The sequence below is a fragment of the Chiloscyllium punctatum genome, chromosome 15, assembly GCF_047496795.1.
Source record: "Chiloscyllium punctatum isolate Juve2018m chromosome 15, sChiPun1.3, whole genome shotgun sequence".
NCBI lineage: Eukaryota > Metazoa > Chordata > Chondrichthyes > Orectolobiformes > Hemiscylliidae > Chiloscyllium > Chiloscyllium punctatum.
In genome coordinates, this window is record NC_092753.1 from 23815294 (window position 1) to 23959472 (window position 144179).

At 44.8% G+C, this 144179-nt stretch overlaps 1 protein-coding gene and 2 non-coding genes across 3 annotated transcripts; 2 read left to right on the forward strand and 1 right to left on the reverse strand.

Moving 5' to 3' along the window:
- Positions 1 to 14130: 14130 nt before the first annotated feature.
- Positions 14131 to 14202, forward strand: trnag-ucc (transfer RNA glycine (anticodon UCC)). Its single transcript has one exon. It is a non-coding gene; the product is annotated as a tRNA-Gly (tRNA).
- An 18486-nt stretch (positions 14203 to 32688) lies between these two features.
- On the reverse strand, positions 32689 to 114454 carry LOC140486124 (large ribosomal subunit protein uL18m-like). The gene is made up of 3 exons (XM_072584772.1): positions 114358 to 114454; positions 114080 to 114254; positions 32689 to 33028 (listed from the first exon to the last, which is right to left on the reverse strand). Exons 1-3 carry the CDS (start codon positions 114422 to 114424, stop codon positions 32704 to 32706), a joined length of 567 nt encoding a protein of 188 aa, XP_072440873.1. The 5' UTR covers positions 114425 to 114454; the 3' UTR covers positions 32689 to 32703.
- A 5944-nt stretch (positions 114455 to 120398) lies between these two features.
- Positions 120399 to 120470, forward strand: trnag-ucc (transfer RNA glycine (anticodon UCC)). Its single transcript has one exon. It is a non-coding gene; the product is annotated as a tRNA-Gly (tRNA).
- The last annotated feature ends 23709 nt before the right edge of the window (positions 120471 to 144179 follow it).

Consider the following 144179-nt stretch of genomic DNA (forward strand, 5'->3'; position numbering starts at 1 on the left):
ATTTCGGACCTCACTAATCTCAATTTCCATATACTTGAACTATAATTTCAGTTACCATCCTCTTGCTGAATTAGTTTAGATCCCCCCGAAGAGCATTGGCAAATGCCCCCACCCCCAGGATATTGGTATCCCTCTGGTTCAGGTGAAGACCATCCTGTTTGTACAGGTCCCACCTTCCCCAGAATGAGTCCCAATTATCCAGGAAACCAAACCCTTACTCCTGTACCATCCCTGTAGCCATTTGTTCAACTCCTCTCTCTCTCTCTTTCTTTTTAGATTAGATTACTTTTTTAGATTAGATTACTTACAGTGTGGAAACAGGCCCTTCGGCCCAACAAGTCCACACCGCCCCGCCGAAGCGTAACCCACCCATACCCCTACATCTACATCTACCCCTTACCCAACACTACGGGCAATTTAGCATGGCCAATTCACCTGACCTGCACATCTTTGGATTGTGGGAGGAAACCGGAGCACCCGGAGGAAACCCACGCAGACACGGGGAGAACGTGCAAACTCCACACAGTCAGTCGCCTGAGGCGGGAATTGAACCCGGGTCTCCGGCGCTGCGAGGCAGCAGTGCTAACCACTGTGCCACCGTGCCGCCCACTCTCTCTATTCCTCGCCTCACTAGCACATGGCACAGGCAACAAACCAAAACTAACAACTTTGTCTGTTCTAGCTCTAAGTTTCCATCTTCGCTCCTGGAATTTATGCCTTAAATCCCCATTTCTCTTCCTACCTATGTCATCGGTGCCTATGTGGACTTGGGGCTGCTCCTCCTCCCCCTCAAAGATCCCAAAAACATGATCAGAGACATCACGAATCTGGGAGGCAACACACCAACCGTGAGTCCCTCCTGTGCCCACAGAACCTCCTATCTGTATCCCCAGCTATGGAGTTCCCAATGACTACTGCTCTGCTCCTCTTCCCCTTTCCCTTCTGAGCAACAGGGACAGACTCTGTGCCAGAGCCCTGTGCCACATTGCTCACTCCTGGTAAGTCGCTCCCTCCAAACAGTTTCCAATATGGTATACTTGTTGTTGAGGGGAACGGCCACAGGGGATCTCTGCACTGCCTGTAAGTTCCCTTTCCGTCCCCTGACTGTAACCCATCTGCCTTCTTGTACCTGAAGTGTGACTACCTCCCTGTAACTCCTCTCAATAACCCTCTCCGCCTCCTGAATGATCCGAAGTTCATTCAGCTCCAGCTCCAGTTCCCTAACGCGGTTTTCGAGGAGCTGGAGTTGGATGCACTTCCCACAGATGTAGTCAGCAGGGACAAAAGTGGTGACCCTTACCTCCCACATTCTGCAGGAGGAACATTGAACTGCCCCAATCTCCATCCCCACTGTTCTAAATTCCCAACAAGATGACTGAAAACTGAAAAAAGCTCAACCAGTCACCTTATCAATTGGTGCACAGAACCTTTTATTTTGGTTAGAGGAGGAGGTTGGGTGGGAGACACTACCCAAGGAGTATTTTAGGTAAAGCAACCGCCCAATTAAAAAGCCTCACTTACTCAGCAGTCAAGTGTCTGCTCTGGCTCGTGTGTGCTCTGCCTATACATGAAGCAAGTTTCTAAACTTTACTCCCACCATCCCATCGGGCCTCTGGTCCTTGCTGTCGCTCCTTCCACTGCAACTGATCTTGGTAAAGGCCCCAGCAATCTTTTCGCTTACCTCTTTCAATAACCTGGGGTAGATACCATTGGGCCCTGGGGACTTATTCACCTTAATATCCTTCTGAAAACTCAGACTCCTCTTCACAGAGAGAATATCCTCTATTGCATTGCGTGGCCCCACCACAGCGCTAGACGGGACAGAATTCGAAAATATAGACAAAAAACAGCAGATGCTGGAATTCAACACATTCAAGCAGCAAGTTGGAACAACACAGCAAGGCAGGCAGCACCAGGAGGATGGAACAACACAACAAGACAGACAGCACCAAGAGGGTGGAAAAACACAACAAGACAGTCAGCACCAGGAGGCTGGAACAACACAGCAAGGCAGGCAGCTCCAGGAGGGTGGAACAACACAACAAGGCAGGCAGCACCAGGAGGGTGGAACAACACAGTAAGGCAGGCAGGACCAGGAGGGTGGAACAACACAGCAAGGCAGGCAGCACCAGGAGGGTGGAACAACACAACAAGGCAGGCAGCACCAGGAGGGTGGAACAACACAGTAAGGCAGGCAGCACCAGGAGGGTGGAACAACACAACAAGACAGACAGCACCAGGAGGCTGGAACAACACAGTAAGGCAGGCAGGACCAGGAGGGTGGAACAACACAGCAAGACAGACAGCACCAGGAGGGTGGAACAACACAGCGAGGCAGGCAGCACCAGGAGGGTGGAACAACACAACAAGGCAGGCAGCACCAGGAGGGTGGAACAACACAGCAAGGCAGGCAGCACCAGGATGGTGGAACAACACAGCAAGGCAGGCAGCAACAGGAGGGTGGAACAACACAGAAAGGCAGGCAGGACCAGGAGGGTGGAACAACACAGTGAGGCAGGGAGGACCAGGAGGGTGGAACAACACAGTAAGCCGACCAGCACCAGGTGGGTGGAACAACACAACAAGGCAGTCAGGACCAGGTGGGTGGAACAACACAACATGGCAGGCAGGACCAGGAGGGTGAAACAACACAGCAAGGCAGGCAGCAACAGGAGGGTGGAACAGCACAACAAGGCTGGCAGGACCAGGAGGGTGGAACAACACAAAAGACAGACAGCACCAGGAGGGAGGAACAACACAGTAAGGCAGGCAGCATCAGGAGCGTGGAACAACACAGTAAGGCAGGCAGCACCAGGAGGGTGCAACAACACAGTAAGGCAGGCAGCACCAGTGGGCTAGAACAACACAGCGAGGCAGGCAGCACCAGGACGGTGGAGAAATCAACGTTTCATGTCTAGCCCTTCTTTAATCTTTTAATTCTGAGCATCCACCAACGGATAATCCCCTACACTCCAGGTACATTCCACCTTTTGGCAGGGATCCTGACTTGTTGCTTTGATCTTTGGATCAAAAAGGAGGGTTTGTGGAAGCTGTTTTTGCAAGCCTGCCTGTTTGCAGCCATTTTACTCAGACATTATATTTTTCTCACCGGGCTTGGCCCCTTGCCCTGGGTGACCCCTAGCATACTAGTACATTCTGCATTAACCACATAAATTCCACTCTTCCCACAGAACTTCTGCTCTTTATCTGCAGCTACCTGCTAAGCAAAAGCGCAGCCCTGCCAGATTTTATCAATGGGCAAATCTAGCCTCTGGAATGTGCATTGACTCAAGATCTGAGAACAATAGCTTGTTATGTACAGTCTAAGATAAGGCTGACCTCAGACTCTGCCTGGTGTATTGTCATGTAGCCCTCTAGTGACTGTCCTGAAGTTGGTGTCTGATTGAGCAACTGGCAGCTAGTTCTCTATTGTACTATATAAATCCACAGTGATCTGGAACGCTTGAAGTAATACCGGACTGTACGAACAAAAGGTGAGCTCCCTAATGTCTGAGTCTGGAGAATTTCTTCAACAACTTGAAACGTTGATTACTCCACCTCTTAATGGTGCCTGGCATTGCTGTGCTCTTCCAGCCTCCTGCTTGTCTACCTTTGAATAGACATGGCCACTCAAGACTGGGCACCCATGAGGCACTGTGGGCCATCGACAGCAGTCGATTTCTACTCCAAAACAATCCACAACCTCATGGCTAGACATATCCCACACTCAACCCCTTCCCATCACACCAGGACTTTAAGCCTGTTTCAATGAAGATTGCAGCTGAAAAATGTGTTGCTGGAAAAGCTCAGAAGGTCAGGCAGCATCCAAGGAGCAGGAGAATCGACGTTTCGGGCATAAGCCCTACTTCAGGAATGAGGAGGGTGTGCCAAGCAGGCTAAGATAAAAGGTAGGGAGGAGGGAATTGGGAATATGAGAGGTGGAAGGAGGTTAGTGTGGAAACAGGCCCTTCGTCCCAACAAGTCCACACCGCCCCGCCGAAGCACAACCCACCCATACCCCGTTACCTAACGCTACGGGCAATTTAAGCATGGCTAATTCACCTGACCTGCACCTCTTTGGACTGTGGGAGGAAAGCGGAGCAAACCCGCGCAGATACGGGGAGAACGTGCAAACTCCACACAGTCAATCGCCTGAGGTTGGAATTGAACCGGGGTCTCTGGCGCTGTGAGACAGCAGTGCTAACCACTGTGCCACCGTGCCGCCCACAAGGTGAGGGCGATAAGCCGGAGAGGGGGTTGGGGCGGAGAGGTCTCTTACCCGCCCTCTATCTCTTCACAGCTGCCTCTTACCCACGCTCGATCTCTTCATGGCTGCCTCTTACCCGCCCTCGATCTCTTCATAGCGCCTCTTACCCGTTCTCGATCTCTCCATAGCCAACTGCCCCGCGACATCAACTGCCTCAACTTCTCCGGCCCTCTTACCCACTCCAACCTCTCAGCCACGCAACGTGCAGCCCTCCACTCCCTCCGCTCCAACCCCAACCTCACTATCAAACCGGCAGACAAGGGAGGCACGGTGGTAGTTTGGCGCACTGATCTTTACATTGCTGATGTTAAATGCCAGCTCGCGGACACCTCCTCCTATTGCCCCCTTGACCATGACGCCACCTCCCACCACCAAACCATCATCTCCCAGACCATCCATAACCTCATCACCTCAGGGGATCTCCCATCCACCGCCTACAACCTCATAATCCCACAACCCTTCACCACCAGTTTCTACCTCCTGCCCAAAATCCACAAACCTGAATGCCCCGGCCGACCCATTGTCTCAGCCTGCTCCTGCCCCACCGAACTCATCTCTGCATACCTTGACATGGTCCTGTCCCCCTTAGTCCAAGAACTCCCCACCTCTGTTCGGGACACCACCCATGCCATCCACCTCCTCCAGGATTTTCGCTTCCCTGGCCCCCAATGCCTTATCTTCACCATGGACATCCAGTTCTTAAAAACCTCCATCCCCCATCACGAAGGCCTCAAAGCCCTCTGCTTCTTCCTTTCCCACCGAACCAACCAGTACCCTTCCACTGACACCCTCCTTCGACTGACTGAACTGGTCCTCACTCTGAACAACTTCTCTTTCCAATCCTCCCACTTCCTCCAAACCAAAGGAGTAGCCATGGGCACCCGCATGGGCCCCAGCTATGCCGACCTCTTCATCGGATATGTGGAACATTTCATCTTCCGAGGCTACAATGGCTCAACTTCCCCTCCCACTCCACCAAGGACATGGAGGTCCTTGGACTCCTCCATCACCAGACCATAGCAACACGACGGCTGGAGGAAGAGCGCCTCATTTTCCGCCTAGGAACCCTCCACCCACAAGGGATGAACTCAGATTTCTCCAGTCTCCTCATTTCCCCTCTCCCACCTTGTCTCAGTCAAATCCCTCGAACTCAGCACCGCCTTCCTAACCTGCAATCTTCTTCCTGACCTCTCCGCCCCCACCCCCCACTCCGGCCTATCACCCTCACCTTAACCTCCTTCCACCAATCACATTTCCAACACGCCTTCCCCAAGTCCCTCCTCCCTACCTTTTATCTTAGCCTGCTTGGCACACTCTCCTCATTCCTGAAGAAGGGCTCATGCCCGAAACATCCTGTTCCTTGGATGCTGCCTGACCTGCTGCGCTTTTCCAGCAACACATTTTCAGCTCATCTAGTGATCCCCAGAATAACATGTACATGTGTTCTGGCAGTTCGGTTCACTCTATGTGACATCAAGAAATGGTTGAAGGCATTGGATAGTGCTCAGGCTATGAGCCCTGACAACATTACGGCAATGGGTGGGTGGTGGCATAGTGGCTTAGCAGTTAGCACTGCTGCCTCAAAGCACCAGTTCAATTCCTGCCTATCTGTGTGGAGTTTGTGTATTCTCCCCGTGCTTGCGTGGGTTTCATCCGGGTGCTCCGGTTTCCTCCCACAGTACAAAGATGTGCCGATCAGGTGAATTGGCCATGTTACATTGCCCACAGTGTTAGGTATGTTAGTCAGGGGTAAATATAGGGTAGGGGAATGGATTTTGGTGGGTTTGATCTTGGGAGGGGCAGTGTGGACTTGTTGGGATGAAGGACCTGTTTCCACACTGTAGTGAATCTAATCTAATAGTAGTGAAGAGCTGTGCTCCAGAACTTGCAGCTCCAAAGGCTAAACTCATCCAGTGCCATTGCAACACTGTATTAACCCAAAAAAGTGGAAAACTGTGCATATATGTCCCGAACGCAAAATGCAAGACAAATCTAACCCAGGCAATTACTGCACCATTAGTCTACTCTTGAATTTCAGTAAAATGATGGAAAGCACCAGTCAATATTTCCATCAAGCAGCACCTGCTTTTATTGTTCAGTGACACCCAGTTAGAGTTCAGTCAGGGCCACTCAGCTTCTGATCTCATTGTTTCAAAAATGACAGTGTTCTGTGTGAGACATGGTTTGGAGATGTCGGTGTTGGACTGGGGTGTACAAAGATAAAAATCACACAACACCAGGTTATAGTCCAACAGGTTTAATTGGAAGCACGCTCCTTCCAATTAAAGCTGTTGGACTATAACCTGGTGTTGTGTGATTTTTAACTGTGTGAGACAGGCTGTGTGTCAATTCTTGATTGCGCATTTGTGCTTCTGTACATGTGAGTGAGTTTGTAAGCATGTGTGCTTTTTTGATTGTGCAACTCCATGCACGTGTTTAGATTAGATTCCCTACAGTGTGGAAACACATGATTTGGCCCAACAAGTCCACACTGACCCTTTGAAGAGTATCCCACCCTCCTCTGACAAACTCACCTAACACGATGGTCAATTTAGCATGGCCATTTCACCTGAACGACATATCTTTGGATTGTGGGAGAAAACCGGAGCAAACCCACACAGACACAGGGAGAATGCGCAAACTCCACACAGGCAGTTGCCCAAGGCTGGGATCGAACCTGGTACGCTGGTGCTGTGAGGCAGCAGTGTCAACCACTGAGCCACATGTGAGCACATGAGGGCCTCTATATGTGTGAATGCAAGCCTGAAGTTGTGTGTATACATGTGTGTTTCTTGAGTATGAATGAGTACGTGCGAGTGTATTACTGCCTGTGAGTGTCTGAGTGTATGGGTGTGTGTGACAGAGTTTGGGTGTGTGTGACTCTGTGAGTGTGAGGGAGTTTGCATTTCTGTGTCTGTTTACTTGTTTGAGTGTGGAGAAACGGTGTTAATAGTCGGATTTGTTGAAGTATTTGTGGAAAGTTGGTTGGGAGGCATGGTGGAACAGTGGTTAGCACTGCTGCCTCATAGTGCCAGAAACTCAGGTTCAATCTCGGTGTGTGGCTTTTGCACATTCTCCCTGTGTCTGTTGGGGTTTGTAGCAGTTTCCTCGCACTTCCTAAAAAAATGTGCAGCAGGTCAGGTGAATGAGCTGTGCTAAATTGCCCATGGTGAAGGGGTAAATATAGGGGGGTGGGTCGTGGGTCTGTGTGGACTTATTGGGCCAAAGGGCCTGTATCCACGTTGCAAGTAATCTAGTTTTTATACACATCCGGACGACACAAGTTTCCATACAAAGGGAGATGCTTTATTATCATACAGACAGTGAGAGATTCTCAGTGACACAAAAGAACTCGTGTAGCTACTTGTGGTGGTACTTTGCAACGAACTCTGCTCCACACATGGAGGCAGGATATTTTACAGGAATAATACAGAGTTCGACAAGTCACATGGTTGATTGCTGTTACATTGTTTAAGACAGGTAATTACAATTTTACAATGTCCAGTGATTGCCAATTTCCTGTGATAACTAGCGAATGGTTTACAGGGACTGGTTATTGTATTCTTCATCAGCATATGTTGATGGGTAGAGATTTAGACAGAAGGATTTTGCTTTGTTATCATTGTTGGATTCACATACCTATGTTAATAGGTAGGGGACACATAATAATGGGAACAGGAGTTAGTTAATAAGGTAATGGCCAAGGCTATCAGTCTTATCCAGGGAAGACAAACACCTTTGCCTGAGGCTGGAACTGAATTTCACATGCATGGCTCCAGAGGATTCGGTTCTCCGGGAGTCAGCCAGCAGTGGAATGCTTAACCCTTGAGTTCCCAGAATGTCAGGAAAAAGAAGTAAAAATTGAACTCCTTCTTTTCTGGCTTTCTAACTTCCTCACATTTGTGACATTTATCACATTTCTCTCACTCAAAAGATGTTGCCAGAAATGATGAGTTTCTGCAGAATATTGTGTATCCTGATTGGTTCTGGTCTCCAACAGGTTTTTTTTTGTTTTCAATCTGTGACAGACCAATTTGTTTACATTTAGTTCCAGTATAGTCTTCAAAAAAAAAATCAACAATCGACATATCAATAAAATGGTCTGAAAGTTAATATGAATTAGGTCATGATTGTCATTCTGATGCAAAGTATGTGTTTAGTATCTCCCCATCTCCTGCAGCTCCACACAAAGGCCGCCTTACTGATCTTTAAGGGACCCTATTCTCTCCCTAGTTACCCTTTTGTCCTTAATGTATTTGTACAATCCCTTTGGATTCTCCTGAACCCTATTTGCCAAAACTATCCTGTGTCCCCTTTTTGCCCTCCTGATTTCCCTCTTAAGTATTCTCCTACTGCCTTTGTACCCTTCTAGAGATTCATTGGATTTCTCCTGTCATATGCTTCCTTCTTTTTCTGAACTAAACCCTCAGTCCAGTGTTCCTGACACCTGCCAACCTTGCCTTTCACTCTAACATGTACATACTGTCTCTGGACTATCATTATCTCATTTTTGAAGGCTTTCCATTTTCCAGCCGTCCCTCTACCAACGAACATCTGCCCCCTAATCAACTTTTGAAAGTTCTTGCCTCATACCATCAAAATTGGCCTTCCCCCAATTTAGAATTTTAACTTTCAGATCTGGTCTATCCTTTTCTATCATGACTTTAAGATTGATGAGGAGGTGCCTGTGTTGGACTAGGGTAGACAATGTTTAAAAATCACATAACATTAAGGTTATAGTCCAACAAGTTTATTTCGAGGCACTAGCTTTCGGACCGCCGCTCCATCATAAGGTAGATAGTGGGGCAGGATCATAAGACTTGGAATTTATAGCAAAAGATAATCGTATCATGCAACTGATACGACATATTGAGCAAACCTAGATTGCTGTTAAATTTTTCATCTTGCAGATTTCGGTTCATTAGTATGTAAATCCCAGAACTTCATTTAAGTCACATTCTCGAGATGACTTAAGGTTTTATTTAAAAAAGGGTGATATCTCAGCTCAGAGAATGCATTAAAGGTGTGAGGTTAGAGTCTGTCTGTATCCCAATCTTGAGTCAGACTGGTTCTATTTTCAAAGTAGGAATTTATAAAATGTCAGATGGATTGACTGCCTGCAGACTGTGTGCTTTTTGAGTAGAAATAGAATGTATTTCCAAATACAATTTTACAAATGCAAATTCACACCAGAGACTTATATGTGTGTGTGCGAGCAGGTGAGGGAAAGAGAGAGAAAGAGAGAGAGACAGAGAGAGAGTGAGTGAGACAGAGCGTATGTATGAGAGAGGATCTGTGTGAGTGTGTGTATGTAAGTGTGTGTGTGTGTGTGTGTGTGTGTGTGTGCTTGTGTAAGAGTTTATAGCGCACTGGGGTCACCTGCAGTGTGACGTGAACCCCAGGTCCTAGTTGAGGTCATCCCCATCGGTACCCAACTTTTCTATTAGCCTCAGCTCGTCTGCTCTATGTTGTCAAAGCAAACAGTGTGTCAGAATATTTGATAAGTAATCAAACTGGAAGGCTGTGGCTAGTGATGTCCCAAAGGGATCTGTGGTGGGGCCCTCAATTATTCGCCATTTCATTTACACTTTGGTAATGGTACCAAAAATCAAATATCCAAGTTTGCTGAAGACACAAAATTGGGCAAAATTGGAGCAAGTGTAATCAAATTGCAGCATAATGTTAATAGATGAGGTGAATGGGCAAAGCTGAGAGTGATGGATTTCAATGCAAACTAATGAGAAATTACCCATTTGGTTCGAACAAGGATAGATTAGGATTATTTTTAGAAGGCAATTTGTTGAATGCAGTGAACGTCCAACAAGATTTTGAGGTTCAGTTTCAGAAAATAATCAAGGCAGCTAATGGAATGCTGGCCTTCAAATCTAAAAAGCTGGAGTAAGGGGATGCATATGGTATGGAAAATCCTAGTTAGATCCCACTTAGATTACTGTGAGCAGAGCTGGGCATCATACATTAGGAAGACTGTTTTAGCTCTGGTGGGAGTTCAACATAGGTTTACAAGGATGATACCTGGGATTCAGGGGTCAAGATATGCAATCAATTTAATCAAATTAGGCTTTTATTCTCCAGAATTTAGATGGTTCAGGAATTAGTTTATTGAGCTCTCCAGCAAATTAACAGGAAAAGACAGAGTTGATAGAGATAACTTTTGCCACTGGTTAAAGTTTCTAGAAACGGGGGCATAGTGTAAGAATTAGGGCCAGGCTATTAACGAGGGACGGTGGTAAGCACTTAGTCACACAAGACTTCAGGAGAATTGAATTCTCTTCCTCAAATTGGTGGTTGTTCCTCATTCAATTGTTAAATTGAAATCTGAGATAAACATTTTTAGAAGCAAGGGTTTCCAGGAATATAGGTCCAAGGCATATGGAGTTAGGCCATGGATCTGGCTTTTGAATTGTGGAATACGCTCCAGGGGCAAAACAGCCCGTTCTTGTTCCTCTGTTTCGAAACCAACTTTCCAATCATGCAAATATGAGTCCATCGTTACCTTTCACTTTGGTGTCATTATCAATCTAACCTGTTACTTTACCTTGCTACCACACAGTTACATGGGGTCATGGAACGAGAGACAGTTTATAGCAAAGAAAGAAGCATTGTCATTGTGTCAGTAAAAACTAAATCAACTCTTGTCCAACACCAGGTCAGATCTTCAGGCTAACGTTCTCACAACTGTGCTATTTCAGCCAAGAACATATACCACTATTCCTGTGATCCATTTGAGCTACATCACAAATGCTATCTCAATTAATAATATTGTTCCTTCAAAGATAATCAGTTAAGTTCATCAGTCACGATCTTCTCTTAACGAGTCCATGCTGACTCTCCTGGATTAAAATTTCACACTCTATTTGATCATTTCTATTGTAGGTCAGAGATTTTCCAATAATTTTCTCACCACAGGAAATATAATAGCAGCTGGTCTCCACTCCTTATTTCTAACTTGAACTGTCCGATACAAGGGGAACAAGCCAGGGTGGGCTGTCCTAGAGGAGGCCGGAAGGTGTGTCAGGGTGGACTGAGAGCTGGAAGGGGCATGAGGTAGGTCAAGAGCTGGAAGGGGTGTAGGGGCAGGTTGCCTTAGAGTGGCCGGAAGGTGGGAGGGACTGGTGGGTTGCTTGTGGTCTATATTGTATACATTTTTTAAAACGTAATTGGACTGTCTTATATGTACAAATATTATTGGTAGTGTTTTGTAATGATTGAAAGTGGGATTTGAGGTTTGTCCTCATTTCCCTGAAAACTGGTTGAACTGGTAGGGTTGGGGCCTGGCTTTGCCACTACTTTCCCTTGTAAAATTGCTGTTTCTCTGTGTGCAGCTGTTAATGGTAATTCATTTGCAAACTGTGCATTGTTTAATAAAATAAAAGAAACATAGTCTGTCGGGAAATAGATGGTGACATCTTGCAAAATGTTGAGATTACAGAGGAGGAAGTGCTGGATGTCTTGAAATGGTTAAAGGTGGATAAATCCCTTGGACCTGATCAGGTGTATGCGCGAACTCTGTGGGAAGCTAGAGAAGTGATTGCTGGGCCTCTTGCTGAGATAGTTGTATCATCGATTGTCACAGGTAAGGTGCAGGAAGACGGGAGATTGGCAAACATAGTGCCACTGTTTAAGAAGGGTGGTAAAGACAAGCCAGGGAACTATAGACCGGTGAGCCTGACCTCGGTGGTGGGCAAGTTGTTGGAGGGAATCCTGAGGGACAGGATGTACTTGCATTTGGAAAGGCAAGGACTGATTAGGGATAGTCAACAAGGCTTTGTGTTTGAGAAATCAAGTCAGGCAAACTTGATTGAGTTTTTTTGAAGCAGTAACAAAGCGGATTGACGAGGACAGAGTAGTAGATGTAAACTATATGGACTTCAGTAAGGCGTTCGACAAGGTTCCCCATGGGAGACTGGTTAGCAACTTTAGATCACATGGAATACAGGGAGAACTAGCCATTTGGATACAGAACTGGCTCAAGGGTAGAAGACAGAGGGTGGCGTTGAGTGGTTATTTTTTAGACAGGAGGCCTCTGACCAGTGGAGTGCCTCAAGGATCGGTGCTGGGTCCACTACTTTTTGTCATTTACATAAATGATTTGGATGTGAGCATAAGAGGTACAATTAGTAAGTTTGTGGATGACACCAAAAGTGGACATGTAGTGGACAGCAAAGCGGGTTACCTCAGATTACAACGGGATCTGGACCAGATGGGCCAATTGAATGAGAAGTGGCAGATAGAGTTTAATTCAGATAAATGTGAGGTGCGGCATTTTCGGAAAGCAAGTCTTAGCAGGACTTATACGCTTAATGGTAAGGTCCTAGAGAGTATTGTTGAACAAAGAAACCTTGGAGTGCAGGTTCATAGTTCCTTAAAAGTGGAGTCGCAGGTAGACAGGATAGCAAAGGAGGCATTTCGTACGCTTTCCTTTATTGGTCAGAGTATTGAGTACAGGAGTTGGGAGGTCATGTTGCGGCTGTTGGAATATTGTGTGCAAATCTGGTCTCCTTCCTATCAGAAATATTTTGTGAAACTTGAAAGGGATCAGAAAAGATTTACAAGGATGTTGCCAGGGTTGGAAGATCGGAGCTACAGGGAAAGGCTGAACAGGCTTGAGCTGTTTTCCCTGGAGCGTCGGAGGCTGAGGGGTGACCTTATAGAGGGGCACCTATGAGGGGCATGGATAGGATAAAGAGACAAAGACAGCTCCCTGGGGTCGGGGAGACCAGAAGTAGAAGGCAGAGATTTAGGGTGACAGGGGAAAGATATAAAAGAGACTTAAGGGGCAACATTTTACGGAGAGGGTGGCACGTGTATGGAATGAGCTGCCATAGGATGTGGTGGGCACTGGTACAATTACAACATTGACGAGGCAGTTGGTGGGTATATGAATAGGAAGGGTTGGAGCGATATGGGCCAGGTGCTGGCAAGTGGGACTAGATTGGGTTGGGTTATCTGGTCGGCATGGACATGTTGGACCGAACGGTCTGTTTCCATTCAAGACATCTCTGTGACTCTATGACTCTGACTTAAATATCACACAACACCAGGGTATAGTCCAACAGATTTAAGTGGAAGCTCGAGATTTCGGACAACCACCTGGTGAAGGAGCAACGCTCAAAAAGCTAGTGCTACCAATTGAACCTGTTGGACTATCACCTGGTGTTGTGTGATTTTTAACTTTGCATATTCCAATCCAACACTGGCATCTCCAAAACATACGCTCCTGATAAAAAAAACACTTACTGCTGAATGACACCTTCCCCTCTTCTACAAAGTAAAAGAGAAAACTGCAAATCATACAATGGCATCGAACTTCAAATTAATACATATTCCTCAAGAGGGTTCTGTTTCGGGAACTGTTACCCAGAATTCACTCCTCTCCACAGTTACTGCAGGATGGCCTCACTCTGACAAATCCTTTTGTCTTCCAAAAACCCTTCCTAAGTTTTAACACCCGAAAGAACTGCGGACGCTGTAAATCAGAAACCAAACCCGAAGTCAGTGGTAAAGGTGTATGAAGAGAAATCAGAGTTCACGTTTCGGTCCGGTGAACATTTCTGAGAACTTCACAAGTTTTAAATGTGTGATCGTTCCAGGGTTGCCCTGGGATTTTCGTGCTATTTTTGTTATTGATTGATTTCAGATGATGATAAATCCGAAATGCTGCTTTATGTGTCTTAAAAAGTGAGGCGGGGCATCAGGAGACCGATCCACTCAGTAAAACACGGTCTTTTATGACTTCTCAATTCTAATATTTCACTGCAAAATTTCCAACAAAACAACAACGAAATTTAGAGTCAAGAACTATTATGGCACATCAGCTGATTTCTAGAGCGCTTCTGGCCGTAGCGATGGTGGTATAGTGGTGAGCATAGCTGCCTTCCAAACAGTTGACCCGGGTTCGATTCTCGGCCATCGCAAGCAGTGCATTTTAAAACCACTCCACAACCAAAAGAGCCGATCGATTCAGTGGTAATGAAACACCTCCATCTGCACATCACATTGAATCTGCCAGATCTCTGGAGTGCAGACACAACTTTGAAGTTGAGGATGTCCCCAGGAGGATTAAGGAGTCAAGTCGATCACGGTTCAAATAAACTAGAGTCATGGCAGAATTCCTTGGTTTTCCATCTTATTTCGAAAGAAATGTTTCCGGATTTCACTCATTTCAACATTACTCTCATTTTGTTTTTTGTGAACGACAGCCCAATATCAAGTGAAATGTGGGTGGACAGTTCACAAATATCCAAACAACGTTATTTCTCATATCGAATCGGTAATGTTATTGTTTTAGGTGCAGGTCAGAAATAGGAGGAGTGGACACCAGCTGCTTTTATATTTCCAGTATGAGAAAATGACTCGATAAAACTCTGAGAGATGATAGAAATGACCACACAGTGAGTGAAAGTTTAATCCAGGATAAAGTTAAAAATCACACAACACCAGATTACAGTCCAACAGCTTTATTTGGAAGCACTAGTTTTAGGAGTGCTCCGAAAGCTACTTGGACGATAACCTGGTATTGTGTGATTTTGAACTTTGTCCTCCCCAGTCCACCACAGGCTCCTCCACGTCATCATCCGTGATAGTCATCATGGATTTGTTAAGGGAAGGTAGTGTCTGATGAAGGTGACTGATTTTCTTTGAAGGATAAAGAATGGATGGAGTGTATCCGATGTAGATCAACCTGATGATAAGAAGGACCATAAGACGCAGTATTTATAGCAAAAGTATTACAGTTTCATGCAGCTGAAATGATATATTAAACACATTTAGGTTAAGCCTTTCATCTTTATAATGGGTTTACTAGTTTCCGTTCCTTTATATAAGAACCTCAGAACCTTTTTAAAGTTACGTTGTCGAGATAACTTCAGGTTGTCTAACAAAAGATGCCATCTCAGCTCAGACAATGCATTAAAGGTGTGAGGTTAAAGTCAGTCTGTGTCGCAATCTTGAGTCAGACTGGTTCTAGCCTCCCAGTCGGAGAGCACTTCAGCTCTCTGTGCCTTTCGGTCTCCGACCCCTGGGTGACAATCCTCCAAGGCAGACTATGGGACAGCCAACAATGCAGAGGCATTGCCAAGCAGAGGTTGATAGTCAAGTTCGGTACCCATGGGGATGACTTTAACTGGGCCCTTTGGTTCATGTCACACGACACGTGACAACACTGCACTGTATACTATTTCACGGACACGCACAAGCACACGCACACACACAAAAGCACACTCCTAACGACCCACACACTCATGCATACCCTCTCTCAAACACAAGCTCACTCTCATAAACTCACTCAAACACTTCCACATTCACAGCCACTCACGCACCTTCTCACAAACTGATACCCCAGTACACTCACACACATGCACCGACACACACTCTCACAGACCCGCATATCCCTACATGCACACACATACAGACACACACACAGACACACACACCCACACATGCACGCACACACACACACACACACGCAGCCACACACACACACGCATGCACGCACACACACACGCAGCCACACACACACGCATGCACGCACACACCCACACACACACGCAGACACACACACACGCATGCACCCACACACACAGGACACACACCACACATGCACCTATGCACACACATGCAGCAACACACTCACACACGGCCACACACACCCAAACATGCACCCTCACTCACACACAGTGATTCTGGGTTCTCATGACTCTCAGCTGGAGACTATCATTGCCTGCAGACCCGACCTTCATCCCCCCACCACACCATGAAGGTTAACACTTGGTCATGCCCTTACACAGCCGTCTGTGCCCTCCCTTGACCCCGTCCTTTCCATCTTGTCCACCGCCCCTCCATACCCCTCTACCTTATTCCTGCGCTGGGTTTCTCTGACAATGTCAATTTCACTTCCGATGTCAATTTCAATTCCTATGTCAATTTCACCGCACTGCGTTTTCTTTTTCCCCTCACGATCCGGGATCACCCTACTCTGTGCTTGCTGACCCTTTGTGTCGCAGAGAATTCTCCGCTCAGACTAGTGGGGTCATTACACAAGTGAAAATGTACAAACTGATAGTGAGAATGCTACTGTTCTACATTGGTGATTGGTTTATCAACAAGTCACAAACATTCTGCGTTTCTGGTATCAACAGGAGGATATAAACTGTTGTTATAATGGAAATTAAAGTCTATGTACTTGTTACAGATTTGAGCATTAAATAAAATCACTTCTGTGACCTCTAAATAGGAGTTAAAAATCACACAACATTAGGTTATAGTCCAACAGGTTTATTTAGAAGCACGAGGTTTCAGAACGCTGCATGTTCATCAGATGGTTGTGGAGAATAAGGTTGTAAGACACAGTTTGGAGCAAAAGTTTACAGTGTGATGTAACTGAAATTATATATTGAAAAAGACCCAGATGTTTGTTAAGTCTGTCATCTGTTAGAATGACCATGTTAGTTTCACTTATTTCATATGTAAATTGCAAAACCTGGTATGACATCCAGCTTTCTGATTCTTGTTGGAGGAGGATTCATCTGACGTAAGTGAAGTATTCCATCACTGTGTTGACTTACACCTTGTAGATGTGGGAAAGAGTTTGTGGATTTAAGAGGCAAATACTGACTCACACACAAATATCTGAAGGATTCTATCAAAAATAAGACATCTACATACTAAAAATTAAAATAAAAAGCCTTATAATAAGATTTTGAATTAAAAGTTATGTCCCAGAATCCAGCATTTCTATTCTTGAGCATGTTGTTTCATAACAGCAGTGCGGGCAGTAATGTTCAATATGGAGATGTGAGGAAATGATGGTACATTGATATTCTCACCACATCAATACTCTCGAACCCTACATTAATGCTTTGGGGACAGGGGTTCAAATCCTACCATGGTAGATGGCATAATATAAATTCAATAAAAATCTGGAATAAAAAGCAAGTCCAAAATCAATCATGTAAATATTGCTGATTGTCATATAAATCAAACACGTCTGGTTCACTAATGTTTATTTAGTAATGATTTGGAAATGCCAGTGTTGGACTGGGGTGTATAAAGTTAAAAATCACACAACACCAGGTTATAGTCCAACAGGTTTTACTGGAAGCACTAGCTTTCGGAGCACTGCTCCTTCATCAGGTTTATTTCATAGTCATCCTTATCTAGCCTGGTCTACAAGTCACTAAAGACCCACTGCAATGTAGCTGACTCATAACTACTCTGTGGGCCGAGTCAGTAACATTTACACTCCCTGTAAAGGAATATAAATCTTATACCTCCTAGCTTCTGGAGTAGAGTCAATGAGGGGCCACTTGTGGTGCAGTGTGTGTCCTACCTCAAAGGCAGGAAACCCAAGTTTCCGCCCTCACTACTCCAGAGCTATGTCATAACATTACATTACCTACAGGGTGGAAACAGGCTATTTGGCCCAACAAGTCCACACCGACCCTCTGAAGAGCAACCCACCCTGACTACTGCACCTAACCTATGGGTAATTTAGCATGACCAATTCACCTGACCTGCACATCTTTGGACTTTGGGAAGAAATCGGAGCACCCAGAGGAAACCCACGCAGACATGGGGAGAAGGCACAAGCTCCACACAGTCACCCAAAGCAAGAATCAAATCCAGGTCTCTGGCACTGTGAGGCTAACCACTGAGCCACCGTGCCGCAACATCTCTGAAGAGGATGGTTAAGAAATATCTAATATTGATAAACTCCAGTCCCAAACAGACATTTAGACTCACAGACATTTGCAGCCCATTATTTCTGTGATGTGACTCTTAATACCATTTTCCAATAGTTGGCCTGTATCTAAATATGACTTCATGATAAGCTAATGTCTCACTCAACCACCCTTTGAAGCAGAGCCAAAATGTGTGGTGCTGGAAAAGCACAGCAGGTCAGGCAGCATCCGAGAAGTAGGAGAGTCAAAATTTCAGACATAGGCATTCAATCAGGACATTCCTGATGAAGAGCTTATGCCCAAAATGTCGACTCTCCTGCTCCTCGGATGCTGCCTGACCTGCTGTGCTTTTCCAGCATCATGGTTTTTGACTTTGACCTCCAGCATCTGCAGTCCTCACTTTCTCCCACCTTTTGAAGCAGTGACTCTCTCGACTCTCTCTGCTCTGAGTGAAAATAATTCTCATTCACTCTCCTCTCGGTCTTCGATCTTAAATCAATGCTCCCTGGTTATTGATCTATCTAGTAATGGGAAACATTCCCTCCCATCCTTATCTATGTCTCACACAACCTTGCATGTTTCTATAAGATCCTCTCCCAATCTTTACTGCTCCAAGAAAATCAACCACTGTCTCTCCAAACTTTTCTCATTGCTCAGACCCTGAGTCCAGGTGATATAGAACATAGAACATAGAACAATACAGCACAGAACAGGCCCTTCGGCCCACGATGTTGTGCCGAACTTCTATCCTAGATTAAGCACCCATCCATGTACCTATCCAAATGCCGCTTAAAGGTCGCCAATGAATCTGACTCTACCACTCCCACGGGCAGCGCATTCCATGCCCCCACCACTCTCTGGGTGAAGAACCCACCCCTGACATCTCCCCTATACCTTCCACCCTTCACCTTAAATTTATGTCCCCTTGTAACACTCTGTTGTACCCGGGGAAAAAGTTTCTGACTGTCTACTCTATCTATTCCTCTGATCATCTTATAAACCTCTATCAAGTCACCCCTCATCCTTCGCCGTTCCAACGAGAAAAGGCCGAGAACTCTCAACCTATCCTCGTATGACCTACTCTCCATTCCAGGCAACATCCTGGTAAATCTTCTCTGCACCCTCTCCAAAGCTTCCACATCTTTCCTAAAGTGAGGCGACCAGAACTGCACACAGTACTCCAAATGTGGCCTAACCAAAGTCCTGTACAGCTGCAACATCACCTCACGACTCTTGAATTCAATCCCTCTGCTAATGAACGATAATACTCCATAGGCCTTCTTACAAACTCTATCCACCTGAGTGGCAACCTTCAAAGATCTATGTACATAGACCCCAAGATCCCTCTGTTCCTCCACCTGACCAAGAACCCTACCATTAACCCTGTATTCCGCATTCTTATTTGTTCTTCCAAAATGGACAACTTCACACTTGGCAGGGTTGAACTCCATCTGCCACTCCTCAGCCCAGCTCTGCATCATATCTAAGTCCCTCTGCAGCCGACAACAGCCCTCCTCACTGTCCACAACTCCACCTATCTTTGTATCATCTGCAAATTTACTGACCCACCCTTCGACTCCCTCATCTAAGTCATTAATAAAAATTACAAACAGCAGAGGACCCAGAACTGATCCCTGCGGAACTCCACTTGTAACTGGACTCCATGCTGAATATTTACCATCTACTACCACTCTCTGACTTCGACCGGTTAGCCAGTTTTCTATCCAATTGGCCAAATTTCCCTCTATCCCATGCCTCCTGACTTTCCGCATAAGCCTACCATGGGGAACCTTATCAAATGCCTTACTAAAATCCATGTACACTACATCCACTGCTCTACCCTCATCCACATGCTTGGTCACCTCCTCGAAGAATTCAATAAGACTTGTAAGGCAAGACCTACCCTTCACAAATCCGTGCTGGCTGTCCCTAATCAAGCAGTGCCGTTCCAGATACTCGTAAATCCTATCCCTCAGTACCCTTTCCATTACTTTGCCTACCACAGAAGTAAGACTAACTGGCCTGTAATTCCCGGGGTTATCCCTATTCCCTTTTTTGAACAGGGGCACAACATTCGCTACTCTCCAGTCCCCTGGTACCACCCCCGTTGCCAGTGAAGACGAGAAGATCATTGCCAACGGTACTGCAATTTCCTCTCTTGCTTCCCACATAATCCTAGGATATATCCCGTCAGGCCCGGGGGACTTGTCTATCCTCAAGTTGTTCAAAATGTCCAACACATCTTCCTTCCTAACAGATATCTCTTCTAGCTTATCAGTCCGTTTCACACTCTCCTCTTCAACAATACAGTCCCTCTCGTTCGTAAATACTGAAGAGAAGTACTTGTTCAAGACCTCTCCTATCTCTTCCGACTCAATACACAGTCTCCCACCACTGTCCTTGATCGGACCTACCCTCGTTCTCGTCATTCTCAGGTTTCTCACATACGCATAGAATGCCTTGGGGTTATCCTTGATCCTATCCGCCAGGGATTTTTCATGCCCTCTCTTAGCTCTCCTAATCCCTTTCTTCAGGTCCCTTCTGGCTATCCTGTATCCCTCCACTGCTCTGTCTGAACCTTGTTTCCTCAACCTTATGTAAGCCTCCTTCTTCCTCTTTACTAGACATTCAACCTCCCTCGTCAACCAAGGCTCCCTCACACGACCATTTCTTTCCTGCCTGATCGGTACATACATATCAAGGACACGTCGTATCTGCTCCTTGAAAAAGTCCCACATTTCCACCACATCCTTCCCTGACAGCCTATGCTCCCAACGTATGCTCCTCAAATCCTGTCTTACAGCATCGTAATTTCCCTTCCCCCAATTGTAAAAACTTCCTTGTTGTGTGCACCTATCCCTCTCCATAACCAAGGTGAAAGTGACAGAATTGTGGTCGCCATCCCCAAAATGTTCACCCACTAACAAGCCCACCACTTGTCCCGGTTCGTTACCGAGTACCAAATCCAATATGGCCTCCCCTCTGGTTGGACAATCTACATACTGCGTTAGAAAAGCTTCCTGGACACACTGCACAAACACCGCCCCATCCAATCTACTTGATCTAAAGAGCTTCCAATCAATATTTGGGAAGTTGAAGTCGCCCATGACTACGACCCTGTGGCTTCTGCACCTTTCCAAAATCTGTTTCCCAATCTGTTTCTCCACATCTCTGCTGCTATTGGGGGGCCTATAATAAACACCCAACAAGGTGACTGCACCTTTCCTATTTCTGACTTCAGCCCATACTACCTCCAGAGGCAGATCTCCCTCAAACTTCCTTTCTGCAGCCGTTATACCATTTCTAATTAGCAATGCCACCCCCCCTCCTTTTTTACCACCCTCCCTAATCTTACTGAAACATCTGTAACCAGGAACCTCCAACAGCCATTCCTGTCCCTCATCTATCCATGTTTCCGTGATGGCTACAACATCGTAGTCCCAGGTACCGATCCATGCCTTAAGTTCACCCACCTTATTTCTGATACTCCTTGCATTGAAGTATACGCACTTGAGCCCATCTCTGTGTCCGTAAGTAGTCCCTGTCAGTGCTACCTTCTCCACAGCCTCCCTACAGTCTTGGACATCCTGACACACAGCTAGCTTACTTGCTGGACTACAAGTCCGGATCCCATCCCCCTGCCAAATTAGTTTAAACCCCCCCGAAGAGTGCTAGCAAACCTACCCCCCAGGATATTGGTGCCCTTCTGGTTCAGGTGCAACCCGTCCTGTTTATACAGGTCCCACCTTCCCCAGAATGCAGTCCAATTGTCCAAATATCTGAAGCCCTCCCTCCTACACCATCCTTGCAGCCACGTGTTCAACTGCACTCTCTCCCTATTCTTTGCCTCTCTGTCACGTGGCACCGGCAACAACCCAGAGATGACGACTCTGTCTGTCCTAGCTTTTAGCTTCCAGCCTAACTCCTGGTAAATTTCCCAATGCTGTCACATCCTTCTTATAATATGGTGACCAGACTGCAAAAAACATAAAGCTAGCACATAAAACATAAATTTAGGGGAGAGTGGGCTAGGTTTATTGGGCATATGGACAAAAAGCTATGGTGACAAATAGAAAGCTGGAAACATTGAAAGCAACAATTGAAAAATATTCAACAACAAAAAAAAATCAATTTAAAAACAAAACCCCACTAGGAAAGGTCCACCATGGCCTTCTAAGGAAGACAAAGATAATATTTGAAAGAAGGTGCAAATAAATGTGGCCATAGAATCATACAGCACAGAAATTGACCCTTTGGTCCAACTCATCCAAGCTGACCAGGTTTCTTAAAGTGAACTAGTCCCATTTGCCTGAATTTGGCCCACTTCCCTCTGAACCTTTCCTAATCGTGTACTGTCCAATGTCTTTGAAATGTTGTGAACTATACCTGCATCCACCACTTCCTACGGCAGTTTGTTCCACACATGGACCACCTTCTGTGTGAATAAGTTGTCATTCAGTTCCTTGTTAAATCTTTCTCTTCTCACCTTTAAAATATGCCCCAAGTTTTGAAGTCCCCCAACTGAGGAAATAACTTTTCTATTCACCTTTTCTATGCCCCTTTATACGGTCATCCCTCAACCTCCTACATGCCAGTGAAAACCATTCCAGTCTCCCCTTATAACTCAAATCCTTCAGTCACAACAACATCATGATAAATCTTTTCTAAACCCTCTCCAATTTAATAATATCCTTCCTATATCAGGGTGACCAGAAATGTGCACTGTCCTCCCAAGAGGACTTACCAATGTCTTGTACAAAATGATGTCCCAACTCCTATATTCAATGGTCTGAGCAATGATGGCAAGCAAGCCTTCTTAAACCTCTTGTCTACCTGTGACACAACTTTCAAAGAACTATGTACCTGAACCCCTAGATCTCTGTTCTACAACAGTACTCGGGGTGCTACCATTAATTATAAATCCTGTCCTGGTTCACTTTATCAAAATGCATTTATTCAAATTAAATTCCAACTGCCACTCAGCCTGTTGACCCAACCGATCAAAATTCTACTGTACTCTTGGCGAATTTCCACTATCGACTCCACCACCAGTTTTGGTGTCATCCACAAACCTACTAATCCTTCCTCCTAAACTCTCATCCAACTCGAAGTTCTTGAGAAGATTTGTAGCTCAGGTTGTAGACTTGTTCGCTGAACTGGTAGGTTTGATTGCAGGCATTTCGTCATGGGAAGCATCATCAGGGCGCCTCTAATGAAGCATTGGTAGATTAGATTAGATTACTTACAGTGTGGTAACAGGCCCTTTGGCCCAACAAGTCCACACCGACCCACCGAAGCGCAACCCACCCAGACCCATTCCCGTACATTTACCCTTCATTTAACACTACGGGCAATTTAACATGGCCAATTCACCTAACTGCACATTTTTGGATTGCGGGAGGAAACTGGAGCATCCGGAGGAAACCCACGCTGACACGGGGAGAATGTGCAAACTCCACACATAGAGTCACCTGAGACGGGAATCGAACCCAGGTCTGCTGGCGCTGTGAGGCAGCAGTGCTAACCACTGTGCCACCCATTTCCTGTGTTCTTCCCACTTGATATTTGTGTGTTTGCTGAGGTAGGTGGTAACATTTCTGGTAATGTTTCTTAGTGGTTGGAATATGGGATCTGACTCAAAATGTTTGTTAATGGAATGCCAGGTTGAGTGCCAGACCTCCAGGAATTTCTGTGCATTTCTTTGCCATACGTCAAGGACATTTCTGAAACAAACACCAGACTACTCTGACCCCTAGGTATTATGGTAGCCCGCAAATCAGCAATTACGCTACAACAGCTACTGATGAGCATAAAGGATCCCATACCTGCAACTAACAGAATCAACATTATATACAAAATACCATGGAAAGATTGCCACAAAAGGCACACTGGAAAAAAAACTAGCCATCAGGATACATGAACACCAACTAGCCACCAAGATATATGATCAACTATCACTTGTGTCCATACACATGGACAATGAAGGAGACCAATTTGACTGGGACACACGTACCTATCCACGGACAAGCCAAAGACATGCATGGGAATCCCTGAAGGCCTGCCACTCAACCTTGAACTCCATTAACAAACATGTAGAATTATACCCCATACACCAACAACTAAGAAACAAAACCAGATATGAAACAACCCACCTCAGCAAACCGGAAGACATAAATAACAACCAGGACAGAACACCAACGCTTCACGGGAGATGGACTGATTATGTTACCTGATACGGTGTTGAAAAGTCTGCAAACAAACTTTCCAACAAGCAAGTCAACAACCTCTGATCCAAATCGTTTTGATGAACAGCAGTGGACCCAGCACCGAAACTTGCTGAACACCACTGGTTACCAGCCTCCAGTCTAAAAATAACTCTACAATCTTCCTCTGTTTTCTATTGTCAAGCTAATTTTGTATCCAATTGTATCCCATGTGATCTAACTATACTAATTAGTCTACCATGTAGAACATTATCAAAGGTTTTACTAAAGTCTATGTCAACAACATCTAATGCTCTACTTTTATTAATCCTTTTAATTACGTCCTCAAAAACCTCAATCAAATTGATGGGACACAATTTCCCAATCACAAAGCTATGCTGACTAACCTTAATCTGTCTTTACCTCTCCAAATGCAATGTATTTTATAATTTTATTTTTATAAATATGATATTTTATAATCTCTTCAACAACTGGCTCGAGGGAAGAAGACAGTGTGCTGACGCATGATTGCCTTCAGATTGGGGGCGTGTGACCAGCAGTGTGCCACAAGGATCAGTGCTGGGTTCATTGCTTTGTGTCATTTATATAAATAATATGGATGTGAAGTGTCGTTAGTCAGTTTGCAGGTGACCGCAGAATTGGAGGTGTAGTGGACAGCGAAGAAGGTTACCTCAGATTACAACAGGATCTTGACCAGATGGGCCAATGGGCTTAGGAGTGGCAGATGGAGTTTAATTTAGATAAATGTGAGGTGCAGCATTTAGGAAAGGCAAATCAGGGCAGGACTTGTATACTTAACACTAAGGTCCTGGGGAGTGCTGCTGAACAAACAGACCTTGGAGTGCAGGTTCATAGTTCTTTGAAAGTGGAGTCGCAGGTAGATAGGATAGTGAAGGTGGTGTTTGGTCAGAGCATTGAGTAAAGGAGTTGGGAGATCATGTTGCGGCTGTACAGGACCTTGGTTAGGCCACTTTTGGGATACGGTGTGCAATTTTGCTCTTCCTGCTATAAGATGGATGTTGTGAAACTTGAAAGGGTTCTGAAAAGACTTACAAGGATTTTGCTAGGGTTAGAGAGTTTGAGCAAAAGGGAAAGGCTGAATGGGTGGGGCAATTTTCATTGGAGTATCTGAGGCTGGGCGGTGACCTTTTCGAGGTTTATAAAATCATGCAGGGGCATGGATAGGACAAATAGACAAGGTCTTTTCCCTGAGATGGGGGAGCTCCAGAATTAGAGGGCATAGGTTGAGGGTGAGAGGGGAGATATTTAAAAGTGACCTAAGAGGCAACTTTTCCACATAGAGGGTGGTGCATGTATGGAATACGCTGCCAGAGGAAGTGGTGGAAGCTGGTACAATTACGACATTAAAAGGCATCTGGATGAGCACATGAATAGGAGGCATTTAGATGGATCTGGACCAAGTGCTGGCAAATAGAACTAGATTAGTTTAGGATATCTGGTCAGCATGGATGAGTTGGACTGGAAGGGTCTGTTTCTGTGCTGTACATCTCTATGACTCTATAACTCCATGTGGCACCGATGACAGATTCACTGGTCTATAGTTCCCTGGCTTCTCCTTCGAGCCTTCCTTAAATTAAAGGCACATTAGTTGACCTGCAGTCCTCTAGTGCCCCATAGATATCTATGGTAGTGGGCCCACAATTTCTTCTCTGTCTATCCACAACGTCCTGGGATACACTTGATCAGGTCCCAGAGATTTATCCACGTTTAAGTGTTTTTAAGATTTCCAGCACCTCCTCTTCTGTAATGTGGATTGTTTTCAAAACATCAATATTTATTCTCAGTTCTCTCGCCTTCATGTTTCTCCACAGTAAAAACTGGCACAAAATTTAGTATGCCTGCCATCATCTGTGGTTCCACACAAAGATAACCTCATCCATCTTTAAGGTGCCTTATTTTTTCCTTAGCTGCTCTTAACATATGCGTTGAATCTCTGGATTACTGTTAACCTTATCTGCCATGGCAATCTCATCTCCTTTTGTCCCCTGATTTCCCTCTTAATAATGGACCTATCTATCTTTCTTGAAATACTCTTCAAAGGATTCACTTGATCCCAGTTGTCTATACCTAACATATGCCTCCTTATACTTGTTCAAACAGAGCCTCAATGAAGGCGGCATTTGGTATACATGCCGTTATTGCATAGTGCATTGAGTATAGACTTTGGGAGGTCATGTTGCAGCTGTACAGGACATTTGTTAGGCCATTATTAAAATACTGTGCGCAATTCTGGCCTCCCTGCTATGAGAAGGATGTTGTGAAATTTGTAAGGGTTTAGGAAAGTTTTACAAGGATGTTGCCAGGATTGGAGGATTTGAGCAATAAGGAGAGGTGGAATACACTGGGGCTATTTTCCCTGGGGGCTGAGGGGTGACCTTACAGAGGTTTATAAAATCATGAGGGGCATGAATAGGGTAAATGCACAAGGTACTTTCCTCGGGGTGGGCCAGTCAAAAGCTTGAGGGCACAGGTTTAGCATGAGAGGGGAAAGATTTAAAAGGGGCAGTTTTTTCACGCAGAGGGTGGTGCATGTATCGAATGAGCTGCCTGAGAAATTGTTGGAGGCTAGTACAATTACAACACTTAAAAGGCCTCTGGATGGGTATATGAATAGGAAGGGTTTAGAGGGATATAGGCCAAGTGCTGGTGAATGGGACTAGATTAATTTAGGGTATCTGGTTGGCATAGACGAGTTGGACCGAAGTCTGTGCTGTATGTCTCTATGACTTTATGTCTTCATCCACTGAACCGGAATTTACCAGCTTTACTCTAACAGGAACATAATGGTGTCCAGAAAGAAAAGCACTGCCAAGATGCTGCAGGAATTAAAATCCCAAGTTTGTGATGATTTTTGCATCCCCAGGATTAAGAGGCGATTGGTGAAATCTCTCTTTTTCTGGAACAGTCTCAGTGGAATGGAATTTGTTTTTAGTCACTTGTGGGACATGAGCATCACTAGCTGGCCAGCATTTATCACCAGTGCCCAGTGGCTCTTGAGAAGTTGGTGATGAGCTGCCTTCCTGAATTGCTGCAGTCCATGAGATATAGGTAGACCCCTCAGGGAGGGAATTCCATGATTTTGACCCAGCGACAGTGTAGGAATGGCAATATATTTCCAAGTCAGGATGGCGAATGTCTTGGAGTGGAACTTGAGGGGTTGGGGTTCCATGTATCTGCTGCCCTTGTCCTTCTAAATGGAAATGGTCATGGATGCTTAGATATCTATTAATCTGTCTCTTCACCTTCAGGGATCTGTGGGCAAGACCCCTGTTCCTCTGAGTTTCCTAGTGTCCTATCATTCACTGAGTACTCCCCTTGTCTTGTAACACAGGAACAGGAGATCATTCCGTTCCTCAATCCTGTTATACAGGAACAGGCAGGAGACCAGTCAGTCCCCCAGCAGATAAGATCAGTGAGCTCAGAATAAACCTTGGCTGATGGTAGGGAGATGGAGCAATCTGGGATCATCTTGCTGTGTGTGAAGCCTGCACCCTCACCCCGCATCCCTTATGACAACCCGTGAAAAGAATGAGTTCTGAAGTCAGACAGAATCTTTTGCTTTATTTAGGAATCGAAACGAACTTGTTGCGATGCCTTTGCCCCATCTCACCTTCGTTCCTAAATTCCCATGCGTCGACTGGTACACTCTCCGTGGTTCGCTGAGGATCAGCCCACTGTCTTTTACTGCAGAGCGGAATCGCTGGACCTGCAGAGCACAGAGAGATGGAGATGAGGTGAGTTTATTCGCTGATAGCCCCTTGCTGCCCTCCCTCTCCCTACCCCACAAGGTAGCTGTCCCTTCTCTGCCCAATCCTGAGGCAGTGATTCTTCTCCTACTGTCAAATCTACCCTCTTCTTCTGTAATACCTCTCCCAGACAACTATCCCTATGGGATTGTGATTCCTACCTCAATCGATGAGCCTAAAAAAATTCTGATTGTTTCCTCCTCCCCCACAACATTTCTTTCATTATTCCAGGGTTTTGTGATTGCTATTTCGACTGACAAACTCCCATTTTTATCCCAGGTTAAAACTCAGTTTAGAAGATTGCGATACTGCAGACTTGAACTGTTTCCTGAGATGTAAGGGACAAGGAGAAATTTTTATGAAGGAATTAAAGGCAACATGCCAATTAACCATCCCTGGGAGAAAAAGGAGTCAAAGCAACATAAATAACCCGTTTCCAGGGTTAGCAAAGTTAATTGTTTGACAACCAGCTGTCTTGTGACTAATAGGTAATTAATATTCCCTGCATGAGGGATGTACTGAAGTGAAGGGGTTACTGGCACAACATGCAATGTTTTGAATAGAAAGTTGGCATCAAGTGTAACAAGGAACAGAAAAGCTACTCCCAATAAGAAGGCAATCCAAAGACTTGAATACTCCAGAATCAATATTGTGGATGAACAAATCTAAAGGAGCATCAATCATGTCACATCACAAGGCAGAAAATTCTAGTAGATTTCAGATTCAGGATTCCTCAGCAGCAGAACTCTGAAGAACGGCACTGTACAAGGATGATACCCTGGACATCCAAAGCCAGACATCCTAGGTCGGAATCGTAGCTAAATTCCACCATGAATCAGGTAATACCCAAGCTGGGTTGTGAGGCCTAACTCGCTGACCGGAGGTCCTTATTTTGGCTGCCACGTGCAATAAAGATTAAGTACAGACTAACCTCAATTATCCGTATTTCAGATTATCCGAACAAGGTCTCAAGGTCAAATAAAAATATTACATCAAAGAGGTAGGTGAATTTGGATTGCCTGTACTGAAGAACATGTGAAAACACTGGCAAAATCAAAGAAACACAATCACCTCAAGCAACAATGAGTGGAGTTTTTGGTTTCACGTAAGGATTATTTACACAGTCCTTTTCAAACGTAAGTGCTTTATTTCCGTCACTTTACTGGGCAGTTCTTGAAATAAATTGCCGAGAAAGTAAACATGCGCAAGGCAGTGCTTCTGATTTCCTACTGTGACACTGAGTTCACAGAAACTTGACAAATGCTCTTGTGATTGTAGAAGCTGTTCAGGACCTTGCTTCATGCAGGGATTTCATATATTTATGTGATGTTAAGGGTTTAAGTCCTTCTCAGTTTAACCTGCAATTTGCAGAATGCAAAGATTAGTTTGTTCAAATAGCAGACTCATCAAAATTATTGATTGAAACAAACTGTCTGGTAGAGCACTGCAATCCGAACGAGAAGGTGCTCGCCCAACTCATTCAGATAATAGAGGTTCCTCTGTTTTAATACTGGATTGTCTTGGAGATTCCTTAGTAAGTAGCCAAATTAAAGGTAGCTTGTGGTAATTCACCCACAAGATCTAATTGAAGTTTGTAAGATGCTAAAGGAGATTAACAAAGTAGACGCAGAGAAGATGTTTCCCCTTGTGGGGCAATGTAGGTTAAGAGGCTGAAAGATTTGGGAGGATGTCCTGCAACATTGAGTCAAAGTTAAAATCAGATCGGCCATGATCTTATTGAATGGCAGAGTAAGCTGGAGGAGCTGAGTGGCTTCCTTACGGTCCTCGTTCATATGAGAGGTCATCGTTTTAGGCTTAACATGTGGCACGTTTAATAATAGACATGACGAGGGTTGGTACCTGGGACTTCGATGTTGTGGCCATTACAGAGACGTGGGTAGAACAGGGACAGGAATAGCTGTTGCAGGTTCCAGGGTTTAAATGTTTTAGTAGGGTCAGAGATGGGGGTAAAAGAGGGGGAGGTGTGGCATTGCTTGTCAAGGATAGTATTACAGCAGTAGAAAGGGTGATGGAGGAAGACTTGCCATCTGAGGTAGTGTGGGCGGAGGTTAGAAATAGGAAAGGTGAGGTCACCCTGTTAGGAGTTTTCTACAGGCCTCCTAATTGTCCGAGAGAAGTAGAGGAAAGTATTGCCAGGATGATTCAGGAGAAGAGTGAAAGTAGCAGGGTGGTTGTTATGGGGGACTTTAACTTCCCAGATATTGACTGGGAAAGCTATAGCTCGAGTTCGTTAGATGGGTCGGTGTTTGTCCAATGTGTGCAGGAGGGTTTCCTGACACAATATGTAGACAGGCCAACAAGAGGTGAGGCTATACTGGATTTGGTTCTAGGTTATGAACCAGGCCAGGTGTTAGACTTGGAGGTAGGTGAGCACTTCGGGGGCAGTGACCACAACTCGGTGACTTTTACTCTAGTGATGGAGAGGGATAAGTGTGCACTGCAGGCCAACAGTTATAGCTGGGGGCAGGGAAATTATGATGCGATGAGGCATGACTTAGGATGCGTGGATTGGAAAAATAGGCTTCAAGGGAAGAACACAAATGATATGTGGAGATTGTTCAAGGAACAGCTAATGGGTGGCCTTGATAAGTATGTACCAGTCAGGCAGGGAGTAAAGGGTCTTGTGAGGGAGCCATGGTTTAATAAGGAATTGGAATGCCTTGTGAAAGGGAAGAGGGCGGCCTAAGGTTCAGTTGGGGCGATTGAGAGTTATAAGGTAGCCAGGAAGGATCTAAAGAGAGAGCTAAGAGCAGCGAGAAGGGGTAATGAAAAGTCCTTAGTTGGTAGGATTAGGGAAAACCCAAAGGCTTTCTACATGTATGTCAGGAATAAAAGGATGACTAGGGTAGGTATCGGTCCAGTCAAGGATAGGAGTGGGAAGTTGTGTGTGTGGAGGTGGAGGAGATTGGTGAGACACTGAATCAAAACTTTTCTTCAGTATTCACTCAGGAACAGGACACTGTTGCTGATGTGAATATTGAGTCACAAGTGATTAGAATGGATGGCCTTGAGGTACGTAGGGAAGAGGTCGGGGGAATACTGGAAAGGATGAAAATAGATAAGTCCCCTGGGCCTGATGGCATTTATCCTAGGATCCTCTGGGAAGCTAGTGAGGAGATAGCGGATCCATTGGCCTTGATTTTTATGTCGTCATTGTCTACGGGAATAGTGCCAGAAGACTGGAGGATAGCAAATGTGGTCCCCTTGTTCAAGAAGGGGAGCAGGGATAGCCCGAGTAACTATAGGCCAGTGAGTGTCACTTCTGTTGTGGGCAAAGTCTTAGAGAGAATTGTAAGGGATAGGATTTAATGAACATCTGGATAGGAATAATGTGATCAAGGATAGTCAGCATGGCTTTGTGAAGGGCAGGTCGTGCCTCACAAACCTTATTGAATTCTTTGAGAAGGTGACCAAGGAAGTGGACGAGGGTAAAGCAGTAGATGTGGTGTATATGGATTTTAGCAAGGCGTTCGATAAAGTATCCCATGGCAGGCTAATGCAAAAACTACGGAGATATGGCATTAAGGGTGCATTAGAGGCTTGGATTAGGAATTGGATGGCTGGAAGGAGACAGAGGGTAGTAGTTGATGGTATAGTTCATCTTGGAGCGCAGTTACTAGCGGTGTTCCAGAAGGATCTGTTTTGGGACCATTGCTGTTTGTCATTTTTATAAATGACCTGGAGGAGGGGCTTGAAGGCTGGGTGAGCAAGTTTGCGGATGACACGAAAGTCTGTGGAGTTGTGGACAGCGAAGAAGGATGTGGCAGGTTACAGCGCGATATAGATAAGTTGCAGAGCTGGGCAGTAAGGTGGCAAATGGAATTCAATGTCGCTAAGTGTGAAGTCATTCACTTTGCTAGGAGTAACAAGAAGATGGATTACTGGGCTAATGGTAGACTACTTGGTAGTGTGGATGAGCAGAGGGATCTTGGTGTCCATGCACACAGATCTTTGAAAGTTGCCACCCAGGTAAATAGTGCTGTGATGAAGGCATATGGTGTACTGGGCTTTATTGGTAGAGGAATTGAGTTCCGGAGTCCTGAGGTCATGTTGCAGTTGTATAAGACTCTGGTGTGGCCTCATCTGGAGTATTGTGTGCAGTTTTGGTTGCCATACTATAGGAAGGATGTGGAGGCATTGGAACGAGTGCAGAGAAGGTTTACCAGGATGTTGCCTGGCATGGTAGGAAGATCATTGAGGAAAGGCTGAGGCACTTGGGGACTTTTCTCATTGGAGAAAAGAAGGTTTAGGGGAGATTTGATAGAGGTGTACAAGATGATTAGGGGTTTAGATAGGGTTGACAGTGAGAACCTGTTTCCGCGTATGGAGTCAGCTGTTACGAGGGGACACAGCTTTAAATTAAGGGGTGGTAGGTATAGGACAGATGTTAGGGGTAGATTTTTTACTCAGCGGATTGTGAATTCATGGAATGCCCTGCCAGTAGCAGTGGTGGACTCTCCCTCTTTATGGTCATTTAAGCGGGCATTGGACAAGCATATGGAGGTTATTGGGCTAGTGTAGGTTAGGTAGGCTTCGGTCGGCGCAACATAGAGGGCCGAAGGGCCTGTACTGCGCTGTATTTTTCTATGTTCTATGTTCTCATAAGGGGATTTGCTTCTCCAGAGTGTGACAGTCACTGAATAAATTTGAGGTGGTAGACAATTTTTTAGTCAGTAATGGTTTCAAGACAGTGGGCAGGACTGTGGAGTTGAGGCCGGATGCAATCAGCCACAATCCTGTTTAAGTGATTCACCCATCTTTCCTCCTAAACTAATCAGGACCCTCATTCTCTTAAAGTTCTCGGGACTTTCCGACTCTGCCCGGTATTCCCAAGGGATAGCCCGGAATTGGAGGTAGCCGATCCCGGCCTCAAGGCAGCGTTGAGCTAGCACACGGCCCACAGTCTCGGCTGCAGTGACGTCCCGGGTGCTGTATAGGTGCTTCTTGATGGACCACTCTTGGGTCGAAGCTGAGATGACCACCTCGCCCTGACTGCTTGCTGCCTGCACACAGGCTGTGACGTGCCTCTGGCTCTTCCTGAAACGCAAGCTGGCATCAGGCAGTAGAGAGAGAGAAAAATCAATGACAAAGGAAATGAGAGATATCAGCAGCAAATCATCCTGTGAGACACCACTTACCAGAACTGCACTCCCCTACTCCAGCCCCAACACACTGGTATGCTTCCAAACAAAAACGTGGAAAACTTACCCGAACGTGTCGATATCAAATCAATGGTGGGATGAAGACAAGTTCAGCGAATGGGCAAATGCAAGGTGGTATAATATATTTCAACGAGAGGTCCGGTAGCAAAAACAGGAAAAAAAATGAATGTTGATCAACTGAGAAAGGAGACGCTACAAGAGCAGGGTGTCCCTCATACACGCAAGTCTTTGAAAGTCAGTGTTGCCGGAGCAGCAGGCAGTGAAGGTACGTTGGCTTTGATGGTGAGAGGATTGGATTACAGGAGCAGAGATGCCTTTCTACAATTGTACAGTGTGAGTCCATACCGTGGTGTATCGCGTGCAGTTTTGGGTTTCTTATCTGAGGAAGTACACAGGGTAGCACTAAGGAGGAATGCCTCCATCTACAGAGTGGAGAGCTTGTGGAAGTCTCTGCAGCAAAAAAACATTACATGAGGCTAAAACATCACATAGACATAGAGTCAAAGGCAGAGACAGCACGGCAACAGACCCTTCAGTCCAACTCATCCAAGCCTATCAGATTAATCTAATCCCATTTGCCAGTCTTTAGCCCATATGCCTCTAACTCCTTCCTATTCATATACCTATTCAAATGCATTTTAAATGTTGTAATTGTACCAGCCTCCACCACTTCCTCTGGCAGCGCATTCGATACACATACCACCCTCTGCATGAAAAAAGTTGCCCCTTAGGTTCCTTTTAAATCTTTTCCCTTTCCTCTAGTTTTGGACTTCCCTACCCTGAGAAAACACCCAGGCTATTCACCCTATCCATACCCCTCTTGATTTTTGAAACCTCCACATGTGTCAACCCTCCGCTCCAGGGAAAAAACATTCCTAACCATTCGGCCTCTCCCTATAGCTCAAACCCTCCAATCCTGGTAACGCTCTTGTAAATCTTTTCTGCACCCTTCAACTTGAACAGCATCTTCCCTACTGCAGGGGGACCAGAATTGAACGCAGTATTCCAAAACTGGCCGAACCAATATCCTGTCCAGTCACAGCATGACATCCCAATACTCAATGCACTGACCAATAAAGGCAAGTGTATTAAATGCCTTCTTCACTACTTTATCTACTTGTGACTCCACTTTCAAGGAACTGAGTGAATCTGCACCCCCAGAACTTTGTTCAGCAACACTGCCAAGACTTTACCATTAAGTGTCCAAGTCCTGTCCTGATTTGCCTTGCCAAAAATGTAGTACCTCACATTTATCTAAACTAAATTCCATCTACCACTATTCAGTTCATTTGCTCAACTGATCAAGGTCCTGTTGTACTCTGGAGAAAGTGAGGACGGCAGATGCTGGAGATCAGAGTCAAGAGTGTGGTGCTGGAAAAGCACAGCAGGTCAGGCAGCATATGCGGAGCAGGAGAATCAACTTTTTGAGCATAAGCTCTTCATCAGGAATGAGGCTTGTGGGTCGGGGCTGAGAGATAAATGGGAGGGGGGCTGGGGTTGGGAGGAGGTAGCTGGGATTGGGAGGAGGTAGCTGGGAAAACGATAGGTGGATGAAGTTCAGGGAGGTGATAGGTTAGAGGGGGCAGTGATGGACGGTCCGGAGGGTGGTGCTGAGTTAGAGCCTTGGGACTGGGACTGGGACTGGGACTGGGTTGGGGGCGGGGGGCACGGATGAGGAAACTGTTGAAATCCATGTTTATCCCGTGTGGTTGCAGGGTCCCAAGGCAGAATGAGGCATTCCTCCTCCAGGCTCTTGAGTAGTGTTTGGACAAATAGGCAGAAAAATAGCCACTAGGATACATGAACAAATAGCCACAAAAAGACACGACTCATTCTCACTAGTATCCTTACATACAGATGAGGAAGGACACCACTTCGACTGGGACAACACATCCATCCTAGGACAAGCCAAACAGAGACACGCATGAGAATTCCTAGAAGCATGGCATTCCAACCAGAACTCTATCAACACACACATTGACTTGGACCCCATTTACCATCCCCTGAGTAAAAAAACAGGAAATGACATCACCAACCCAAGGAAACTTGAAGACATAAATAGAAAGCGGGACGTAACACCAGCACTTCACCAGAGGCTCATTGATGATGTTACCCAGTATGGTGTCAGAATGTCTGAAAACAAACCTTCCAGCTCAGCGAGCAAACTTACATCCAGAACCTCAACCTGAGCTACAAATATTCTCAAACTCGCCTACTGACCATTCCTCCCCTACTTCCATCCAAATCATTTATATAAATGACAAAAAGCAATGGAGCCAGCTGATTCTTGCAGTACACTTCGGATCACAGGCCTCCAATCTGAATAACAACCCTCCAGCACCATCCTCTGTGTCTTCAAGCCAATTTTGTATCCAATTGGCTAGCTTTTCCTGGCTTCCATGTGATCTAACCATGCGAACCTGTCTACCATGAAGAACCTTGGCGAATGCCTTGCTTAAATCTGTATAGATAACATCTGCCTTCTTCAATCGTCTTTGTCACTTCATCAAAAACTCAATTAAGTTGGTGAGATATCATTTCTCATGCACAAAACCATGTTGACTATCCCTAATCAGTCCTTGGCTTTCCAAATGCACATAGATCCTATCCCTCACAATCCCCTCCAACAACTTACCCACCACTGACATCAGTTCCCTGGCTTTTGCTTACCACCTTTCTTAAATAATGACACCACATGAGCCACCCTCCAATCTACTGGCACTTCATTCGTGGCTATCGATGATACAAATATATCAGCAAGGGACCCAAAAATCATTTCCCATACTTCTGAGGCGTTAGATAAAGTCCTTGGGATTACAGGAATGAAATGGGATCAGGGAACCGGGTTGGCTGATCAGCCATGATCACATGGATTGTTAAAAGGGGTAAACAGCCTCCTCCTTTGCTTATACTGTATGTTTCTATGAACCCTGTGTGACCTTATTTCTAAGTCAATGAATGTGAACATGGCGCGACAGCTAGCAATTTGGAAAACAAGTAGTCCTTTGGCCTTTTTAGGAGTAGTAGTGAGTGCAGCCGTTAAACTGTCGTCCATTTTCTTCCACGCAGTTTTGGTGAGATGGAATATTCCATCTAGTTTTGACATTCCTGATAAATGGCTTTCCCCCGGAACGTCAACTCTCCTGCTCCTCGGATGCTGCGTGACCTGCCATGTTTTTCCAGCGCCACACTTTTCGACTCTAGTTTTGAGGCACAGTCTCAGAATAAAAGGGAAGCATGAGGAGGAATTTCTTCTCTCAGAGGGGAGTGAATCTGCGGAACTCTTGACCACAGAGGGCGGTCGAGGCTGAGTCATTAATTATATTGAAGGCTGCGATGAGATTTTTAATCTGGAAGGGATCAAAGATTATAAAGAAAGACAGGAGAGTGGAGTTGATAATTGCCAAATCAGCCATGACCCCATCGGACGAAAGAGTACATTCAATTGGCTGACCTCTGTTCCAACATCATATGGACTGTCAGGTAGATACTGCGGTTACTCAGGGAACACAGCAACTAACGTGCAGACAGCAAGAACTGACTAACAGCACTGTGATATCGGGCTGATTGCCTGTTTTCACCAACTGGACACAAGTTTTAAAGATTCAGATTGGCATTCACAGTGCTTCTTCCAAGGAGGTCACGAAATCTTTAATATAGACTTCAGACAGCAGTCAGCCAGTTAGATGTCACAGAGGGACACAGTCTGGCACTCCCTCAGCACTGACCCTCCAACAGTGTGCTACTCCAGTACAACAGTTCTCACATCAGCCCAGATACCAGTGGTTAGATTTCTGCTCTCCCATCTAACCCAGAATCTCGGAAGTCTGAGACAAGAGGACTATTCACTGAAGAATTTTCACATTCACTCGGCCAGAGGCAGAACTCAGGGACAAAGAGCTGACAGCCACTGGCAATGGAAACGGGAAATTGGCAGAAACTGACACAGCAGTGAACCTGCACAGTTACTGCCTTTGCTGTTTGAATTCGTGAATCACTGGACATTGGAATACATCTGGGAAAACAAACAAGTGAAATTCACAACTAATCTTGGAGGAACCTGTTTGGGAGAGGGGACAGCACAGAAACAGGTAAGTGGATATTTTAAGCATGGCCTTACAGTAAATCTGCAGTTGTGAGTAGAGTTGGTTTTTTATTATGTTTTTTTGAGATATGCCTCTTGATTAAACTTAAAATATAAGCCACAAGTATTAATTTAACCTGGAGCAGTGTTTTGTAGAGGAATAAGACAGTGCTATTTTCTGTGTCTGTAGACTAAAAGCAAAAATGGCCTTTAGTAGAGTGATATGCTCTTCTTGTCGGATGTAGGAGTTCAGGGAGAGTTGAAGGGTTACTGAGGATTATATCTGCAATATATGACGTTGATTACGAATCCTTTCAAATTGAATGGATCGTTTGGAGAGACAGTTCGAGGTAATGAGGAATTTACAAGAGCAGGGAGACATGATGGATGGCAGTTATAGGAAGAGGGAAAAGATGCAGATACAGTCACATAGATTGGTTAACTCCAGGAAAGGTAAGAGAGGTAGACAGTTGGTGCAGAAGTCTTCTGTGGCTATCCCTATTTCAAATAAGTATGCTGTTTTGGAACATGTGGGGTTGATGGATTCTCAGGGAAACGTAGCAAACAGCCAATATTCTGGTACTGAGACCAGTTCTATTGCAATGACAGGTACATCAGGTTCCAAGAGATCGATTGAATTTGAGGACTGTCGAGAATTAGAGGACAGATGGTCCTGTGGCCAGCAGCATAAAATCAGAATGGTGTGTTGCATTCCTGGTGCCAGAGTCATGGATGTCTCAGAGGGGATGCAGAATGTTCTCAAGTGGAAGAGGGGCCAGCAGGAGGTCATTGGAACCAATGACATAGGAAGGGAAAAGGTTGAGATTCTGAAAGGAGATTCCAGGGAGTTAGGCAGTAATTTAAAAAGGAGGCCCATGAGAGTACTAATATCTGGATTACTCCTGGTGCTATGAGCTAGTGAGGGCAGGAATAGGAGGATAGAGCAGATGAATGCATGGCTGAGGAGCAGGTGCACGGGAGAAGGATTCACAATTTTGGATCATTGGAAGCTATTTTGGGGTAGAGGTGACCTGCACAAGAAGGATGGATTGTACCTAAATTGGAACAGGACTAATATACTGGCAGGGAGATTTGTTAGAGCTGCTTGGGAGGATTTAAACTAGTATGATGGGGGTGTGGGACCCAGGGAGATAGTGAGGAAAGAGATCAATCTGAGACTGGTACAGTTGAGAACAAAGGCGAGTCAAACAGTAAGGGCAGGCAGGAACAAAGCAGAGAACAGAGTAGGACTGATAAATTAAACAGCATTTATTTCAATGCAAGAGGCCTAACAGGGAAGGCAGATGAACTGAGGGCATGGTTAGGAACATGGGACTGGGATATCATAACAATTAGAGAAACATAGCTCAGGGATGGACAGAACTGGCAGCTTTCTGTTCCAGGATACAAATGCTAGGAAGGATAGAAAGGGAGGCAACAGAGGAGGGGGAGTGGCGTTTATGATTAGGGATAGCATTACTGCTGTACTGAGGGAGGATATTCCTGAAAATACATCCAGGGAAGTTATTTGGGTGGAACTGAAATAAGAAAGGGCTTGTTGGGCTTGTATTATAGACTCCCTCATAGCCAGAGGGAAATTGAGAAACAAATTTGTAAGGAGATCTCAGAACTAGAGCATATAAGCTTCGGGTGAGAGGGGAAGACATAAAAGAGACCTAAGGGGCAACTTTTTCACACAGAGGGTGGTGCGTGTATGAAATGAGCTGCCAGAGGAAGTGGTGGAGGCTGGTACAATTACAACATTTAAAAGGCAATGAATGGGTATACGAATAGGAATGGTTTGGAGGGATATGGGCCAGGTGCTGGGAGGTGCCAGACTGGGTTGAGATATCTGGTCGGTATGGACAAGTTGGACTGTTCCCATGCTGTACATCTCTATGACTCTTTGACTTGCTATGTGAATGCTCATCATTTGGAGATGCCACTGCTGGACTGAGGTGTACAAAGTTAAAAATCACACAACACCAGGTTATAGTCCAACGGGTTTAATCGGCCACCGCCGATCGCTCCAGCTGCAACCGGAGAGCGGCCAGCACAGTCGCCATTGCGCTAGGAACCCCGCCCCCTAGCATCACTACGGGACACGTAGCCCCGCCCCTGACGTCACTACGGGACACGTAGCCCCGCCCCCTGACCTCACTCCCAGACACTCAGCACTGTCCCCTGAAGCATCCCCCTCCGCCAATGGACACCAAGCCCCGACCACTTATTCCCCGCCCTGGCAACTAAGCCCCGACCCCTAACGCCTCACCCGGATTGCCAAGCCACGCCCACGGGCAACCAAGCCCCGCCCCCCTGGACATCCTCCCCGGACACCTCGCCTGGCCTCCGACGCTTCTGCTGGATTCCGCGCCCCGCCCACGGACGTCTCTTCCCCAATATCAAGCCCCGCCCCAGGACGCCTGTCCCGGATGCCACGCCCCGCCCGGAGACCGATCCCCGTCGTCCCCTGACAACTTGAACTGGTCACTAGCCCCGCCCCCTGACCGCTTAGGCGGAAGCTGGCCTTCACGGCAGTGACGGAACCGTCGCAGTGGGCGGGGCTTCCTTTCGTATCCTTCATTTGATTGGCGTTTGGATGAAGTCCCATCTCCAATCCACACACCATCCCCTTCCCTCACAACTATCCTCCAATCTGTCCCCATTCCACACATCATCCTCAATCTCTCATCACTGGCCTCATCCCCTGCTGTTATTAGACTGCTGCAAGGACCCCTCTCAGTTAAAATAATGTTGATATTGCTGTTGTTGAAACTGCTTTGTGCACCTTCTGTGCAGTGTAACGTGTATGCCTGGCTCTGCCCAGACACCCTCTGATCTATATGTCCTTGTTTGTTATGATCTGCCTGTTCTGCTCACAAAACAAAACTGCACTTAGATTACGACAAAAAATACTGCAGGAGGCTGGAGGACACAGCAAGCAAGGCAGCATCAGGAGGTCTTGAAGAAGAGTTATACCCGAAACATCGACATCTCCACCTCCTGATGCTGCCTGGCTTGCTGTGTTCTTCCAGCCTCCTGCCTGTTTATTTCACTCTACTTGGGTACACGTGACTACAATAAATCAAGATGTGGAGGCACATTCTCTCCCAGTCAGGGAACACTTCAGCAGTCAGGGACATCCGGCCTCAGATCTTCAGGGGACTGTCCTCCAAGGCCGACTTCGGGATACGCAACATTGCACTGTGGCCGGGCAGAGGCTCATATAAGTTTGGTACCCATGAGGATAGCTTCAACCAGGATTTTGGGTTCATGCCACACTACAGGGGACCGCACTACACAATACCCACACACTGTTACATACTAACATGGACCCTATCATACACACACATACACCACCCACACTCACACCCATGTACACACTCTCTCACAGGCTTATTCTCCGTCATACTCATGCACACACTCTACTAAGAATGCACACACGCAAACACACCCTCTCACAAGCATTAACACTTACATGCACACACTCACAGTCTTTACCACACACCCACATAAAATCACTCAGAATCTTTGAGACTTACATGCACGCACACACTCATGTAAGTCTATGGGGTGATTTTGCGTTTACAGTATTGTAATTGCAGATAGATTCTATTTTGTTCAAAAAGCACACAATTTGCAAGCAGTCAATGCAAGCAGTCAATCCATGTAACATTTTACAAATTCCTACTTTGGAAATAGAACCAGTCTGGCTCAAGATTAAGATACAGACAGGCTCTAACTTCACACAGTTAATGCATTGTCTGAGCTGAAATGTCATCTCTTTTCTAATAAAGCCTGAAGTTATCTCAAGCATGTGACTTGAAAGAAGTTCTGGGATTTACATATTAATGAACTGAAACCTGCAGCCCATTCTAAAAGATGAAAGACTTAACAGCAATCTAGGTTTGTTCAACATATCATTTCAGTTGCATGACACTGTGATCTTTTTCTATAAAGTCTGTGTCTTATAGTCCTGCTCCACAGCTCCCTCATGAAGGAGCAGTGCTGCGAATGCTGGTACTTCCAAATAAACCTGTTGGACTACAACCTGGTGCCGTGTGATTTTTAACAATCTCCATCCCCTGTCTTCATCTTCCACACTATCACATAACTCATATCATCCCCATCCCTACACTGTTCCAAACCTCCACACCATCCTCATTCCACACACCATGTCCATCATTACTCTCACTTTCCCACACCATTTCTCTCATCCCATTGGACAATCTCCACGTCAAGCAACACATTCATCCCAACTATTAGCCCCAATCGAATTGGCCATTCCCCTCATCCAAGGTAACTGTCTATAATTTTCAGTGAGGCCCCACATCATCTATCTACTCAGCCTTGTGTTCTGGCTCAGATTCCTCAACTTCTCCTCATATGACAACCCAGAACCATTCTTGTAGACCTTCTCTGGCACTTCCTTGGGTAACACATCCCTCCTTTGACACAGGGCTCATAGCTGCTCACAGTGTAGAAAATGCCGTCTGACCAGAACTTTGTACAGCCTCAACAGTTCACTTCTGCTCTTGTCTTCTAGTCCATTCAAAACAAATGCAAACATTGCATTTGCCTTCCTAACTGTTCACTGAATCCACTTGATACCTCAAAAGATTTCTGAATTAAAACTCTGAAATACAGTATCCACATCCTTCATCCTGTGTCCGACTGCCCACCTCACCATCACTGCTATGTTATTGGCGAGTTTCCATGTTCATCACCAAACCTCCTCTGCACTATCTCCCACATCCTATTGGCCATTCCCAGAATCCAACATTACTGGCATCCCAATGGTCAGTTACCATGGCCATCATAGCACTCCATACCTAACCCACCATCACTCTAAACCCAGCATGCACATCTCCATGTCCAGTCTCCATGTACGTTATCACTCTCTTTCTCACATATACCTCACCAACATTCCCATCCTATTGGCATTCATGCCATCATTCCTCTGCCTCACCGCCCACATCATCACACCAACACCAATGGCCAATCACCATGTCCATTATTACTCTGACAGCTCACCATTGTTGCAAGCCCAGTCACTCATCTCCGGAGGCAGCATCATTCTGTCTTCTGTGATGATACTATGGCTTTATGTATTGTATTATGACACGGTGGTGAACTCCTCTGTTAATTAAACGAAACACCCAAAAAAGTTCACCTCACCTCATAATCTGTTAAAATATGAGTAATAGAGAACATCCAAATTCCACTATTTAGAGAAAATAACATTAATTTATTCCTTAACTCTAAAACTGAACATTAAACAACAATTCACAACTCTAAGCTCCTTCCTCCCTCTCTTAACTGCTTATTGTCTGCCTACAATTCTATAACAATGAACTCTTCCAATGAAAAAATATTAATATTACATCAATTTAGTTTCAAAACCATACAGTGGCTGTCGTCTCCGGTGTCTGTCTTCTTTTGGCTGAAGATCTCTCTTGGTTGCTTTCTGCCTTTTAATGTGAAGATATTTCATATGAAGAAGATACCTCTGACAGAGAGTGTTTTTGAATGGCAGTCTTTCTTGATAGCAGTTACTCTCTCAATAACAGTTGCTCTGTCAGAGTTTCTAAATGCCGGCTTTTTTTTTAAATACCCCAACATCAGATCATCTCACTGGTTGTATGTTTGCAAAAACAATAAATACAAACGCGATTGGGTTTTAGTATCCTGGGGCATAATTCAAAATGATTGGTTAAGTTTGAATTCTTGTCAAAGCAGCAACCAACTCATGTATCCATTTCACAGCCAAATTATACATATTTTCAAATTTCCAATACTCTCTGAAACTGCCATCTAGTCAACACAGCTGCGTGTCAGCTCTCAGTTCAGAACAGCATTTACTCTCTCTTAAACTTCAACTTCATAACACCTCCCCCGCCCGACTCCGTTCAGAAAAAGATGGACCATCATAATGAAACAACTGCTTCATCTTTTTTCTAATTCTTAAATCCCATTACAATAAAATACATAAGACATTAATTTAAGATCATATTAAATTTCTGCACACATATACATAACATAAGGTATCTGTCCAATCTTAGTTGTAATTTATCTGTTGAATTCACAATAACACGTGCTGTCAGATGAAATTCCTTGATGGCCGTTGTCTTTGCGATCCTTGAGGTCAGCCTTCCATGACAGATTTTATGCCCCAAAAGCATCACCTCGGTTTTCGCAAATTCTGTTTTCTTTACATTTATTAGTGTTTAATTTCTCTTAATTGTTCAAAGAGCTCTGCCAACTGTACCATGTGATCTTTCCATGACTCGCTAAACATCAATATATCATCCAGATAAACTGCACAGTTTGTTTACTCAGCCACGACTCTGTTCATAAATCTTTGGGATGTGGCTGGTGTGTTCTTCATTCCATTTTGAATTGATATAGCCCATTTGGGATGACAAACGTAGAAACCTCTTTCACTTTCTCTGATAAAGGTACCTGTCAATAACCACACAGTAAGTCCAACTTTCTGATGTAACTAGTTTATCCAACCTTCACACTACAGTCCTCCAATCTTGTATGAGTCTGGTTTTGTTACGGCATTGATCTTCCAATAGTCCACACAAAACCATTGAGTCTTGTCAGGTTTGGGAACTATCACGTTCGGCGAACTCCACTTGCTCTGACTCAGTTCGAAGATATCTCCGTTAAGCATCACATCCACTTCCTTCTGGACCTGTGTGGCTTTGAAATGAAGAAGTCTGCAGGGGTGTTATTTTATGCATCAGCATTCCCAACTTCCAGCTCATGCACAACAGTATTAGTCCTCCTCATCTTATTCCTGCATATGTTGTCATGCTGCTGCACCAATCATTTCAACTGGATTCTTTGCTCCTGAGACAGAGAGTTCATTCACCTATCCCACTCCTCAAGGACTTCCTCACTGAGACAATGAAATGTCCCCCCTACCTCCACGTGGATTGGATTCGCAGACGCGGAGTGTGAGGAGCGTTGAGAGACAGCCTGTATAACCTCGCTCCTGTCGTAGCCCAAGGGTCTCGCGTGTTGGGGAAATGGCTCAATCATAATATAGGAGGCCTGCGGAGGCTCTCTCTGTGGATGGGCACCGTTTCGCTGAGTACCTGAGGGTAGTGCATGGGTGGACTGCTACAAGAGGGGCTGTGATCCAATAATCCCTTGTCCAGTGTCCCTGCTCTCTGTGTCCCCTGCATTGATCGGTATTCCTGCCCCGACATTACTGTGCCTGGCTACGACTTCCTCCCAGTCTAATGGTTCCTCTGTTTTTGCCGTTTTTGTTTTCTAAGAAAACTCTTGAGAAGTTTTAGAAACTGAAAGAACTGCAGAATTATGTGGGGCATGGATAGGATAAATAGACAAAGTCGTTTCCCTGGGGTCGGGGAGTCCAGAACTAGAGGGCATAGGTTTAGTGTGAGAGGCGAAAGATATAAAAGTGACCAAAGGGTCAACGCTTTCATCCAGAGCTTGGTACGTGTGTGGAATGAGCTGCCAGAGGAAGTGGCGGAGGCTGGTACATTTGCAACATTTTCGAGGCATTTGGATGGGTATATGAATAGGAAGGGTTTGGAAGGATATGGGCCGGGTGCTGGCAGGTGGGACTAGATTGGGTTGGGATATCAGGTCGGCATGGGCAGGATGGACCGAAGGGTCTGTTTCCGAGCTGTACATCTCTATCTCGATGACTATGACAACGCTGTAAATCATAAACCAAACCCGAAGTCGGTGGTAGAGCTGTATGAAGAGAAATCAGAGTTGACGTTTCGGTCCGGTGAACCTTTCTGAGAACTTCACAAGTTTTAATTGTGTGATCGTTCCAGGGTTGCCCAGGGATTTTCGTGCTATTTTTGTTATTGATTGATTTCAGATGATGAGAAATCCGAAATGCTGCTTTGTGTGTATTAAAAAGGGAGGCGGGGCATCAGGAGACCGATCCACTCAGTAAAACTCGGTCTTTGATGACTTCTCAATTCTAATATTTCACTGCAAAATTTCCAACAAAACAACAACGAAATTTAGAGTCAAGAACTATTATGGCACTTCAGCAGATTTTTAGAACGCCTGTGGTTGTATAGGTGGTGCTATAGTGGTGAGCATAGCTGCCTTCCAACTTGTTAACTCGGGTTCGATTCCCGGCCGTCGCAAGCTGTGCATTTTAACACCACTCCACAACCAAAAGAGCCGATCGATTCAGTGGTCATGAAACACCTCCGTCTGCACATCACATTGAGTCTGCCAGACCTCTGGAGTGCAGACACAACTTTGAAGTTGAGGATGTCCCCAGGAGGATTAAGGAGTCAAGTCGATCACGGTTCAAAGAAATTGGAGTCATGGCTGAATTCCTTGGTTATCCATCTTATTTCGAAAGAAATGTTTGCGGATTTCTCTCATTTCAACATTACTCTCATTTTGTTTTTTGTCAACTACAGCCTAATATCAAGTGAATTGTGGGTGGACAGTTCACAAATATCCAAACAACGTTATTTCTCATATCGAATCGGTAATGTTATTGTTTTAGGTGCAGGTCAGAAATAGGAGGAGTGGACACCAGCTGCTTTTATATTTCCAGTATGAGAAAATGATTCGATAAAACTCTGAGAGATGATAGAAGTGACCACACAGTGAGCGAAAGTTTAATCCAGGAGAAAGATAAAAATCACACAACACCAGAGTATAGTCCAACAGCTTTATTTGGAAGCACTAGTTTTAGGAGTGCTCCGAAAGCTACTTGGACGATAACCTGGTATTGTGTGATTTTGAACTTTGTCCTCCCCAGTCCACCACAGGCTCCTCCACGTCAATTTCCGAGATAGTCATCATGGATTTGTTAAGGGAAGGTCGTGTCTGATGAAGGTGACCGATTTTCTTTGAAGGATAAAGAATGGATGGAGTGTTTCCGATGTAGATCAACCTGATGATAAGAAGGACCATAAGACGCAGTATTTATAGCAAAAAGATTACAGTTTCATGCAGCTGAAATGATATATTAAACACATTTAGATTAAGCCTTTCATCTTTTATAATGGGTTTACTAGTTTCCGTTCTTTAATATAAGAACCTCAGAACCTTTTTAAAGTTACGTTGTCGAGATAACTTCAGTTTGTCTAACAAGAGATGCCATCTCAGCTCAGCTGGGGTATCAGTTTGTGAGAAGGTGCGTGAGTGGTTGTGAATGTGGAAGTGTGTGAGTGAGTTTATGAGAGAGAGCTTGTGTTTGAGAGAGGTTATATACATGAGTGTGTGGGTTGGCAGGAGTGTGCTTTTGTGTGTGTGCGTGTACTTGTGAGTGTCGGTGAAACAGTATACAGTGCAGTGTTGTCACGTGTCGTGTGACATGAACCAAAGTGCCCAGTTAAAGTCATCCCCATGGGTACCGAACTTGACTATCAGCCTCTGCTTGGCTACTTTGCATTGTTGCCTGTCCCATAGTCTGCCTTGGAGGATGGTCACCCAGGGGTCCGAGACGGAAAGGCACAAAGCGCTGAAGTGCTCTCCGACTGGGAGGCTAGAACCAGTCTGACTCAAGATTGGGACACAGACAGACTTTAACCTCACACCTTTAATGCATTGTCTGAGCTGAGATGGCATCTCTTGTTGGACAACCTGAAGTGATCTCGACAACGTAACTTTAAAAAGGTTCTGAGGTTCTCATATTAAGGCATGGAAACTGGCAAACCCATAATCAAAGAAGAAAGGCTTAAACTAATTGTGTTTAATATATCATTTCAGCTGCATGAAACTGTAATCCTTTTGCGATAAATACTGCGTCTTATGCTCCTTCTTATCATCAGGTTGATCTACATCGGAAAAACTCCATGCATTCTTTATCCTTCAAAGAAAATCAGTCACCTTCATCAGACACTACCTTCCCTTAACAAATCCATGATGACTATCTCGGATGATGACGTGGAGGAGCCTGTGGTGGACTGGGGAGGACAAAGTTCAAAATCACACAATACCAGGTTATCGTCCAAGTAGCTTTCGGAGCACTCCTAAAACTAGTGCTTCCAAATAAAGCTGTTGTACTGTAATCTAGTGCTGTGTGATTTTTAACTTTATCCTGGATTAAACTTTTACTCACTATGTGGTCATTTCTATCATCTCTCAGAGTTTTATCGAGTCATTTACTCATACTGGAAATATGAAGCAGCTGGTGTCCACTCGTCCTATTTCTGACCTGCACCTAAAACAATAACATTACCGATTCGATATGATAAATAACATTGTTTGGATATTAGTGAACTGTCCACCCACATTTCACTTGATATTAGGCTGTAGTTCACAAAAATCAAAATGAGGGTAATGTTGAAATGAGTGAAATCCGGAAACATTTCTTTCGAAGTAAGATGGAAAACCAAGGAATTCTGCCATGCCTCGAGTTTATTTGAACCGTGATCGAATTGACTCCTTCATCCTCCTGGGGACATCCTCAACTTCAAAGTTGTGTCTGCACTCCAGAGGTCTGGCAGACTCAATGTGATGTGCAGACGGAGGTGTTTCATTCCCACTGAATCGATCGGCTCTTTTGATTGTGGAGTGGTGTTAAAATGCACTGCTTGCGATGGACGGGAATTGAACCCGTGTCAACAGCTTGGAAGGAAGCTATGCTCACCACCACACTACCATCCCCACATCCAAGGGTGCCCTACAAATCAGCTGATGTGCAATAATAGTTCTTGACTCTAAATTTCGTTGTTGTTTTTTTGGAAATTTTGCAGTGAAATATTAGAATTGAGAATTCATAAAAGACCGAGTTTTACTGAGTGGATCGGTCTCCTGATGCCCCGCCTCACTTTTTAATACACACAAAGGAGCATTTCGGATTTCTCATCATCTGAAATCAATCAATAACAAAAAGAGCACGAAAATCCCAGGGCAACGTTGGAACGATCACACAAATAAAACTTGTGAAGTTCTCACAAATGTTCACCGGACCGAAACGTGAACTCTGATTTCTCTTCATACAGCTTTACCACCGACTTCGGGTTTGGTTTCTGACTTCCAGCGTCCGTAGTTCTTTCGGGTGTTAAAACTTGTGAAGGGTGTTTGGAAGACAAAAGGATCTGTCAGAGTGAGGCCACGCTGCAGTATATGTGGAGAGTAGGGGATTCCGGGTAACAGTTCCGGAAACAGAACCCTCTCGAGAAATATGTATTAATTTGAAGTTCGATCCCGTTGATAGATTTGCAGTTTTCCCTTTTACTTTGTTGAAGAGGTGGAGGTGTCAGTCAGCAGTAAGGGGTTTTCACGGGAGGTGCATGATTTGGAGATGCCAGTGTTGGACTGGGGGAAAACAAAGTTAAAAATCACACAACACCAGGTTATAGTCCAATAGGTTTAATTGGAAGCACTAGCTTTCGGAGCGCTGCTCCTTCATCAGGTGGTTGTCCAAAATCTAGAGCTTCCAATTAAATCTGTTGGACTATAACCTGGTGTTGTGTGATGTTTAAGTTAGAGTCATAGAGTCGTAGAGATGTATTGAATGGAAACAGACCGTTCGGTCCAACATGTCCATGCCGACCAGATATCCCAACCCAATCTAGTCCCACTTGCCAGCACCCGGCCCATATCCCTCCAAACCCTTCCTATTCATATACCCACCAAAATGCCTGTTAAATGTTGCAATTGTACTTGTGTCCACCACATCCTCTGGCAGCTCATTCCATACACGTACCACCCTCTGTGTAAAATGTTGCCCCTTCAGTCTCTTTTATATGTTTCCCCTGTCACCCTAAACCTATGCCTTCTACTTCTGGTCTCCTCGACCCCAGGGAGCAGACTTTGTCTATTTATCCTATCCATGCCCCTCATAATTTTATACACGTCTATAAGGTCACCCCTCAGCCTCCGACGCTCCAGGGAAAACAGCCCCAGCCTGTTCAGCCTTTCCCTGTAGCTCTGATCTTCCAAACCTGGCAACATCCTTGTAAATCTTTTCTGAACCCTTTCAAGTTTCACAAAATCTTTCTGAAAGGAAGGAGACCAGAATTGCACGCAATATTCCAACAGCCGCAACATGACCTCCCAACTCCTGTACTCAATACTCTGACCAATAAAGGAAAGCATACAAAACGCCTTTCTTGATATCCTGTCTCCCTGCGACTCCACTTTTAAGGAGCTATGAACCTGCACTCCAAGGTCTCTTTGTTCAACAACACTCTCTAGGACCTTACATTTAAGTGTATAAGTCCTGCTAAGATTTGCTTTCCGAAAATGCCGCACCTCACATTTTTCTGAATTAAACTATATCTGCCACTTCTCAGTCCATTGGCCCATCTGGTCCAGATCCTGTTGTAATCTGAGGTAACCCTCTTTGCTGTCAACTACATCTCCAATTTTGGTGTCATCCACAAACTTACTAATTGTCCCTCTTATGCTCACATCCAAATCATTTATGTAAATGACAAAAAGTCGTGGACCCAGCACCGATCCTTGAGGCACTCCACTGGTCACAGGCCTCCTGTCTAAAAAATAACCACCCAACGCCACCCTCTGTCTTCTACCCCTGAGCCAGTTCTGTATCCAAATGGCTCGTTCTCCCTGTATTCCATGTGATCTAAAGTTGCTAACGTTTCTCCCATGTGGAACCTTGTCGAACGCCTTGTCGAACTTAAACATCACACAATATAGATTACATCTACCACTCTGTCCTCGTCAATCCTCTTTTTTACTGCTTCAAAAAAACTCAATCAAGTTTGCCTGACTTGATTTCTCACACACAAAGCCTTGTTGACTATCCCTAATCAGTCCTTGCCTTTCCAAATACATGTACATCCTGTCCCTCAGGATTCCCTCCAACAACTTGCCCACCACCGAGGTCAGGCTCACCAGTCTATAGTTCCCTGTCTTGTCTTCACCACCCTTCTTCAACAGTGACACCACGTTTGCCTATCTTCAGTCTTCCGGCATCTTACCTGTGACTATCGATGATACAACTATCTCAGCAAGAGACCCAGCAATCACTTCTCTAGCTTCCCACAGAGTCCTCGTGTACACCTGATCAGGTCCTAGGGATTTATCCACCTTTAACCGTTTCAAGACATCCAGCACTTCCTCCCCTGTAATCTCAACATTTCGCAAGATGTCACCATTTATTTCCCTACAGTCTATGTTTGTTTTTATCTTATTAAATAATACGCAGTTTGCAAAAGAATTAACATTAACAGCTGCACACAGAGAAACAGCAATTTTACGAGGGAAAGGAGTAGCAAAGCCAGGCCCCAACCCTACCAGTTCAAGCAGTTTTCAGGGAAATGAGGACAAACCTCAAATCCCACTTTCAATCATTACAAAACACTACCAAAAATATTTGTGCATACAAGACAGTCCAATTACGTTTTAAAAAATGTATACAATATAGACCACAAGCAACCCACCAGTCCCTCCCACCTTCTGGCCACTCGAAAGGCAGCCTGCCCCTACACCCCTTCCAGTTCTCGGCCTACCTCATGCCCCTTCCAGCTCTCAGTCCACCCTGACACCCTTTCCGGCCTCCTCTAGGACAGCCCACCCTGGTTTGTTCTCCTTGTATCGGACGGTTCAAGTTAGAAATAAGGTGTGGAGCCCACCTGCTATTATATTTCCTGTGGTGAGAAAATGATTGGAAAATCTCTGAGCTACAATAGAAATGATCAAATAGAGTGTGAAATTTTAATCCAGGAGAGTCAGCATGGACTCGTTAAGAGAACATCGTGACTGATGAACTTAACTGATTATCTTTGAAGGAACAAGATTATTAATTGAGATAGCATTTGTGATGTAGTTCAAACGGATCACAGAAATAGTGGTATATGTTCTTGGCTGAAATAGCTCAGTTGTGAGAACGTTAGCCTGAAGATCTGACCTGGTGTTGGACAAGAGTTGATTTGGTTTTTACTGACACAATGACAATGCTTCTTTCTTTGCTATAAACTGTCTCTCGTTCCATGACCCCGTGTAACAGTGTGGTAGCAAGGTAAAGTAACAGGTTAGGTTGATAATGACACCAAAGTGAACGGTAATGATGGACTCATATTTGCATGATTGGAAAGTTGGTTTCGAAACAGAGGTACAAGGATGTGCTGTTTTGCCCCTGAAGCATATTCCACCATTCAAAAGCCAGATCCATGGCCTAACTCCATATGCCTTGGGCCTATATTCCTTGAAACCCTTCCTTCTAAAAATGTTTATCTCAGATTTCAATTTAACAATTGAATGAGGAACAACCACCCATTTGAGGAAGAGAATTCAATTCTCCTGAAGTCTTGTGTGACTAAGTGCTTACCACCGTCCCTCGTGAATGGCCTGGCCCTAATTCTTACACTATGCCCCTGTTTCTAGAATCTTTAACCAGTGGCAAAAGTTATCTCTATCAACTCTGTCTTTTCCTGTTAATTTGCTGAAGAGCTCAATTAACTCATTCCTGAACCATCTAAATTCTGGAGAATAAAAGCCTAATTTGATTAAATTGATTGCATATCTTGACCCCTGAATCCCAGGTATCATCTTTGTAAATCTGTGTTGAGCTCCCACCAGAGCTAAAACAGTCTTCCCAATGTATGATGCCCAGCTCTGCTCACAGTACTCTAAGTGGGATCTAACTAGGATTTTACATACCATATGTATCCCCTTACTCCAGCTTTTTAGATTTGAAGGCCAGCATTCCATTAGCTGCCTTGATTATTTTCTGAAACGGAACCTCAAAATCTTGTTGGACGTTCACTGTATTAAACAAATTGCCTTCTAAAAATAATCCTAATCTATCCTTGTTCGAACCAAATGGGTAATTTCACATTTTTTGCATTGAAATCAATCAGTCTCAGCTTTGCCCATTCACCTCATCTATTAATATTATGCTGCAATTTGATTACACTTGCTCCAATTTTGCCCAATTTTGTGTCTTCAGCAACATTGGATATTTGATTTTTGATACAATTACCAAATTGTTCATGAAATGGCGAATAATTGAGGGCCCCACCACAGATCCCTTTGCGACATCACTAGCCACAACCTTCCAGTTTGATTACTTACCGAATATTCTGACTCCTTGTTTGCTGCGACAACATAGAGCAGACGAGCTGAGGCTGATAGCCAAGTTGGGTACCCATGGGGATGACCTCAACTAGGACCTGGGGTTCATGTCACACTGCAGGTGACCCCAGTGCGCTATAAATCCTTACACAAGCACACACACACACGTACAAACACACACTCACACAGATCCTCTCTCATACGTACGCTCTGTCTCATTCACTCTCTCTCTGTCTCTCTCTCTTTCTCTCTCTTTCCCTCACCTGCTCGCACACACACATATAAGTCTCTGGTGTGAATTTGCATTTGTAAAATTGTATTTGGAAATACATTCTATTTTTGCTCAAAAAGCACACAGTCTGCAGGCAGTCAATCCATTTGACATTTTATAAATTCCTACTTTGAAAATAGAACCAGTCTGACTCAAGATTGGAATACAGACAAACTCTAACCTCACACCTTTAATGCATTATCTGAGCTGAGATATCACCTTTTTAAAAATAAACCCTGAGTCATCTCGAGAATGTGACTTAAATGAAGTTCTGGGATTTACATATTAATGAACCGAAATCTGCAAGATGAAAAATTTAACAGCAATCTAGGTTTGCTCAATATGTCGTATCAGTTGCATGATACGATGATCTTTTGCTATAAATTCTAAGTCTTATGATCCTGCCCCACTATCTACCTGATGATGGAACGGCGCTCCGAAAGCTAGTGCCTCCAGATAAACTTGTTGGACTATAACCTGGTGTTATGTAATTTTTAAACATTGTCTACCTTAGTCCAACACAGGCACCTACTCATCAGTCTTAAAGTCATGATAGAAAAGGATAGACCAGATCTGAAAGTTAAAATTTTAAATTGGGGGAAGGCCAATTTTGATGGTATGAGGAAAGAACTTTCAAAAGTTGATTAGGTGGCGGATGTTTGTTGATAGAGGGACGGCTGGAAAATGGGAAGACTTCAAAAATGAGATAATGATAGTCCAGAGACAGTGTGTACCTGTTAGAGTGAAAGACAAGGTTGGCAGGTGTCAGGAACACTGGACTGAGGTTTTAGTTCAGAAAAAGAAGGAAGCATATGGCCGGAGAAATCCAATGAATCCCTAGAAGGGTATAAAGGCAGTAGGAGTATACTTAAGAGGGAAACCAGGAGCGCAAAAAGGGGACACGGGATAGTTTTGGCAAATAGGGTTAAGGAGAATCAAAAAGGGATTCTACAAATACATTAATGACAAAAGGGTAACTAGGGAGAGAATAGGGTCCCTTAAAGATCAGCAAGGCAGCCTTTGTGTGGAGCTGCAGGAGATGGGGAGATACTAATCACATAATTTGCATCAGAATGACAATCACGATCTAGTTCATATTAACTTCCAGCCCATTTTATTGATAAGTCGATTGTTGATTTTCTTTTGAAGCCTATACTGGAACTAAATATAAACAAATTGGTCTGTTACTGAATGAAAAACCAAAAAAAAAACTGTTGGAGACCAGAAACAATCAGAATACACAATATTCTGCAGAAACTCATCATTTCTGGCAACATCTTTTGAGTGAGAGAAATGTGATAAATGTCACAAATGTGAGGAAGTTAGAAAGCCAGAAAAGCAGGAGTTCCATTTTTACTTCTTTTTCCTGACATTCTGGGAACTCAAGGGTTAAGCATTCCACTGCTGGCTGACTCCCGGAGGAACGAATCCTCTGGAGCCATACATGTGGATTTCACTTCCAGCCTCAGGCAAAGGTGTTTGTCTTCCCTGGATAAGACTGATAGCCTTGGCCATAACCTTATTAACTGCCTCCTGTTCCCATTATCATGTTTCCCCTACCTATTAACATAGGTGTGTGAATGAGAACAAAGCAAAATCCTTCTGTCTAAATCTCTTTCCATTAACATATGCTGATGAAGAATACAATAACCAGTCCCTGGAAACCATTCGCTAGTTATCACAGGAAATTGGCAATCACTGGGTCTTGTATTATTCCTATAAAATATCCTGCCTCCGTGTGTGGAGCAGAGATTCGTTACAAAGTACCACCACAAGTAGCTACACGACTTCTTTTGTGTCACTGAGAATCTCTCACTGTCTGTCTGATAATAAAGCATCTCCCTTTGTATGGAAACTTGTGTCGTCCAGATTTGTAGAAAAACTGGATTACTTGCAGTGTGGAAACAGCCCCTTCGGCCCAATAAATCCACACCGACCCACGACCCACCCCACTACATTTACCCCTTCACCATGGGCAGTTTAGCACAGCTCGTTCACCTGACCTGCACATTTTTTTAGGAAGTGGGTGGAAACTGCTCCAAACCCACACAGACACAGGGAAAATGTGCAAACGATACACAGAGTCACCTGACACAGGAATTGAACCTGAGTCTCCAGCACTGTGAAGCAGCAGTGCTAACCACTGTGCCACCATGCCAGCCAACAAGCTTTCAACAAATACTTCAACAAATCCGACTTTTAACTCCGTTTCTCCACACTCAAACAAGTAAACAGACACAGACATGCAAACTCCCTCACACTCACAGAATCACACACACCCAAACTCTGTCACACACACACATACACTCAGACACTCACAGACAATAATACACTCACACGTACTCATTCATGCTCAAGCAAACGCACATGTATACACACAAATTCAAGCTTGCATTCACACAGGCAGATGCACTCACGTGCTCGCATGTGGCTCAGTGGTTCCGACTGCTGCCTCATAGCACCAGTGTTCCGCGTTCGATCCCAGGCTTGGGCAACTGTCTGCGTGGAGTTTGCGCATTCTCCCTGTGTCTGTGTGGGTTTGATCTGGTTTTCTCCCACAATCCAAAGATGTGTTGGTCAGGTGAATTGGCCGTGCTAAATTGACCACAGTGTTAGGTGAGTTTGTCAGAGGAGGGTGGGTTGCTCTTCAGAGGGTCGGTGTGGACTTGTTGGGCCAAATCGCCTGTTTCCACACTGTAGGGAATCTAATCTAAACACGTGCATGGAGTTGCACAATCAAAAAAGCACACATGCTAACAAACTCACTCACATGTACAGTAGCACAAACGCGTAGTCAAGAATTGGCACACAGCATGTCTCACACAGTTAAAAATCACACAACACCAGGTTATAGTCCAACAGCTTTAACTGGAAGGAGCGTGCTTCCAATTAAACTTGTTGGAGTATAACCTGGTGTTGTGTGATTTTTAACTTTGTACACCCCAGTCCAACACTGACATCTCCAAACCATGTCTCACACAGAACACTGTCATTTTTGAAACAATGAGATCGGAAGCTGAGTGGCCCTGACTGAACTCTAACTGGGTGTCACTGAACAATAAAAGCAGGTGCTGCTTGATGGAAATATTGACTGGTGCTTTCCATCATTTTACTGAAATTCAAGAGTGGACTAATGGTGCAGTAATTGCCTGGCTTAGATTTGTCTTGCATTTTGCGTTAGGGACATATATGCACAGTTTTCCACTTTGTTGTGTTAATACAGTGTTGCAATGGCACTGGATGAGTTTAGCCTTTGGAGCTGCAAGTTCTGGAGCACAGCTCTCCACTACTATTAGATTAGATTCACTCCAACGTGGAAACAGGTCCTTCAACCCAACAAGTCCACACTGCCCCTCCCAAGATCAAACCCACCCAAATTCATTCCCCTACCCTATATTTACCCCCGACTCATATACATAACACTGTGGGCAATGTAACATGGCCAATTCACCTGATCGGCACATCTTTGGACTGTGGGAGGAAACTTACGCAGGCACAGGTAGAATACACAAACTCCACACAGATAGGCAAGAATTGAACCCAGGTCCCTGGTGCTGTGAGGCAACAATGCTAACCACTAAGCCACTATGCCACCACCCACCCATTGCTGTAATGTTGTCAGGGCTCATAGCCTGGGTACTATCCAGTGCCTTCAATCATTTCTTGATGTCACATAGAGTGAACTGACCTGCCAGAACATTTGTACATGTTATTCTGGAGATCACTAGATGAGCTGAAAATGTGTTGCTGGAAAAGCGCAGCAGGTCTGGCAGCATCCAAGGAGCAGGAGAATCGACGTTTCGGGCATGAGCCCTTCTTCAGGAATGAGGAGAGCGTGCCAAGCAAGCTAAGATAAAAGGTAGGGAGGAGGGACTTGGGGGAGAGGCGGTTGAAATGCGATTGGTGGAAGGAGGTTAAGGTGAGGATGATAGGCCGGAATTGGGGGTGGTGGCGGAGAGGTCAGGAAGAAGATTGCAGGTTAGGAAGGTGGTGCTGAGTTCGAGGGATTTGACTGAGACAAGGTGGAGTGAGGGGAAATGAGGAAACTGGAGAAATCTGAGTTCATCCCTTGTGGGTGGAGGGTTCCTAGGTGGAAAATGAGGCACTCTTCCTCTAGCCGTCGTGTTCCTCTGGTCTGGTGATGGAGGAGTCCAAGGACCTGCATGTCCTTGGTGGAATGGGAGGGGAAGTTGAAGTGTTGAGCCACAGGGTGGTTAGGTTGTTTGGTTCGGGTGTCCCAGAGGTGTTCTCGTATAGAGGAGGCCACATCGGGTGCAGCGGATGCAGTAAATGATGTGTGCGGAGGTGCAGGTGAATTTGTAGCGGATATGGAAGGATCATACAGAGGAGGCCACATTGGAGAGACAGGCCGCCCACTTGCGGAAATCAAGTCAGGTCAAGAGGGCAATGCCGAGTTGGAAGTTTGGATCCGGGATAACGTGGGGAGAGGGGAAATTAGGAAACTGGCGCAATCCACATTGCTCCCATGTGGTTGGAGGGTCCCTACCATCCAAGATGAGGCATTCTCCTTCCAGTCGTCGGGTGGTTAGGGTTTGGTAGTGGAGGAGGCCCGGGGCCTACACGTGGAGTGGAAGGTGAGGTATCAAGTTTGGCCTGATCCTGACATGCTCCGCTGCAATCTTCATTGAGTAGAAAGTGAGGACTGCAGATGCTGGAGATCAGAGCTTAAAAATGTGTTGCTGGAAAAGCGCAGCAGGTCAGGCAGCATCCAAGGAGCAGGAGAATCAACGTTTCGGGCATAGGCCCTTCTTCAGGAATGAGGAGGGTATGCCAAGCAGGCTAAGATAAAAGGTAGGGAGGAGGGACTTGGGGAGGGGTTTTGGGAATGCGATAGGTGGAAGGGGGTTAAGGTGAGGGTGATAGGCCGGAGAGGGGGTGGGGCAGAGAGGTCGGGAAGAAGATTGCAGGTCAAGAAGACGGTGCTGAGTCTGAGGGTTGGGACTGAGATAAGGTGGGGGGAGGGGAAATGAGAAAGCTGGAGAAATCTGCATTCATCCCTTGCAGTTGGAGGGTTCCTAGGCAGAAGATGAGGCGCTCTTCCTCCAGCCATCGTGTTGCCATGGTCTGGCGATGGAGGATGCCAAGAATCTGCAATAAGACTTCTGCCTATTTCCCACTGTCCATGACCAATAAGACTCCAGCCCTATTTCCTATTGTCAGTGATCAATCAGACTCCTGCCCTATTTCCTACCATCCATGATCAATAAGAATCCTGCCCTATTTCCCACTGTCCATGACCAATAAGGCTCCTGCACTATTTCCCACTGTCTGTGGCCAATAGGGCTCTTGCTGTCTGGCTCCTTGTCTGATTCCCTCCTGTTGCACACTCCCGGGATTCCCGTTTTTCCTCTCCCCCTTCCCGCTCCTCAATACAGTTTGAGATGAATGCTTTGTGTCTTGTGATGCTCGCTCTCTCTTTCTCTTCATTCGCTGGCCTGAGACTGAGAGTCATGCTTCACCATTTCTCCTACATTTACGAAACCTGGAAAACAATTCTAATTTAACATTGTTTCCATCTGTTACTTAAATAGATCTGTCGTTTAAATTGAAAGAATGTGCGATATTGGATGGCGCAATATATTAGATCACTTACAGCGTGGAAACAGGCCCACACCACCCGACCGAAGCACAACCCACCCCTAACCTAACACGACAGGCAATTTAGCATGGCCATTTCACCTGATCTGCACATATTTGGAGCACCCGGAGAAAACCCACACAGACACAGACACTCAACACATTCAATCGCCTGAGGCAGGAATTGAACCCGGGTCTCTGGTACAGTGAGGCAGCAGTGCTAACCACTGTGCCACCATGGCACCCGAAAAATTCATGTAAAAATATGCGTTAAAAATTCATGGCTATATGTGTTCAGAGCACAATGCTGACTCAAAAATATGTTTGTGTCGATCAGAGAGGAAGTGCTTTCAAAAAACAAGAGAATGCTCTGGCTGTTGTCTGCAGTGCTGATATTCTGTAAGTTCCAAATTACCAGACAACCCTTCTCAATCATTTACAAACAACCTGGGCATTATTTCTTTGTGTTTATTTGTTATTGCAGAGGTGTCTTTATTCATCCCAAAGAGGTCACTGTCACTGGCTACTTCCATTGCTGTTCAGAGATTGGTGCAGAAATCAGTCTTGAATTGCTGCAGTCCATGGGGGTCAGGTATACCCAGTGTGCAAACTCACTGCACCACTGCAATTTTGAGAGCTTGGGATTCCTTACCCCAGTCAGGGACTCGCCCTCCCTTTCAGAGAGGATCAGTCACTGAAGTTTGACACTATTCTGCCCCTTCTGATAACAATTGAATTGCTCATCTTAATCTATTTTTATATGATGATCATTTGTTGGATTTTCAGACACCTTCACCTCACATTCTTTGAATGTTAACATGGAACATATTGCAGAAAGAAACATCAGAGAAACAGGGGGTACATTTAAGAGAGGTTCCATGCTTCAGCAAATAATTCCTAGCTGATCCTCTCTCTCAAAGGCTGAGTTAAACGGGATGTTGCAATAAATTGGAACAACATTATTAGTTTGCAATAGAGTCAACTGGGTTTTCAGATGGGTTGTCAGTCTGTGTTCTGTAATCTTTTGTTTGTGTTTCATTTGATAGACTGTAAGTTAATTCTGTTTTGCTTAAAACTGATTGGTTTGAACCAGCAACATAATTCCTGGAATATCTACCTTACATCTGCATAAAACAAGTGACCATCTGGGCTACCTTCTTAAAAAGTTTGGAAGGGGTCTGGTCTGATCCATTACAGATTGGAGTCCCTTTTTTAGGATTTATTCTCTCGTTCCAATTTAGGACTAGGGTTGCTAGACTCAAAAGCAGCAAGTGGTAGTGTTAGTGTCTTTTGTTCCGCATGTTATATTTGGTTAGTTTAAACAGTGCTTGGTGTGGTAATGGATCTTCCAGTCACTAGGAATGTTCTGGAGGTGGAAGAAATGACATTGGGGCTTTCCAGAAGGTGAAAAAGGCAAAGCTGCTGGAAATCACAGTCAAGCTGGAGCTGAAATTGCTGCGTCTCTGAAAAAAGATTTGGTTATTACAAAAATCGCTCAACATTTAAATGTGCTGCAAATGCCATTAGAATCTTTGGAAATGGCTCTTGACATTGCTAAGGACGTCCTGGGGTTTGCAGGTGTTTCCCAAATTTGCCTAGAAAGTTTAGAAAGACAGAGGAAGGACATACATTTAGAATTAACAAATACGTTAGGATTGGGTTTGTCCCAAAACCAAAGCTGAAATGGTAATGGAGTTGGTCAATTGCTTGGATATATCAAAGAAAGAGGCAAGTGCAGTGGAGTTAGAAAAATTCAAATTGCAAGTTAGGCAACAACAGTTAGAAGACAAAGAAGAGGAAGAAGACATGAAACTGTTTGAATTCCAATTAAAAGCAGAGGAAAGAAAACATGAATGGATCGCATGAGCAGAACAAAAGGAAAAGGAAAGAGAGGGGAAAGGGAGAAAGAGAGAGAGTTTGAACTTCAGAAATTGGTACTTACAAAGAAAAGTTGGCTTAAAAGGGTAGAGGTGAATGCAGAAGGTAAGCTTAATGAGGATGACCAAACCCATCATAACAAAAGGCCTGGTGGGGATCTGTTCAAATATATACAAACATTGTCTAAATTTGATGAGAAAGATGTAGAAGCCTTTTTCACCTCATTTGAGCAAGTGGCAAAACAAATGAAGTGGCCAGTGACCATGTGGGTTTTGTTGATCCAAACAAAGCTCGTAGGTAGAGCTAGTGAGGTATTTGAATCACTATCACAAGAGGCATCTGGGGAATTTGAGGATGTGAAGAAAGACATCTTAAGTACATATGAGCTTGTGCCAGAACACTACAGATAACATTTCAGGAATCCTAAGGAGGGACCCTGGTCAAACATACTCTTCAGTTTGAAAGGATCAAACAACATACATTTGATAGGTGGTTGAAGGCAATAAAAATCGAGCATACCCATGACATCCTTCCGAGGATGATTATTTTGGAGGAGTTCAGAAATGCACTTCCAGCAATAATGAGAACTCATGGAAGAACAGAGAGTTAAAACAACGAGTAGCTGAAATGGCTGATGATTGCGAGATGGTTCTTAAATCAAAGTTTGGTTTCCAACAATTTCAACCCATGAGGGATAGAAACTGGGGGAAGAGAGAAATCCTCACATGATAATGGAACTGAAGACCTCAGTGAAGATTGTAAGGATAACCTACCACAGGGTAAAAAGAAAACCGTGATGGGGAAAGAGAAGTTAAAAATCTCTGGTGCTTTCACTGAAATAAAGGAGGCCACATGAACTCACAGTGTTGGTCAGTAAAGAAAAGCACTGGGAAAATAGGATAAGCCCGTGAATTTTGTTGGAGTTGTAAAGTAAAGCACAATGGAGACCGGAATGCACAAGCTGATTGGAGGTTGGTTCAGGAGGAAGTGCCAGATCTTCTAAAACCATATACTTGTGAAGGTAAAGTTTACTCACATATTCAGGGAGCAGCAGGATTTTGAATGATGAGATATATACCTCCGAAGGACCAGTGCCAGAAAATGTGCTAGTAAGTGGAACTCACGGTGAGACAAGAGGGCTCAAGTATTTAAAGTGAGGTTAGAGTGCAAAGTGAAGAAGTGACAGTCGAAGTACTGGAAAAACTCTCAGCTCCAGGACTACAATTTGTGCTTGCTAACGATATAGCTGGTTCACAGGTAGGAGTGCTGCCTACTGTGGTTGATAAGCCCAGTGGACAATCAGGCAACTGAGCTATTACAAGAAGCATGCCCTGGGATTCTTCCTGACTGTGTGGTAAGGAGGTCGCAATGTCAGTCGTTCAAACAGGAGAGATCAAAGAGAAGTAAGAAATAGGAAATGAAATTATCAGACACGCTGGTATGATCAGATGGTTGAGAACAAAACAGGAGCAGATGGATGACAAAGCAGACATCTTTAGTTCAGAGCAATACCCTTTGTTTGGAAGGGTGTATGAGCTACAGCAGGAAGATGAAAAACTGAAGCAATTGTATCGAAAAACATACACAGAAGAGAAACTGAATGTATCCCTGTGTACTACTATCTTAAAAATAATGTCTTCATGAGGAAATGGAGACCATCACGTATTCAGGAGGATGAGAAATGGGCAGAAGTTCGTCAAGTTTTATTGACAGTGGGTTATAGAAAGGAGGTGGTACTGGAGGTGCATGAAATACCAGTAGAAGGTCATTTAGAGTCATAGTGTCATAGAGATGTACAGCATGGAAACAGACCCTTCAGTCCAACCTGTGCTAAAATACAAATATATTATTACTGACCTGGACTGCACAAGGAGGTAGGTGAATTTTTCCAGACGTGCCGTACATGTCAAGTATTTGGAAAAAAACACAGGCAATAATAAAATCATTACCTTTAATACCCATTCCTGCATTTGAGGAACTTTCCACAAGAGTCTTGACTGATTATGTAAGACCCCTACCTGAAACAAAAGGTGGGAATCAATATTTGGTAACATTGATGGATGTGTCCACTAGATTTCTGGAGACATTCCATGAGGCAATATTACAGCTAAAAGGATTGTAGAAGAGTTATTCAAAGTTTTCTCAAGAATGGGCTGAGGAGTGGCAGATGGAGTTTAATTTAGATAAATAAGAGGTGCTGCATTTTGGGAAAGCAAATCTCAGCAGGACTACTGCACTTAATGGTAAGGTCCAAGGGAGTGTTGCTGAACAAAGAGACCTTGGAGTGCAGGTTCATAGCTTCTTGAAACTGGAGTTGCAGGTAGATAGGATAGTGAAGAAGGCGTTTGGTATGCTTTCCTTTATTGGTCAGAGTATTGAGTACAGGAGTTGGGACGTCATGTTGAGGCTGTACAGGACATTGGTTCGGCCACTTTTGGAATATTGCGTGCAATTCTGTGATTCAAAGATGTTGTGAAACTTGAAAGGACTCAGAAAAGATTTACAAGTATGTTGTCAAGGTTGGAGGATTAAGGTATAGGGCAAAGTTGAATAGGCTGGGGCTGTTTTCCCTGGAATGTCGGAGGCTGAGGGGTGACCATATAGAGGTTTGTAAAATCATGAGGGGCATGGATACGGTAAATAGACAAGGTCTTTTCCCTGAGGTGGGGGAGTTCAGAACTCGAGGGCATAGGTTTAGGGTGAGAGGAGAAAGATATAAGACTCAAGGGGCAACTTTTTCATGCAGTGGGTGGTGCGTGTGTGGAATGAGCTGCCAGAGGAAGTGATTGAGGCTGATACAATTATAACATTTAAAGGGCATCTGGAAGGGTATATGAATAGGAAGGGTTGGGAGGATATGGGCCAGGTGCTCCCAGGTGGAACTAGATTAGATTGGGATATCTGGTTGGCATGGACGAGTTGGACTGAAGGGTCTGATTCCATGCTGTACATCTTGATGACTCTATGACTCTGTATGGGCTACCCAAAAAGATACAATCAGATAAAGGGTTCAACTTCACGTCAAAATTATTCAAGGAAGAAATGGACAGCTTAGGAATTAAACAATTCAAATCCAATGCATACCATCCAGAATCACAGGGAGTGCTGGAAAGGTGGCATGAGATATCAAAGACCATGTTCAGGGCTTATAGTCAACACTACCCAGATGATTAGGGTAAAGGATTTCCATTTGTACTATCTGTAAATCGAACAAATTCAATCCATTTGAATTAGTTTTTGGGCATGAAGTGAGAGGGCCACTAAAATTGATTAAGGAGAAATTGGTAAGCCAGAATTCAGAGACCACATGTTTGAACTATGTGTCAAATTTTATGGAATGACTAAATGGAGTGGGGGTGCTGGCTACATAGCTTTTAAAAAACATCACAACATATAATGAAACAGGAAGTAGCCAATGAGTTAAAAACTCACAATTTTGCTATTGGAGATAAAGTTACTTCCAATGGTAGATGAACCTTTTAAATGAAGGTTTAATGGACCTTATTACGTTAAAATGAGAGTGAGTGAGGTGACCTATTTGATAAAGACTCCAGACAGAAAGAAATCTTGTCGAGTATGTCATGTGAATCTATTCAAAAGATATTTTGATCAGGAAGGAAAGCAAAAGGGGAATGTGAAACGAGTTATAACACAGAGTGAAGAACTAGTTTAGAGGATTCTGAATTGGACATTCCTCAAATTAAATTGGACAATGAGGAAGTTGTCAAAAATTGAGATAAATTATTGAGTTACCTTCAGGAAGTGAATCAAAATGACCTGCAAGAGTTATTACTATCAGCTGGGGAATTATGCGGAAATAAGCTGGAAAGTACGAAGCTGGGAAGGGAGTAACTAAAGTCTTTAAGAGCATAAGAACTAGGAGCAAGAGTAGGCCCTTCGAGCCTGCTCCGCCAATCAGTAAGATCAGCTGGTCTTTGAGTCGATTTGTAGCTCAGGTTGAGGTTCTGGATGTAGGTTTGCTCGCTCAGCTGGAATGTTCATTGTCAGACATTTCATCACCATACTTTAACTTCCGGATGCAGCACTGGGGGTGCAGCCCACTTTCTATTTACATGTTTAGGTTTCCTTGGGTTAGTCGTGCCATTTCCGGTGGTGATGTCATTTCCTATGGTGATGTCATTTCCTGTTTTTTTTCTCAGGGGGTTGGTAAATATGATCCAAGTCAATGTGTTTGTTGATAGAGTTCCGGTTGGAATGCCATGCTTCTAGGAATTCTCCTGCATGTCTCTGTTGGGCATGACCTAGGATGGATGTGTTGTCCCAGTTGAAGTGGAGTCCTTCCTCTTGTAAGGGTACTCGTGAAAGAGGGTCATGTCTTTTTGTGGCTAGTTGATGTTCATGTATCCGGATGGCTAGTTTTCTAGATAGAGTGGGATGGATTTTCAGATTGGTTGCTCCTCTACACTCTACATTCTGTTCTCTTTTCTGTTCATGTTTCATTCAGTAGGCTGTAAATAAATTCTGTTTTGTTTAAAACTGAGTGGTTTGACCAGATGCTTGAGTCCTGGAATATCCACCTTCCATCTGCCTAAGTTAACAAAAAATGTTAAGGTCTAGGCTACCTTCTTAAATGTTTTGTCGGGGTCCATAACATAAGTCCAGTTCAGTTTCTTGTCCAGCCTAAATGTTCATCATGGGGAATTTAAATATGGTCATGTCGTTGAATTATAAGCAGAGATGGTGACATTCTGTGCTCCTGGTGACAGTAATCGTATGTCACCTGAGTGGCACAAATCCACTCAGATCATGCTAGTCTGCTAAAGTAGCTCATTGAGCACCATTCTATATGGAGTATTGGTCAAGTCACCTGATTTATAAGTATCTGCTGAGTTACTCACCTTTGAAGATCACCACTGTTATGCAGAAGGCCACAAGCTGAGGCATGAAGAGACGAGGCAGAAATATGCCAACTACCTTTGACTTCAGAGGTCTGCCACTATTTGTCCATCCATTATCACTTCCTTGGCAAATTCCAGCCAAACTCTACTGGAACAAACATAGATTACGAGGCCACTTTTCATCCTGATAACACTTTCAGTTTCCACCTTCCCATTAATGTACGTGACTAAGCAGTACACCTGAAAGCCTAAGTAAGATATAACAGACATGAACTTACTATGTGAAGCCCACAATAATTTTCCACTTCTCTGTCCGTTTCTTGCAGCAAATGTTTTTTGACAATTATGATTCTCTCCAGAGGAAATTGTGGCCTTTCGAAATGCATCTCTGTCTACATGGTGGGCATGGCAGTAGCAGATCTATTTGTCATGATCTTCAATGTGATTGTGTACTTGATATTTAATTATCACTTTCCATATTCCTTTCTGTGATACACTGCTGTATGTAAGTTTGTCTTGCACATAGCTTGTGCTACACTGGATATGTCAGTGTGGTTCATAGTCACATTCACATTTGATTGATTTGTGGCGATCTGTTGTGATGACTTGAAAGAAAAGTACTGCACCAAGAGAATTGCAACTACAGTTATAGCAACATCTTCAGTCCTGACTTGTTTAATGGGTATTCCTATGTTGTTTTCATATGAAGCTGAACAAATAATTAACAATGTGCACTGGGGGTGCAGGACAAAAGCAGCTGTTTTTACAATACCTGCATGGTCAGTGTATAGTTGGATGCAGTCATTGTCAGTCGTTTTGCTTCCTTTTGCTCTCATGTCCTTGTTTAATTCTTTGACTGTGAGACGTATTTTATTGGCTAACAGAACACGCAAGGGACTCCGAGCTAAAAGCACCGAGAGTCAGAGTGATCCAGAGGTGAGAGGTCGGAGGAAATCCATCATATTACTCTTCACTGTGTCAGGCAGCTTTATTCTGTTGTGGTTAACATCTGTTGGAAATTTTGCAGCCACCAGACTATCAAGCAATGTCTACTATCAAGGTGATTACTCCAATCCTGGATATATCGCCACGGAAACAGAATATCTGCTTGTGTATTTAATATCCTGTACAAACACGTGCATTTATGCAGCAACCCAGAGGAAATTCAGAGACGAGCTGAGAAATGTTCTGAAGTATCTTTGGGATAAATATCTTGATCCCTTTTTAAAAATAAGGAACACGTGAATTTAAACCAAAAATAAATCTTGTAACTAAAACAACATTTCATTTGTTTTTCTGCATGAGAATGTCAATCGTCCTGACAACCTGACAATAGGAAATGTTGGGAATGGCATGAATGTTCTTTAATAAAAGCTGAAATGGTACATTTGAAAGTTATATTTTCAATAACTTTCCATTGATTGTCCAAAGTAAATGATGGATGACACTGACATCAAGTCTGGCCTGGTCTGACCTGGATGTCGGCAAGCAAGTATCTCTCGATGTTTCAGGAACCTGTCCCTCTGCGCAGTTGTAGTCGGCCGAGTCAGGCTATTAATGTGAGGGGTCCAACAACTAGAATGAACTCAAAGCTCAGGTATCCCATGTAAACACAAGTTTCTGACCTTACCAAAGTGACAAGACAGCACAGTGGCTTAGTGGTAAGCACTACTGCCTCACAGTGCCAGGGGCAAAGTTCAATTCTAGCCTCAGTTTGTTTGCACATACTCTGGTTTCCTCCCAAAGTGCCAAGATGTGCAGGTTCAGTGGAATGGCCATGCTAAATTGCCATTAGTTATGGAAATTACAGGGATAAGGTTGGTGTGGACATAATGGGCTGAATAGTTTGCTTCCACACTGTAGGGATTCTGATTTTATTAAATGTTATTTGATGTTACTTACTTTCAAATGAGGGTTTCTCAACTATTCTGAGAAATCTCCTTACTCTTGAGCAAACACTTCCAACATCCACACAGAACCAGATTGTGTGCGATGTGAAACTAAAAGATTTAGTGAAAGGTTTGTGGGTAGCATGATGGTTCAGTGGTTCGGACTGCCAGGGAGATGGACTTGATCCCATCCTCCAGCGATTGTGTGGAGTTTCCACATTTTCCCCGAATCTGCAGGGTTTTTTCCAGGTGGTCCGGTTTCCACCCACAGTCCAAAGATGCACAGCTTAGGTGGATTGACCATGATAAATCGCCAAGGAACTGTAAGCTAAGTAGACTGACATTGAGAAATGCAGGGTTACGGGGATAAGGTGGGAGTTGGGTCTGATTAGATTTCCTACAGAGTGGCAACAGGTCCTTTGGCCCAACAAGTCCATACCAACCCTCCAAAGAGTAGCCCACACAGACTCATTCCCCTATCCTATATTTACCCATGACTAATGCACCTTGCAATTTAGCGCAACCAATTCACCAAGCTGGCACATCTTTTGGATTGTGAGTGGAACCCGGAGAACCCATAGGAAACCCACGCAGACACAGCGAGAATGTGCATACTTAACACAGGCAATCGCCTGAAGTGGGAATCGAAGCCGGGTCCCTGGCACTGTGAGGCAGCAACGCTAACCACTGAGCCACCGTGCCACCTCTGGGCAGAGCTCTCTTCTGAGTGTTGGTTTGAACTAAATTGGCTGAATGGCCTCCTTCCACACTGTAGGGATTCTAAAAAGTCATTAACATTTCATCTCAGAAGTTTTTAAAAAGCCCTGATTCTTCTGCTTGAAAGCAGGATAATGTCCTTCCATCATCAACAAAGAATTTGGAGGGGAGTGGTTGTGGTAACCAGAGTTACAGATTTGAGGATGGGGTAACAGGTGTACAGGCAGATAGAGTGTGCAGAGAGTCTGTGAGGAAAGACAGACAGTTGATAGGGCAAAGTTGCAGTCGGTGTGATGGGGTGAAGTATGTCCATTTTAATGCAAGACGTGTCAGGAATAAGGATGATGAACTTAGAGCATGGATCTGGACTTGGAGCTAACGTGCTGTGGCCATTACATAGGCTTGGATCTCACAGGGACAGGAATGGTTGTTGGATGTTCCAGGGTTTAAGTGTTTCAAAAGGAATAGGGAGGGAGGTAAAAGAGGTGGGGGAGTGGGATTCCTAATCAGGGATAGTATCACAGCTGCAGAAAGGGAGGTTGTTGAGGAGGGTTTGCCAACTGAATAATTATGGTGCAAGTCAGAAACAGGAAAGGAGCAATCACTTTATTGGGAGTTTCCTATAGACCTCCTCACAGTAACAGAGACACGGAGAAGCACATTGGGAGGCAGATTTTGGAACAGTGCAGAAGTAGCAGGGTTGTTACCATGGGTGACTTCAACTTCCTCAATATTGATTGAATCTGACTTAGCGCAAAGAGTTTGGATGGAGCAGATTTTGTCAGGTGTGTCCAGGATGTAGATAGGCTGACAAGAGAGGAGGCCATGTTGGATTTGGTGCTTGAAATGAACCAGGTCTGGTGTCAGATCTTTCAGTGGGAAAGCATTTCAGTGATAGCGATCCTAACTCCCTGATCTTTACTACGGTCGTGGAGAAGAATTGGAGCAGATAGTGTGGGGAGGTATTTAATTTGGGAAAGGGGGAATTACAAAGCTATTAGGCATGAACTGTGGAGCATAAATTGGGAACAGATGTTCTCAGGGAAATGTGGAGGTCGATAATGTGGAGGTTGTTTAAGGAGCACTTACTGCAAATGCTGGATAGGTTTGTCCCACTGAGGCAAGAAAAGGATGATAGGGTGAATGAATCTTGGGTGACAAGGGATATGGAACATCCAGTCAAGAGGAAGAAATAAGCTTACTTAAGGTTGAGGAGGCAAGGATCAGACAGGACTCTAGAGGGCTACAAGGCAGCCAGGAAGGAACTAAAGGATGGACTGAGGAGAGCTGGAAGGAGCATGAGAAAGCTTTACTGTGTAGAATTAAGGAAAACCCTACGGCATTCTACACTTATGTGAGGAAGAAGAGGATGGCCAAAGTGAGAGAAGTGCCAATCAGGAATAGTGTAGGGAATGTATGCTTCGGGTCGGGGGAGGTAGGGGACATCTTTAATGAATACTTTGCATCAGTATTCACTACTGAGAGGGACCTTGTCGTTTGTGAGGACAGTGTGAAACAGGCTGATATTAGGTTGATGTTAAGTTGATATTAGGTTGAAACAGGTTGATGTTAAGAAGGAGGATGTGCTGGAAATTTTGGAAAACATGAGAATAGATAAATTCCCTGAGGCAGACGGGATATACTCAAGGTTTCAGCGGGAAGTGAGGGAAGAGATCGCTGTGCGTTTGGCGATGATCTGTGCGTCCACACTGTCCAGTGGAGTAGTACCAGATGATTGGAAGGTAGCAAATGTTATTGCCTTGTTCAAGAAAGGGAATGGGGATAATCCTGGGAATTACAGACCGTTCAGTCTTACGTTGGTGTCGGACAAAGTATTGGAGATGATTCTGAGAGACAGGATTTATGATTAGTTGGAAAGCATAGTTTGATTAGAGATAGTCAGCTTGGCTTTGTGAGGGGCACATCATGCCTCATTGAAATATTTGAGAGATCTTATTGAACCTTATTGAATTATTTGAGGATATGACAAAATGTATTGATGAAAGTAGAGCAATGGATGTGGTTTATATGGATTCTAGCAACTTATTTAATAAGGTTCCCCATGGGAGGCTCATTCAGAAAGTATGGAGGACTTGAATACAGGGAATTTGACTGTCTAGATACAGAATTGGCTGGCCCATAGAAGACAGAGGGTGATAGTAGATGGAAAGTATTCAGTGTGGAGCTTAGTGACCAGTGGCTTTCCACTGGGATCTGTCTAGGAACTCTGCTTTTTGTGAGTTTTATAAATGGCTTGGCTGAGGAAGTGGAAGTAAGTTTTTTGATGACACGATGGTTGGTGGAGTTGTGGATAGAGTGGAGGGCTGTTGCAGGTTGCAACAGGACATTAACAGGATGCAGAAATGGACTAAGAAATGGCAGATTGAGTTCAACCTGGAAAATTGCCAAGTGATTCATTTTGGAAGGTCAAATTTGAATGCAGAATACAGGGCTAAAGGCAGGATTCTTGGCAGTGTGGAGGAACAAAGGGATCTTGGGGTCCACAAGTCCCTCAAAGTTGCCACCCAAGTTGATAGGGTTGTTAAGATGGCATATTGGTTTTCATTAGCAGGGGGATTGAGTTTAAGAGCCATGAGGTTATGCTGCAGCTCTATAAAACCCTACTTAGAATACTCTTGGTTGCCTGATTATAGGAAGGATGTAGATGCTTTAGAGAGGCTGGAGAGGAGGGTTACCAACATACTGCCTGGATTGGAGGGCTTGTCTTATGAAGAGAGGTTGTGGGAGCTCAAGCTTTTCTTATTGGAGCAAAGACGGATGAGAGGTGATTTGATAGAGATGTACAAGATGTTGAGAGGGTTAGATAGAGTGGATAGCCAGAGACTTTTTCCCAGGGCAGAAATGGCTATCACAAGAGGGCATAATTTTAAGGTGATTGGAGGAAGGTAAAGGGGAGGTGTCAGAGGGAGGTTCTTTACTCAGAGAGTAGTGGGTGTGTGGAATGCACCGCCAACGGTGGTAGTAGAGTCAGAGACATTAGGGACATTTAACCAACTCTTGGATAGGGACATGGAAGATAATACAACAAGGGGCATGTAGGTCAGTTCGATCTTAAGTAGGATAAAAGGTCAGCACAACATCGAGGGCCGAAAGGCCTGTACTGTGCTGTACTGTTCTATGTTCTATAATGCTTAAGAAATTCCATTGTTCTATCAACATTTGTGGACATAAAAGATTCGATCTGCTCTTCATTTACTGGACATCCTCTATCGTGCTCCCACATGTGTGGAGAGTTTGTGTCTTGCCTACTGAGCACTTAACAGAGAGCACAAAAGTCTCCCTTTCACATCCTAATTAACACCATATTTTACATGTTATTGTTGCTTTAACCTTCTTTAACAAGGTGTGGGGAGTTAGAGATGGGGGAAACAAAGGTATCTTTCCTCCAGCAGACAAGAGTTAGAAGCATTTGGTATGGACATGTGCTCCTCACTGGCACGGAAACAGAGAGAGGGAGAGACACGAAATTAGACAGAAACAGAAACAAAGATCAGGACATAGACAGAAGCCATTTCATAGAGACAGAGAGAGATGCAGGCAGAGACAGAGTGACAATTTTAAGAAATGAACCTGTGCAGACAAACCCTGAATCTTTCTCGCATTAATGTTGGAAATTTGGTGAGAGGTACTATCTTGTTACAGGACAATGGGTGGGAGACAGTGGAACATTTCTCAAAGACACTGAACCAGTGTCATTCATTCAGATAGTGTCTGCTGATGCCTCTTCCTGGCCCCTTTTTCTTTCCTCATGGTTCTGGTCCTCCAAGTGTCACCTCCTTGTAAATCCAACCATGCACATGGTGGCCATCTTGGAATGATGTCAACACTTGTGTACCATTCGATGTCTGAACATTTCTTTGACTCAACAGCGGCATTTGCTGTTACCATGGAGCATGCTCACCATGTGACGCTTTAAAACATGTACGCACGGACTTCAGGCGAACACAGCAGGGTGGGGGTTGATCAGGTCAAGGGCCAAAGAGACTGGGAGGTGTGGAGAAGTAAGGAAGAGATCAGGACAAGGGATAGAGAGACTGGAACAGCAGGGAGAACAGAGAGATCAGGACAAGGGCAAAGACACTTGGACTAGGTAGGGGTGAGCAAAGAGGTCAGTGGAGTGATCCTGAATGGGGAGGAAGAAATTGTGACAGGGGAAGAGGTCAGGACTGGGGAGCAATAGATCGGAATTCAGAAGCATGAGATAGGAACAGAAACAGAAATTGCTGGAAAAGCTCAGTACGTTTGGCAGCAACTGTGATATGAAATCAGAGTTAACTTTTCAGGTCCAGTAGACCCTTCTTCAGAACTGATGGTAGTTCGGATAAAGTTAGTTTTTATGCAGAAGATAGGCTGGTGTAGGAGGTAAGCAGTAAATGATAGGTGGAGGCAAAGCCCAAAAAGAGGAGCAGTTAGATAGTTGTTAACAATCACCTTGGGAGAAAGAATGGCTGCTGATTAGATGAGATTATCCTGCAGTGTGGAAACAGTCCTTCGGCTCAACAAGTCCACAGCAACCCACCGAAGAGTAACCCACCCAGACCCATTTCCCTCTGACTAATGTACCTAACACTATGGACTATTTAGCATGGCCAATTCACCTGACCTGCACATCTTTGGACGGAAACCAGCACAGACACGGGGAGAATGTGCAAACTCCACATAGACAGTCACCTGAGGCTGGAATCAAACCTGGGAGCCTGGTGCTGTGAGGCAGTAGTGTTAACCACTGAGCCACCATGCCAATCTATTTATGGCTACCAATGGGTTGTGTGTAATCGCAGAACATATGATCAGAAAGCCTGATGTCTGGGAGTTGGGGGAAGGCGCCTCAAGTCCTGAAATTGTTGAACTCGGTATTGAGTCTAGAGGGCTGTCGAGCTCGCAAGCAGAAAATAAGGTACTGTTCATCCAGCTGAGCTTCACTGGAACACAGCTGTAAGCCTGAGGCAGAGATGTTGACCAGGAAACAAGGGGATATGTTGACGTGGAAGCCAAGAGGAAGGTCAGGGTCATTTTTACGGACAGAATAAGACCACAAAACCATAAGACATTGGAACAGCAATTTGGCCATTCACCCCATCGGGTCTGCTCCAATAAGTTTCTCAACCCCATTCTCCTGTTCTCAGTCTTGTACTCACTGACCTGGCCTCCACAGCCTTCTGTGGTAATGAATTCCACAGATGCATCACTCTCTGGCTGAAGACGTTTCACCTTATTTCCATTCTAAAACCTTTCCTTGATTCTAAGGCTATGCACTCAGGTCTTAATTTCTCTTAGCAATGGAAACATTTTCCCAACACCCACTCTGTCCAGACCATTCAGTATTCCGTATGTTTCAATTAGATCCCACCCACCACCCCCACCCCGGATCTTTCTAAACACCATCTATTATAAACCCAGAGACCTCAAACACTCCTCATATGTTAGATTTTTCATTCCTGGGACCATTCTCGTGGACCTCCTCTGAACACACTCCACGGCCAGTACATCCTTCCTGAAATATGGGGCCCAAAACTGCACACAATACTCCAAATATAGTCTGACCAGAGTTATAGAGCCTCAGAAGTATGACCCTGCTTTTATATTCAAGTCATCTCATAATAAATGCCATAATTGCGTTTGCCTTCCTAACTACTGACTCAACCTGCAAGTTTACCTTGAGAGAATCCTGGACTAGAACTCCCAAGTCTCTTTGCACTTCAGGGTTCTGAATTTTCTCCTCCTTTAGAAAACAGTCCATGTCCCTATTCTTCCTACCAAAGTGTATGACCTCACACTTTCCCATGTTGTCCTCCATCTGCCACTTCTATGCCCACTCTTCTAAATTGTCCAAATCCTTCTGCAGCCTCCATGTCTCCTCGATGCTACCTGTCCCTCTACCTATCTTTATGTTGTCTGTAAGCTTAGCCAGAATCCCCTCAGTTCCTTCATCTAGATCATTAATGTATAAAGTGAAAGATTGTGGTCCCAACACTGAGCCTTGCGGAACACCACTTGTCGCCAGCTGCCATCCTGAGAAGGACCCTTTTATCCCCACTCTCTGCTTTCTGCCAGACAGCCAGGCTTCTATCTATGCTAGCACGTTGCCTCTGACACCACGGGCCCTTATCTTACTCAGTAGCCTCCAATGTGTCACCTTGTTAAAGGTCTTCTTGAAGTCCCGGCAGACAACATCCATTGGCTCTCCTTGGTCTAACCTGTTTGCAACATCCACAAAGAATTCTAGCAGATTTGTCAGACTTGACCTCCCCTTGATTAAAGAGAAAGTGAGGACTGCAGATGCTGGAGTTCAGAGCTGAAAATGTGTTGCTGGAAAAGTGCAGCAGGTCAGGCAGCATCCATGGAGCAGGAGAATCGACGTTTCGGGCATGAGCCCTTCTTCAGGAATGATCGACGTTTCGGGCATGAGCCCTTATTCAGGATTCCTGAAGAAGGGCTCATGCCCGAAACGTCGATTCTCCTGCTCCTTGGATGCTGCCTGACCTGCTGCGCTTTTCCAGCAACACATTTTCAGCTTCCCTTGATTAAACCATGCTTCACCTAGAAGGTGTGTTTGGGCCATTGGATACTAAAGAGGAAGGAGGTAAACAGTCAGGTGTTATTCCTTCTGCAATTGCAAAAGTGCCATGGGGCTGTGAGTGTTTGGGGGTTGGGGTGGTGCAGAGGGTTGGGGAGCGAAGAGGAAGTGTCTTAGAGGGAATGATTCCTGAAGAAGTCTGAGAGTGGAGGGAGTGAAAATATGTGTCTGATGGTGGCATCCCATTGGATGTGACAGAAATGGCAGCTAATGATCATCTGGGTGTGAATGCTGGTGGAATGACAGGTGAGGACAAGGGACACCCTATCACCATTGTGGGAAGGAAGAGAGGTCTGAAGTGTAGGAGATGGGTCAGACCCTGTTGAGGGCCTTGATACAATGGTTTTGGGGAATCTTCAGTTAAGGATGAATTAGACTTTTCGGAGGCCCCCTTGTTGAAGCTGGCATCATCAGAACAGATGTGACTAAGATGGAGGAACTGGAAGAATATATTAGCGTCTTTCCAGAAAGCAGGGTGTGAAGATGTATTGTCAAGGTAATTGTGGAAGTCAGTGGATTTATACTGGTGGCCAGCCTATCCCCAGAAATGGAAACAGAGATGTCGAGGAAGGGAAGGGCAGAGTCAGAGATGGACCACGTGAATGTGAGAAATTGGAAGTTAAATTGACAAGAGGGACAAGTAGCACCGAAGATATCATCGATATATATCGGAGAAAGAGTTGTGGGTGGGGGTCAGAATAGGAGCAGATCAAGAACATTACTAGCTCACAAAGATATAACTGGGACTCATGCAGGTAATCATGGCCATGCATCTGGCCTGAAGAAGGGGACAGAGTTAAAAGAGAAGTTGTTCAGAGTGAGGATGAGCTTGGCCAGGCGCAGGAGGGCAGTGGTGGATAGGGAGAGTTCAGGCCGTTTTATCCAAGGGAGAAGTGGAGAGTCCAAGTGGAGAAGTGGGAAAAGATGAGGAAAGGGACTGCACATCCATAGTAAGGAGGGGGCAGCTGGAGTCTGCAAACTGGAAATTCTGAAATGGGTATAAAGCTTTAAAGGGATTGTGGAATGTAAGTAGACAAGGAGAGAAAAAAAGGCATGAAATAGAGATTGGGGGTAAGAGGTTGTGATGGGGGTGGTGGGGGTGGGGAGGGAAGATGTCAGATCTTGGACAGAAAGGAATCAGCTCAGGGATTTGGACGCCTAGCGTTTGTGCATACCAAACTGCATTCCCTCCCCACAGTCTCTGTCCAACTGCCTGACCTGCACCCTCTATAGTTCCTATGTTACCCATTCACCATATGTGGAAAATCGCTCTGTATCTCCATCAGTTTACAATTCCCTACCTCCTCACTGAGTCCCAGCTCCTGGGATGTAGGACACAGTGAGCAGGTGCAGAGACAAACTGGCCTGTTGACTGACTGCTTTAACACACAGCAAGATCCAAATTAGCAGGTATTCCTTGCAATCCCCTCACTGTGAGAGTTGTTTTATCTTCCCCTCTCACCACTGTCTCCTTCAGATTTGACAGCATGGGAGTAAAGCAAAGGAGAGATGGGGAACAGAAAGAGGCATTGCATTAACTATACATACCATGTGGCACTGAGTCCAAATCTAACCCAGTCAGGGGTACACAGCAGAGAGAGATTCCAAGCAAAAGAGGCAGGTCAGAGGGAGACAACTCAACAGAGTGACTCAACAGCAGCACTTCCGATCAAACTGATTGGGTCCTAAAGGACATAGTTGGATTGAGACTGAAGTGGGTGGTAAGTGAAACGGGAAAAACATACTTGACCTCATGCTCACCTACCTGCCAACTGCAAATGTATCTACCGAGAGCAGTATCAGTAAGAGTGTCCACTATGTAGTTCTGAGAACAGTACAGCACAGGAACATGCTCCCCATATTATGCTGAACATGAAACCAAATTAAACTAATCGCTTCTGTGTGCCCTTGGCCCTCATCCCTCCATTTCCTGCATATTCATGTACTCATCGAAAAGCCCCTGAAATGATCCTATCATAATTGGCTCCATCACTGCCAATTAATTGGACTTTTGCCTATCTCTTGAAGACCTTTTCAAATTCTTTATTAACCTCATTGCAGGTAATACAAAAGAATATTGATTTTTTGCAAGTTGGTACAATGTTAGTTCCAACAAATTTATGTGGTTACACTTAATGTTAGAATTCTTTAACTGACAAGTTGTGAGCAGTTTCTTTCCTGCCTTATTAATAAACAGCCCTACCTTTACCATTGGGTGTCTTACAATGTTTTCATTCAACCCACATTCCAATGTCTGCCAGTTTCTGTTCCTGTGTTTCAATTCTCCCTGTAATAACATCGGGCTGCTTTTCCTGTCTGAGACAGATTTGCTTGCATAATTTTATTTGAGTCCTTTCTCCTAATGCTTTTAGTGATTTTTGTTTTGTATCTAGGTAATGCTATAACTATTCCAGAATCTATATCTATGAATATTTGAAGGGTGTAAACTAAACCTTTTATTAGTATTGTGACAGATCCTTAGGCCTTCAACATGCACCATCCTATGAAACCCAATCTGAAGCCCATCTAACCTACACTATTCCAATCTCGTGCATATGCCTATCCAAAGACAATTTAAATGCCCTTAGAGTTGGCGAGTCTACAAATGTTGCAGGCAGTGCATTCCACGTCCCGACTACTCTCTGAGGAAAGAAACAACCTCTGACATCTGTCCTTTATCTATCACCCCTCAATTTAAAGCTATGTCCCCTTGTACTAGCCAGCACCATCTGAGGAAAAAGGCTCTTGCTGTCCACCTGATCAAAACCTCCAATTATCTTATATGTCTCAATTAAGTCACCTCTCAACCTTCTTCTCTCTAAAGAAAATAGTCACAACTTTTCCTCGTAAGACTTTCCCTCCATACCAGGAAACATCCTAGTAAATCTCCTCTGAACCCTTTCCAAAGCTTCCACATCCTTCCTATAATGCGGTGACCAGAATGGCACACAATACTCCAAGTGGGGCTGCACCAGAGGTTTGTACAGTGACCAGAACTGTACACAATATTACGAGTGTGGCCACTCCAGAGTTTTGTACAGCTGCAGTATGACCTTATGGCTCCAAAACTCAATCCCTCTACTAATAAAAGCTAACACACCGTATGCCTTCTTAACAGCCCTGTCTACCTGGGTGGCAACTTTCAAGGATCTATGTACCTGGACACCGAGAATCTCTCTGCTCATCTACACTGCCAAGAATCTTACCATTCGCCCAATACTTGGTATTCCTGTTCCTCCTTCCAAAGTGAATCACCTCACACTTTTCTGCATTAAACTCCATTTGCTACTTCTCAGCCAAGTTCTGCAGCTTATCTATGTCTCTCTGTAACCCACAATATCCTTCGGCACTATCCACAACTCGACCGACCTTAGTGTCATCTGCAAATTTACTAACCCATCCTTCTACAACTATCCAGGTCATTAATAAAAATGACAAACAGCTGTGGACCCAAAACAGATCCTTGCAGTACACCACTAGTAACTGAACTCCAGGATAAACATTTCCTATCAACCGCCAACCTCTGTCTTCTTTCAGTTAGCCACTTTCTGATCCAAACAGCTAACTCACCCTCAATCCCATGCCTCTGTATTTTATGCAATAGCCTACCATGGGGAAAGTTATCAAACATCTTACTGAATTCCATATACACCACATCAACCACTTTACCTTCATCTACCTGTTTGGTCACCTTCTCAAAGAACTCTCAAAGGTTTGTGAGGCGTGACCTCCCTTCACAAAACCGTGTTGACTATCCCTAACCAACTTATTTCTATTCAGATGATTATAAATTCTATCTCTTATAACCCTTTTCAACACTTTATCCGCAACTGAAGTAAGACTCCCTGGTCTATAATTTCCAGGGTTGTCTCTACTCCCCTTTTTGAACAAGGGAACAACATTTGCTGTCCCCCAGTCTTCTGGCACTACTCCTATCAACAATGATGACATAAAGATCAAAGTCAAAGGCTCTGCAATCTCCTCGGCTTCCCAGAGAATCCTAGGATAAATCCCATACAGTCCAGGGGACTTATCTATATTCACACTTTCCAGAATTGCTAACACCTCCTCCTTCTGTACTGCAATCCCATCTAGTCTTGTAGCCTGCACTTTTGTATCCTCCACGATAACCTTTTTTTTCCCAGTGTGAATATTGATGAAAAATGGTCATTTAGCACTTCCCCATATCCTCTGACTCCACGCACAACTTCTCACTACTGTCCTTGATTTTCCCTAATCTTACTCTATTTATTCTTTTGTTCCTGATATACCTATAGAAAGCTTTAGGGTTTTCCCTGATCCTACCCACCAATGACTTCTCATGTCCCCTCCTGGTTCTTCTTAGTTCTCTCTTTAGGTCTTTCCTGGCTAATGTGTAATTCTCACTCACCCTAACCGAGCCATCATATTTCATCCTGATGTAAGCTTTCTTCTTCTTCTTGACCAGAGATTCAACTTCCTTCATAAACCAAGGCTCCCGCGCTCAACAACCTCCTCCCTGCCTGACAGTTACATACTCATTTAAGACACGCAGGAGCTGTTCCCTAAATAAGTTCACATTTCTAGTGTGTCCATTTCCTGTAGTTTTCTTCCCCATCTAATGCATCCTAAATCTTGTCTCATCGCATCATAATTGCCTTTCCCCCAGCTATAACTCTTGCCCTGCGGTATGTACCTATCTCTTTCCATCGCTAAGGTAAACATAACCGAATTGTGGTCACTATCACCAAAATGCTAACTACCTCCAAACAGTTTCCAATATGGTATACTTGTTGTTGAGGGGAACGGCCACAGGGGATCCCTGCACTGCCTGCCAGTTCCCTTTCCGTCCCCTGACTGGAACCCATCTGCCTTCTTGTACCTGAAGTGTGACTACCTCCCTGTAACTCCTCTCAATAACCCTCTCCGCCTCCTGAATGATCCGAAGTTCATCCAGCTCCAGCTCCAGTACCCCAACGTGGTTTTCGAGGAGCTGGAGTTGGATGCACTTCCCGCAGATATAGTCAGCAGGGACACAAGTGGTGACCCTCATTCTGCAGGAGGAACATTGAACTGCCCCAATCTCCATCCCCACTGTTCTAAATTCCCAACGAGATGACTGAAAACTGAAAAAAAGCTAAACCAGTCACCTTATCAATTGGTGCACAGAACCTTTTATTTTGGTTAGAGGAGGAGGTTGGGTGGGAGACACTACCCAAGGAGTATTTTAGGTAAAGAAACCGCCCAATTAAAAAGCCTCACTTACTCAGCAGTCAAGTGTCTGCTCTGGCTCGTGTGTGCTCTGCCTATACATGAAGCAAGTTTCTAAACTTTACTCCCACCTTCCCATCGGGCCTCTGGTCCTCGCTGTCGCTCCTTCCACTGCAACTGATCTTGGTAAAGACCCCAGCAATCTTTTGGCTTACCTCTTTCAATAACCTGGGGTAGATACCATTGGGCCCTGGGGACTTATTCACCTTAATATCCTTCTGAAAACTCAGACTCCTCTTCACAGAGAGAATATCCTCTATTGCATTGTGTGGCACCACCACAGTGCTAGACGGAACATAATTCGAAAATATAGACAAAAAACAACAGATGCTGGAATTCAACACATTCAAGCAGCAAGTTGGAAGATCACAGTAAGGCAGGCAGCACCAGGAATGTGGAACAACACAGCAAGGCAGGTAGCACCAGGAGGGTGGAACAACACAGCAAGGCAGGCAGCACCAGGAGGGTGGAACAACACAACAAGGCAGGTAGCACCAGGAGGGTGGAACAACACAGTAAGACAGGCAGCACCAGGAGGGTGGAACAACACAGTAAGGCAGGCAGGACCAGGAGGGTGGAGAAATCAACGTTTCATGTCTAGCCCTTCTTTAATCCTTTGATTCTGAGCGTCCACCATCGGATAATCCGCCACACTCCAGGTACATTCCCCCTTTTGGCAGGGATCCTGACCTGTTGCTTTGATCTTTGGATCAACAAGGAGGGATTGTGGAAGCTGTTTTTGCAAGCCTGCCTGTTTGCAGCCATTTTAGTCAGACATTATATTGATCACACCGGGCTTGGCCCCTTGCCCTGGGTGACCCCTAGCATACTAGTACATTCTGCATTAACCACATAAATTGCACTCTTCCCACATAACGTCTGCTTTTTATCTGCAGCTACCTGCGAAGCAAAAGCGCAGCCCTGCCAGATTTTATAAATGGTCAAATCTAGCCTCTGGAATGTGCATTGACTCAAGATCTGAGAACAATAGCTTGTTATGTACAGTCGAAGATGAGGCCGACCTCAGACTCTGCCTGGTGTATTGTCATGAATGCCCTCTAGTGACTGTCCTGTAGTTGGTGTCTGATTGAGCAACTGGCAGCTAGTTCTCTCTTGTACTATATAAATCCACAGTGATCTGGAACGCTTTGAAGTAATACCGGACTGTACTAAGAAAAGGTGGGCTCCCTATTGTCTGAGTCTGGAGAATTTCTTCAGCAACTTCAAACGTTGATTTCTCCACCTCTTAATGGTGCCTGGCATGCTGTGTTCTTCCAGCCTCCTGCTTGTCTACCTTTGAATGGACATGGCCACTCAAGACTGGGAACCCATGCGGCACTGTGGGCCATTGACAGCAGTCGATTTCTACTCCAAAATAATCTACAACCTCATGGCCTCGATCTCTTCATAGCTGCCTCTTACCCGCCCTCGATCTCTTCATAGCGCCTCTTACCCGTTCTCGATCTCTCCATAGCCAACTGCCGCCGTGACATCAACTGCCTCAACTTCTCCGGCCCTCTTACCCACTCCAACCTCTCAGCCTCGCAACGTGCAGCCCTCCACTCCCTCCGCTCCAAACCCAACCTCACTATCAAACCAGCAGACAAGGGAGGCGCGGTGGTAGTTTGGCGCACTGATCTTTACATTGCTGAGGCTAAATGCCAGCTCGCGGACACGTCCTCCTATTGCCCCCTTGACCATGACGCCACCTCCCACCACCAAACCATCATCTCCCAGACCATCCATAACCTCATCACCTCAGGGGATCTCCTATCCACCACCTCCAACCTCATAGTCCCACAACCCTGCACCGCCAGTTTCTACCTCCTGCCCAAAATCCACAAACCTGAATGCCGGGGTCAACCCATTGTCTCAGCCTGCTCCTGCCCCACCGAACTTATCTATGCATACCTTGACATGGTCCTGTCCCCCTTAGTCCAAGAACTCCCCACCTCCGTTCGGGACACCACCCATGCCCTCCACCTCCTCCATGATTTTCGCTTCCCTGACCCCCACCGCCTTGTCTTCACCATGGACATCCAGTCCCTAAACACCTCCATCCCCCATCACGAAGGCCTCAAAGCCCTCCATTTCTTCCTTTCCCGCCGAAACAACCAGCACCCTTCCACTGACACTCTCCTTCGACTGACTGAACTGGTCCTCACTCTGGACAACCTCTCTTTCCAATCCTCCCACTTCCTCCAAACCAAAGGAGTAGTCATGGGCACCCACATGGGCCCCAGCTATGCCGACCTCTTCATCGGATATGTGGAACAGTTCATCTTCTGAGGCTACACTGGCTCAACTTCCCCTCCCACTCCACCAAGGACATGCAGGTCCTTGGACTCCTCCATCACCAGTCCATAGCAACACGACAGCTGGAGGAAGAGTGCCTCATTTTCCGTCTAGGAACCCTCCACCCACAAGGGATGAACTCAGATTTCTCCAGTTTCCTCATTTCCCCTCCCCCACCTTGTCTCAGTCAAATCCCTTGAATTCAGCACCGCCTTCGTAACCTGCAATCTTCTTCCTGACCTCTCCGCGCCCACCCCCCACTCCAGCCTATCACCCTCACCTTAACCTCCTTCCACCTATCACATTTCCAACACCCCTCCCCCAAGTCCCTCCTCCCGACCTTTTATCTTAGCCTGCTTGGCACACTCTCCTCATTTCTGAAGAAGGGCTCATGCCCGAAACATTCTGCTCCTTGGATGCTGCCTGACCTGCTGCGCTTTTCCAGCAACACATTTTCAGCTCATCTAGTGATCCCCAGAATAACATGTACAAGTCTTCTGGCAGTTCAGTTCACTCTATGTGACATCAAGAAATGGTTGAAGGCATTGGAAAGTGCTCAGGCGATCAGCCCTGACAGCATTACAGCAATGGATGCCTCTCAGCACCAGGGACATGGATTCAATTCCTGCCTATCTGTGTGGAGTTTGTGTATTCTCCCCGTGCCTGCGTGGGTTTCCACCTGGTGCTCCGGTTTCCTCCCACAGTCCAAAGATGTGCCCATCAGGTGAATTGGCCATGTTACATTGCCCACAGTGTTAGGTATGTTAGTCAGGGGTAAATATAGGGGAGGGGAATGGATTTGGGTGGGTTTGATCTTAGGAGGGGCAGTGTGGATTTGTTGGGCTAAAGGACCTCTTTCCACACTGTAGCGAATCTAATCTGATAGTAGTGAAGAGCTGTGCTCCAGAACTTGCAGCTCCAAAGGCTAAACTCATCCAGTGCCATTGCAACACTGTATTAACCCAACAAAGTGGAAAACTGTGCATATAGGTCCCGAACGAAAAAAGCAAGAGAAATCTAACCCAGGCAATTACTGCACCATTAGTCTACTCTTGATTATCAGTAAAATGATGGAAAGCACCAGTCAATATTTCCATCAGGCAGCACCTGCTTTTATTGTTTAGTGACACCCAGTTAGTGTTCAGTCAGGGTCACTCAGCTTCCGATCTCATTGTTTCAAAAATGACAGTGTTCTGTGTGAGACATGGTTTGGAGATGTCGGTGTTGGACTGGGGTGTACAAAGTTAAAAATCACACAACACCAGGTTATACTCCAACAAGTTTAATTGGAAGCACGCTCCTTCCAGTTAAAGCTGTTGGACTATAACCTGGTGTTGTGTGATTTTTAACTGTGTGAGACATGCTGTGTGCCAATTCTTGACTACGCGTTTGTGCTACTGTGCATGTGAGTGAGTTTGTAAGCATGTGTGCTTTTTTGATTGTGCAACTCCATGCACGTGTTTAGATTAGATTCCCTACAGTGTGGAAACAGGCGATTTGGCCCAACTAGTCCACACCAACCCTCAGAAGAGTAACCCACCCTCCTCTGACAAACTCACCTAACATTATGGTCAATTTAGCATGGCCAATTCACCTCACTGACATATTTTTGGATTGTGGGAGAAAACCGGAGCAAACCCGCACAGACACAGGGAGAATATGCAAACTCCACACAGACAGTTGCCCAAGGCTGGGATCGAGCCTGGTATGCTGGTGCTGTGAGGCAGCAAAGTCAACCACTGAGCCACATGTGAGCACATGAATGCGTCTGTATGTGTGAATGCAAACCTGAATTTGTGTGTATACATGTGTGTTTGCTTGAGCATGAATGAGTACATGCGAGTGTATTATTGTCTGTGAGTGTCTGAGTGTGTGACAGAGTTTGGACTCTGTGAGTGTGAGGGAGTTTGCATGTCTGTGTCTGTTTACTTGTTTGAGTGTGGAGAAACGGAGTTAATCGTCTGATTTGTTGAAGTATTTGTTGGCGATTTGTTGGGTGGCATGGTGGCACAGTGGTTAGCACTGCTGCTTCACGTTGCTGGAAGCACAAGTTCAATCCCTGTGTCAGGTGACTCTGTGTGTGGCTTTTGCACATTCTCCCTGTGTCTGTGTGGGTTTGCAGCAGTTTCCTCCCACTACCTAAAAAAATGTGCAGGTCAGGTGAATTAGCTGTGCTAAATTGCCCATGGTGAAGGGCTAAGTATATGGGGGTGGCTCGCGGGTCGGTGTGGACTTATTGGGCCGAAGGGCCTGTTTCTAAACTGCAAGTAGTCTAGTTTTTCTACAAATCCGGACAACACAAGTTTCCGTACAAAGGGAGATGCTTTATTATCAGACAGACAGTGAGAGATTCTCAGTGACACAAAAGAAGTCGTGCAGCTACTTGTGGTGGTACTTTGCAACGAATCTCTGCTCCACACACGGAGGCAGGATATTTTATAGGAATAATACAGCGGTCGACAAGTCACATGATTGATTGCTGTTACATTGTTTAAGACAGGTAATTACAATTTTACAATGTCCAGTGATTGCAAATTTCTTGTGATAACTAGCGAATGGTTTACAGGGACTAGTTATTGTATTCTTCATCAGCATATGTTGATGGGTAGAGATTTAGACAGAAGGATTTTGCTTTGTTCTCATTGTTGGATTCACACACCTATGTTAATAGGTAGGGGACACATAATAATGGGAACAGGAGGCAGTTAATAAGGTTATGGCCAAGGCTATCAGTCTTATCCAGGGAAGACAAACACCTTTGCCTGAGGCTGGAAGTGAAATCCACATGCATGGCTCCAGAGGATTCGGTTCTCCGGGAGTCAGCCAGCAGTGGAATGCTTAACCCTTGAGTTCCCAGGATGTCAGGAAAAAGAAGTAAAAATGGAACTCCTTCTTTTCTGGCTTTCTAACTTCCTCACATTTGTGACATTTATCACATTTCTCTCACTCAAAAGATGTTGCCAGAAATGATGGGTTTCTGCAGAATATTGTGTATCCTGATTGGTTCTGGTCTCAAACAGGTTTATTTTTGTTTTCATTCTGTGACAGACCAATTTGTTTACATTTAGTTCCAGCACAGGTTTCAAAATAAAATCAACAATCGACTTATCAATAAAATGGGCTGAAAGTTAATATGAATTAGGTCATGATTGTCATTCTGATGCAAAGTATGTGTTTAGTATCTCCCCATCTCCTGCAGCTCCACACAAAGGCCGCCTTGCTGATCTTTAAGGGACCCTATTCTCTCCCTAGTTACCCTTTTGTCCTTAATGTATTTGTCGAATCCCTTTGGATTCTCCTTAACCCTACTTGCCAAAATTATCCTGTGTCCCCTTTTTGCCCTCTTGATTTCCCTCTTAAGTATAGTGCTACTGCCTTTATACTCTTCCAGGGATTCATTGGATTTCTCCTGTCATATGCTTCCTTCTTTTTCTGAACGAAAACCTCAGTCCAGTGTTCCTGACACCTGCCAACCTTGCCTTTCACTCTAACAGGTACATACTGTCTCTGGACTACCATTATCTCATTTTTGAAGGCTTCCCATTTTCCAGCCGTCCCTCTACCAACGAACATCCGCCACCTAATCAACTTTTGAAAGTTCTTGCCTCATTACATCAAAATTGGCCTTCCTCCAATTTAGAATTTTAACTTTCAGATCTGGTCTATCCTTTTCTATCATGACTTTAAGACTGATGAGGAGGTGCCTGTGTTGGACTAGGGCAGACAATGTTTAAAAATCACATAATACCAGTTTATAGTCCAACAAGTTTATTTCGAGGCACTAGCTTTCGGAGCACCGCTCCATCATCAGGTAGATAGTGGGGCAGGATCATTAGACTTAGAATTTATAGCAAAAGATCATCATATCATGGAACTGATACGACATATTGAGCAAACCTAGATTGCTGTTAAATTTTTCATCTGGCAGATTTCGGTTCATTAATTTGTAAATCCCAGAACTTCATTTAAGTCACATTCCTGAGATGACTAAGGTTTTATTTTAAAAAAGGTGATATCTCAGCTCAGATAATGCATTAAAGGTGTGAGGTTAGAGTTTGTCTGTATCCCAATCTTGAGTCATACTGGTTCTATTTTCAAAGTTGGAATTTATAAAATGTCAGATGGATTGACTGCCTGCAGACTGTGTGCTTTTTGAGCAAAAATAGAATGTATTTCGAAATACAATTTTACAAATGCAAATTCACACCAGAGACTTATTTGTGTGTGTGCGAGCAGGTGAGGGAAAGAGAGAGAAAGAGAGGCAGAGAGACAGAGAGAGAGTGAATGAGACAGAGCGCATGTATGAGAGAGGATCTGTGTGAGTGTGTGTATGTAAGTGTGTGTGTGTGTGTGCTTGTGTAAGAATTTATAGCGCACTGGGGTCACCTGCAGTGTGACGTGAACCCCAGGTCCTAGATGAGGTCATCCCCATGGGTACCCAACTTGGCTATCAGCCTCAGCTCGTCTGCTGTAAGTTGTCGCAGCAAACAGGGAGTCAGAATATTCGGTAAGTAATCAAACTGGAAGGTTGTGGGTAGTGATGTCCCAAAGGGATCTGTGGTGGGGCCCTCAATTATTCGCCATTTCATGAACACTTTGGTAATGGTACCAAAAATCAAATATCCAAGGTTGCTGAAGACACAAAATTGGGCAAAATTGGAGCAAGTGTAATCAAATTGCAGCATAATATTAATAGATGAGGTGAATGGGCAAAGCTGAGACTGATGGATTTCAATGCAAACAAATGAGAAATTACCCATTTGGTTCGAACAAGGATAGATTAGGATTATTTTTAGAAGACAATTTATTTAATGCAGTGAACGTCCAACAAGATTTTGAAGTTCAGTTTCAGAAAATAATTCAGGCAGCTAATGGAATGCTGGCCTTCAAATCTAAAAAGCTGGAGTAAGGGGATGCATATGGTATGGAAAATCCTAGTTAGATCCCACTTAGAGTACTGTGAGCAGAGCTGGGCATCATACATTAGGAAGACTGTTTTAGCTATGGTGGGAGTTCAACATAGGTTTACAAGGATGATACCTGGGATTCAGGGGTCCAGATATGCAATCAATTTCATCAAATTAGGCTTTTATTCTCCAGAATTTAGATGGTTCAGGAATGAGTTTATTGAGCTCTTCAGCAAATTAACAGGAAAAGACAGAGTTGATAGAGATAACTTTTTCCACTGGATAATGATTCTGGAAACAGGGGCATCGTGGAAGAATTAGGGCCAGGCCATTCACGAGGGACGGTGGTAAGCACTTAGTCACACAAGACTTCAGGAGAATTGAATTCTCTTCCTCAAATGGGTGGTTGTTCCTCATTCAATTGTTAAATTGAAATCTGAGATAAACATTTTTAGAAGGAAGGGTTTCAAGGAATATAGGCACCAAGGCAAATGGAGTTAGGCCATGGATCTGGCTTTTGAATGGTGGAATATGCTCCAGGGGCAAAACAGCCCGTCCTTGTTCCTCTGTTTCGAAACCAACTTTCCAGTCATGCAAATATGAGTCCATCATTACCGTTCACTTTGGTGTCATTAACAATCTAACCTGTTACTTTACCTTGCTACCACACTGTTACATGGGGTCATGGAACTAGAGACAGTTTATCGCAAAAAAAGAAGCATTGTCATTGCGTCAGTAAAAACCAAATCACCTCTTGTCCAACACCAGGTCAGATCTTCAGGCTAACGTTCTCACAACTGAGCTATTTCAGCCAAGAACATATACCACTATTCCTGTGATCCGTTTGACCTACATCACAAATGCTATCTCAATTAATAATCTTGTTCCTTTGAAGATAATCAGATAAGTTCATCAGTCACGATCTTCTCTTAATGAGTCCATGCTGACTCTCCTGGATTAAAATTTCACACTCTATTTGATCATTTCTATTGTAGCTCAGAGATTTTCCAATCATTTTCTCACCACAGGAAATATAATAGCAGCTGGACTCCACTCATTATTTCTAACTTGAACTTTCCGATACAAGGGGAACAAACCAGGGTGGGCTGTCCTAGAGGAGGCCGGAAGGTGTGTCAGGGTGGACTGAGGGCTGGAAGGGACATGAGGTAGGCCGAGAGCTAGAAGGGGTGTAGGGGCAGGTTGCCTTCGAGTGGCTGGAAGGTGGGAGGGACTGGTGGGTAGCTTGTGGTCTATATTGTATACATTTTTTAAAACGTAATTGGACTGTCTTATTTGTACAAATATTATTGGTCGTGTTTGGTAATGATTGAAAGTGGGATTTGAGGTTTGTCCTCATATCCCTGAAAACTGGTTGAACTGGGAGGGTTGGGGCTTGGTTTTGCCACTCCTTTCCCTCATAAAATTGCTGTTTCTCTGTGCACAGCTGTTAATATTAATTCTTTTGCAAACTGCGTATTGTTTAATAACATAAAAAAAACGTAGACTGTAGGGAAATAGATGGTGACATCTTGCAAAATGTCGAGATTACAGAGGAGGAAGTGCTGGATGTCTTGAAATGGTTAAAGGTGGATAAATCCCGAGGACCTGATCAGGTGTACCCGAGAACTCTGTGGGAAGCTAGAGAAGTGATTGCTGGGCCTCTTGCTGAGATAGTTGTATCATCGATAGTCAAAGGTAAGGTGCCGGAAGACTGGAGATTGGCAAACGTGGTGCCACTGTTTAAGAAGGGTGGTAAAGACAAGCCAGGGAACTATAGACCGGTGAGCCTGACCTCGCTGGTGGGCAAGTTGTTGGAGGGAGTCCTGAGGGATAAAGTTAAAAATCACACAACACCAGATTACAGCCCAACAGCTTTATTTGGAAGCACTAGTTTTAGGAGTGCTCCGAAAGCTACTTGGACGATAACCTGGTATTGTGTGATTTTGAACTTTGTCCTCCCCAGTCCACCACAGGCTCCTCCACGTCATCATCCGAGATAGTCATCATGGATTTGTTAAGGGAAGGTCGTGTCTGATGAAGGTGACTGATTTTCTTTGAAGGATAAAGAATGGATGGAGTGTATCCGATGGAGATCAACCTGATGATAAGAAGGACAATAAGACGCAGTATTTATAGCAAAAGGATTACAGTTTCATGCAGCTGAAATGATATATTAAACAATTTAGGTTAAGCCTTTCATCTTTTATAATGGGTTTACTAGTTTCCGTTCTTTAATATAAGAACCTCAGAACCTTTTTAAAGTTACGTTGTCGAGATAACTTCAGGTTGTCTAACAAGCGATGCCATCTCAGCTCAGACAATGCATTAAAGGTGTGAGGTTAAAGTCTGTCTGTGTCCCAATTTAGAGTCAGACTGTTTGTAGCCTCCCAGTCGGAGAGCACTTCAGCGCTCTGTGCCTTTCGGTCTCAGACCCCTGGGTGACAATCCTCCAAGGCAGACTATGGGACAGCCAACAATGCAAAGTGGCCAAGCAGAGGCTGATCGTCAAGTTCGGTACCCAATGGGATGACTTTAACTGGGCACTTTGGTTCATGTCACACGACACGTGACAACACTGCATTGTATACTATTTCACCGACACTCACAAGTACACGCACACACACAAAAGCACACTCCTACCGACCCACACACATGCATACCCTCTCTCAAACACAAGCTCTCTCTCATACACTCACTCAAACACTTCCACATTCACAGCCACTCACGCACCTTCTCACAAACTGATAACCCAGTACACTCAAACACATGCACCTACACACACTCTCACAGACCCGCATATCCTACATGCACACACACACAGACACACACACACAGCCACACACACGCACACATGCACCCACACACACACACACTGATTCTGGGTTCTCATGACTCTCAGCTGGAGACTATCATTGCCTGCAGACCCGACCTTCATCCCCCCACTACACCATGAAGGGTAACACTTGTTCATGCCCTTACACAGCCGTCTGTGCCCTCCCTTGACCCCGTCCTTTCCATCTTGCCCACCGCCCCTCTATGCCCCTCTACCTCCTTCCTGAGCTGGGTTGCTCTGACAATGTCAATTTCACTTCCTATGTCAATGTCACTGCACTACGTTTTATTTTTCCCCTCACGAACCGGGATCACCCTACTCTGTGCTTGCTGACCCCACCCCCTACGTTTGCCCTCCCGGATAGCGCTTTGTGTTTCGTTGGACCCGCGGGAGTAGCTGCGGACGTTCTGCTTAAACCTGAGCGGATAACACTGTTCTACTCACAGACAGGGAGGTCTGCAGATGCTGGAGCCCGAAACATCGATTTCCCTGCTGTGCGTTTCCAGCAACACACTCTCGACACTGTTCTGCCACGACCCTGTCTCGGTTCCACACAATCCCATTCATCATTAAGGCGCCACGGCATCCCAAGGACTTGGGACCCATGGGAACTAAATGATGACAGCGGCCTCAGCACTCTGCACCCCCTGACCTTGGAAAGCCCATCTTGGTTCAGGTTACCGATCTAGGGCAGGGAGGGTTTTGCGTGCACTGCCTTCCCACATCAGTGGAAGCGACCTTCACTAAACAGCTGCCCATGACTACCCCTTGCTGTGAAGTTAAACATCACACAACACCAGGTTATAGTCCAACAGATTTAATTGGAAGCTCTAGATTTCGGACAACCACCTGATGAAGGAGCAGCGCTCCGAAAGCTAGTGCTTCCAATTAAACCTGTTGGACTATAACCTGGTGTTGTGTGATTTTTAACTTTCTATACCCCAGTCCAACACTGGCATCTCCAAATCATGCCCTCCTGTGAAAACCCCTTACTGCTGACTGACACCTCCCCGTCTTCTACAAAGTAAAAGAGAAACCTGCAAATCTATCAACGGGATCGAACTTCAAAATAATACATATTCCTCGAGAGGGTTCTGCTTCCCGAACTGTTACCCGGAATTCCCTCCTCTCCACAATTACTGCAGCGTGGCCTCAGTCTAATGGTTCCTCTGTTTTTGCCGTTTTTGTTTTCTAAGAAAACTCTTGAGAAGTTTTAGATACTGAAAGAACTGCAGAATTATGTGGGGCATGGATAGGATTAATAGACAAAGTCTTTTCCCTGGAGTCGGGGAGTCCAGAACTAGAGGGCATAGGTTTAGTGTGAGAGGCGAAAGATATAAAAGCGACCAAAGGGGCAACGCTTTCATCCAGAGGGTGGTACGTGTGTGGAATGAGCTGCCAGAGGAAGTGGCGGAGGCTGGTACAATTGCAACATTTTCGAGGCATTCGGATGGGTATATGAAAAGGAAGAGTCTGGAAGGATATGGGCTGGGTGCTGGCAGGTGGGACTAGATTGGGTTGGGATATCTGGTCGGCATGGGTAGGTTGGACCGAAGGGTCTGTTTCCGAGCTGTACATCTCTATCTCGATGACTATGACTACGCTGTAAATCAGAAACCAAACCCGAAGTCGGTGGTAAAGCTGCATGAAGAGAAATCAGATTTCACGTTTCGGTCCGGTGAACCTTTCTGAGAACTTGACAAGTTTTAATTGTGTGATCGTTCCAGGGTTGCCCTGGGATTTTCGTGCTATTTTTGTTATTGATTGATTTCAGATGATGAGAAATCCGAAATGCTGCTTTGTGTGTATTAAAAAGTAAGGCGGGTCATCAGGAGACCGATCCACTCAGTAACACTCGGTCTTTGATGACTTCTCAATTCTAATATTTCACTGCAAAATTTCCAACAAAACAACAACGAAATTTAGAGTCAAGAACTATTATGGCACATCAGCTGATTTCTAGAGTGCTTGTGGCTGTAGCGATGGTGGTATTGTGGTGAGCATAGCTGCCTTCCAAGTAGTTGACCCGCGTTCGATTCCCGGCCATCGCAAGCAGTGCATTTTAACACCACTCCACAACCCAAAGAGCCGATCGATTCAGTGGGAATGAAACACCTTTGTCTGCACATCACATTGAGTCTGCCAGACCTCTGGAGTGCAGACACAACTTTGAAGTTGAGGATGTCCCCAGGAGGATTAAGGAGTCAAGTCGATCACGGTTCAAAGAAACTAGAGTCATGGCAGAATTCCTTGGTTTTCCATCTTATTTCGAAAGAAATGTTTCCGGATTTCACTCATTTCAACATTACTCTCATTTTGTTTTTTGTGAACTACAGCCTAATATCAAGTGAAATGTGGGTGGACATTTCACAAATATCCAAACAACGTTATTTCTCATATCGAATCGGTAATGTTATTGTTTTAGGTGCAGGTCAGAAATAGGAGGAGTGGACACCAGCTGCTTTTATATTTCCAGTATGAGAAAATGACTCGATAAAACTCTGAGAGATGATAGAAATGACCACACAGTGAGTGAAAGTTTAATCCAGGATAAAGTTAAAAATCACACAACACCAGATTACAGTCCAACAGCTTTATTTGGAAGCACTAGTTTTAGGAGTGCTCCGAAAGCTACTTGGACGATAACCTGGTATTGTGTGATTTTGAACTTTGTCCTCCCCAGTCCACCACAGGCTCCTCCACGTCAATTTCCGAGATAGTCATCATGGATTTGTTAAGGGAAGGTCGTGTCTGATGAAGGTGACTGATTTTTTTTGAAGGATAAAGAATGGATGGAGTGTATCCGATGTAGATCAACCTGATGATAAGAAGGACCATAAGACGCAGTATTTATAGCAAAAGGATTACAGTTTCATGCAGCTGAAATGATATATTAAACACATTTAGGTTAAGCATTTCATCTTTTATAATGGGTTTACTAGTTTCCCTTCTTTAATATAAGAACCTCAGAACCTTTTTAAAGTTATGTTGTCGAGATAACTTCAGGTTGTCTAACAAGAGATGCCATCTCAGCTCAGACAATGCATTAAAGGTGTGAGGTTAAAGTCTGTCTGTGTCCCAATCTTGAGTCAGACAGGTTCTGGCCTCCCAGTCGGAGAGCACTTCAGCGCTCTGTGCCTTTCGGTCTCGGACCCCTGGATGACAATCCTCCAAGGCAGACTATGGGACAGCCAACAATGCAAAGTGGCCAAGCAGAGGCTGATAGTCAAGTTCGGTACCCATGGGGATGACTTTAACTGGGCATTTTGGTTCATGTCACACGACACGTGACAACACTGCACTGTATACTATTTCACGTACACGCACAAGCACACGCAAACACACAAAAGCACACTCCTACCGACCCACACAATCATGCATACCCTCTCTCAAACACAAGCTCTCTCTCATAAATTCACTCAAACACTTCCACATTCACAGCCACTCACGCGCCTTCTCACAAACTGATACCCCAGTACTCTCACACACATGCATCTACACACACTCTCACAGATCCGCATGTCCCCACATGCACACACACACAGACACACACACAGCCACACACGCACCCACACACACACACGCAGCCACACACACACAGAAACACACACACGCATGCACACACACACACGCATGCAGCCACACACACAGACACACACACACGCAGCCAGACACACACAAACATGCACCCACACACACGCGCACACACACACACGCAGACACACACATCCAAACATGCACCCACACCCACACACAGCCGCCCCCATACACAGTGATTCTGGGTTCTCATTACTCGAAGCTGGAGATAATCATTGCCTGCAGACTCGACCTTCATCCCCCACCACACCATGAAGGTTAACATTTGGTCATGCCCTTACACAGCCGTCTCTGCCCTCCCTTGACCCCGTCCTTTCCATCTTGCCCACCGCCCCTCCATACCCCTCTACCTCCTTCCTGCGCTGGGTTGCTCTGACAATGTCAATTTTAATTCCTATGTCAATTTCACCGCACTGCGTTTTCTTTTTCCCCTCACGAACCGGGATTACCCTACTCTGTGCTTGCTGACCCCTTGTGTCTCAGAGAATTCTCCGCTCAGACTAGTGGGGTCATTACACAAGTGAAATTGCAGAAACTGATCGTGAGAATGCTGCTGTTCTACATTGGTGATTGGTTCATCAACAAGTCACAAACATTCTGCGTTTCTGGTATCAACAGGAGGATATAAACTGTTGCTGTAATGGAAATTAAAATCTATGTACTTGTTACAGATTTGAGCATTAAATAAAATCACTTCTGTGACCTCTAAATAGGAGTTAAAAATCACACAACACTAGGTTATAGTCCAACAGGTTTATTTAGAAGCACTAGGTTTCAGAACGCTGCTTGGTCATCAGATGGTTGTGGAGAATAAGGTTGTAAGACACAGTTTATAGCAAAAGTTTACAGTGCGATGTAACTGAAAGTTTATATTGAAAAAGACCCAGATGTTTGTTAAGTCTGTCATCTGTTAGAATGACCATGTTAGTTTCACTTATTTCATATGTAAATTGCAAAACCTGGTATGACATCCAGCTTTCTGATTCTTGTTGGAGGAGGATTCATCTGACGTAAGTGAAGTATTCCATCACTGTGTTGACTTACACCTTGTAGATGTGGGAAAGAGTTTGTGGATTTAAGAGGCAAATACTTACTCACACACAAATATCTGAAGGATTCTATCAAAAATAAGAAATCTACATACTAAAAATTAAAATAAAAAGCCTGATAATAAGATATTGAATTAAAAGTAATGTCGCAGGATCCAGCATTTCTATTCTTGAGCATGTTGTTTCACAACAGCAGTGCGGGCAGTATTGTTCAATATGGAGATGTGAGGAAATGATGGTATATTGATATTCTCACCACATCAATACTCTCGAACCCTACGTTAATGCTTTGGGGACATGGGTTCAAATCCCACCATGGTAGATGGCATAATATAAATTCAATAAAAATCTGGAATAAAAAGCAAGTCCAAAATCAACCATGTAAATAATGCTGATTGTCAAATAAATCAAACACGTCTGGTTCACTAATGTTTATTTAGTAATGATTTGGAAATGCGGGTGTTGGATTGGGGTGTATAAAGTTAAAAATCACACAACACCAGGTTATAGTCCAACAGGTTTAACTGGAAGCACTAGCTTTCGGAGCGCTGCTCCTTCATCAGGTTTATTTCATAGTCATCCTTATCGAGCCTGGCCGACAAGTCACGAAAGACCCACTGCAATGTAGCTGACTCATAACTACCCTGTGGGCCTAGTCAGTAACATTTACACTCCCTGCAAGGAATAACCACGGTGGCACAGTGATTAGCACTGCTGCCTCACAGCGCCTGAGACCCGAATTCAATTCCCGCCTCAGGCGACTGATTGTGTGGAGTTTGCACGTTCTCCCCGTGTCTGCGTGGGTTTCCTCCGGGTGCTCCATAATGTTAGGCTCCATAGTCCATAGTGTTAGGTAAGGGGTAAATGTAGATGTAGGGGTATGGGTGGGTTACGCTTCGGCGGGGTGGTGTGGACTTGTTGGGCCGAAGGGCCTGTTTCCACACTGTAAGTAATCTAATCTAAATCTTTCATCAGGTTTATTTCATAGTCATCCTTATCTAGCCTGGCCTACAAGTCACGAAAGACCCACTGCAATGTAGCTGACTCATAACTACCCTGTGGGCCTAGTCAGTAACATTTACACTCCCTATAAAGGAATATAAATCTTATACCTCCTAGCTTCTGGAGTAGAGTCAATGAGGGGTCACTTGTGGTGCGGTGTGAGTGTCCTAACTCAAAGGCAGGAAACACAAGTTTAAGTCCTCACTGCTCCAGAGCTATGTCATAACATTACATTACCGACAGGGTGGAAACAGGCTATTTGGCCCAACAAGTCCACACCGAACCTCCGAAGAGCAACCCACCCTGACTACTGCACCTAACCTGTGGGTAATTTAGCATGACCAATTCACCTGACCTGCACATCTTTGGACTTTGGGAGGAAATCAGAGCACCCAGAGGAAACCCACGCAGATACGGGGAGAAGGCACAAGCTCCACACAGTCACCCAAAGCAAGAATCAAATCCAGGTCTCTTGCACTGTGAGGCTAACCACTGAGCCAACATCTCTGAAGAGGAGGGTTAAGAAATATCTAATATTGATAAACTCCATTCCCAAACAGAGATTTAGACTCATAGACATTTGCAGCCCATTATTTCCGTGATGTGACTCTTAATACCATTTTCCAATAGTTGGCCTGTATCTAAATATGGCTTCATGATAAGGTAATGTCTCACTCAACCACCCTTTGAAGCAGAGCCAAAATGTGTGGTGCTGGAAAAGCACAACAGGTCAGGCAGCATCCGAGAAGTAGGGGAGTCAAAATTTCAGACATAGGCCTTCAATCAGGACATTCCTGATGAAGAACTTATGCCCAAAATGTCGATCCTCCTGCTCCTCGGATGCTGCCTGACCTGCTGTGCTTTTCCAGCATCATGATTTTTGACTTTGACCTCTAGCATCTGCAGTCCTCACTTTCTCCCATCTTTTGAAGCAGTGACTCTCTCGACTCTCTCTGCTCTGAGTGAAAATAATTCTCATTCACTCTCCTCTAGGTCTTCGATCTTAAATCAATGCTCCCTGGTTACTGACCTATCCAGTAATGGAAAACATTCCCTCCCATCCTTATCTATGTCTCACACAACCTTGCATGTTTCTATAAGATCCTCTCCCAATCTTTACTGCTCCAAGAAAATCAACCACTGTCTGTCCAAACTTTTCTCATTGCTCAGACCCTGAGTCCAGGTGATATCCTGGTAAATTTCCCAATGCTGTCACATCCTTCTTATAATATGGTGACCAGACTGCAAAAAACATAAAGCTAGCACATAAAACATAAATTTAGGGGAGAGTGGGCTAGGTTTATTGGGCATATGGACAAAAAGCTATGGTGACAAATAGAAAGCTGGAAACATTGAAAGCAACAATTGAAAAATACTCAACAACAACAAAAAAAATCAATTTAAAAACAAAACCCCACTAGGAAAGGTCAACCATGGCCTTCTAAGGAAGACAAAGATAATATTTGAAAGAAGGTGCAAAAAAATGTGGCCATAGAATCATACAGCACAGAAACTGACCCTTTGGTCCAACTCATCCAAGCTGACCAGGTTTCTTAAAGTGAACTAGTCCCATTTGCCTGAATTTGGCCCATTTCCCTCTGAACATGTCCTAATCATGTACTGTCCAATGTCTTTGAAATGTTGTGAACTATACCTGCATCCACCACTTCCTCGGCAGTTTGTTCCACACATCGACCACCTTCGGTGTGAATAAGTTGTCATTCAGTTCCTTGTTAAATCTTTCTCTTCTCACCTTTAAAATATGCCCCAAGTTTTGAAGTCCCCCCAACGTAGGAAAGACCTTTTCTATTCACCTTTTCTATGCCCCTTTATAAGGTCATCCCTCAACCTCCTAAATGCCAGTGAAAACCATTCCAGTCTCCCCTTATAACTCAAATCCTTCAGTCACAACATCATGATAAATCTTTTCTAAACCCTCTCCAATTTAATAATATCCTTCCTATATCAGGGTGACCAGAAATGTGCACTGTACTCCCAAGAGGCCTTACCAATGTCTTGTACAAAATGATGTCCCAACTCCTATATTCAATGGTCTGAGCAATGATGGCAAGCAAGCCTTCTTAAACCTCTTGTCTCCCTGTGACACAACTTTCAAAGAACTATGTACCTGAACCTCTAGGTCTCTCTGTTCTACAACAGTACTCGGGGTGCTACCATTAATTATAAATCCTGTCCTGGTTCACTTTATCAAAATGCATTTATTCAAATTAAATTCCAACTGCCACTCAGCCTGTTGACCCAACCGATCAAAAGTCTACTGTACTCTTGGCGAATTTCCACTATCGACGACACCACCAGTTTTGGTGTCATTCACAAACCTACTAATCCTTCCTCCTAAACTCTCATCCAACTCAAAATTCTTGAGAAGATTTGTAGCTCAGGTTGTAGACGAGCTTGCTGACTTGCTCGCTGAACTGGTAAGTTTGTTTGCAGGCATTTCGTCATGGGTAGCATCATCAGGGCGCCTCGAGTGAAGCATTGGTTGATTCGATTAGATTGCTTACAGTGTGGTAACAGGCTCTTTGGCCCAACAAGTCCACACCGACCAGCCGAAGCACAACCCATTAAGACCCATTCCCCTACATTTACCCCTTCACCTAACACTAGGGGCAATTTAGCATGGCCAATTCACGTAACCTGCACATTTTTGGATTGCGGGAGGAAACTGGAGCATCCGGAGGAAACCCACGCAGACACAGGGAGAATGTGCAAACTCCACACAGAGAGTCACCTGAGACGGGAATCGAATCCAGGTCTGCTGGCGCTGTGAGGCAGCAGTGCTAACCACTGTGCCACCCATTTTCTGTGTTCTTTCCACTTGATATTTGTGCGTTTGTTGAGGTAGGTGGTAACATTTCTGGTAATGTTTCTTAGTGGTTGGAATATGGGATCTGACTCAAAATGTTTGTTAATGGAATGCCAGGTTGAGTGCCAGACCTCCAGGAATTTCTGTGCATTTCTTTGCCATACGTCAAGGACATTTCTGAAACAAACACCAGACTACTCTGACCCTTGGGTATTATGGTAGCCCACAAATCAGCAATTACGCTACAACAGCGACTGATGAGCATAAAGGATCCCATACCTGCAACTAACAGAATCAACATTATATACAAAATACCATGGAAAGATTGCCACAAAAGGCACACTGGAAAAAAACTAGCCATCAGGATACATGAACACCAACTAGCCACCAAGATATATGATTAACTATCACTTGTGTCCATACACATGGACAAAGAAGGAGACCAATTTGACTGGGACACACGTACCTATCCACGGACAAGCCAAAGACATGCATGGGAATCCCTGGAGGCCTGGCACCCCAACTAGAACTCCATTAACAAACATGTAGAATTATACCCCATACATCAACAACTAAGAAACAAAACCAGATATGAAACCACCCACCTCAGCAAACCGGGAGACAGAAATAACAACTAAGACAGAACACCAACGCTTCACAGGAGATGAACTGATTATGTTACCTAATACGGTGTTGAAAAGTCTGCAAACAAACTTTCCAACAAGCAAGTCAACAACCTCTGATCCAAATCGTTTTGATGAACAACAGTGGACCCAGCACCGAAACTTGCTGAACACCACTGGTTACCGGCCTCCAGTGTAAAAACAACTCTACAATCTTCCTCTGTTTTCTATTGTCAAGCTAATTTTGTATCCAATTGTATCCCATGTGATCTAACTATACTAATTAGTCTACCATGTAGAACATTATCAAAAGTTTTACTAAAGTCTATGTCAACAACATCGAATGCTCTACCTTTATTAATCCTTTTAATTACGTCCTCAAAAACCTCAATCAAATTGATGGGACACAATTTCCCAATCACAAAGCCATGCTGACTATCCTTAATCTGTCTTTACCTCTCCAAATGCAATGTATTTTATAATTTTATTTTTATAAATATGATATTTTATAATCTCTTCAACAACTGGCTCGAAGGTAGAAGACAGTGTGCTGACGTATGATTGCCTTCAGATTGGGGGCCTGTGACCAGCAGTGTGCCACAAGGATCGGTGCTGGGTTCATTGCTTTGTGTCATTTATATAAATAATATGGATGTGAAGTGTCGTTAGTCAGTTTGCAGATGACCGCAGAATTGGAGGTGTAGTGGACAGCGAAGAATGTTACCTCAGATTACAACAGGATCTTGACCAGATGGGCCAATGGGCTTAGGAGTGGCAGATGGAGTTTAATTTAGATAAACGTGAGATGCAGCATTTAGGAAAGGCAAATCAGGGTAGGACTTGTATACTTAACACTAAGGTCCTGGGGAGTGCTGCTGAACAAAAAGACCTTGGAGTGCAGGTTCATAGTTCTTTGAAAGTGGAGTCGCAGATCGATAGGATAGTGAAGAAGGTGTTTGGTCAGAGCATTGAGTAAAGGAGTTGGGAGATCATGTTGCAGCTGTACAGGACTTTGGTTAGGCCACTTTTGGGATACGGCGTGCAATTCTGCTCTTCCTGCTATAAGATGGATGCTGTGAAACTTGAAAGGGTTCTGAAAAGACATACAAGGATTTTGCTAGGGTTAGAGAGTTTGAGCTATAGGGAAAGGCTGAATGGGTGGGGCAATTTTCATTGGAGTATCTGAGGCTGAGGGGTGACCTTATAGAGGTTTATAAAATCATGCGGGGCATGGATAGGACAAATAGACAAGGTCTTTTCCCTGAGATGGGGGAACTCCAGAATTAGAGGGCATAGGTTGAGGGTGAGAGGGGAGATATTTAAAAGGGACCTAAGAGGGTGGTGCATGTATGGAATACGCTGCCAGAGGAAGTGGTGGAAGCTGGTACAATTATGACATTAAAAGGCATCTGGATGAGCACATGAATAGGAGGCATTTAGATGGATCTGGGCCAAGTGCTGGCAAATAGAACTAGATTAGTTTAGGATATCTGGTCGGCATGGATGAGTTGGACCGAAGGGTCTGTTTCTGTGCTGTACATCTCTATGACTCTATAACTCCATGTGGCTGGTGGCAGATTCACTGGTCTATAGTTACCTGGCTTCTCCTTAGAGCCTTTCTTTAAATAAAGGCACATTAGTCGACCTGCAGTCCTCTAGTGCCCCATAGATATCTATTGTAGGGGGCCCACAATTTCTTCTCTGTCTATCCACAACGTCCTGGGATACACTTGATCAGGTCCCAGAGATTTATCCACCTTTATGTGTTTTTAAGGTCTCCAGCACCTCCTCTTCTGTAATGTGGATTGTTTTCAAAACATCAATATTTATTCTCAGTTCTCTCGCCTTCATGTTTCTCCACAGTAAAAACTGGCACAAAATTTAGTATGCCTGCCATCATCTGTGGTTCCACACAAAGATAACCTCATCCATCTTTAAGGTGCCTTATTTTTTCCTTAGCTGCTCTTAACATATGTGTTGAATCTCTGGATTATTGTTAACCTTATCTGCCATGGCTATCTCATCTCCTTTTGTCCCCTGATTTCCCTCTTAATAATAGACCTATCTATCTCTCTTGAAATACTCTTCAAAGGATTCACTTGATCCCAGTTGTCTATACCTAACATATGCTCCTTATACTTGTTCAAACAAAGCCTCAATGAAGGCGACATTTGGTATACATGCCGTTATTGCATAGTGCATTGAGTATAGACTTTGGGAGGTCATGTTGCAGCTGTACAGGACATTTATTAGGCCATTATTAACATACTGTGTGCAATTCTGGCCTCCCTGCTATGAGAAGGATGTTGTGAAATTTGTAAGGGTTTGGGAAAGATTTACAAGAATGTTGCCAGGATTGGAGGATTTGAGCGAGAAGGAGAGGCGGAATACACTGGGGCAATTTTCCCTGGAGGCTGAGGGGTGACCTTACAGAGGTTTATAAAATCATGAGGGGCATGAATAGGGTAAATACACAAGGTACTTTCCTCGGGTTGGGCGAGTCAAAAGCTTGAGGCCACAGCTTGAGAGCACGAGAGGGGAAAGATTTAAAAGGGACCGAAGGGGCAGTTTTTTCACGCAGAGGGTGGTGCGTGTATGGAATGAGCTGCCCGAGAAATTGTTGGAGACTAGTACAATTACAACACTTAAAAGGCCTCTGGATGAGTATATGAATAGGAAGTGTTTAGAGGGATATGGGCCAAGTGCTGGTGAATGGGACTAGATTAATTTAGGATATCTGGTTGGCATAGACGAGTTGGACCGAAGTCTGTGCTGTATGTCTCTGCGACTTTATGTCTTCATCCACTGTACCGGCATTTACCAGCTTTACTCTAACAGGAACATAATGGTGTCCAGAAAGAAAAGCACTGCCAAGATGCTGCAGGGATTAAAATCCCAAATTTGTGATGATTTTTGCATCCCCAGGATTAAGAGGCGATTGGTGAAATCTCTCATTTTCTGGAACAGTCTCAGTGGAATGGTTTTTTTTTTCGTCACTTGTGGGACATGAGCATCACTAGCTGGCCAGCATTTATCACCAGTGCCCAGTGGCTCTTGAGAAGTTGGTGATGAGCTGCCTTCCTGAATTGCTGTAGTCCATGAGATATAGGTAGACCCCTCAGGGAGGGAATTCCATGATTTTGACCCAGCGACAGTGTAGGAATGGCAATATATTTCCAAGTCAGGATGGCGAGTGTCTTGGAGTGGAACTTGAGGGGTTGGGGTTCCATGTATCTGCTGCCCTTGTCCTTGTAAATGGAAATGGTCATGGATGCTTAGATATCTACTAATCTGTCTCTTCACCTTCAGGGATCTGTGGGCAAGACCCCTGTTCCTCTGAGTTTCCTAGTGTCCTATCATTCACTGAGTACTCCCCTTGTCTTGTAACACAGGAACAGGAGATCATTCAGTTCCTCAATCCTGTTACACAGGAACAGGCAGGAGACCAGTCAGTCCCCCAGAAGATAAGATCAGTGATCTCAGAATAAACCTTGGCTGATGGCAGGGAGATGGAGCAATCTGGGGTCATCTTGCTGTGTGTGAAGCCTGCACCCTCACCCCGCATCCCTTATGACGACCCGTGAAAAGAATGAGTTCTGAAGTCAGACAGAATCTTTTGCTTTATTTAGGAATCGAAAGGAACTTGTTGCGATGCCTTTGACCCATCTCACCTTCGTTCACAAATTCCCATGCGTCGACTGGTACACTCTCCGTGGTTCGCTGAGGATCAGCCCACTGTCTTTTAGCGCAGAGCGGAATCGCTGGACCTACAGAGCACAGAGAGATGGAGATGAGGTGAGCTTATTCGCTGATAGCCCCTTGCTGCCCTCCCTCTCTCTACCCCACAGGATAGCTGTCCCTTCTCTGCCCAATCCTGAGGCAGTGATTCTTCTCCTCCAATCAAATCTACCCTCTTCTTCTTTAATACCTCTCCCAGACAACTATCCCTATGGGATTGTGATTCCTCCCTCATTCGATGAGCCAAAGAAAATTCTGATTGTTTCCTCCTCCCCCACAACATTTCTTTCATTATTCCAGGGTTTTGTGATTGCTATTTGGACTGACAAACTCCCATTTTTATCCCAGGTTAAAACTCAGTTTAGAAGATTGCGATACTGCAGACTTGAACTGTTTCCTGAGATGTAAGGGACAAGGAGAAATTGTTATGAAGGAATTAAAGGCAACATGCCAATTAACCATCCCTGGGAGAAAAAGGAGTCAAAGCAACATAAATAACCCGTTTCCAGGTTTAGCAAAGTTAATTGTTTGACAACCAGCTGTCTTGTGACTAATAGGTAATTAATATTCCCTGCATGAGGGATGTGCTGAAGTGAAGGGGTTACTGGCACAACATGCAATGTTTTGAATAGAAAGTTGGCATCAAGTGTAACAAGGAACAGAGAAGCTACTCCCAACAAGAAGGCAATCCAAAGACTTGAATACTCCAGAATCAATATTGTGATGAACAAATCTAAAGGAGCATCAATCATGTCACATCACAAGGCAGAAAATTCTAGAAGATTTCAGATTCAGGATTCCTCAGCAGCAGAACTCTGAAGAACGGTATTGTACAAGGATGATACCCTGGACATCCAAAGCCAGACATCGTAGGTCGGAATCGTAGCTAAATTCCACCATGAATCAGGTAATACCCAAGCTGGGTTGTGAGGCCTAACTCGCTGACCTGAGGTCCTTATTTTGGCTGCCACGTGCAATAAAGATTAAGTACAGACTAACCTCAATTATCCGTATTTCGGATTATCCGAACAAGGTCTCAAGGTCTAATAAAAACATTACATCAAAGAGGTAGGTGAATTTGGATTGCCTGTACTGAAGAACATGTGAAAACACTGGCAAAATCAAAGAAACACAATTACCTAAAGCAACAATGACTGGAGTTTTTTGTTTCACGGAAGGGTTAGTTACACAATCCTTTTCAAAGGTAAGTGCTTCATTTCCGTCACTTTCCTGGGCAGTTCTTGAAAAAAATTGCCGAGAAAGTAAACACGTGCAAGGCAGTGCTTCTGATTTCTTACTGTGACACTGAGTTCACAGAAACTTGACAAATGCTCTTGTGATTGTAGAAGCTGTTCAGGACCTTGCTTTATGCAGGGATTTCATATATTTATGTGATGTTAAGGGTTTAAGTCCTTCTCAGTCTAAACTGCAATTTGCAGAATGCAAAGATTAGTTTGTTCAAATAGCAGACTCATCAAAATTATTGATTGAAACAAACTCTCTGGTAGAGCACTGCGATCCGAACGAAAAGTGCTCGCCCAACTCATTCAGATAATAGAGTTTTAATACTGTTTTAATACTGGATTGTCTTGGAGATTCCTTAGTAAGTAGCCAAATTAAAGGTAGCTTGTGGTAATTCACCCACAAGATCTAATTGAAGTTTGTAAGATGCTAAAGGAGATTAACAAAGTAGACGCAGAGAAGATGTTTCCCCTTGTGGGGCAATGTAGGTTAAGAGGCTGAAAGATTTGGGAGGATGTCCTGCAACATTGAGTCAAAGTTAAAATCAGATCGGCCATGATCTTATTGAACGGCAGAGTAAGCTGGAGGAGCTGAGTGGCTTCCTTATGTTCCTCGTTCATATGAGAGGTCATCGTTTTAGGCTTAACATGTGGCACGTTTAATAACAGACATGACGAGGGTTGGTACCTGGGACTTCGATGATGTGGCCATTACAGAGACGTGGGTAGAACAGGGACAGGAATGGCTGTTGCAGGTTCCAGGGTTTAAATGTTTTAGTAGGGTCAGAGATGGGGGTAAAAGAGGGGGAGGTGTGGCATTGCTTGCCAAGGATAGTATTACAGCAGTAGAAAGGGTGATGGAGGAAGACTTGCCATCTGAGGTAGTGTGCGCGGAGGTTAGAAGTAGGAAAGGTGAGGTCACCCTGTTAGGAGTTTTCTACAGGCCTCCTAATAGTCCGAGAGAAGTAGAGGAAAGTATTGCCAGGATGATTCAGGAGAAGAGTGAAAGTAGCAGGGTGGTTGTTATGGGGGACTTTAACTTCCCAGATATTGACTGGGAAAGCTATAGCTCGACTTCGTTAGGTGGGTTGGTGTTTGTCCAATGTGTGCCGGAGGGTTTCCTTACACAATATGTAGACAGGCCAACAAGAGGTGAGGCTATACTGGATTTGGTTCTAGGTAATGAACCAGGCCAGGTGTTAGACTTGGAGGTAGGTGAGCACTTCGGGGGCAGTGACCACAACTCGGTGACTTTTACTCTAGTGATGGAGAGGGATAAGTGTGCACTGCAGGGTAACAGTTATAGCTGGGGGCAGGGAAATTATGATGCGGTGAGGCATGACTGAGGATGCGTGGATTGGAAAAATAGGCTTCAAGGGAAGAACACAAATGATATGTGGAGATTGTTCAAGGAACAGCTAATGGGTGTCCTTGATAAGTATATACCAGTCAGGCAGGGAGTAAAGGGTGTTGCGAGGGAGCCATGGTTTAATAAGGAATTGGAATCCCTTGTGAAAGGGAAGAGGGCGGCCTATGTAAAGATGAGGCGTGAAGGTTCAGTTGGGGCGATTGAGAGTTATAAGGTAGCCAGGAAGGATCTAAAGAGAGAGCTAAGAGCAGCGGGAAGGGGACATGAAATGTCCTTCGTTGGTAGGTTTAGGGAAAACCCAAAGGCTTTCTATAGGTATGTCAGGAATAAAAGGATGACTAGGGTAGGTATCGGTCCAGTCAAGGATAGGAGTGGGAAATTGTGTGTGGAGGTGGAGGAGATTGGTGAGACACTAAATCAATACTTTTCGTCAGTATTCACTCAGGAACAGGACACTGTTGCTGATGTGAATATTGAGTCACAAGTGATTAGAATGGATGGCCTTGAGGTACGTAGGGAAGAGGTCTGGGGAAATCTGGAAAGGATGAAAACAGATAAGTCCCCTGGGCCTGATGGCATTTATCTTAGGATCCTCTGGGAAGCTAGGGAGGAGATAGCGGAGCCATTGGCCTTGATTTTTATGTCGTCGTTGTCTCTGGGAATAGTGCCAGAAGACTGGAGGATAGCGAATGTGGTCCCCTTGTTCAAGAAGGGGAGCAGGGATAGCCCGAGTGACTATAGGCCAGTGAGTCTCACTTCTGTTGTGGGCAAAGTCTGAGAGAGAATTGTAAGGGATAGGATTTAATGAACATCTGGATAGGAATAATGTGATCAAGGATAGTCAGCATGGTTTTGTGAAGGGCAGGTCGTGCCTCACAAACCTTATTGAATTCTTTGAGAAGGTGACCAAGGAAGTGGACGAGGGTAAAGCAGTAGATGTGGTGTATCTGGATTTTAGCAAGGCGTTCGATAAGGTATCCCATGGCAGGCTAATGCAAAAACTACGGAGGTATGGCATTGAGGGTGCATTAGAGGTTTGGATTAGGAATTGGCTGCCTGGAAGGAGACAGAGGGTTGTAGTTGATGGTGTAGTTCATCTTGGAGCGCAGTTACTAGCGGTGTTCCAGAAGGATCTGTTTTGGGACCATTGCTGTTTGTCATTTTTATAAATGACCTGGAGGAGGGGCTTGAAGGCTGCGTGAGCAAGTTTGCGGATGACACGAAAGTCTGTGGAGTTGTGGACAGCGAAGGAGGATGTGGCAGTTTACAGCGCGATATAGATAAGTTGCAAAGCTGGGCAGTAAGGTGGCAAATGGAATTCAATGTAGCTAAGTGTGAAGTCATTCACTTTGGTAGCAGTAACAAGATGATGGATTACTGGGCTAATGGTAGACTACTTGGGTAGTGTGGATAAGCAGAGGGATCTTGGCGTCCATGTACACAGATCTTTGAAAGTTGCCACCCAGGTAAATAGTGCAGTGAAGAAGGCATATGGTGTACTGGGCTTTGTTGGTAGAGAAATTGAGTTCCGGAGTCCTGAGGTCATGTTGCAGTTGTATAAGACTCTGGTGTGGCCTCATCTGGAGTATTGAGTGCAGTTTTGGTCGCCATACTATAGGAAGGATGTGGAGGCATTGGACCGAGTGCAGAGGAGGTTTACCAGGATGTTGCCTGGCATGGTAGGAAGATCATATGAGGAAAGGCTGAGGCACTTGGGACTTTCTCACTGGAGAAAAGAAGGTTTGGGGAGATTTGATAGAGGTGTACAAGATGATTAGGGGTTTAGATAGGGTTGACAGTGAGAACCTTTTTCCACGTATGGAGTCAGCTGTCACTGGGGGACACAGCTTTAAATTAAGGGGTGGTAGGTATAGGACAGATGTTAGGGGTAGAGTTTTTACTCAGCGGGTTGTGAATTCATGGAATGCCCTGCCAGTAGCAGTGGTGGACTCTCCCTCTTTATGGTCATTTAAGCAGGCACTGGATAAGCATATGGAGGTTATTGGGCTGGTGTAGGTTCGGTAGGCTTCGGTCAACACAACATCGAGGGCCGAAGGGCCTGGACTGCGCTGTATTTTTCTATGTTCTATGTTCTCATAAGGGGATTTGCTTCTCCAGAGTGTGACAGTCACTGAATAAATTTGAGGTGGTAGACAATTTTTTAGTCAGTAATGGTTTCAAGACAGTGGGCAGGACTGTGGAGTTGAGGCCGGATGCAATCAGCCACAATCCTGTTTAAGTAAATCACCCATCTTTCCTCCTAAACTAATCAGGACCCTCATTCTCTTAAAGTTCTCGGGACTTACCGACTCTGCCCGGTATTCCCAAGGGATAGCCCGGAATTGGAGGTAGCCGATCCCGGCCTCAAGGCAGCATTGAGCGAGCACACGGCCCTCAGTCTCGGCTGCAGTGACGTCCCGGGTGCTGTATAGGTGCTTCTTGATGGACCACTCTTGGGTCGAAGCTGAGATGACCACCTCGCCCTGACTGCTTGCTGCCTCCACAGGCTGTGACGTGCCTCAGGCTCTTCCTGAAACGCAAGCTGGCATCAGGGAGTAGAGAGAGAGAAAAATCAATGACAAAGGAAATGAGAGATATCAGCAGCAAATCATCCTGTGAGGCACCACTTACCAGAACTGCACTCCCCTACTCCAGCTCCAACACACTGGTATGCTTCCAAAAAAAATGTGGAAAACTTGCCCGAACGTGTCGAAATCAAATCAATGGTGCGATCAAGACAAGTTCAGCGAATGGGCAAATGCAAGGTGGTATAATATATTTCAACGAGAGGTCCGGTAGCAAAAACAGGAAAAAAAATGAATGTTGATCAACTGAGAAAGGAGACGTTACAAGAGCAGGGTGTCCCTCATACACGCAAGTCTTTGAAAGTCAGCGTTGCCGGAGCAGCAGGCAGTGAAGGTACGTTGGCTTTGATGGTGAGAGGATTGGATTACAGGAGCAGAGATGCCTTTCTACAATTGTACAGTGTGAGTCCATACCGTGGTGTATTGCGTGCAGTTTTGGGTTTCTTATCTGAGGAAGTACACAGGGTAGGACTAAGGAGGAATGCCTCCATCTACAGAGTGGAGAGCTTGTGGAAGTCTCTGCAGCAAAAAAAACATTACATGAGGCTAAAACATCACATAGACATAGAGTAAAAGACATATACAGCACGGAAACAGACCCTTCGGTCCAACTCATCCAAGCCTATCAGATTAATCTAATCCCATTTGCCAGTCTTTAGCCCATATGCCTCTAACTCCTTCCTATTCATATACCTATCCAAATGCATTTTAAATGTTGTAATTGTACCAGCCTCCACCACTTCCTCTGGCAGCTCATTCGATACACATACCACCCTCTGCATGAAAAAAAGTTGCCCCTTAGGTTCCTTTTAAATCTTTTCCCTTTCCTCTAGTTTTGGACTTCCCTACCCTGAGAAAACACCCAGGCTATTCACCCTATCCATACCCCTCTTGACTTTAGAAACCTCCATATGTGTCAACCCTCCGCTCCAGGGAAAAAACATTCCTAACTCTTGTAAATCTTTTCTGCACCCTTCAACTTGAACAGCATCTTCCCTACTGCAGGGGGACCAGAATTGAACGCAGTATTCCAAAACTGGCCGAACCAATATCCTGTCCAGTCACAGCATGACATCCCAATACTCAATGCACTGACCAATAAAGGCAAGTGTATTAAATGCCTTCTTCACTACTTTATCTACTTGTGACTCCACTTTCAAGGAACTGAGTGAATCTGCACCCCCAGAACTTTGTTCAGCAACACTGCCAAGACTTTATCCTTAAGTGTCCAAGTCCTGTCCTAATTTGCCTTACCAAAAATGTAGTACCTCACATTTATCTAAACTAAATTCCATCTACCACTATTCAGTTCATTTGCCCAACTGATCAAGGTCCTGTTGTACTCTGGAGAAAGTGAGGACGGCAGATGCTGGAGATCAGAGTCAAGAGTGTGGTGCTGGAAAAGCACAGCAGGTCAGGCAGCATCCGCGGAGCAGGAGAATCAACTTTTTGAGCATAAGCTCTTCATCAGGAATGAGGCTTGTGGGTCGGGGATGAGAGATAAATGGGAGGGGGGCTGGGGTTGGGAGGAGGTAGCTGGGAAAACGATAGGTGGATGAAGTTGAGGGAGGTGATAGGTTAGAGGGGGCAGTGATAGACGGTCCGGAGGGTGGTGCTGAGTTAGAGCCTTGGGACTGGGAGTGGGACTGGGACTGGGACTGGGTTGGGGGTGGGGGGGTGGGGGAGGCACGGATGAGGAAACTGTTGAAATCCATGTTTATCCCGTGTGGTTGCAGGGTCCCAAGGCAGAATGAGGCATTCCTCCTCCAGGCTCTTGAGTAGTGTTTGGACAAATAGGCAGAAAAATAGCCACTAGGATACATGAACAACTATCCACAAAAAGACACGACTCATTCTCACTCGTATCCTTACATACAGATGAGGAAGGACACCACTTCGACTGGGACAACACATCCATTCTAGGACAAGCCAAACAGAGACACGCATGGGAATTCCTAGAAGCATGGCATTCCAACCGGAACTCTATCAACACACACATTGACTTGGACCCCATTTACCATCCCCTGAGTAAAAAAACAGGAAATGACATCACCAACCCAAGGAAACTTGAAGACATAAATAGAAAGCGGGACGTAACACCAGCACTTCACCAGAGGCTCATTGATGATGTTACCCAGTATGGTGTCAGAATGTCTGAAAACAAACCTTCCAGCTCAGCGAGCAAACTTACATCCAGAACCTCAACCTGAGCTACAAATATTCTCAAAACTCGCCTACTGACCATTCCTCCCCTACTTCCATCCAAATCATTTATATAAATGACAAAAAGCAATGGAGCCAGCTGATTCTTGCAGTACACTTCGGATCACAGGCCTCCAGTCTGAATAACAACCCTCCAGCACCATCCTCTGTGTCTTCAAGCCAATTTTGTATCCAATTGGCTAGCTTTTCCTGGCTTCCATGTGATCTAACCATGCGAACCTGTCTACCATGCAGAACCTTGGCGAATGCCTTGCTTAAATCTGTATAGATAACATCTGCCTTCTTCAATCGTCTTTGTCACTTCATCAAAAACTCAATTAAATTGGTGAGATACCATTTCTCATGCACAAAACCATGTTGACTATCCCTAATAAGTCCTTGGCTTTCCAAATGCACATAGATCCTATCCCTCACAATCCCCTCCAACAACTTACCCACCACTGACATCAGTTCCCTGGCTTTTGCTTAACACCTTTCTTAAATAATGACACCACATTAGCCACCCTCCAATCTACTGGCACTTCATTCGTGGCTATCGATGATACAAATATATCAGCAAGGGACCCAAAAATCACTTCCCATACTTCTGAGGCGTTAGATAAAGTCCTTGGGATTACAGGAATGAAATGGGATCAGGGAACCGGGTTGGCTGATCAGCCATGATCACATGAATTGTTAAAAGGGGTAAACAGCCTCCTCCTTTGCTTATACTGTATGTTTCTATGAGCCCTGTGTGACCTTATTTCTAAGTCAATGAATGTGAACATGGCGCTACAGCTAGCAATTTGGAAAACAAGTAGTCCTTTGGCCTTTTTATGAGTAGTAGTGAGTCCAGCCGTTAAACTGTCGTCCATTTTCTTCCACGCAATTTTGGTGAGATGGAATATTCCATCTAGTTTTGACATTCCTGATAAAGGGCTTACCCCCAGAACGTCGACTCTCCTGCTCCTCGGATGCTGCATGACCTGCCATGTTTTTCCAGCGCCACACTTTTCGACTCTAGTTTTGAGGCACAGTCTCAGAATAAAAGGGAAGCATGAGGAGGAATTTCTTCTCTCAGAGGGGAGTGAATCTGCGGAACTCTTGACCACAGAGGGCGGTCGAGGCTGAGTCATTAATTACATTGAAGGCTGCGATGAGACTTTTAATCTGGAAGGGATCAAAGATTATAAAGAAAGACAGGAGAGTGGAGTTGATAATTGCCAAATCAGCCATGACCCCATCGGACAAAAGAGTACATTCAATTGGCTGACCTCTGTTCCAACATCATATGGACTGTCAGGTAGATACTGCGGTTACTCAGGGAACACAGCAACTAACGTGCAGACAGCAAGAACTGACTAACAGCACTGTGATATCGGGCTGATTGCCTGTTTTCACCAACTGGACACAAGTTTTAAAGATTCAGATTGGCATTCACAGTGCTTCTTCCAAGGAGGTCACGAAATCTTTAATATGGACTTCAGACAGCAGTCAGCCAGTTAGATGTCACAGAGGGACACAGTCTGGCACTCCCTCAGCACTGACCCTCGAACAGTGTGCTACTCCAGTACAACAGTTCTCACATCAGCCCAGATACCAGTGGTTAGATTTCTGCTCTCCCATCTAACCCAGAATCTCGGTAGTCTGAGACAAGAGGACTATTCACTGAAGAATTTTCACATTCACTCGGCCAGAGGCAGAACTCAGGGACAAAGAGCTGACAGCCACTGGCAATGGAAACGGGAAATTGGCAGAAACTGACACAGCAGTGAACCTGCACAGTTACTGCCTTTGCTGTTTGAATTCGTGAATCACTGGACATTGGAATACATCTGGGAAAACAAACAAGTGAAATTCACAACTAATCTTGAAGGAACCTGTTTGGGAGTGGGGCCAGCACAGAACCAGGTAAGTGGATATTTTAAGCATGGCCTTACAGTAAATCTGCAGTTGTGAGTAGAGTTGGTGTTTTATTATGTTTTTTTGAGATATGCCTCTTGATTAAACTTAAAATATAAGCCACAAGTATTAATTTAACCTGGAGCAGTGTTTTGTAGAGGAATAAGACAGTGCTATTTTCTGTGTCTGTAGACTAAAAGCAAAAATGGCCTTTAGTAGAGTGATATGCTCTTCTTGTCGGATGTAGGAGTTCAGGGAGAGTTTAAGGGTTACTGAGGACTATATCTGCAATATATGCCGTTGATTAAGAATCCTTTCAAATTGAATGGATCGGTTGGAGAGACAGTTCGAGGTAATGAGGAATTTACAAGAGCAGGGAGACATGATGGATGGCAGTTATAGGAAGAGGGAAAAGATGCAGATACAGTCACATAGATTGGTTAACTCCAGGAAAGGTAAGAGTGGGAGACAGTTAGTGCAGGAGTCTTCTGTGGCTATCCCCATTTCAAATAAGTATGCTGTTTTGGAACATGTGGGGTTGATGATTCTCAGGGAAACGTAGCAAACAGCCAAGATTCTGGTACTGAGACCAGTTCTAATGCAATGACAGGTACATCAGGTTCCAAGAGATCGATTGAATTTGAGGACTGTCTAGAATTTGAGGACAGATGGTCCTGTGGCCAGCAGCATAAAATCAGAATGGTGTGTTGCATTCCTGGTGCCAGAGTCAAGGATGTCTCAGAGGGGATGCAGAATGTTCTCAAGTGGAAGAGGGGCCAGCAGGAGGTCATTGGAACCAATGACATAGGAAGGGAAAAGGTTGAGATTCTGAAAGGAGATTACAGGGAGTTAGGCAGGAATTTAAAAAGGAGGCCCATGAGAGTACTAATATCTGGATTACTCCTGGTGCTATGAGCTAGTGAGGGCAGGAATAGGAGGATAGAGCAGATGAATGCATGGCTGAGGAGCAGGTGCACGGGAGAAGGATTCAAAATTTTGGATCATTGGAAGCTCTTTTGGGGTAGAGGTGACCTGCACAAGAAGGATGGATTGCACCTAAATTGGAAGAGGACTAATATACTGGCAGAGAGATTTGTTAGAGCTGCTTGGGAGGATTTAAACTAGTATGATGGGGGTGTGGGACCCAGGGAGATAGTGAGGAAAGAGATCAATCTGAGACTGGTACAGTTGAGAACAAATGCGAGTCAAACAGTAAGGGCAGGCAGGAACAAAGCAGAGAACAGAGTAGGACTGATAAATTAAACTGCATTTATTTCAATGCAAGAGGCCTAACAGGGAAGGCAGATGAACTGAGGGCATGGTTAGGAACATGGGACTGGGATATCATAACAATTAGAGAAACATAGCTCAGGGATGGACAGAACTGTCAGCTTAATGTTCCAGGATACAAATGCTAGGAAGGATAGAAAGGGAGGCAACAGAGGAGGGGGAGTGGCGTTTTTGATAAGGGATAGCATTACTGCTGTACTGAGGGAGGATATTCTCGAAAATACATCCAGGGAAGTTATTTGGGTGGAACTGAAATAAGAAAGGGCTTGTTGGGCTTGTATTATAGACTCCCTCATAGCCAGAGAGAAATTGAGAAACAAATTTGTAAGGAGATCTCAGAACTAGAGCAATAAGCTTAGGGTGAGAGGGGAAGACATAAAAAAGACCTAAGGGGCAACCTTTTCACACAGAGGGTGGTGCGTGTATGAAATGAGCTGCCAGAGGAAGTGGTGGAGGCTGGTACAATTACAACATTTAAAAGGCAATGAATGGGTATACGAATAGGAATGGTTTGGAGGGATATGGGCCACGTGCTGGGAGGTGCCAGACTGGGTTGAGATATCTGGTCGGTATGGACAAGTTGGACTGTTCCCATGCTGTACATCTCTATGACTCTTTGACTTGCTATCTGAATGCTCATCATTTGGAGATGCCACTGCTGGACTGAGGTGTACAAAGTTAAAAATCACACAACACCAGGTTATAGTCCAACGGGTTTAATTGGAAGCACACTAGCTTTCGGAGCGCCGCTCCATCATCACAACCACCTGAAGAAGGACGAGCGGCACTCCGAAAGATAGTGCTCCCAATTAAACCTGTTGGGACTATAACCGGGTGTTGTGTGATTTTTAACTTTGTATCGGAATGCTGTTGACAAACTGAGGGCAGAAGCTGGAAGAGGGGGAAGCGGACAGATACATTCAAGGGCAAAGCGAAGGAAGATGGAGTGGATTTTTCCCGATAGCGGTGTACAAGTTAATGAGAGGCTTAGATAGAGTAGGTAGCCAGAGATTTCCCCACCCCCCACCCCCGGGCAGAAATGGGTGACACAAGAGGTCATAATTTTAAGGTGACTGCAGGAAGGTATAGGGGCGATGTGAGAGGTAGGTTCTTTATTCAGAGAGCGGTGGGTGTGTGGAATGCACTGCCAGCGGTGGTAGAAAAGTCAGTGACATTAGGGACATTTAAGCAACTGCTGGACAAGCACATGGACGGCAGTAATTTGCAGGGTGTGTAGATGTGGTTGATGTTAGATAAATGCTCAGCACAACATGGTGGGCCGAAGGGCCTGTACTGTTCTGTCCCATGTGGTGTCCGGTGCTCACCGGTGCCAGTAGCTGCCCCTCGGCCAGGTGCTCTGCCAGCCGTTGTCCTTCCTCGCCAGCGCCAGACGCTCCAGGTTCCGGGGGTTGCGGTTCACAAATCGCGGCGAGACCGTCTCGTTCTCTCGCGTGTCCGGGGCTATCGAGGCTTCAGCCGAGGCCGACATCAACCGCCAACCTTCAGGCCCAGAGAGAGAGAGACGGGGTTAATGCAGGGGCACATGGGTCATCACTGCTGACAATGGCCGGGTGACAGGGGCATGACTCTGCCCACCCCGTACCTGCTCGAGCGGGAGCCGCCGCCGCTCGCTCCAGCTGCAACCCGAGAGCGGCCACCACCGCCGCCATTGCGCTGAGAACCCCGCCCCCTGACGTCACGACGGGACACGTAGCCCCGCCCCTCGACCTCACTCCCAGACACTCAGCACTGTCCCCTGAAGCCTCGCCCTCCGCCCATGGACACCAAGCCCCGCCCACTTATTCCCCGCCCTGGCAACTAAGCCCCGCCCCGGCAACTAAGCCCCGCCCCCCAACGCCTCACCCGGTTTGCCAACCCACGCCCCCTGGCAACCAAGCCCCGCCCCCCTGGACATCCTCCCCGGACACCTCGCCTGGCCTCCGACGCCTCTCCTGGATACCGCGCCCCGCCCACTGACGTCTTTTCCCCAATATCAAGCCCCGCCCCACCCGGAGACCCATCCCCGTCGGACCCTGACACCATTGACTAGTCACTAGCCCCGCCCCCTGACCGCTCAGCCGGAAGCTGGCCCTCACGGCAGTGACGGAACCGTCGCAGTGGGCGGGGCTTCCGTTCGTATCCTTCATTTGATTGGCGTTTGGATGAAGTCCCATCTCCAATCCACACACCATCCCCTTCCCTCACAACTATCCTCCAATCTGTCCCCATTCCACACATCATCCTCAATCTCTCAGAACTGGCCTCATTACCTGCTGTTATTACACTGCTGCAAGGACCCCTCTCAGTTAAAATAATGTTGATATTGCTGTTGTTGAAACTGCTTTGTGCACCTTCTGTGCAGTGTAACGTGTATGCCTGGCTCTGCCCAGACACCCTCTGATCTATATGTCCTTGCTTGTTATGATCTCCATGTACTGCTCACCAAACAAAGCTGCACTTAGATTACGACAAAAAATACTGCAGGAGGCTGGAGGACACAGCAAGCAAGGCAGCATCAGGAGGTCTTGAAGAAGAGTTATACCCGAAACATCGACATCTCCACCTCCTGATGCTGCCTGGCTTGCTGTGTTCTTCCAGCCTCCTGCCTGTTTATTTCACCTTACTTGGGTACACGTGACTACAATAAATCAAGATGTGGAGGCACATTCTCTCCCAGTCAGGGAACACTTCAGCAGTCAGGGACATCCGGCCTCAGATCTTCAGGGGACTGTCCTCCAAGGCCGACTTCGGGATACGCAACATTGCACTGTGGCCGGGCAGAGGCTCATATAAGTTTGGTACCCATGAGGATAGCTTCAACCAGGATTTTGGGTTCATGCCACACTACAGGGGACCGCACTACACAATACCCACACACTGTTACATACTCACATGGACCCTATCATATACACACATACACCACCCACACTCACACCCATGTACACACTCTCTCACAGGCTTATTCTCCGTCATACTCATGCACACACTCTACCAAGAATGCACACACGCAAACACACCCTCTCACAAGCATTAACACTTACATGCACACACTCACAGTCTTTACCACACACCCACATAAAATCACTCAGAGTCTCTGAGACTTACATGCACGCACACACTCATGTAAGTCTATGGGGTGATTTTGCGTTTACAGTATTGTAATTGCAGATAGATTCTATTTTGTTCAAAAAGCACACAATTTGCAAGCAGTCAATGCAAGCAAGTCAATCCATGTAACATTTTACAAATTCCTACTTTGGAAATAGAACCAGTCTGGCTCAAGATTAAGATACAGACAGGCTCTAACTTCACACAGTTAATGCATTGTCTGAGCTGAAATGTCATCTCTTTTCTAATAAAGCCTGAAGTTATCTCAAGCATGTGACTTGAAAGAAGTTCTGGGATTTACATATTAATGAACTGAAACCTGCAGCCCATTCTAAAATATGAAAGACTTAACAGCAATCTAGGTTTGTTCAACATATCATTTCAGTTGCATGACACTGTGATCTTTTTCTATAAAGTCTGTGTCTTATAGTCCTGCTCCACAGCTCCCTCATGAAGGAGCAGTGCTGTGAATGCTGGTACTTCCAAATAAACCTGTTGGACTACAACCTGGTGCCGTGTGATTTTTAACAATCTCCATCCCCTGTCTTCATCTTCCACACTATCACATAACTCATATCATCCCCATCCCTACACTGTTCCAAACCTCCACACCATCCTCATTCCACACACCATGTCCATCATTACTCTCACTTTCCCACACCATTTCTGTCATCCCATTGGACAATCTCCACGTCAAGCAACACATTCATCCCAACTATTAGCCCCCATCGAATTGGCCATTCCCCTCATCCAAGGTAACTGTCTATAATTTTCAGTGAGGCCCCACATCATCTATCTACTCAGCCTTGTGTTCTGGCTCAGATTCCTCAACTTCTCCTCATATGACAACCCAGAACCATTCTTGTAGACCTTCTCTGTCACTTCCTTGGGTAACACATCCCTCCTTTGACACAGGGCTCATAGCTGCTCACAATGTAGAAAATGCCGTCTGACCAGAACTTTGTACAGCCTCAACAGTTCACTTCTGCTCTTGTATTCTAGTCCATTCAAAACAAATGCAAACATTGCATTTGCCTTCCTAACTGTTCACTGAATCCACTTGATACCTCAAAAGATTTCTGAATTAAAACTCTGAAATACAGTATCCACATCCTTCATCCTGTGTCCTACTGCCCACCTCACCATCACTACTATGTTATTGGCGAGTTTCCATGTTCATCACCAAACCACCTCTGCACTATCTCCCACATCCTATTGGCCATTCCCAGAATCCAACATTACTGGCATCCCAATGGTCAGTTACCATGGCCATCATAGCACTCCATACCTAACCCACCATCACTCTAAACCCAGCATGCACATCTCCATGTCCAGTCTCCATGTACATTATCACTCTCTTTCTCACACATACCTCACCAACATTCCCATCCTATTGGCATTCATGCCATCATTCCTCTGCCTGACCGCCCACATCATCACACCAACACCAATGGCCAATCACCATGTCCATTATTACTCTGACAGCTCACCATTGTTGCAAGCCCAGTCACTCATCTCCGGAGGCAGCATCATTCTGTCTTCTGTGATGATACTATGGCTTTATGTATTGTATTATGACACGGTGGTGAACTCCTCTGTTAATTAAACGAAACACCCAAAAAGGTTCACCTCACCTCATAATCTGTTAAAATATGAGTAATAGAGAACATCCAAATTCCACTATTTAGAGAAAATAACATTAATTTATTCCTTAACTCTAAAAGTGAACATTAAACAACAATTCACAACTCTAAGCACCTTCCTCCCTCTCTTTACTGCTTATTGTCTGCCTACAATTCTATAACAATGAACTCTTCCAATAAAAAAAATATATTAATATTACATCAATTTAGTTTCAAAACCATATAGTGGCTGTCGTCTCCGGTGTCTGTCTTCTTTTGGCTGAAGATCTCTCTGGGTTGCTTTCTGCCTTTTAATGTGAAGATATTTCATATGAAGAAGATACCTCTGACAGAGAGTGTTTTTGAATGGCAGTCTTTCTTGATAACAGTTACTCTCTCAATAACAGTTGCTCTGTCAGACTTTCTAAATGCAGGCTTTTTTTTTTAATACCCCAACATCAGATCGTCTCACTGGTTGTATGTTTGCAAAAACAATAAATACAAACGCGATTGGGTTTAGGTATCCTGGGGCATAATTCAAAATCATTGGTTAAGTTTGAATTCTTGTCAAAGCAGCAACCAACTCATGTATCCATTTCACAGCCAAATTATACATATTTTCAAATTTCCAATACTCTCTGAAACTGCCATCTAGTCACCACAGGTGCGTGTCAGCTCTCAGTTCAGAACAGCATTTACTCTCTCTTAAACTTCTACTTCATAACACCTCCCCCCCCCCCCCCCCGCCGGTTAAGAAAAAGATGGACCATCATAATGAAACAACTGCTTCATCTTTTTTCTAATTCTTAAATCCCATTACAATAAAATACATAAGACATTAATTTAAGATCATATTAAATTTCTGCACACATATGCATAACATAAGGTATCTGTCCAATCTTAGTTGTAATTTATCTGTTGAATTCACAATAACACGTGCTGTCAGATGAAATTCCTTGATGGCCTTTGACTTTGCGAGCCTTGAGGTCAACCTTCCATGACAGATTTTATGCCCCAAAAGCATCACCTCGGTTTTCGCAAATTCTGTTTTCTTTACATTTATTACGGTTTTATTTCTCTTAATTGTTCAAAGAGCTCTGCCAACTGTACCATGTGATCTTTCCATGACTTGCTAAACATCAATATATCATCCAGATAAACTGCACAGTTTGTTAACTCAGCCACGACTCTGTTCATAAATCTTTGGGATGTGGCTGGTGTGTTCTTCATTCCACTTTGAATTGATATAGCCCATTTGGAATGACAAACGCAGAAACCTCTTTCACTTTCTCTGATAAAGGTACCTGTCAATAACCACACAGTAAGTCCAACTTTCTGATGTAACTAGTTTATCCAACCTTCACCCTACAGTCCTCCAATCTTGTATGAGTCTGATTTTGTTACGGCATTGATCTTCCAATAGTCCACACAAAACCATTCAGTCTTGTCAGGTTTGGGAACTATCACGATCGGCGAACTCCACTTGCTCTGACTCAGTTCGAAGATATCTCCGTTAAGCATAACATCCATTTCCTTCTGGACCTGTGTGGCTTTGAAATGAAGAAGTCTGCAGGGTTGTTATTTTATGCATCAGCATTCCCAACTTCCAACTCATGCACAACAGTATTAGTCCTCCTCATCTTATTCCTGCATATGTTGTCCTGCTGCTGCACCAATCATTTCAACTTGATTCTTTGCTCCTGAGACAGAGAGTTCATTAACCTATCCCACTCCTCAAGGACTTCCTCACTGAGACAATGAAATGTCCCCCCTACCTCCACGTGGATTGGATTCGCAGACGGGGAGTGTGAGGAGCGTTTAGAGACAGCCTGCAAAACCTCGCTCCTGCAGTAGCCCAAGGGTCTCGCGTGTTGGGGAAATGGCTCAATCGTAATATAGGAGGCCTGCGGATGCTCTCTCTGTGGATGGGCACCGTTTCGCTGATTACCTGAGGGTAGTGCATGGGTGGACTGCTACAAGAGGGGCTGTGATCCAATAATCCCTTGTCCAGTGACCCTGCTCTCTGTGTCCCCTGCATTGATCGGTATTCCTGTCCCGACATCACTGCGCCTGGCTACGACTTCCTCCCAGTCTAATGCTTCCTCTGTTTTTGCCGTTTTTGTTTTCTAAGAAAACTCTTGAGAAGTTTTAGAAACTGAAAGAACTGCAGAATTATGTGGGGCATGGATAGGATAAATAGACAAAGTCTTTTCCCTGGGGTCGGGGAGTCCAGAACTAGAGGGCATAGGTTTAGTGTGAGAGGCGAAAGATATAAAAGCGACCAAAGGGTCAACGCTTTCATCCAGAGGGTGGTACGTGTGTGGAATGAGCTGCCAGAGGAAGTGGCGGAGGCTGGTACAATTGCAACATTTTCGAGGCATTTGGATGGGTATATGAATAGGAAGGGTTTGGAAGGATATGGGCCGGGTGCTGGCAGGTGGGACTAGATTGGGTTGGGATATCTGGTCGGCATGGGCAGGTTGGACCGAAGGGTCTGTTTCCGAGCTGTACATCTCTATCTCGATGACTATGTCTACGCTGTAAATCAGAAACCAAACCCGAAGTCGGTGGTAAAGCTGTATGAAGAGAAATCAGAGTTCACGTTTCGGTCCGGTGAACCTTTCTGAGAACTTGACAAGTTTTAATTGTGTGATCGTTCCAGGGTTGCCCTGGGATTTTCGTGCTATTTCTGTTATTGATTGATTTCAGACGATGAGAAATCCGAAATGCTGCTTTGTGTGTATTAAAAAGTGAGGCGGGGCATCAGGAGACCGATCCACTCAGTAAAACTCGGTCTTTGATGACTTCTCAATTCTAATATTTCACTGCAAAATTTCCAACAAAACAACAACGAAATTTCGAGTCAAGAACTATTATGGCACATCAGCTGATTTCTGGAGCGCTGCAGGCTGTAGCGGTGGTGGTATAGTGGTGAGCGTAGCTGCCTTCCAAGCAGTTGATCCGGGTTCGATTCCCGGCCATCGCAAGCAGTGTGTTTTAACACCACTCAACAACCAAAAGAGGCGATCGATTCAGTGGGAATGAAACACCTCCGTCTGCACATCACATTGAGTCTGCCAGACCTCTGGAGTGCAGACACAACTTTGAAGTTGAGCATGTCCCCAGGAGGATGAAGGAGTCAAGTCGAGCACGGTTCAAAGAAACACGAGTCATGGCAGAATTCCTTGGTTTTCCATCTTATTTCGAAAGAAATGTTTCCGGATTTCAGTCATTTCAACATTACTCTCATTTTGTTTTTTGTGAATTACAGCCTAATATCAAGTGAAATGTGGGTGGACAGTTCACAAATATCCAAACAACGTTATTTCTCATATCGAATCGGTCATGTTATTGTTCTAGGTGCAGGTCAGAAATAGGAGGAGTGGACACCAGCTGCTTTTATATTTCCAGTATGAGAAAATGATTCGATAAAACTCTGAGAGATGATAGAAGTGACCACACAGTGAATGAAAGTTTAATCCAGGATAAAGTTAAAAATCACACAACACCAGATTACAGTCCAACAGCTTTACTTGGAAGCACTAGTTTTAGGAGTGCTCCGAAAGCTACTTGGACGATAACCTGGTATTGTGTGATTTTGAACTTTGTCCTCCCCAGTCCACCACAGGCTCCTCCACGTCATCATCCGATATAGTCATCATGGATTTGTTAAGGGAAGGTAGTGTCTGATGAAGGTGACTGATTTTCTTTGAAGGATAAAGAATGGATGGAGGGTATCCGATGTAGATCAACCTGATGATAAGAAGGACCATAAGACGCAGTATTTATAGCAAAAGGATTACAGTTTAATGCAGCTGAAATGATATATTAAACACATTTAGGTTAAGCCTTTCATCTTTTATAATGGGTTTACTAGTTTCTGTTCTTTAATATAAGAACCTCAGAACCTTTTCAAAGTTACGTTGTCGAGATAACTTCAGGTTGTTTAACAAGAGATGCCATCTCAGCTCAGACAATGCATTAAAGGTGTGAGGTTAAAGTCTGTCTGTGTCCCAATCTTGAGTCAGACTGGTTCTAGCCTCCCAGTCGGAGAGCACTTCAGCGCTCTGTGCCTTTCGGTCTCGGACAACTGGGTGACAATCCTCCAAGGCAGACTATGGGACAGCCAACAATGCAAAGTGGCCATGCAGAGGCTGATAGTCAAGTTCGGTACCCATGGGGATGACTTTAACTGGGCACTTTGGTTCACGTCACACGACACGTGACAACACTGCACTGTATACTATTTCACGGACACTCACAAGTACACGCACACACACAAAAGCACACTCCTACCGACCCACACACACATGCATACCCTCTCTCAAACACAAGCTCTCTCTCATAAACTCACTCAAACACTTCCACATTCACAGCCACTCACGCACATTCTCACAAATTGATACCACATTACACTCACACACATGCACCTACACACACTCTTACAGACCCGCATATCCCTACATGCACACACACACACAGAGATACACACACACAGCCACACACACCCACACATGCACCCACACACACACACATGCACGCACCCACACACGCAGACACACACACACACACAGGACACACAACCACACATGCACCCACACACACACACATGCAGCCACACACACACGCATGCACCCACACACGCAGACACACACACACACACACACACACACACAGTCCCCCCCCCCAACACACACTGATTCCGGGTTCTCACGACTCTCAGCTGGAGACTATCATTGCCTGCAGACCCGACCTTCATCCCCCCACGACACCATGAAGGGTAACACTTGTTCATGCCCTTACACAGCCGTCTGTGCCCTCCCTTGACCCCGTCCTTTCCATCTTGCCCACCGCCCCTCCATGACGCTCTACCTCCTTCCTGCGCAGGGTTGCTCTGACAATGTCAATTTCACGTCCTTTGTCAATTTCACTTCCTTTGTCAATTTCACCGCACTACGTTTTCTTTTTCCCCTCACGAACCGGGATCACTCTACGCTGTGCTTGCTGACCCCACCCCCTACGTTTGCCTTCCCGGATAGCGCTTTGTGTTTCGTTGGACCCGCAGGAGTAGCTGCGGACGTTCTGCTTAAACCTGAGCGGATAACACTGTTCTGCTCGGAGACAGGGAGGTCTGCAGATGCTGGAGCCCGAAACATCGATTACCCTGCTGTGCGTTTCCAGCAACACACTCTCGACACTGTTCTGCCACGACCCTGTCTCGGTTCCACACAAACCCATTCATCATTAAGGCGCCACGGCATCCCAAGGACTTGGGACCCATGGGAACTAAATTATGACAGCGGCCTCAGCACTCTGCACCCCCTGACCTTGGAAAGCCCATCTTGGTTCAGGTTACCTATCTAGGGCAGGGAGGGTTTTGCGTGCACTGCCTTCCCACATCAGTGGAAGCGACCTTCACTAAACAGCTGCCCATGACTACCCCTTGCTGTGAAGTTAAACATCACACAACACCAGGTTATAGTCCAACAGATTTAATTGGAAGCTCGAGATTTCGGACAACCACCTGATGAAGGAGCAGCGCTCCGAAAGCTAGTGCTTCCAATTAAACCTGTTGGTCTATAACCTGGTGTTGTGTGATTTTTAACTTTCTATACCCCAGTCCAACACTGGCATCTCCAAATCATGCCCTCCTGTGAAAACCCCTTACTGCTGACTGATACCTCCCCCTCTTCTACAAAGTAAAAGAGAAACCTGCAAATCTATCAACGGGATCGAACTTCAAATTAATACATATTCCTCGAGAGGGTTCTGCTTCCCGAACTGTTACCCGGAATTCCCTCCTCTCCACAATTACTGCAGCGTGGCCTCAGTCTAATGGTTCCTCTGTTTTTGCCGTTTTTGTTTTCTAAGAAAACTCTTGAGAAGTTTTAGAAACTGAAAGAACTGCAGAATTATGTGGGGCATGGATAGGATAAATAGACAAATTCTTTTCCTGGGGTCGGGGAGCCCAGAACTAGAGGGCATAGGTTTAGTGTGAGAGGCGAAAGATATAAAAGCGACCAAAGGGTCAACGATTTCATCCAGAGGGTGGTACGTGTATGGAATGAGCTGCCAGAGGAAGTGGCGGAGGCTGGTACAATTGCAACATTTTCGAGGCATTTGGATGGGTATATGAATAGGAAGGGTTTGGAAGGATATGGGCCGGGTGCTGGCAGGTGGGACTAGATTGGGTTGGGATATCTGGTCGGCATGGGCAGGTTGGACCGAAGGGTCTGTTTCCGAGCTGTACATCTCTATCTCGATGACTATGTCTACGCTGTAAATCAGAAACCAAACCCGAAGTCGGTGGTAAAGCTGTATGAAGAGAAATCAGAGTTCACGTTTCGGTCCGGTGGACCTTTCTGAGAACTTGACAAGTTTTAATTGTGTGATCGTTCCAGGGTTGCCCTGGGATTTTCGTGCTATTTCTGTTATTGATTGATTTCAGATGATGAGAAATCCGAAATGCTGCTTTGTGTGTATTAAAAAGTGAGGCGGGGTATCAGGAGACCGATCCACTCAGTAAAACTCGGTCTTTGATGACTTCTCAATTCTAATATTTCACTGCAAAATTTCCAACAAAACAACAACGAAATTTCGAGTCAAGTACTATTATGGCACATCAGCTGATTTCTAGATAGCTTTTGGCTGTAGCGTTGGTGGTGTAGTGGTGAGCATAGCTGCCTTCCAAGAAGTTGACCCGGGTTCGATTCCCGGCCGTCACAAGCAGTGCATTTTAACACCACTCCACAACCAAAAGAGCCGATCGATTCAGTGGGAATGAAACACCTCCGTCTGCACATCACATTGAGTCTGCCAGACCTCTGGAGTGCAGACACAACTTTGAAGATGAGGATGTCCCCAGGAGGATTAAGGAGTCAAGTCGAGCACGGTTCAAAGAAACACGAGTCATGGCAGAATTCCTTGGTTTTCCATCTTATTACGAACGAAATGTTTTCGGATTTCACTCATTTCAACATTACTCTCATTTTGTTTTTTGTGAACTACAGCCGAATATCAAGTGAAATGTGGGTGGACAGTTCACAAATATCCAAACAACGTTATTTCTCATACCGAATCGGTAATGTTATTGTTTTAGGTGCAGGTCAGAAATAGGAGGAGTGGACACCAGCTGCTTTTATATTTCCAGTATGAGAAAATGATTCGATAAAACTCTGAGAGATGATAGAAATGACCACAGAGTGAGTGAAAGTTTAATCCAGGATAAAGTTAAAAATCACACAACACCAGATTAAAGGTGTTAAATGCATTAAAGGTGTGAGGTTAAAGTCTGTCTGTGTCCCAATCTTGAGTCAGACTGGTTCTAGCCTCCCAGTCGGAGAGCACTTCAGCACACTGTGCCTTTCGGTCTCGGACCCCTGGGTGACAATCCTCCAAGGCAGACTATGGGACAGCCAACAATGCAAAGTGGCCAAGCAGAGGCTGATAGTCAAGTTCGGTACCCATGGGGATGACTTTAACTGGGCACTTTGGTTCATGTCACACGACACGTGACAACACTGCACTGTATACTATTTCACGGACACTCACAAGTACACGCACACACACAAAAGCACACTCCTACCGACCCACACACACATGCATACCCTCTCTCAAACACAAGCTCACTCTCATAAACTCACTCAAACACTTCCACATTCACAGCCACTCACGCACCTTCTCACAAACTGATACCCCAGTACACTCACACACATGCACCGACACACACTCTCACAGACCCTCATATCCCTACATGCACACACATACAGACACACACACAGACACACACACCCACACATGCACGCACACACACACACACACACGCGCCGCCACACACACACGCATGCACGCACACACTCACACACGCAGCCACACACACACGCATGCACCCACACACACAGGACACACACCACACATGCACCTATGCACACACATGCAGCAACACACTCACACACGGCCACACACACCCAAACATGCACCCACACTCACACACAGTGATTCTGGGTTCTCATGACTCTCAGCTGGAGACTATCATTGCCTGCAGACCCGACCTTCATCCCCCCACCACACCATGAAGGTAAACTCTTGGTCATGCCCTTACACAGCCGTCTGTGCCCTCCCTTGACCCCGTCCTTTCCATCTTGTCCACCGCCCCTCCATACCCCTCTACCTCCTTCCTGCGCTGTGTTTCTCTGACAATGTCAATTTCACTTCCGATGTCAATTTCAATTCCTATGTCAATTTCACCGCACTGCGTTTTCTTTTTCCCCTCACGATCCGGGATCACCCTACTCTGTGCTTGCTGACCCCTTGTGTCGCAGAGAATTCTCCGCTCAGACTAGTGGGGTCATTACACAAGTGAAAATGTACAAACTGATAGTGAGAATGCTACTGTTCTACATTGGTGATTGGTTTATCAACAAGTCACAAACATTCTGCGTTTCTGTTATCAACAGGAGGAGATAAACTGTTGTTATAATGGAAATTAAAGTCTATGTACTTGTTACAGATTTGAGCATTAAATAAAATCACTTCTGTGACCTCTAAATAGGAGTTAAAAATCACACAACATTAGGTTATAGTCCAACAGGTTTATTTAGAAGCACTAGGTTTCAGAACGCTGCATGTTCATCAGATGGTTGTGGAGAATAAGGTTGTAAGACACAGTTTAGAGCAAAAGTTTACAGTGTGATGTAACTGAAATTATATATTGAAAAAGACCCAGATGTTTGTTAAGTCTGTCATCTGTTAGAATGACCATGTTAGTTTCACTTATTTCATATGTAAATTGCAAAACCTGGTATGACATCCAGCTTTCTGATTCTTGTTGGAGGAGGATTCATCTGACGTAAGTGAAGTATTCCATCACTGTGTTGACTTACACCTTGTAGATGTGGGAAAGAGTTTGTGGATTTAAGAGGCAAATACTTACTCACACACAAATATCTGAAGGATTCTATCAAAAATAAGAAATCTACATACTAAAAATTAAAATTAAAAGCCTTATAATAAGATATTGAATCACAGATAAAAAGTAATGTCCCAGAATCCAGCATTTCTATTCTTGAGCATGTTGTTTCACAACAGCAGTGCGGGCAGTATTGTTCAATATGGAGATGTGAGGAAATGATGGTATATTGATATTCTCACCACATCAATACTCTCGAACCCTACATTAATGCTTTGGGGACATGGGTTCAAATCCCACCATGGTAGATGGCATAATATAAATTCAGTAAAAATCTGGAATAAAAAGCAAGTCCAAAATCAACCATGTAAATAATGCTGATTGTCATATAAATCAAACACGTCTGGTTCACTAATGTTTATTTAGTAATGATTTGGAAATGCCGGTGTTGGACTGGGGTGTATAAAGTTAAAAATCACACAACACCAGGTTATAGTCCAACAGGTTTAACTGGAAGCACTAGCTTTCGGAGCACTGCTCCTTCATCAGGTTTATTTCATAGTCATCCTTATCTAGCCTGGCCTACAAGTCACTAAAGACCCACTGCAACGTAGCTGACTCATAACTACTCTGTGGACCTAGTAAGTAACATTTACACTCCCTGTAAAGGAATATAAATCTTATACCTCCGAGCTTATGGAGTAGAGTCAATGAGGGGCCACTTGTATTTACGCCCTCACTACTCCAGAGCTATGTCATAACATTACATTACCTACAGGGTGGAAACTGGCTATTTGGCCCAACAAGTCCACACCGACCCTCTGAAGAGCAACCCACCCTGACGACTGCACCTAACCGATGGGTAATTTAGCATGACCAATTCACCTGACCTGCACATCTTTGGACTTTGGGAAGAAATCGGAGCCCCCAGAGGAAACCCACGCAGACATGGGGAGAAGGCACAAGCTCCACACAGTCACCCAAAGCAAGAATCAAATCCAGGTCTCTGGCACTGTGAGGCTAACCACTGAGCCACCGTGCCGCAACATCTCTGAAGAGGATGGTTAAGAAATATCTAATATTGATAAACTCCAGTCCCAAACAGAGATTTAGACTCATAGACATTTGCAGCCCATTATTTCTGTGATGTGACTCTTAATACCATTTTCCAATAGTTGCCCTGTATCTAAATATGACTTCATGATAAGGTAATGTCTCACTCAACCACCCTTTGAAGCAGAGCCAAAATGTGTGGTGCTGGAAAAGCACAGCAGGTCAGGCAGCATCCGAGAAGTAGGAGAGTCAAAATTACAGACATAGGCATTCAATCAGGACATTCCTGATGAAGAGCTTATGCCCAAAATGTCGACTCTCCTGCTCCTCGGATGCTGCCTGACCTGCTGTGCTTTTCCAGCATCATGGTTTTTGACTTTGACCTCTAGCATCTGCAGTCCTCACTTTCTCCCACCTTTTGAAGCAGTGACTCTTTAGACTCTCTCTGCTCTGAGTGAAAATAATTCTCATTCACTCTCCTCTCGGTCTTCGATCTTAAATCAATGCTCCCTGGTTATTGACCTATCTAGTAATGGGAAACATTCCCTCCCATCCTTATCTATGTCTCACACAACCTTGCATGTTTCTATAAGATCCTCTCCCAATCTTTACTGCTCCAAGAAAAGCAACCACTGTCTCTCCAAACTTTTCTCATTGCTCAGACCCTGAGTCCAGGTGATATCCTGGTAAATTTCCCAATGCTGTCACATCCTTCTTATAATATCGTGACCAGACTGCAAAAAACATAAAGCTAGCACATAAAACATAAATTTAGGGGAGAGTGGGCTCGGTTTATTGGGCATATGGACAAAAAGCTATGGTGACAAATAGAAAGCTGGAAACATTGAAAGCAACAATTGAAAAATATTCAACAACAAAAAAAAATCAATTTAAAAACAAAACCCCACTAGGAAAGGTCCACCATGGCCTTCTAAGGAAGACAAAGATAATATTTGAAAGAATGTGCAAAGAAATGTGGCCATAGAATCATACAGCACAGAAACTGACCCTTTGGTCCAACTCATCCAAGCTGACCAGGTTTCTTAAAGTGAACTCGTCCCATTTGCCTGCATTTGGCCCATTTCCCTCTGAACCTTTCCTAATCATGTACTGTCCAATGTCTTTGAAATGTTGTGAACTATACCTGCATCCACCACTTCCTATGGCAGTTTGTTCCACACATGGACCACCTTCTGTGTGAATAAGTTGTCATTCAGTTCCTTGTTAAATCTTTCTCTTCTCACCTTTAAAATATGCCCCAAGTTTTGAAGTCCCCCAACTGAGGAAAGAAGTTTTCTATTCACCTTTTCTATGCCCCTTTATAAGGTCATCCCTCAACCTCCTACATGCCAGTGAAAACCATTCCAGTCACCCCTTATAACTCAAATCCTTCAGTCACAACAACATCATGATAAATCTTTTCTAAACCCTCTCCAATTTAATAATATCCTTCCTATATCAGCGTGACCAGAAATGTGCACTGTCCTCCCAAGAGGACTTACCAATGTCTTGTACAAAATGATGTCCCAACTCCTATATTCAATGGTCTGAGCAATGATGGCAAGCAAGCCTTCTTAAACCTCTTGTCTACCTGTTACACAACTTTCAAAGAACTATGTACCTGAACCCCTAGGTCTCTCTGTTCTACAACAGTACTCGGGGTGCTACCATTAGTTATAAATCCTGTCCTGGTTCACTTTATCGAAATGCATTTATTCAAATTAAATTCCAACTGCCACTCAGCCTGTTGACCCAACCGATCAAAATTCTACTGTACTCTTGGCGAATTTCCACTATCGACTACACCACCAGTTTTGGTGTCATCCTACTAATCCTTCCTCCTAAACTCTCATCCAACTCGAAGTTCCTGAGAAGATTTGTAGCTCAGGTTGTAGACTTGTTCGCTGAACTGGTAGGTTTGATTGCAGGCATTTCGTCATGGGTAGCATCATCAGGGCGCCTCTAGTGAAGCATTGGTAGATTAGATTAGATTACTTACAGTGTGGTAACAGGCCCTTTGGCCCAACAAGTCCACACCGACCCGCCGAATCGCAACCCACCCAGACCCATTCCCCTACATTTAACACTACGGGCAATTTAGCATGGCCAATTCACCGAACTGCACATTTTTGGATTGCGGGAAGAAACTGGAGCATCCGGAGGAAACCCACGCAGACACGGGGAGAATGTGCAAACTCCACACAGAGAGTCACCTGAGACGGGAATCGAACCCAGTTCTGCTGGCGCTGTGAGGCAGCAGTGCTCACCACTGCGCCACCCATTTCCTGTGTTCTTCCCACTTGATTTTGTGTGTTTGCTGAGGTAGGTGGTAACATTTCTAGTAATGTTTCTTAGTGGTTGGAATATGGGATCTGACTCAAAATGTTTGTTAATGGAATGCCAGGTTGAGTGCCAGACCTCCAGGAATTTCTGTGCATTTCTTTGCCATATGTCAAGGACATTTCTGAAACAAACACCAGACTACTCTGACCCCTAGGTATTATGGTAGCCCACAAATCAGCAATTACGCTACAACAGCTACTGATGAGCATAAAGGATCCCATACCTGCAACTAACAGAATCAACATTATATACAAAATACAATGGAAAGATTGCCACAAAAGGCACACTGGAAAAAAAACTAGCCAGCAGGATACATGAAAACCAACTAGCCACCAAGATATATGATCAACTATCACTTGTGTCCATACACATGGACAAAGAAGGAGACCAATTTGACTGGGACACAGGTACCTATCCACGGACAAGCCAAAGACATGCATGGGAATCCCTGAAGGCCTGCCACTCAACCTTGAACTCCATTAACAAACATGTAGAATTATACCCCATACACCAACAACTAAGAAACAAAACCAGATATGAAACCACCCACCTCAGCAAACCGGAAGACATAAATAACAACCAGGACAGAACACCAACGCTTCACGGGAGATGGACTGATTATGTTACCTGATACGGTGTTGAAAAGTCTGCAAACAAACTTTCCAACAAGCAAGTCAACAACCTCTGATCCAAATCGTTTTGATGAACAGCAGTGGACCCAGCACCGAAACTTGCTGAACACCACTGGTTACCGGCCTCGAGTCTAAAAACAACTCTACAATCTTCCTCTGTTTTCTATTGTCAAGCTAATTTTGTATCCAATTGTATCCCATGTGATCTAACTATACTAATTAGTCTACCATGTAGAACATTATCAAAGATTTTACTAAAGTCTATGTCAACAACATCTAATGCTCTACTTTTATTAATCCTTTTAATTACGTCCTCAAAAACCTCAATCAATTTGATGGGACACAATTTCCTAATCACAAAGCTATGCTGACTAACCTTAATCTGTCTTTACCTCTCCAAATGCAATGTATTTTATAATTTTATTTTTATAAATATGATATTTTATAATCTCTTCAACAACTGGCTCGAGGGTAGAAGACAGTGTGCTGACGCATGATTGCCTTCAGATTGGGGGCGTGTGACCAGCAGTGTGCCACAAGGATCGGTGCTGGGTTCATTGCTTTGTGTCATTTATATAAATAATATGGATGTGAAGTGTTGTTCGTCAGTTTGCAGTTGACCGCAGAATTGGAGGTGTAGTGGACAGCGAAGAAGGTTACCTCAGATTACAACAGGATCTTGACTAGATGGGCCAATGGGCTTAGGAGTGGCAGATGGAGTTTAATTTAGATAAATATGAGGTGCAGCATTTAGGAAAGGCAAATCAGGGCAGGACTTGGAAACTTAACACTAAGGTCCTGGGGAGTGCTGCTGAACAAACAGACCTTGGAGTGCAGGTTCATAGTTCTTTGAAAGTGGAGTCACAGGTAGATAGGATAGTGAAGGTGGTGTTTGGTCAGAGCATTGAGTAAAGGAGTTGGGAGATCATGTTGCGGCTGTACAGGACCTTGGTTAGGCCACTTTTGGGATACGGTGTGCAATTTTGCTCTTCCTGCTATAAGATGGATGTTGTGAAACTTGAAAGGGTTCTGAAAAGACTTACAACGATTTTGCTAGGGTTAGAGAGTTTGAGCAAAAGGGAAAGGCTGAATGGGTGGGGCAATTTTCATTGGAGTATCTGAGGCTGAGGGGTGACCTTATAGAGGTTTATAAAATCATGCAGGGGCATGGATAGGACAAATAGACAATGTCTTTTCCCTGAGATGGGGGAACTCCAGAATTAGAGGGCATAGGTTGAGGGTGAGAGGGGAGATATTTAAAAGGGACCTAAGAGGCAACTTTTCCACATAGAGGGTGGTGCATGTATGGAAGACGCTGCCAGAGGAAGTGGTGGAAGCTGGTACAATTACGACATTAAAAGGCATCTGGATGAGCACATGAATTGGAGGCATTCAGATGGATCTGGGCCAAGTGCTGGCAAATAGAACTAGATTAGTTTAGGATATCTGGTCAGCATGGATGAGTTGGACTGGAAGGGTCTGTTTCTGTGCTGTACATCTCTATGACTCTATAACTCCATGTGGCACCGATGACAGATTCACTGGTCTATAGTTCCATGGCTTCTCCTCAGAGCCTTTCTTTAAATAAAGGCACATCAGTCGACCTGCAGTCCTCTAGTGCCCCATAGATATCTATGGTAGGGGGCCCACAATTTCTTCTCTGTCTATCCACAACGTCCTGGGATACACTTGATCAGGTCCCAGAGATTTATCCACCTTTATGTGTTTTTAAGATCTCCAGTACCTCCTCTTCTGTAATGTGGATTGTTTTCAAAACATCAATATTTATTCTCAGTTCTCTCGCCTTCATGTTTCTCCACAGTAAAAACTGGCACAAAATTTAGTAAGCCTGCCATCATCTGTGGTTCCACACAAAGATAACCTCATCCATCTTTAAGGTGCCTTATTTTTTCCTTAGCTGCTCTTAACATATGTGTTGAATCTCTGGATTATTGTTAACCTTATCTGCCATGGCTATCTCATCTCCTTTTGTCCCCTGATTTCCCTCTTAATAATGGACCTATCTATCTCTCTTGAAATACTCTTCAAAGGATTCACTTGATCCCAGTTGTCTATACCTAACATATGCCTCCTTATACTTGTTCAAACAGAGCCTCAATGAAGGCGGCATTTGGTATACATGCCGTTATTGCATAGTGCATTGAGTATAGACTTTGGGAGGTCATGTTGCAGCTGTACAGGACATTTATTAGGCCATTATTAAAATACTGTGTGCAATTCTGGCCTCCCTGCTATGAGAAGGATGTTGTGAAATTTGTAAGGGTTTAGGAAAGTTTTACAAGGATGTTGCCAGGATTGGAGGATTTGAGCTATAAGGAGAGGCGGAATACACTGGGGCTATTTTCCCTGGAGGCTGAGGGGTGACCTTACAGAGGTTTATAAAATCATGAGGGGCATGAATAGGGTAAATACACACGGTACTTTCCTCGGGTTTGGCGAGTCAAAAGCTTGAGGCCACAGGTTTAGCATGAGAGGGGAAAGATTTAAAAGGGGCAGTTTTTTCACGCAGAGGGTGGTGCATGTATGGAATGAGCTGCCTGAGAAATTGTTGGAGACTAGTACAATTACAACACTTAAAAGGCCTCTGGATGGGTATATGCATAAGAAGGGTTTAGAGGGATATGGGCCAAGTGCTGGTGAATGGGACTAGATTAATTTAGGATATCTGGTTGGCATAGACGAGTTGGATCGAAGTCTGTGCTGTATGTCTCTGCGACTTTATGTCTTCATCCACTGTACCTGCATTTACCAGCTTTACTCTAACAGGAACATAATGGTGTCCAGAAAGAAAAGCACTGCCAACATGCTGCAGGGATGAAAATCCCAAATTTGTGATGATTTTTGCATCCCCAGGATTAAGAGGCGATTGGTGAAATCTCTCATTTTCTGGAACAGTCTCAGTGGAATGGAATTATTTTTAGTCACTTGTGGGACATGAGCATCACTAGCTGGCCAGCATTTATCACCAGTGCCCAGTGGCTCTTGAGAAGTTGGTGATGAGCTGCCTTCCTGAATTGCTGCAGACCATGAGATATAGGTAGACCCCTCAGGGAGGGAATTCCATGATTTTGACCCAGCGACAGTGTAGGAATGGCAATATATTTCCAAGTCAGGATGGTGAGTGTCTTGGAGTGGAACTTGAGGGGTTGGGGTTCCATGTAACTGCTGCCCTTGTCCTTGTAAATGGAAATGGTCATGGATGCTTAGATATCTACTGATCTGTCTCTTCACCTTCAGGGATCTGTGGGCAAGACCCCTGTTCCTCTGAGTTTCCTAGTGTCCTATCATTCACTGAGTACTCCCCTTGTCTTGTAACACAAGAACAGGAGATCATTCAGTTCCTCAATCCTGTTACACAGGAATAGGAAGGAGACCAGTCAGTCCCCCAGCAGATAAGATCAGTGAGCTCAGAATAAACCTTGGCTGATGGTAGGGAGATGGAGCAATCTGGGGTCATCTTGCTGTGTGTGAAGCCTGCACCCTCACCCCGCATCCCTTATGACGACCCGTGAAATGAATGAGTTCTGAAGTCAGACAGAATCTTTTGCTTTATTTAGGAATCGAAAGGAACTTGTTGCAATGCCTTTGCCCCATCTCACCTTCGTTCCCAAATTCCCATGCGTCGACTGGTACACTCTCCGTGGTTCGCTGAGGATCAGCCAACTGTCTTTTAGCGCAGAGCGGAATCGCTGGACCTACAGAGCACAGAGAGATGGAGATGAGGTGAGTTTATTCGCTGATAGCCCCTTGCTGCCCTCCCTCTCTCTACCCCACAGGGTAGCTGTCCCTTCTCTGCCCAATCCTGAGGCAGTGATTCTTCTCCTCCAATCAAATCTACCCTCTTCTTCTTTTATACCTCTCCCAGACAACTATCCGTATGGGATTGTGATTCCTCCCTCAATCGATGAGCCTAAGAAAATTCTGATTGTTTCCTCCTCCCCCACAACATTTCTTTCATTATTCCAGGGTTTTGTGATTGCTATTTGAACTGACAAACTCCCATTTTTATCCCAGGTTAAAACTCAGTTTAGAAGATTGCGATACTGCAGACTTGAACTGTTTCCTGAGATGTAAGGGACAAGGAGAAATTGTTATGAAGGAATTAAAGGCAACATGCCAATTAACCATCCCTGGGAGAAAAAGGAGTCAAAGCAACATAAATAACCCGTTTCCAGGGTTAGCAAAGTTAATTGTTTGACAACCAGCTGTCTTGTGACTAATAGGTAATTAATATTCCCTGCATGAGGGATATGCTGAAGTGAAGGGGTTACTGACACAACATGCAATGTTTTGAATAGAAAGTTGGCATCAAGTGTAACAAGGAACAGAGAAGCTACTCCCAACAAGAAGGCAATCCAAAGACTTGAATACTCCAGAATCAATATTGTGGATGAACAAATCTAAAGGAGCATCAATCATGTCACATCACAAGGCAGAAAATTCTAGAAGATTTCAGATTCAGGATTCCTCAGCAGCAGAACTCTGAAGAACGGTATTGTACAATGATGATACCCTGGACATCCAAAGCCAGACATCCTAGGTCGGAATCGTAGCTAAATTCCACCATGAATCAGGTAATACCCAAGCTGAGTTGTGAGGCCGAACTCGCTGACCTGAGGTCCTTATTTTGGCTGCCACGTGCAATAAAGATTAAGTACAGACTAACCTCAATTATCCGTATTTCGGATTATCCGAACAAGGTCTCAAGGTCTAATAAAAACATTACATCAAAGAGGTAGGTGAATTTGGATTGCCTGTACTGAAGAACATGTGAAAACACTGGCAAAATCAAAGAAACACAATCACCTCAAGCAACAATGAGTGGAGTTTTTTGTTTCACGTAAGGGTTGTTACACAGTCCTTTTCAAACGTAAGTGCTTTATTTCCGTCACTTTACTGGGCAGTTCTTGAAATAAATTGCCGAGAAAGTAAACACGTGCAAGGCAGTGCTTCTGATTTCTTACTGTGACACTGAGTTCACAGAAACTTGACAAATGCTCTTGTGATTGTAGAAGCTGTTCAGGACCTTGCTTAATGCAGGGATTTCATATATTTATGTGATGTTAAGGGTTTAAGTCCTTCTCAGTTTAACCTGCAATTTGCAGAATGCAAAGATTAGTTTGTTCAAATAGCAGACTCATCAAAATTATTGATTGAAACAAACTGTCTGGTAAAGCACTGCGATCTGAACAAGAAGGTGCTCGCCCAACTCATTCAGATAATAGAGGTTCCTCTGTTTTAACACTTGATTGTCTTGGAGATTCCTTAGTAAGTAGCCAAATTAAAGGTAGCTTGTGGTAATTCACCCACAAGATCTAATTGAAGTTTGTAAGATGCTAAAGGAGATTAACAAAGTAGACGCAGAGAAGATGTTTCCCCTTGTGGGGCAATGTAGGTTAAGAGGCTGAAAGATTTGGGAGGATGTACTGCAACATTGAGTCAAAGTTAAAATCAGATCGGCCATGATCTTATTGAACGGCAGAGTAAGCTGGAGGAGCTGAGTGGCTTCCTTACAGTCCTCGTTCATATGAGAGGTCATCGTTTTAGGCTTAACATGTGGCACGTTTAATAACAGACATGACGAGGGTTGGTACCTGGGACTTCGATGATGTGGCCATTACAGAGACGTGGGTAGAACAGGGACAGGAATGGCTGTTGCAGGTTCCAGGGTTTAAATGTTTTAGTAGGGTCAGAGATGGGGGTAAAAGAGGGGGAGGTGTGGCATTGCTTGCCAAGGATAGTATTACAGCAGTAGAAAGGGTGATGGAGGAAGACTTGCCATCTGAGGTAGTGTGCGCGGAGGTTAGAAATAGGAAAGGTGAGGTCACCCTGTTAGGAGTTTTCTCCAGGCCTCCTAATAGTCCGAGAGAAGTAGAGGTAAGTATTGCCAGGATGATTCAGGAGAAGAGTGAAAGTAGCAGGGTGGTTGTTATGGGGGACTTTAACTTCCCAGATATTGACTGGGAAAGCTATAGCTCGAGTTCGTTAGGTGGGTCGGTGTTTGTCCAATGTGTGCAGGAGGGTTTCCTGACACAATATGTAGACAGGCCAACAAGAGGTGAGGCTATACTGGATTTGGTTCTAGGTAATGAACCAGGCCAGGTGTTAGACTTGGAGGTAGGTGAGCACTTCGGGGGCAGTGACCACAACTCGGTGACTTTTACTCTAGTGATGGAGAGGGATAAGTGTGCACTGCAGGGTAACAGTTATAGCTGGGGGCAGGGAAATTATGATGCGGTGAGGCATGACTGAGGATGCGTGGATTGGAAAAATAGGCTTCAAGGGAAGAACACAAATGATATGTGGAGATTGTTCAAGGAAGAGCTAATGGGTGTCCTTGATAAGTATGTACCAGTCAGGCAGGGAGTAAAGGGTCTTGTGAGGGAGCCGTGGTTTAATAAGGAATTGGAATCCCTTGTGAAAGGGAAGAGGGTGGCCTATGTAAAGATGAGGCGTGAAGGTTCAGTTGGGGCGATTTAGAGTTATAAGGTAGCCAGGAAGGATCTAAAGAGAGAGCTAAGAGCAGCGAGAAGGGGACATGAAATGTCCTTCGTTGGTAGGATTAGGGAAAACCCAAAGGCTTTCTATAGGTATGTCAGGAATAAAAGGATGACTAGGGTAGGTATTGGTCCAGTCAAGGATAGTAGTGGGAAATTGTGTGTGGCGGCGGAGGAGATTGGTGAGACACTAAATCAATACTTTTCGTCAGTATTCACTCAGGAACAGGACACTGTTGCTGATGTGAATATTGAGTCACAAGTGATTAGAATGGATGGCATTGAGGTACGTAGGGAAGAGGTCTGGGGAATACTGGAAAGGATGAAAATAGATAAGTCCCCTGGGCCTGATGGCATTTATCTTAGGATCCTCTGGGAAGCTAGGGAGGAGATAGCGGAGCCATTGGCCTTGATTTTTATGTCGTCGTTGTCTACGGGAATAGTGCCAGAAGACTGGAGGATAGCGAATGTGGTCCCCTTGTTCAAGAAGGGGAGCAGGGATAGCCCGAGTGACTATAGGCCAGTGAGTCTCACTTTTGTTGTGGGCAAAGTCTGAGAGAGAATTGTAAGGGATAGGATTTAATGAACATCTGGATAGGAATAATGTGATCAAGGATAGTCAGCAAGGTTTTGTGAAGGGCAGGTCGTGCCTCACAAACCTTACTGAATTCTTTGAGAAGGTGACCAAGGAAGTGGATGAGGGTAAAGCAGTAGATGTGGTGTATATGGATTTTAGCAAGGCGTTCGATAAGGTATCCCATGGCAGGCTAATGCAAAAACTACGGAGGTATGGCATTGAGGGTGCATTAGAGGTTTGGATTAGGAATTAGCTGGCTGGAAGGAGACAGAGGGTAGTAGTTGATGGTATAGTTCATCTTGGAGCGCAGTTACTAGCGGTGTTCCAGAAAGATCTGTTTTGGGACCATTGCTGTTTGTCATTTTTATAAATGACCTGGAGGAGGGGCTTGAAGGCTGCGTGAGCAAGTTTGCGGATGACACGAAAGTCTGTGGAGTTGTGGACAGCGAAGGCTGATGTGGCAGGTTACAGCGCGATACAGATAAGTTGCAGAGCTGTGCAGTAAGGTGGCAAATGGAATTCAATGTAGCTAAGTGTGAAGTCATTCACTTTGGTAGGAGTAACAAGATGATGGATTACTGGGCTAATGGTAGACTACTTGGTAGTGTGGATAAGCAGAGGGATCTTGGCGTCCATGTACACAGATCTTTGAAAGTTGCCACCCAGGTAAATAGTGCAGTGAAGAAGGCATATGGTGCACTGGGCTTTGTTGGTAGAGGAATTGAGTTCCGGAGTCCTGAGGTCATGTTGCAGTTGTATAAGACTCTGGTGTGGCCTCATCTGGAGTATTCAGTGCAGTTTTGGTCGCCATACTATAGGAAGGATGTGGAGGCATTGGAACGAGTGCAGAGGAGGTTTACCAGGATGTTGCCTGGCATGGTAGGAAGATCATATGAGGAAAGGCTGAGGCACTTGGGACTTTTCTCACTGGAGAAAAGAAGGTTTGGGGAGATTTGATAGAGGTGTACAAGATGATTAGGGGTTTAGATAGGGTTAACAGTGAGAACCTTTTTCCACGTATGGAGTCAGCTGTTACTAGGGGACACAGCTTTAAATTAAGGGGTGGTAGGTATAGGACAGATGTTAGGGGTAGATTTTTTACGCAGCGGGTTGTGAATTCATGAAATGCCCTGCCAGTAGCAGTGGTGGACTCTCCCTCTTTATGGTCATTTAAGCAGGCACTGGACAAGCATATGGAGGTTATTGGGCTAGTGTAGGTTAGGTAGGCTTCGGTCGGCGCAACATCGAGGGCCGAAGGGCCTGGACTGCGCTGTATTTTTCTATGTTCTATGTTCTCATAAGGGTATTTGCTTCTCCAGAGTGTGACAGTCACTGAATAATTTGAGGTGGTAGACAATTTTTTAGTCAGTAATGGTTTCAAGACAGTGGGCAGGACTGTGGAGTTGAGGCCGGATGCAATCAGCCACAATCCTGTTTAAGTGAATCACCCATCTTTCCTCCTAAACTAATCAGGACCCTCATTCTCTTAAAGTTCTCGGGACTTTCCGACTCTGCCTGGTATTCCCAAGGGATAGCCCGGAATTGGAGGTAGCCGATCCCGGCCTCAAGGCAGCGTTGAGCTAGCACACGGCCCACAGTCTCGGCTGCAGTGACGTCCCGGGTGCTGTATAGGTGCTTCTTGATGGACCACTCTTGGGTCGAAGCTGAGATGACCACCTCGCCCTGACTGCTTGCTGTCTCCACACAGGCTGTGACGTGCCTCTGGCTCTTCCTGAAACGCAACCTGGCATCAAGCAGTAGAGAGACAGAAAAATCAATGACAAAGGAAATGAGAGATATCAGCAGCAAATCATTCTGTGAGGCACCACTTACCACAACTGCACTCCCCTACTCCATTTCCAACACACTGGTATGCTTCCAAAAAAAATGTGGAAAACTTGCCCGAACGTGTCGAAATCAAATCAATGGTACAATCAAGACAAGTTCAGCGAATGGGCAAATGCAATTTGGTTTAATATATTTCAACGAGAGGTCCGGTAGCAAAAACAGGAAAAAAAATGAATGTTGATCAACTGAGAAAGGAGACGTTACAAGAGCAGGGTGTCCCTCATACACGCAAGTCTTTGAAAGTCAGCGTTGCCGGAGCACCAGGCAGTGAAGGTACGTTGGCTTTGATGGTGAGAGGATTGGATTACAGGAGCAGAGATGCCTTTCTACAATTGTACAGTGTGAGTCCATACCGTGGTGAATTGCGTGCAGTTTTGGGTTTCTTATCTGAGGAAGTACACAGGGTAGGACTAAGGAGGAATGCCTCCATCTACAGAGTGGAGAGCTTGTGGAAGTCTCTGCAGCAAAAAAAAACATTACATGAGGCTAAAACATCACATAGACAGAGTCAAAGGCATATACAGCACGGAAATAGACCCTTCGGTCCAACTCATCCAAGCCTATCAGATTAATCTAATCCCATTTGCCAGTCTTTAGCCCATATGCCTCTAACTCCTTCCTATTCATATACCTATCCAAATGCATTTTAAATGTTGTAATTGTACCAGCCTCCACCACTTCCTCTGGCAGCTCATTCGATACACATACCACCCTCTGCATGAAAAAAAGTTGCCCCTTAGGTTCCTTTTAAATCTTTTCCCTTTCCTCTAGTTTTGGACTTCCCTACCCTGAGAAAACACCCAGGCTATTCACCCTATCCATACCCCTCTTGATTTTAGAAACCTCCATATGTGTCAACCCTCCGCTCCAGGGAAAAAACATTCCTAACTCTTGTAAATCTTTTCTGCACCCTTCAACTTGAACAGCATCTTCCCTACTGCAGGGGGACCAGAATTGAACGCAGTATTCCAGAACTGGCCGAACCAATATCCTGTCCAGTCACAGCATGACATCCCAATACTCAATGCACTGACCAATAAAGGCAAGTGTATTAAATGCCTTCTTCACTACTTTATCTACTTGTGACTCCACTTTCAAGGAACTGAGTGAATCTGCACCCCCAGAACTTTGTTCAGCAACACTGCCAAGACTCTATCCTTAAGTGTCCAAGTCCTGTCCTAATTTGCCTGACCAAAAATGTAGTACCTCACATTTATCTAAACTAAATTCCATCTACCACTATTCAGTTCATTTGCCCAACTGATCAAGGTCCTGTTGTACTCTGGAGAAAGTGAGGACGGCAGATGCTGGAGATCAGAGTCAAGAGTGTGGTGCTGGAAAAGCACAGCAGGTCAGGCAGCATCCGCGGAGCAGGAGAATCAACTTTTTGAGCATAAGCTCTTCATCAGGAATGAGGCTTGTGGGTCGGGGCTGAGAGATAAATGGGAGAGGGGCTGGGGTTGGGAGGAGGTAGCTGGAAAAACGATAGGTGGATGAAGTTGAGGGAGGTGATAGGTTAGAGGGGGCAGTGATGGACGGTCCGGAGGGTGGTGCTGAGTTAGAGCCTTGGGACTGGGACTGGGACTGGGACTGGGTTGGGCGTGGGGGGGTGGGGAGGGAGGCACGGATGAGGAAACTGTTGAAATCCATGTTTATCCCGTGTGGTTGCAGGGTCCCAAGGCAGAATGAGGCATTCCTCCTCCAGGCTCTTGAGTAGTGTTTGGACAAATAAGCAGAAAAATAGCCACTAGGATACATGAACAACTAGCCACAAAAAGACACGACTCATTCTCACTCGTATCCTTACATACAGATGAGGAAGGACACCACTTCGACTGGGACAACACATCCATCCTAGGACAAGCCAAACAGAGACACGCATGAGAATTCCTAGAAGCATGGCATTCCAACCGGAACTCTATCAACACACACATTGACTTGGACCCCATTTACCATCCCCTGAGGAAAAAAACAGGAAATTACATCACCACCCCAAGGAAACTTGAAGACATAAATAGAAAGCGGGACGTAACACCAGCACTTCACCAGACGCTCATTGATGATGTTACCCAGTATGGTGTCAGAATGTCTGAAAACAAACCTTCCAGCTCAGCGAGCAAACTTACATCCAGAACCTCAACCTGAGCTACAAATATTCTCAAACTCACCTACTGACCATTCCTCCCCTACTTCCATCCAAATCATTTATATAAATGACAAAAAGCAATGGAGCCAGCTGATTCTTGCAGTACACTTCGGATCACAGGCCTCCAATCTGAATAACAACCCTCCAGCACCATCCTCTGTGTCTTCAAGCCAATTTTGTATCCAATTGGCTAGCTTTTCCTGGCTTCCATGTGATCTAACCATGCGAACCTGTCTACCATGCAGAACCTTGGCGAATGCCTTGCTTAAATCTGTATAGATAACATCTGCCTTCTTCAATCGTCTTTGTCACTTCATCAAAAACTCAATTAAGTTGGTGAGATACCATTTCTCATGCACAAAACCATGTTGACTATCCCTAATAAGTCCTTGGCTTTCCAAATGCACATAGATCCTATCCCTCACAATCCCCTCCAACAACTTACCCACCACTGACATCAGTTCCCTTGCTTTTGCTTACCACCTTTCTTAAATAAAGACACCACATTAGCCACCCTCCAATCTACTGGCACTTCATTCGTGGCTATCGATGATACAAATATATCAGCAAGGGACCCAAAAATCACTTCCCATACTTCTGAGGCGTTAGATAAAGTCCTTGGGATTACAGGAATGAAATGGGATCAGGGAACCGGGTTGGCTGATCAGCCATGATCACATGGATTGTTAAAAGGGGTAAACAGCCTCCTCCTTTGCTTATACTGTATGTTTCTATGAGCCCTGTGTGACCTTATTTCTAAGTCAATGAATGTGAACATGGCGCGACAGCTAGCAATTTGGAAAACAAGTAGTCCTTTGACCTTTTTATGAGTAGTCGTGAGTCCAGCCGTTAAACTGTCGTCCATTTTCTTCCACGCAATTTTGGTGAGATGGAATATTCCATCTAGTTTTGACATTCCTGATAAAGGGCTTCCCCCCGGAACGTCGACTCTCCTGCTCCTCGGATGCTGCATGACCTGCCATGTTTTTCCAGCGCCACACTTTTCGACTCTAGTTTTGAGGCACAGTCTCAGAATAAAAGGGAAGCATGAGGAGGAATTTCTTCTCTCAGAGGGGAGTGAATCTGCGGAACTCTTGACCACAGAGGGCGGTCGAGGCTGAGTCATTAATTATATTGAAGGCTGCGATGAGATTTTTAATCTGGAAGGGATCAAAGATTATAAAGAAAGACAGGAGAGTGGAGTTGATAATTGCCAAATCAGCCATGACCCCATCGGACAAAAGAGTACATTCAATTGGCTGACCTCTGTTCCAGCATCATCTGGACTGTCAGGTAGATACTGCGGTTACTCAGGGAACACAGCAACTAACGTGCAGACAGCAAGAACTGACTAACAGCACTGTGATATCGGGCTGATTGCCTGTTTTCACCAACTGGACACAAGTTTTAAAGATTCAGATTGGCATTCACAGTGCTTCTTCCAAGGACGTCACGAAATCTTTAATATGGACTTCAGACAGCAATCAGCCAGTTAGATGTCACAGAGGGACACAGTCTGGCACTCCCTCAGCACTGACCCTCCAACAGTGTGCTACTCCAGTACAACAGTTCTCACATCAGCCCAGATACCAGTGGTTAGATTTCTGCTCTCCCATCTAACCCAGAATCTCGGAAGTCTGAGACAAGAGGACTATTCACTGAAGAATTTTCACATTCACTCGGTCAGAGGCAGAACTCAGTGACAAAGAGCTGACAGCCACTGGCAATGGAAACAGGAAATTGGCAGAAACTGACACAGCAGTGAACCTGCACAGTTACTGCCTTTGCTGTTTGAATTCGTGAATCACTGGACATTGGAATACATCTGGGAAAACAAACAAGTGAAATTCACAACTAATCTTGGAGGAACCTGTTTGGGAGAGGGGACAGCACAGAAACAGGTACGTGGATATTTAAGCATGGCCTTACAGTAAATCTGCAGTTGTGAGTAGAGTTGGTGTTTTATTATGTTTTTTTGAGATATGTCTCTTGATTAAACTTAAAATATAAGCCACAAGTATTAATTTAACCTGGTGCAGTGTTTTGTAGAGGAATAAGACAGTGCTATTTTCTGTGTCTGTCGACTAAAAGCAAAAATGGCCTTTAGTGGAGTGATATGCTCTTCTTGTCGGATGTAGGAGTTCAGGGAGAGTTTAAGGGTTACTGAGGACTATATCTGCAATATATGCCGTTGATTACGAATCCTTTCAAATTGAATGGATCGGTTGGAGAGACAGTTCGAGGTAATGAGGAATTTACAAGAGCAGGGAGACATGATGGATGGCAGTTATAGTAAGAGGGAAAAGATGCAGATACAGTCACATAGATTGGTTAACTCCAGGAAAGGTAAGAGAGGTAGACAGTTAGTGCAGGAGTCTTCTGTGGCTATCCCCATTTCAAATAAGTATGCTGTTTTGGAACATGTGGGGTTGATGGATTCTCAGGGAAACGTATCAAACAGCCAAGATTCTGGTATTGAGACCAGTTCTAATGCAATCACAGGTACATCAGGTTCCAAGAGATCGATTGAATTTGAGGACTGTCTAGAATTTGAGGACAGATGGTCCTGTGGCCAGCAGCATAAAATCAGAATGGTGTGTTGCATTCCTGGTGCCAGAGTCAAGGATGTCTCAGAGGGGATGCAGAATGTTCTCAAGTGGAAGAGGGGCC

Bases quoted from the DNA above. Each gene is read 5' to 3' on its own strand.
- LOC140486124 (XM_072584772.1), bottom strand. From the start codon at position 114,424: ATGGCGGCGGTGGTGGCCGCTCTCGGGTTGCAGCTGGAGCGAGCGGCG. The intron at 114,255-114,357 runs GTACGGGGTGGG...CTGGGCCTGAAG, and splicing joins GGCGGCTCCCGCTCGAGCAG to GTTGGCGGTTGATGTCGGCC. The intron at 33,029-114,079 runs GTGAGCACCGGA...GCCTGATGCCAG, and splicing joins AGGGGCAGCTACTGGCACCG to CTTGCGTTTCAGGAAGAGCC.